This window comes from Pleurodeles waltl, chromosome 6 (assembly GCF_031143425.1).
Source record: "Pleurodeles waltl isolate 20211129_DDA chromosome 6, aPleWal1.hap1.20221129, whole genome shotgun sequence".
NCBI lineage: Eukaryota > Metazoa > Chordata > Amphibia > Caudata > Salamandridae > Pleurodeles > Pleurodeles waltl.
Window position 1 is genome coordinate 1,597,660,821 of NC_090445.1, and position 119,144 is coordinate 1,597,779,964.

General features: G+C 44.4%; 2 protein-coding genes across 3 annotated transcripts; one reads left to right on the top strand and one right to left on the bottom strand.

Annotated features, from left to right (window-relative positions):
* Window positions 1–31,815: 31,815 nt before the first annotated feature.
* EDF1 (endothelial differentiation related factor 1) lies at window positions 31,816–79,798 on the bottom strand. The gene is made up of 5 exons (XM_069241439.1): window positions 79,641–79,798; window positions 66,343–66,394; window positions 38,983–39,143; window positions 38,199–38,292; window positions 31,816–32,367 (listed from the first exon to the last, which is right to left on the bottom strand). The coding sequence occupies exons 1-5, from the start codon at window positions 79,716–79,718 to the stop codon at window positions 32,306–32,308; spliced, it is 447 nt and encodes a 148-aa protein (XP_069097540.1). The 5' UTR covers window positions 79,719–79,798; the 3' UTR covers window positions 31,816–32,305.
* Window positions 79,799–80,119: 321 nt separating this feature from the next.
* Window positions 80,120–117,950, top strand: COQ4 (coenzyme Q4). 2 transcript variants are annotated; one of them, XM_069241437.1, is made up of 7 exons: window positions 80,120–81,497; window positions 92,743–92,928; window positions 93,998–94,094; window positions 94,393–94,495; window positions 95,074–95,203; window positions 102,053–102,146; window positions 116,211–117,950. In XM_069241437.1, the coding sequence occupies exons 1-7, from the start codon at window positions 81,404–81,406 to the stop codon at window positions 116,383–116,385; spliced, it is 879 nt and encodes a 292-aa protein (XP_069097538.1). In that variant the 5' UTR covers window positions 80,120–81,403; the 3' UTR covers window positions 116,386–117,950. The 2 variants fall into 2 exon arrangements, with proteins under 2 accessions (XP_069097538.1, XP_069097539.1); XM_069241438.1 differs by having other exon boundaries at window positions 80,120–80,276.
* Window positions 117,951–119,144: the final 1,194 nt, after the last annotated feature.

Consider the following 119,144-nt stretch of genomic DNA (forward strand, 5'->3'; position numbering starts at 1 on the left):
CCTAGTTCTGTACAGTTGTTGTAAGTCAGGACCAGTTTTTTCCCCCCAAAAGGCTGGGTTCTTTTAGAACAGTGCATTTGGGATCCCGTTTGGACCTAGAGCACCCCCATTCTTACAGTTCTTTATTAAATTTACAACTTCCGATGTTTTAAATGTTAAATTTCCAGATTCCTTTTGGAGATTGGGGGGCTTTAATATAAATCCTTTAGGGATTGACTCATTTACAATATCGTCTAGGTTTTTGATAGTTCCCTTTTTTCTGCCAAAATGGAGAATTAAGTAATCAGACCATACCGATTCTAAAATATTGGAGCTAGACAGGGTCATTGGGGCTTTGTTCAAGTCATTTATCATTTTCCAAAATCCCTATACATTTGACTTTTTGCTTAGAAATAAGGCCATAGCCCAACAAACATGATTTTCCTGTTGTTTATGATCCCATATTTGTTTCCAATAAATATTATTTAAATTATTTGGTCAGCCTTCACACTGAGGTGTGTTGGATTTGCCTTATATAATCTTAGGAGTCTGTTTCGTTGTCTTCTTAATTTAATCATGTGGACTGAAACCTTTATATACTTGGTTGTTTTTGCTTTTGTTTTATTTTGCTAATTATTTTGTGGTCCAGCAGTGAGGAGACTGGTTGCAAATCTATCCAGGATTGTCGATCAGGTTTTGGTTACGTCCCTGGATGTATCATTATGGCAGTGGTCAATTGTCGCTATTGACCATTCTTCAATGGATTCCATTGATTTTTCAGTCCATCAAAGTTTTTTGTTGTTCTTGTGGTAACATCCCTTGGTGCAGTTGGTGCGGAATTAAATATGGGAACGCCACATCCAATCTCCAAGGATTGTTGACCATGGTCACTCTTATCTGATTTTGCGATGTAATACTTAGTAATTATAGTAAGTAGAAATAAGGAGGCCACAGTGTAATCAATTGTTGCTTGAGTCCCGGTGACATAGCAGGTGGTTGCCGGCAGAGTACCTTGTGGAAATCTGCCGTTTAGGAGTCTGAGACCTAGGGCCTCAAGATCTTTTACCAAGGAAAGTGGCGTTGTACTGGGTTTTCCTCGCTCTATTGATCCCATTGACTGCTGGGGTACTGCCCATAGATGATCTTGCATGATAGTTTGGGCATCCCTTTCGAAGGGATTTAGTAATTTCAAGTTAAAATCCCCAGCTATTAGAAGCTCCAGGGATCCCAAATCCTGATGGGCAGTTAATATTGTATCTATCAGTTTGGAGGATATGTGTTTCTTGGATCGTGCATCCGGAAGGATGTATGCATTTATTAGCAAGAGAGGGCTTAAGTGTTCTTTATTCCATCCGTCTAGCTTAACTAGCAGGAAATAGTTGTTTTCCTCGTATAATCGTGAGCATGATATATTTAACCCTACTGAAATCAAAATTGCTAGACCCCCCCTTTTGGATGGCCAAACCTTTTCTCCCTGATTGCTGGGGAGAAAAACCCCATACATCCATCAATTGCGAATGGGTTTGTAGCCCAAGTTTCCTGCAGAAAGATGATATGAAATGTTTTTAATAAGCTGGTCAGATTTTTTTGTTTGATATTTGATCTGACCCCATTTATGTTCCAGAAGCAGACTTGAAGGGGTTTATCAAGAGGGGTTGACTGCCCCATGGGGGCCCGGGTGTTCGGAAGTCACTGGCTGTTCTCTAAATGGATTGCTTCCGACATCCAGCCCAGATCTAGCTGCAACAAGGGATGTGTACTTGATGCTTGGAACCCTGTGGGGTGATCATCATTTTTCCTGCGGGTCTGAGAACTGAAAAGGTTTTTTTAGATCTTTTGAATTTATTAGGTTTGGCATATTGATTTATCCTCTAGAGCACTGATACTCAAAGTACGGCCCGGGGGCCGCATGCGGCCCTCCTGACCTTTACATGCGGCCCCCATGTCTACAGCAGCAAAGTGCTGCTATTTACGCAACTCACCACTAGCATACACAGATGTTACATAAACAGGCAATCATTTATTTAAAGGTTAACGAAGTAAAGGAAAGGAACACCTTCATTTTAAAGACATCTTGCAGCAAAAATCACTTAAAAACTCAAAACGGGTCCTTTTATTTACAAGCAGAACCGTTTTACCTTAGTACATCGAATTATATATGTGCATTCAGAAGTATTTCTTTTTTTAAGTGATAGTTTCAAAAACGGATTTAGGAGCATTCACCCCCACAATGAGACCAGTGAACTAAGACGCAAGCCAGTTGTTACGTGCACTCTTTGGGTGGCCTGGGCTCTTATACATGAACACCATTATAGTTTATTAAATCAAACACAGGACAACGTTTTGTATGGTGCACATCCTGAAGTTGTGTATTTTAAGGCCCTCTTATATGTGAAAATGAAGAAAAAGGAGGGCTATAGAAAGAAAACAATTGACTAGAATCACACAATTTGGTTAAGTGGGGAAGCTGGGATTAATCCTAGGTTTTCTTGTTACACATTGTGCAGTTCCGCCTCTAAATGTTTATGCTTTACTTCCCCTACACCCTCCTTACTGACAACCCCTCTCTTCCTCCCACGCCGCTCCCCCCCCAAGCCCCTCACTGCTGGCGTTAATGCGGCCCTCGCTCACATCGCAGACCAAAGATTTTGGCCCCTTTAAAAATGTTTGTGAGTACCCATGCTCTAGAGGGTCAGGATAGCCCGTTTGTTTGGGTATACTGAATTTAATTCTCCATTTTAAGGAGATTTTTTCTTTGACAACTCTTCCAAGCACTTAGGACGTCTTCCGTGTTACCAGGGTTGATTCATTTCACTCCTTCATTGTTTTTAGCCACCAGTAGAATTCTATTGGGAAAATGTCAGTAGATTTTATATTTTTGAGAACCGAAATAGCTTGTAACAATTTTAATATGTTTCCTCTGTTAAGGATGTCATGTAAGCCCCTAGATTGATAGTGTGGTTCCAATTTTAGTTGTTTGCAGTCTCTAGACAGGACATAATTGGGGCTTCTTATAGAGACCTCCAGTTCTCCCATTTGGATTGTTCTTTTATACTCTGTTATCTCTATCTGTGATGAAGATTCTCTATCTGACCATCCTGAGTTTGCAACAAATTGCCTCACAGCTGATCTGTTTGGGGATTCTTCTCCCAAGAGTGGTTTAAGCATTCTTTCTTTTTTTGGTTGGTACCGAGCCGTTTGTGCTACAGTTTGAGCTCCTTGATGCTCGGCATGTCCTGGGTTGGGAACTGTTATTGTTATGCCCCCCTTCATCAATTGGCATCATGTTAGTTACAGGACTAAGGCTTGATTTCGCTTCCAGCTCCCGTTGTTGTAGGTTGATGTTCGATGAGTCCTGCTTTTTTTAGCCTATAACGTTTAGGATTGGCGTGACTTCTTTATCCTTACATTGAATTAACTGCAAATTTGAGTGTGACTTGCTTGGCCCCTTATAAGTTTTGTGGGGTGGGGCCCCTCGTTTGAGGATTGAATAAAGGGAATAATTTACTAGCTGTTGGGATACATATCTTGCTGTTTATGGGGTCAGAGGGCATTGACGTACAATTTCCTATATCCATATTTAAAGACAGGCTTGACTTAATAGCGGGGGGGCTTAGAGATCCCCACTTTATTTCTTGCTTTAGGCTGCTTTTTCTTTTATCTTTTTGTAGGTGTCCCACAGATTTGAGGGGGGAGGTGTATTTGTTTGAAACTCAGGCTGACTTCTTTCATCGATCTCAGGAGATTATGATGAGCGTGCATTCCCCTTTGCCACTCATTTCTGACCGCATCCTGATTCTTCCAGGGATTCTATTCCCATGTCATTTATTTCCACAGGTTAGCCATGTGCTCCATTGCCCATGTTGCCTTTTTGGATGGCTTCCTCTGTTTGCCTTAGTGACTCTTCGATTGAAATTCCCCCCATTCTTTTCATATTAAGGAGCTTATTAATACTCTGTTTGTACCAAATGTGCATCAAACATTTTGACACACATTCGGCGCAAACCTTGCCCCATATTTAAACTCTGACGCCCGACCCTGTGGACGTCGAAATTCCACCATGTGCATCATTTTTTGGAGGCGGGAAACTGCCTTGCGTTAATGATATGCAAGGTAGGCGGCCCGTACAAAAAATGACTAAGGCCTTTGCACCTTATTTATACCCCAGCGTCATTTTGACACACAGGAGGGGGTGGGCTTTAAAAAATGGCGCACAGCCTGATGTGTGCCGTTTTTTAACGCCTGGGTCAGGGCAGGCGTTAAAGGACCTGTGGGCCCCCAGGGACACTCCCTGCCACCCTCGCCCACCCTTGGAGGACACCCATGGATGGGGGGACCCATCCCAGGTGAGTACAGGTAAGTTGAGGTAAGTATTTTTTTTTTATGTTTAAGGTGGCATATGGGGGCCTAATTTGGGCCCCCCTACATGCCACTGTGCCCAATGACCATGCCCAGGGGACAGAAGTCCCCTGGGCATGACCATTGGGCAAGGGGGCATGATTCATGTCTTTGCCAAGACAGAAGTCATGTCAATGGGGGTTGTGCGTCATAAAATGGCGCAAGTCCGGTTTGAGGCCTGATTTTTGCCTCAGACCTGACTTGCACCATTTTTTGACGCACAACCCCTATTTTCCCCTACACCGGCGCTGCCTAGTGTGCGTAATTGTTTTTACTCAGACCAGTCCGCAGCGCCGGCTAACGTCATTCCTTAAATAAGGCGCCCGCATGGTCCGTAGGAATGGCGTTAGCCGGCAGTAAAAAGTTTGACGCACAACTGCGTTGGCGCAGTTGTGCGTCAAAAAGTATAAATATGGCCCTAATATTTTCATTGAGGTTTATTATCATTCAATTTAGTGCTTCTGGGAGTGAGGCCAGCTTGTTGATTATGGGCTCACAAGTGCAATCAGTTATTGTCATTTCTGCGAGATTCTGAGCTCGCTTTATCAAATTGTTTAAGTTTGCCAGTTTCTGATCGATCCCTGATCCTGATTTAGCCATTACGTTCAATAGGTCTACCTGGACGTCCATTTTAGAGGACTGATAGGACAGGGCATCCAGTGTTAGTTGCGAGGTTTTAAAGAAAATATCCCATCATCATTTTGATTCAGTTGTTTTTGTATGTTTTGTGATGGTGATACAGTCTCATAATATACCTTCTTAGTTCCGGGTTTAATTATTTGTATCTTTGGTGTGGCAGAGGCATTTGGGGAACTGTGTTCAGGGGCAGAAGTATCCAGTAGAGTTCCTAAGATTGCAGCTTGCTCTTTATGTGGATTTTCCCCCATGTCTTGGAGGAATGGCCCGTTAGAGGTGTGTGTGGCGGAACTCAGATCAGTTGAGAAAGATTTAGTACTGATAATAATCGTTTTTTAGGGTCCTCCAAGGTGTAGACAGTTTCTGGAGGGTGGTACCCTTCCCCACTTGACATGCCTCTAGTGGCCTCAGGGCAGATAGGCTTGTTTTAGAGTCATTGGCTCCTTTAATAATTATGTTTACCTCAAGAGGAAGTTGAATACCTGTTTGTGAAAAATCTGTTACATTTTCCGAGGATGGAAAGTTGGGAGTATCGGGGGACGACGAAGATGACCGGAGTGTCAGTAATTCTAGGTCACTGATTGGCCCCCAGACGTTTTCTTTATGATTGTCGTCCATAGATATATTGGTGTTACCAAGGGCAGTTCTTTAAGTCTGCCCCTCCTCCTTGAGCTCACTTTTGTCACCTTGCTCGAATAGCAAGCTGCTTTCACTTTTTATACGGGAAATTGGATGAGGTAGAAGCATGGAGCCATTAGGTAAGGAAAAAATCGCATCCACGGGATCCTTCAGGAAGTCAATCTTGCAGGAATGTTTCCTGATTTTTTAAATCTTTTAAAGAAGGGGGTTATCGGGGAAATCAAGGGTTAATGTTTTGACTTTATATCTGGTTCCCGTTTCGACGTTGAAGGCGGAGAGGAGGGTTTGTTAAGCTTCTTACTTCTTTTTGCTTGCAGCTGAAAGGCCCTTTCTTTTCCTGATCGCATTTTCGCCGTCTGTAAGTTTCCCTTGGGATTTTCTGGTCTACTTTTTCCTTGCCTGATGCGTGCGCCACCACACCTCGGATTGAGGGGCACGAGCACACGTGGTTTCCTCGAATGCTGCCCAATTTGCTGCTAGTTCTTATTGAGGTCACTGAAGGTCAGGGCCTACTGGGGCAAAGTTTCCTCTGGGACTTCCAAAACCCTTTAACTCTGGGTGAACAATTTTGCCACTACAAGCCGCACCCAACCCTGGCTGGGCCGCTTATGTGGTGGTAGGACTCACCCGATCTTTCCTTCACAGCCCTGCCGCATGCGTAGTATGGTGATATAGAAGTTCAGGTAGGCTGTATGGTAGATTGTGAGGCAGTAGGATTGATTTAGAAATCTTTGACAGAGAGCTGGGGGGAGGGGTCATGGCAGCCTCAGTTGCTTTCAGAGGAGGACTACTGTAGTGAGGGTTTAGTACTGGTACTAGTGGTAATTCTTCAACGGCGGCACAGGAGAGTCCTTTGGTGGCAGAGCGTTGTTGCTAATGATAGTGCTCGTACCCAGATTTGCCGTAAGGTACAGGTTGCCGGTGACCGGACAGAAATACAGTAAGGCAGCAACGTAAAGGCAACATCCTTGGTCAGCTTGTATTGAACAGGTAGGTCGCCACTAAAAGGTGTTTATAGTTATTTTATTGCCCTCAATAGCCACTGCACCCGTTTACTAAATTCGTACCTGTTTTCTGACTCCTCGATCCCTGATGACTCTGCTTCCAGTCGCAGTTGAAGCACAGCCCACCTCTTCACGGCGGCACCGCGCGCATTCAGGTGCAGTGCAGGCTTTATTTTCGGGTGCTTTGGGGGATTCAGGGGGTTCTGCTTTGTCTGCCCTTGCCACTGGACAGCCGTACAGCCGGGGTAGCACAAGGACCCGGGAGCGCGAGGCAGCTCTTTCTCTCCTTCTCTCACGGACACGAAAGAACGCTGAAACCAACGCAGCAACACAAAGAAAGGACTCCAGCGGGTAAAAACTAATCCAAATCCTATAATATAGTGCTGAGTAAACATTCTTAACTCTATGTTTTTCAGATGAAGCATCAGCTCCCTGCATAACATCTCCCAAATACCTTGAGAAAGTATTTAAAAAAGGAAGGGAAAGTGTACTTGCCTTGCTGCATGAGGAATCATGTGAGCAGTACCAAACTGCAGGTGTTTAGGATTACCCCCGCATGCAACCTTCCTTCATGTCACTCAACTCTTTGATGTTGTTTCTTGCATCCCTCTGCTGCTCTATTTTTCCCAGTCTGCAAGGCACCTCGCATCGCCATGGCAGAAAAAGTAATCTGAGAGTTTGCACACACAAAGCGATTTGTTGTCCAAGCCAAAGGGATCTGGTTTTATACACACCATATAGAAAAAAAGTTAAAACAGGAAAACAGGTAGCACTTTCGGGCTCCAAACGGCAGAATATGCATAGTGTTAAAATAACACTTTTTTGAACTTTGAAGAGAATGTCATATTTTACATTTCCTTTAAACGAGGTGCTCCTACAGACAAGCTGGGCAAGGCACTGTCTGTGCTTCTTTTTCTTTTTGTTTAAATAAATGCTAGCCCATTGGTTTCTGTTGGGTATTTGTGCTTAGCCAGGTAAACCGCCACCATGAGTCACATGTAAAGATCAGCTAGGCCTACAATGAGTAACCCTCAAATGCAGTGGTGGCTGTTGGAATTTGAAAGTGGCAGGGTGTAAAAGCAATTTAAAAAACTTTGGCAAGCAGATGCTTCCCAGAGATGAAGGGTCAGGGGATGTGTGGTTGGGGGAGGGCCAGGGTCTGTCTGCCCCCACCCCCCCCCCAAACAAGTTTGTAAACATTGGTATAAAGTGGTACATTTTTCAGTACCATTTCTATAATAAATTGTCCCAATGCCGTCATTAACACAAATTCAGCAGCACCTGCACTTTGCTTTGCGTTCAGAGCAGGAACCTGCAAGGAGTGAGGGGGTTTCTTATTTTCACTTCCAGCTGGTGCCAACACAAAATCTTAACTTAAAAGGCCTATCTGGGGCCGTATTATGGAAGTGCCACAGGGGCGCAAAAGGCCCCCGGGGAACTTTGTGTATAAAGTAAGGGGCTGCAGACATTTGTGCAGCCCTTTCTGTAATACAGATAGCACTGGTGCACATATAGCGCAAGCGCTATCACCAGAGGGGAGTGTGGCCCCATGAAAATGAGGGAATCCCTTTGCCTCTGTGCTCGCATCGTATTATAGACACTGTCATAGAGGGTTGTCAGGAAGCACACCCATAGCGCACCACACCTTATGGCAGCCGTCTGGAGGGAGAGAAAGGGGTCCTATTGCCCCCCCCCCCCCCCCCCCACCTCCCCTTGCAGGCAGGTGCAGTCACTCACTGCACCCACCTGCAAGAGGATCTCTAATCCCCCTTAGAAGTGCAGGCATATTGCTGCCTGCACAGTGAAACAACTGAGTGGCTGCTTCAAAGCCGCTCTGTTTTTCACTTGGATGCGCTGCCCCCAGGATAGCACGAGTTAACCGCTTCCCTGGGGGCGGCGCATTCAAACTAATATGACACATTCTCCTTGTTTACGCTGGGCACACCTTTTGAAAACTGTTCTCAGCGCAAACAAGGAGAATGCGCCTCATTGCATAATATAGTCCCTGGAGTGTAACACCTGTGTGGAACTGTCATATGGGGAAAAAAGTTACACAGCTTGTTGTCACTTCACAAGTGTTTAGGAGACACTATGACTTAGTTGCAGCTTTTGACTTTATTCATCCTGAGTATGTAAGTTATGAGTGTACTGCAAAAAATGTCAGACATATCAGTCTGTATGAGTAATTACATTAATCATTTTCACTGCACTTATTTTTTAATATCTTTGTAGTGCTACTTACCCCAATGTAGGTTTCAAAGCACTTCAGCTCACACAGATATTTTCCGACTCATGAGTGTGTAAATAAATATACAGTAAATGTTACATGAAAAATAAGGGTTACAAACTGGCGCCTAGAAGGAAGATGTTGAACTTGAACAGCTTCTTCATTGGGCAGGCTCCAGTCAGGTAGGTGAGGGTGCCAAGAGGGAGTACACCTCACTTGAAAATAATATTTGCAAACACCCTGGGCTGAACAGTGATAACTTGTCTGCAACAAGTGTTTACAGAGCTAGGACCTACGCAGCTATATGATACAATAGAAGGTGGACCCACGTCATGAGATGCAGGGCGATAAACTGAAAAGGATATGGCAGAGTGGCAAAGACCTTTATTTGTATTTTGCATAAAGAAAATGTATGTTACTAATCCACTGGTATCAATCCCAGGCTCTTGCATGAAATGGTCGGCAGCCCAGATTTCTGCTGGAAACATGGATGCAAAAAATGCTCCTTTTCCATATATGGTGGTCATGCAGATTTACTCAAGCATAGTGAAAAGAAATCCTCTCACATATGTGACAGGCAATGGGAGGTATGGTCCACTTACATTCCTTAACTGTATTATTGGACGACTACGCAGTAAACAGTGAATATCCCCTAACCACACCACAGGGTATATTCTCTGCGCATTTTTAGGAGCTGCAGATTTCAAGTAAGCCCCAGCAAGGAAACAGCCTGTCACTCCTCCCATACACATGTGGTGGCAGCGAATATAGTCCACTTATGCACTCCAGAAACTGACGGCTCCACTCACATGACAGAATGGGTACAGTTGAAGCAACCTGGCAGCCTTTTAAAACTTGAAAAGAGGCAGATTAATGGAAGACAATCCCACCCTGGTACCTGAATAGATGCAAAAAGCTAGTCTCATCACCATGCCGTTCACATCTGCTAGGACGTCTAACAAAGACAGCTCTTTAAAGCTTCGGGACATCAAATGGAAAACTCACTTCGTAATCGCATCTCTCCCCTGCGCCCATGGCATGTAATAATATGAACAACAAAGGTAAATATCCTATTTGTAATTACAAGAATACAATGGTAACATTAGAATAGTGGCTTAAAAAAATGCTTGGTCTACAGAAAGACCAAGTCAGGATTTAAAACGCAAGGCAGTGGTTTGGGTAGTCTGTACGACTAAGACTGTCCAAAGGAACCCTTTTTAGCAACTTTAGAATAATGCAAGATTGAAAATAAATAATCTAAACGTCTGCCTTGAAGTTTGCATGTGGATTCATAGCACCTAGATATTTTAAAATGCAGACTGCTAGTGGCAGTTTAAGAAAACAGAAAATCAGAAGAAATGTACTCTCACATTTGTCCCCGTTGCCAATTTCTTTGTGGCACAGTACTTACAAAAATAAATGTATTACATTGACTGTTAAGCTCCACTTTTCATAACTTTCAACCCTTTTGCTGCCACATCTTGTCTCCCAATTTATGGGGAAATTTAAAAATATGACAAGATGCAAAAGTGCATGTTAAAATTATGGCAATTATAAACAGTAAATTGTAAAATTGTTTGTTTCTGAGAAAGACATCAATGAATGAATGAACGAACAAATATGCCATTTATAAAGCACACAAAACTGTCATAAGATGTGCTGGCACATCTAGCAGATTAAGAGGGAGAGTGGCTGTCTAAGAGATTCAGCATGACCAGAATATCCAGGTGTTAAGCCTTTTCTTAAATGAGGGTTCGTTGGGAAAAGGCCTGAATAGATAAAAGAAAAACATTTCAAGTTTTAGGGGCTAAATAAGAAAAGAAGCAGCCCCCCAGATGTGAATGCAACACTGCAGGAACCACAAGCAACAACTGATTGTAGGATCTTAAAAATATGGAAGGAACCTAATGCTGAATTCCGTTCCTGACGTAAAAAGGACCTTTGTGGTGAAAGATGCGAAAAGTATGCAGCACTGTACAGGCAGTTTTCCTCAACCAGTAAGTTACATTTTTTTCTCTAAAAAAATGAATACAATCACATTTTCCATTGCCATAAAGTCGGTTATGACTTCAATAAAAGTTTTTTCTCTTTTTCTCTTTCTCTCTCTCCCCCTGCCCCTTTTTCAAGGGCTGGAACTTTGGACATAAAGGACTAAGGGGCATATTTATACTGTTTGCAATGAATTAAGTTCATTTGTTTTTACTCTAATTCGGTGCAAAACAAACTCCATATTTATACTTTGGTGCTAGACCCGTCTAGTGCCAAATGAACGAGTTACTTACCTTCGGTAACGACTTTTCTGGTGGATACATTAGCTACCTGTGGATTCCTCACCTATTGAATACTCCCATTGCGCCAGCATTCAACGGAAATCTTCTTCCTAGCTTCTGCACGTCGACGTCACAATTGCCCACGCGACGCCGTCTGACGTCATACAGGCAATAAGAGGTCCTCGCCGACGTGCCGACGTCAGTACCAACATTTTTTACGTGCCTGAGACTAATAGACCATTAAGATAAATAATCAAATAACCATATTTAATGACATTCAAGATAAATACATCATTTCAAAAACTCAAGATTTTTTTTTTAAAAATAAATACATAAATATATACAGTATATATACAAGCCCTCAAATACCACGAGGAGCACGCCCAAGAATAACTTGTTTAGAGGAATCCACAGGTAGCTAATGTATCCACCAGAAAAGTCGTTACCGAAGGTAAGTAACTCGTTCTTCTGATGGATACAACTACCTGTGGATTCCTCACCTATTGAATAGAGTCCCAAAGCAGTACCGCACTCGGTGGTGGCTGCCTGAATGGTCAAACCAAGAAATCCTGCAGCACTGACCGTGCAAAGTGGCCATCCCTACTAACCTCAGAGTCCAAGCAGAAAAGTGTGGAGGGATGACCAAGTTGCGGCCTTGCAGATGTCGACCACAGGAACACTCCTAGCCAAGGCCGAAGAGGCCGACTTAGCTCTGGTGGAATGAGCTCTTATACCATCAAGGGGTTCTTTCTTTGCTAAAGAGTAACACATTTTAATGCAAAGAATGACCGACCTGGAGAGTGTTCTCTTGTGGACTGCCTTTCCTCTCCTCTTTCCCACGTACCCAATGAAGAGCTGAACCTCCAGCCTGAAATCCTTCGTTCTGTCCACATAAAAGCTTAGCGCTCTCCTTGGGTCTAAGCAGTGTAGTCTCTCTTCTTCTTTTGATGGATGAGGCGGAGGATAAAACAAGGAAAGAGTAATCGTTTGGGCCATATGAAAGGGTGAAACAACCTCCGGTAGGAAAGCAGCCTTGGTCCTCAACACCACCTTGTCCCCATAAAAAAGATGTATAAGGGGGTTTAACAGATAGAGCCTGCAGCTCACTCACTCTTCTTGCGGAAGTAATTGCAATAAGGAAAACAGTCTTTAGGACCAATAACCTTAAGGGGCAAGAATGTATAGGCTCAAACGGGGAACCCATAAGAAAAGTCCCAGAATTAGATCCCACTGAGGCATAATGAAGGGAGTGGGAGGAAATTTGTTAATAAGAACTTTTTAAAAATCTATAAGGGGATTTGAATAAAGAAGGCTGGTCCGGAAGACATAGTAAGCCCGACAGGGCAGACAAATATCCCTTAACTGTAGCCACTGCACAACCCCTCTGTGCCAGAGACAATGCAAAAGACAAGATATCTGATAAGTGAGCATGTAAGGGATCAATTTGTCTCTCTCCACACCAAATCACAAATTTTGCCCACCTATTAGCGTAGATAGATTTAGTGGAGTGTCGCCTGGCCGATAAAGTAACATCCACTACATCAGGCGGGAGAGAAAAGGAACTCAGGTTCCCTATTCAATCTCCAGGCATGAAGGTGCAGGCTCTGGAGGTGGGGGTGTAAAACCTGCCCCTGCGAGAGGAGGTCTGCCCTGAGAGGAAGACGGAGCGGGGGGCACAGTGAGAGTTGGAGAAGGTCCGTGTACCATACCCCCCTTGGCCAATCCAGAGCTATTAAGATGACTTGGGCCCGGTCTTGGCGTATTTTCCTCAAAACTCGAGGAATCAAGGGTATGGGGGGGAAACACGTAAAGCAACTGGTCGCACCAGGTCATCTGAAACGCGCCCCCCAATGCTCCTTGTCCCGGATACTGGAGGCAGCAGAATAACGGGCAGTGCGAGTTCTCCCGAGTGGCAAACAGATCTATCCAAGGAAACCCCCACATCTGGAAGATTAGACGGACCTGATCCGGATGGAGACGCCACTCGTGATCGGCCGAGAAACGGCGACTGAGACTGTCCGCACGTACGTTCAAGACTCCGGCCAGATGATTTGCTACCAAGCAAATCTGATGGTCCTTTGCCCAGGACCAAAGCCGTAGAGCTTCTCTGCAGAGAAGGTACGACCCTACTCCTCCCTGCTTGTTTATATACCACATCGCTGTAGTATTGTCCGTCAGGACCTGAACTGACTGACCGCGAAGGGATGGGAGGAAGGCCTTGAGAGCCAGACGTACAGCCCGCAACTCCAACAGATTTATATGAAACCTCTGTTCTACTGGAGTCCAAAGACCTTTGATCTCCAGGTCCCCCAGATGAGCTCCCCACCCTAGAGTGGAAGCATCCGTTATTACTGTGGCCACAGGCGGAGCTTGCGAGAACGGTCTTCCTCTGGAAAGATTGCCGTCCGCAATCCACCATTTTAAATCCGTGGCAGCATCTCTGGAGATCTTCACCGAACCCTCGAGATCTCCTTTGTGCTGAGATCACTGCTTTCGGAGGCACCACTGAAGAGCCCTCATGTGCCAGCAAGCGTGAGTGACCAGCAGAATGCAAGAAGTAAACAGACCGAGCAGGCGCAGGACCTTGCGGACTGGAATGACCGCTACACTTCGAAACTTTGGAACCAACGCCTGGATGTCCTGAATACACTGAGGCGGAGGAAAGGCTTGATTCAATGTTGTGTCCAGTACTGCCCCTATGAACAGGAGGCGCTGAGAGGGCTCTAGGTGAGATTTGGGCACATTCACTGAAAAACCCAGGTCGAACAACAACTGAGTAGTCGACTGAAGGTGATGCAACACGAGCTCCGGAGACTTGGCTTTGATCAACCAGTCGTCCAGATAAGGAAATACTGCTATCCCCTTTCTTCTGAGCTCTGCCGCAACCACCGACATCACCTTTGTGAAGACTCGAGGTGCTGAAGAAAGTCCAAATGGGAGGACCGCAAACTGATAGTGCTGCGACCCCACCACAAACCGGAGATACTTCCTGTGCGACTTGAGTATCGGGATATGAAAGTAAGCATCCTGCAAGTCGACAGACACCATCCAATCTCCATTGTTCAGCGCCAAAAGCCCCTGAGCTAGGGTCAGCATCTTGAACTTTTCCTGTTTGAGGAACCAATTCACACCCACAGGTCCAGGATTGGCCTCAACCGACCATCCTTCCTGGGAATCAGGAAGTATATTGAGTAACAACCCTGACCCCTTTCCTGCTCTGGAACCAACTCCACCGCACCTTTTGAAAGGAGGACTTGAACTTCCTGTTCTAGTAACAGGAGATGCTCTTCTGAACAGTAGGATGGGCGGGCGGGATGGGGGGTGGAAACTCCCAAAAGGGAAGGGCATAGCCTTTCCCCACAATGCTGGTGACCCAGGAGTCTGATGTTATGACCTCCCACTTGTGGAGAAAGTTCAGTAACCTCCCCCCTACAGGAGTGGAGTGAGAAGGAATTGGTGGAAGTCTAAGGCTGCTTCCCATGCTGCACCCCTCCAGAGGAAGAGGCAGAGTGCTGCTGGGTGGCTCCTCTGGCCCGGACCCTACCCCTCCCTCTGTAAGATCTATAGGAGAGAGCAGAGGTGGGTTGATGCTGGAATCTCCCTCGAAAGGAGGAGGAGGAACCACGACCAAATCCTCGAAACCTTCTAAGAAATCTGGAAGAAGCAGAAGAAGAGGCTTACAAGCCTAAAGACTTGGCAGTGGCCCTACTCTCCTTGAACCTCTCTAGAGCTGAATCAGCCTTGGAGCCGAAAAGCTTATCGCCATCAAAAGGCAGGTCCAAGAGGGTCGACTGTACATCAGAAGAGAAACCAGAGCTACAAAGCCAGGCTTGCCTCCTTGTAGCCACAGCATTACCCATAGCCCTGGCAACAGAGTCAGTCGTATCTAACCCAGATTGAATAACTTGGGTTGCCGCTGCTTGAGCATCAGAAACCAGGCTCATTAATTCTTGGGGCACCTCAGTATGAGTCGACTTTATCTCGTCCATGAGGGCGTAAATGTATCTCCCTAAAATACAGGTAGCATTGGTGGATTTCAAAGCCATGCTACATGACGAGAAAGCCTTCTTCGACGATATGTCCATTTTCTTAGAGTCTCTATCTGATGGCACAGCTGGAAACGATCCTGGAGCAGACCAGGCTAAGCATGAACCCTGAACCACTAGGCTTTCAGGAGTTGGGTGCCTGGAGAGGAAGCCTGAGTCAGCAGGTGCAACTCGATATCTTCAAGCCACAGATCTATTCACCGCCGAAGATGACACCGGCTTCTTCCAGATTTCCATGATCGGATCCAACAGAGCCTCATTAAAGGGCAGAAGTGGCTCTGCAGTTGTTGAGGCAGGGTGCAATACTTCTGTTAAAATGTTTGGCTTAGGCTCAGACACCGGCAAAGGGAGGTCCAAAAAGTCAGCTGTCTTTCTGATGACCGAATGAAATGTTGCAGCCTTCTCCCTGTACTCCCCAGGTGACGACAAGTCCCATTCTGGAGAGGTGTCCAGACCACTAGCCGTGTCCAAGCCATGGAGATCTTCACGGGAGTCCTCAATCTCCATGATCGGATCCAACAGAGCCTCATTAAAGGGCAGAAGTGGCTCTGCAGTTGTTGAGGCAGGGTGCAATACTTCTGTTAAAATGTTTGGCTTAGGCTCAGACACCGGCAAAGGGAGGTCCAAAAAGTCAGCTGTCTTTCTGATGACCGAATGAAATGTTGCAGCCTTCTCCGTGTACTCCCCAGGTGACGACAAGTCCCATTCTGGAGAGGTGTCCAGACCACTAGCCGTGTCCAAGCCATGGAGATCTTCACGGGAGTCCTCAATCTCCCCTTCCTCCAATGTCTGCCTCCGATATTCTTGTTCTTCAAGGAGGCAAAGAGCAAGCCTCCTCGAATGTAATCTCTCCTCTATCCTCGGTGTCGACATGGCGTCAGCAGATGTCGAATCTTGACGCCGCTCCTCGGATCCATCAGATGCTGGATCTAACGGCGCCATGGATTTCTTCAGCGCCGAACGAGGAGTAGGATGGACAGAAGACTGTTCCGGCGCTGGTGCAGGTCTACTCGGCGTCGCTGGCTGAGACGCCGACGCCATAGGCGCAGACACCGGCGCCGAGCCCACATTTCCCAAGGGAAGAAAGGGCATAAAGGGTGCCGGTCGAGCGGAGCCGGAGCACCCATACTGAAGGCCAAAGGGCCCGAAGGACCAGCCGGACCACCACCTGGAGCCATCTGTTGAAAGATGGAGAACATCGCATTCAAGAATGCGGAACTATCGGCTCCAGGGGCCGGGAAAGCCTGGTACTGAGGTGCCTGGGTTGGAGGCGACATCGATGCCGGTCCCGACGCCTGCAAAGTCGGAGAAAACTCTTGATGCCGTGGAACCTCGAACACCGAAGGAGGATTAACAGGCGACGTCGGCGAAGTCTGAGATGCCAACGGCGTCTGCGGTTGGGGAGAGATGGTGGGACTAACTTCCCAAGTCTTCCGGCGTCAAGTCGAAGGTGACCTCGATCGCGACCTCTCCTTACTCAACCGGCGTTGAGATTCTCGACGACGCCGGGAGTCCCGATGACGCCGATGCGACTTCGGTGAAGACGACTTGCGGTGATGTCTTTTCTCCTTTTTCTTTGACTTCACCAAAAAAAGCTTGGCCTCACGTTCTCTCAAGGCCTTTGGATTCATATGTTGGCAAAGAGTCACACTTGTCAACATCGTGGTCGGAACTAAGACACCACAAACAGTCAGAATGTGGGTCCGTAACTGACATTTTGCCACCGCACTCGTTGCAGGGCTTGAATCCTGACTTTCTTTGCGACATTGTAAACTGTCTCAAAGCAAAAACTGCAAAAATAACTAACTACGTCAAGTAGTAACGGTAGCTCCCTCGAAGAATAACCGTCGTTCAAATGGCACGGAAAAAAGGGAACTGACGTCGGTGAGGACCTCTTATTGCCTGTATGACGTCAGACGGCATCGCGTGGGCAATTGTGACATCCTCGTCGACGTGCAGAAGCTATGAAGAATATTTACGTTTAATGCTGGCGCAATGGGAGTATTCAATAGGTGAGGAATCCACAGGTAGTTGTATCCGTCAGAATCATGGAGTTAGTCATTTTTTGGAAGTGGAGACCTACTTTGCCTTAATGAGATGCAAGGTAGGCTTTCCCGTGCAAGAAAATGACCCTATGGCATTAACGCAATATTTAGGGGCATATTTATACTCTGGGGAATATTTATACTCTGTTTGCAACAAATTAGCGTAATTTTTCTTACTCTAATTCGGTGCAAAACTAACTCCATATTTATACTTTGGTGCTAGACCCACCTAGCACCAAAGCCCCGATATACACTTTTTTTGCGCCCTCATTAACGTCATTTTATGGCGCAAACTTACAAAATATTGGCCCTTGTTTATACTTTTTGCTGCAAAACTGCACTAACTCAGTTTTGCACCAAAAAGTTTAGCACCGGCTTGCACCATTTCTGTGCAACAGCCGGGCACCATATTTATGGAATGGTGCAAGCCGGTGCAAAGGGTAGGCTAGAGTAAAAAAATTCAAATTACTTTAGTCGGGTGGCGCTGGCGGTACAGATGAAAAGGGTTTAGCACAAAAAAAAAAAAAAAAAAAACTTTAGGCAGGTTACAGTAAAAAAAAAAAAAAAATGACTAACCAGATTAGCGTCATTTTATGGTCTAAACCTACCATGCCACATTACTCCTGCCTTAGAAAAGGCAGGAGTCATGCCCACCACCCAATGGCCAGCACAGAGGACAAAGGTCCCCTGGGCAGGGCCACTGTACCCTGTGCCATGTATGGGGGCCCATTTCAGGGCCCCCCTATGGCACTTTCCAAAATAAAATGCAATCTTACCTGTACTTACCTGGGATGGGGTCCCCCATCCTCCGCAGTCCCTCTGGTGTGGGTGGGGGTGCCCCTGGGGCAGGCACCTGTGGGCTTATTCCATGGTGATCCACCTTGGAAATAGGCCCACAGGTGCCCTAACGTCTGCCCTGACCCAGGCTTTAAAAAATGGGGCAAAGCAAGCTTTGCACCATTTTTTGACCCCCTCCTGCCTCCCACCATTTTTGCATGGGAGTATAAATATGGCATTAAGGCCATAGAGTCATTTTTTGCACGGGAACGCCTATATTGTATCTCATTAAGGCAAGGTAAGTTTCCCTTCCAAAAAATGATTTTAACTCCATAGATTTGCCGCTAGATGGGTCTAGCACCAAAGTATAAATATGGAGTAAGTTTTGCACCGAATTAGAGTTTTTAAAAAAAATTGACGCTAATTTAGTGCAAACAGAGTATAAATATGCCCCTGAGCGTAAAAGAATTACACTAATCTGGTTAAAGTAATTTATTTTGACTAACCTGCCTAACGTCATTTTCTTTTACGCTAGCCTACCCTTTGCACAAGCTTGCACCATTCCATAAATATTTTGCCCAGCTGGTGCTAAAAATAAATGGTGCAAGCCGGTGCAAAACTTTGTGGTGCAAAACTGTGTTAGTGCACTTTTGCATCAAAAAGTATAAATAAGGTCCCAAGAGTGTTCTGTGCACAGCTATCTGAAAAGATTCATAAGAATTTCTTGACTCATTTTTGATTATGCTTGGGTAAAAAAATATCAAGGCAATAATGTCTTGTAGATGTGTGAACAGATTTCCAGGTGGCTGCCTTGCAGTGTTCTGCAATCTGAACGTTTCTGAGCCTTGTTGTGGTGACCGTTCTATGTAACACCACTTGCTATTAACTAGGGAACATGGCCCTTCCAGATAAATCATAAGCACAACCCCCTAGAGCGAACGCTCTCAATAGACTATTTTGAAGTTGAAATAACTTGTTTAGTTAACTTGTCATAGTTAATGAACAGTTGGCTAGACTATATCTTTAGTTTTAGGAAGCTAGAACTTCTGCCCCTTTCAACATCTAAAGGATGGAGAGATCACTATTCAGGAGATGAAGAGCTTGAAAAAAATGACGGACTGAATATCGTTCACTCTTCAAGCTGTGGTGACCGCAACTACGAAGGCTGCTTTACGAGAAGAATGCTGCAAAGTAGCCTTATATAAGGGCTCAAAAGGAGGAATCATTAGCTTTGGCAGTGCTAAATTAAATTCCCAAGAAGAAAAATTGTATTTTAAATGGTAGAAATATTTTCCTTAGAACTTCCATAAAGTCTTTCATTACAGGGATCTTAAAGAAGAAAACCATATTAGGCAATCTTCTGTAAATCGCATGTACTTTTATGGAAAGAAAATGCCACTTGTATTACACCAGATGACGCAAGTAAGGCAGTAGAATCTCCTTAGCATGTAATTAGATTGGGTCAGTTCTGACACCATGTGCCAAAACTCTTCCACTTCATGGAATATTAGAGACATTTAGCATCACTTAAAATTTCAACATGCCTGCAAATAATGTTACATGCCTGCACTTTTGACCTCAGGAACCATGCTGCCAAACTCAATGATGTCAAGTTCTGATGATTAACTTGGTCCTAAAGTCTTGGCAATAAATGGGATCCGAGTGGAAATTTATGTGTGGTTTGCAAATGTGAAGAACCTCATACCTCCACTGTCGTGGCTAGTTCGGAGTTACTAGGATCATCTTTCCCAAGATCTCAATTTCTGGATTATCAATAGGATCAGCGGCAGTGGAGAGAAGGCATATTGGAAGCCTTGTGATCACATGATAAACAAGCATTTGCAATGCACTAGGGTCTGTCATTTCTCAGAGTTACAGCTATTAGCAGTTGTAAACTCCCAACCGGATTTTTCTTTCCAAATTGAAAGAAAAAAAAAAAACAGGGCGATCGCGCTGCTACAGTCCACTCGTAATGAAACCTATAGACAAAAGTGAAATAAACTTTAACGGCAATTTTGCCAATAGGTTTAATTACGAGTGAACTGTAACAGGGTCGATGTTATGCAAAGCGCTCTACTTCTGCCAAGCGAGATCGCGCAGCAAACAAAAGATAGAAAGTAGTCCACAAACTTGACAGGAAACAGTGAGCCTCGCATGTTTCCAGTACTTGGTCGCTGCGCTCGAGGAGGGCTAACCACCGGAAAAGGCATGACGTATGCGTGCCTTCCACTAATGAAAGCAAGCAGATGTTTACAGGCAAGCCCACGAACCAATGAAAGACAACTGACGTGACGGCAACAGGGCTCCGAGCCCTTTTCTAATTCCTAAAGCGTTGCGCAAGCGAAACGCATGTGCAAGCACATGCAACGCGGGCTCGACCCTAAAAAGGAGTTGCCTTTCGATTGCTGTTCTGGTCGCCTGGATGCAAAGTTTTAGCATTTGCTATTTTGTGCTATTGAGACTTATAAGCAAATGTTGTAAGGAACTGTCTTTTCATTGGGCTAATTCGGCAATCTGCCTGAGAGTTCACTGTCAGTTGCATGTATATTGCTGTTAATGACAGATGCTGGGCTAGTGCCCAGTGCCAGATAGTCTGCACTCAGGAGTTTCCTTGATATGGTGCCCCCGGCTCGTTGATTTAGAACATATTGGTCATGTTGTCCCTTTGAATTCTGATCATATGGATCAGTAGTGAGGTTTAGGTGGGATGCATTCTCCCTTTCGTCCACTGTGCCTGGATGGAGATATGATCAAGGTGGATACCACATATAGAGAGAGCATCCATCGCAATTGTTTGTTCTTTATTCTCTTGCTGAAAATGAACTCCCCGTAGCAAACTGTTACTGATGCACCACCAATTTAGGGACTTCTGAAAGCGGCAGTTGATCGTTCCATCCGTTTTCGTTCTGACACCATCGACTATCCAAACACTGCTGGAGCGATTTCATCTGTAACCTTGCATTTGATACAATACAGATACAAGGTGCCATAGAATGTATAAGCGATGTAATCCTGAAGGTCCAAGCTGTTCAACAGCCTGTTAGTTCATTTGAGATCTAGTTTCACCTTTTCTGGTTGTTTGTCTTCAGGAGAGATGAAAACAGGCCGACGTCAACGCCCTGTTGAAGAAACCCAAAGCGGACCCAGATGACCCCAAAAACTACCGGCTCATCTCCCTTCTCCCCTTCCCTGCGAAGGTCATTGAAAAAAATCATGAATAGCCAACTATCCCTCTTCCTGGAAGACAACAAAGCGCTCGATACCTCCCAATCTGGATTTCGCAAGAACCACAGCACGGAGACCGTTCTCATTGCTGCCACAGATGACATCAGGACCATGCTCGACGAAGATGAAACTGCAGCGCTCATCCTCCTGGACCTCTCTGCAGCCTTCGGCACCGTTTGTCGCCACACCCTTCGAACACGCCTCCACAATGCTGGGATCCGCAGCAAGGCCCTCGACTGGATCTCTTCTTTCCTCTCCGGCAGAACCCAGAGAGTCCGCCTTCTGCCCTACCTGTCAGAATCCTCCAAAACCATCTGTGGCGTCCCCAGGGATCCTCCCTCAGCCCAACACTTCTCAACGTTTACATGGCTCTTTTCGCCAACATCGCACGATCCCACCACATCAACATAGTATCTTACGCAAACGACACCCAGCTGATCATCTCCCTCACAAAAGAACCAACATGCGCAAGAAACAACCTCCACAATGGACTTCACGCCATTGCCAACTGGATTAAATCAAGCCGCCTCAAGCTAAACACAGACAAAACAGAGATCCTCGGCAGCAACCCCTCCGCCTGGAACGACTCCTGGTGGCCTACCTCCTTTGGAGCTGCAAACACCCCCACCACCCAAGTACGGAACCTGGGAATCATCCTCGACTCGGCATGACTCAGCAGGTCAACGCCTCCTCTTCCTGCTACAACACCCTCTGCATGCTCCGCAAGATCTTTGTAGGAAGTTGGCTCTGTATGTGCTATTTCAAAGTAAGGAATAGCATGCACAGAGTCCAAGGGTTCCCCTTAGAGGTAAAATAGTGGTAAAAAGAGATAATACTAATGCTCTATTTTGTGGTAGTGTGGTCGAGCAGTAGGCTTATCCAAGGAGTAGTGTTAAGCATTTGTTGTACATACACATAGACAATAAATGAGGTACACACACTCAGAGACAAATCCAGCCAATAGGTTTTGTTATAGAAAAATATATTTTCTTAGTTTATTTTAAGAACCACAGGTTCAAATTTAACATGTAATATCTTGTTTGAAAGGTATTGCAGGTAAGTACATTAGGAACTTTGAATCATTTCAATTGCATGTATACTTTTCAAGTTATTCACAAATAGCTATTTTAAAAGTGGACACTTAGTGCAATTTTCACAGTTCCTGGGGGAGGTAAGTTTTTGTTAGTTTTACCAGGTAAGTAAGACACTTACAGGGTTCAGTTCTTGGTCCAAGGTAGCCCACCGTTGGGGGTTCAGAGCAACCCCAAAGTTACCACACCAGCAGCTCAGGGCCGGTCAGGTGCAGAGTTCAAAGTGGTGCCCAAAACGCATAGGCTCCAATGGAGAGAAGGGGGTGCCCCGGTTCCAGTCTGCCAGCAGGTAAGTACCCGCGTCCTCGGGGGGCAGACCAGGGGGGTTTTGTAGGGCACCGGGGGGGGGGGGGGGGGGGGGGGGGGGGGGGGGGGGGGGGAGACACAAGCCCACACAGAAATTTCACCCTCAGCGGCGCGGGGGCGGCCGGGTGCAGTGTTAGAACAAGCGTTGGGTTCGCAATGGAAGTCAATGAGAGCTCAAGGGATCTCTTCAGCGCTGCAGGCAGGCAAGGGGGGGCTTCCTCGGGGAAACCTCCACTTGGGCAAGGGAGAGGGACTCCTGGGGGTCACTTCTGCAGTGAAAGTCCGGTCCTTCAGGTCCTGGGGGCTGCGGGTGCAGGGTCTTTTCCAGGCGTCGGGACTTAGGTTTCAGAGAGTCGCGGTCAGGGGAAGCCTCGGGATTCCCTCTGCAGGCGGCGCTGTGGGGGCTCAGGGGGGACAGGTTTTGGTACTCACAGTCGTAGAGTAGTCCGGGGGTCCTCCCTGAGGTGTTGGTTCTCCACCAGCCGAGTCGGGGTCGCCGGGTGCAGTGTTGCAAGTCTCACGCTTCTTGCGGGGAGATTGCAGGGTTCTTTAAAGCTGCTCCTTTGGATAAAGTTGCAGTCTTTTTGGAGCAGGTCCGCTGTCCTCGGGAGTTTCTTGTCGTCGTCGAAGCAGGGCAGTCCTCAGAGGATGCAGAGGTCGCTGGTCCCTTTGGAAGGCGTCGCTGGAGCAGAGTTCTTTGGAAGGCAGGAGACAGGCCGGTGAGTTTCTGGAGCCAAGGCAGTTGTTGTCTTCTGGTCTTCCTCTGCAGGGGTTTTCAGCTAGGCAGTCCTTGTTGTTGCAGGAATCTAGTTTCTAGGTTCAGGGAGAGCCCTTAAATACTGAATTTAAGGGCGTGTTTTGGTCTGGGGGGTTAGTAGCCAATGGCTACTAGCCCTGAGGGTGAGTACACCCTCTTTGTGCCCCCTCCCAAGGGGAGGGGGTCACATCCCTAATCCTATTGGGGGAATCCTCCATCTGCAAGATGGAGGATTTCTAAAAGTTAGAGTGACCTCAGCTCAGGACACCTTAGGGGCTGTCCTGACTGGCCAGTGACTCCTCCTTGTTATTCTCATTATTTTCTCCGGCCTTGCCGCCAAAAGTGGGGGCCGGAGGGGGCGGGCAACTCCACTAGCTGGAGTGTCCTGCGGTGCTGTGACAAAGGGGTGAGCCTTTGAGGCTCACCGCCAGGTGTTACAGCTCCTGCCTGGGGGAGGTGTTAGCATCTTCACCAAGTGCAGGCTTTGTTACTGGCCTTGGAGTGACAAAGGCACTCTCCCCATGGGGCCAGCAACATGTCTCTAGTGTGGCAGGCTGCTGGAACCAGTCAGCCTACACAGATAGTCGGTTAAGTTTCAGGGGGCACCTCTAAGGTGCCCTCTGTGGTGTATTTTACAATAAAATGTACACTGGCATCAGTGTGCATTTATTGTGCTGAGAAGTTTGATACCAAACTTCCCAGTTTTCAGTGTAGCCATTATGGTGCTGTGGAGTTCGTGTAAAACAGACTCCCAGACCATATACTCTTATGGCTACCCTGCACTTACAATGTCTAAGGTTTTGCTTAGACACTGTAGGGGCACAGTGCTCATGCACTGGTACCCTCACCTATGGTATAGTGCACCCTGCCTTAGGGCTGTAAGGCCTGCTAGAGGGGTGTCTTACCTATACTGCATAGGCAGTGAGAGGCTGGCATGGCACCCTGAGGGGAGTGCCATGTCGACTTACTCATTTTGTTCTCACTAGCACACACAAGCTGGTAAGCAGTGTGTCTGTGCTGAGTGAGGGGTCTCTTAGGGTGGCATAATACATGCTGCAGCCCTTAGAGACCTTCCCTGGCATCAGGGCCCTTGGTACCAGAGGTACCAGTTACAAGGGACTTACCTGGATGCCAGGGTGTGCCAATTGTGGAATCAAAAGTACAGGTTAGGGAAAGAACACTGGTGCTGGGGCCTGGTTAGCAGGCCTCAACACACTGTCAATTCAAAACATAGCATCAGCAAAGGCAAAAAGTCAGGGGGTAACCATGCCAAGGAGGCATTTCCTTACAATCTTCAAGTGGATTCCCGTAGAAACCAGAAAGACAGTCACCCATGCCCTAGTCAGCAGCGGACTGGACTTCGGCAACGCACCCTACGCAGGAACCTCGGCCAAACTACAATCTAAAATGCAACGGATCTAAAACGCCTCCGCCCAGCTCATCCTCGACGTCCCACGCCACAACCACATCTCTGCCCACATCAGAGACCTACACTGGCTACCCCTATCGAAGAGGATTACCTTCAAACTACTGACCCACGCACACAAAGCATTCCACAACAAAGGTCCTGCCTACCTCAACGACAGACTCACCTTCCACACCCCAGTCCGCCAGCCTCGCCCTCGCCTCCCTCGCCCCCCCCACCCATTCACTACACCACCACCGGAGGAAGAGCCTTCTCTCACCTCGCCGCCAAGACCTGGAACTCCCTACTGCTCCACCTACGCCAGACCCAGGACCTCCTGACTTTCAGGAAAAAGCCAAAAATAGTTGATCTGCAATAGAGTCTGGTTTTGGGGAAAAAACTGGGAGGTCTATAGTCTGTTTAAGGTGGTATGGGGAAACTACCTAAGGGAAGAATTTGGGGTTTGTTCTGGGGACTACCCTGTCCTTACGAGTCTGTATGAAGGGCTCCCGGAGTGCAACAGCCAACAACTCACCAATGCATCATAAGGAATCTATTACTACAACGAATGCTACTTTCTAGGAAAGTTATTGAAGCAGACAGGAATATAGTGCCTCAAATGGGGGACCTAGGAGTCAGGTGGGTACATTAAGACTCCATATAGCGAAGCTGGTGATAGTCTTGGAGGGATAAATCTTGAGACTACATGAAAGCTTTAACCACGGAGATATGGAAAAGGGAAGAATAATCCCTGTTCTGCATGTACATAGCTATTGGTGTCTAAATTAAGTATACGCTAAGCCTATCTTTTGTAAACGAAGTAGGTAGTGATGTCTTGAATAGCAGGTGTACAAGGTTCTAGGTTGTTTGTGTTACAGTAATGGACAAACTGTTTCCACTTGTCAGCGTAGCAAGCATGTGTAGTGGCTCTATGAGACTCATGAAGGATGTGCATGCAGTCCAAGGGCAAACCTAAGTAGCCAAATTCTAAGTCCTCAGTGGCCAGATTGCAAGATTTTGCTGTTTGGGATATCGGGGTTAGATCTGGCCTCAGGCTCCGGTGAGGTCAATCCTGTTGGGGGAAGCCTCTTGCGTGGAATGATGGACATTTACAATAAAGCAGAATACCAGGGCTGTCCTACCCAGGAGTGGGTCACTAACATGAGAGTTTGTGACGCTTGCTGCATCTTCTGTATCATTTGTGGAAGGAGCATGAGTGGTGGAAAAGCGTAGGCAAATATCTGACCAACTGATCCATAGCGCATTGCCCCTGGACTGTGGGTACCTACAGGCGAAGTTTAGCCATTTTTCATCCTTTGGGGGGTGGCAAAGAGATCCACGTTGGGAATGTTCCAGCAGTTAAAGTACTGTGGTAGGATCGGAGGGTGGAATTCCCACTTGTGAACTTGATGTGTCCTGCTGAAGAGGTCCGCAAGACTGATGCTCACCCTCTAAGTATTCTGTCAACAGGTGAATATGATGGTGAATGGCCCAATGCCAAATCGAGTGAGCTAGGAGACAGAGCGAGCAAGTGAGTGCCACTCTGCTTCTAGAGGTAGTACCTAGCATTCATGTTGTCAGTCCTTATGAGGACTACTTGCTTGTGAATAAATGGTAGAAAAAAATTGAGAACTAGCTAAGTCACCAGAAGCTCCAAGTAGTTGATGTGGTGCGCTTTTCGAGTTGGAGTCTTAACTTTGTCATGGAAGTGAGCTCCGCATCTGGTAGGGGAGGCTTCTTTGCCAATGGTGATATGATAAATAGGGTCCAGAAAAGGCCTGCCTGCAACAGTTTGTTGCTGTTCCGCCACTGCAGAGAGCAATGGGTGGTGGCTGTTACCACCACTAGATCCTCCATGTGACCCTCTGCTTGAGACCATTGTTCTGATAAGCACTGTTGCAGGAGAAGTTTGTGCAGCCGGGGGGGAGAATAACTGCGATACAAGAAGCCATTTTACCTAGAAGACGCACCATGGATTTAACAGTGAGGTGAGGTTGCAACTGAAAAAGGTGTACAAATTCTAGAAAGGCTGCAACTCTTTGTGGCCTGCAGCAGGCCCTGCTGGCGATTGAGTTTAGAACCACTCAAAGAAAGGGCTGGATCTGAGGTGGTTGTAGGTAGGATTGGACTGCATTTAAGGTAAAGCCCAGATTATGGAGCAGTGAGATGGTCGCCTGAGTATGCTGTAGGCACTGTTGGCAACTTGGGATCTTGACCAGTAAGTCGTCAGAGTAGGGAACACATGAATTTCCCATCTCCTTAGGTGGGTTGAAACCATCGCCAGGCAATTGGTGAAGATCCTTGTGGCAGTGGTGATGCCCAAAGGAGGTACCTTGAACTGGTAATGCCGGCTGGGTAGGATGACCCCCCAGAAGGCATTGGTGGGCTCGATGGATGTGGAAGTAAGCGTTCTTGAGTTTCAACATTGCCATGTAGCCACCTTGCATGAGCAGAGGTATTACATCCTGTAGCATAAGCATGTAAACCTGTTCTGCAGGGATGTATCTGCTGAGTGGTCTCCAGGCTCTGATGGGTCTCAACAGGCTATCCTTTTTTGGTATGAGCAAGTAAACTCCCTTGCCCAGCTGATCGTGAAGTCACTGTACGATAGTGGAGGTTCCTCCTCTAGAGCCTCCTTTGTCTCTGCCCCTGGTTGTTGATGTTTCTATATGCCCCTCTGGAGACTGTTAATGGTAACTCTGTTGCAGTTTCTGGTTTGGGGAGGGTGCTTTACTGCCCACCCTATATTGATGTATACAAAAAAAAAAGTGATGGATGGATTACTTAAATTAATCATTTATTACTTAAATTAATTTCATCCACTGGTAATTACTCCAGCTGCGTCCCAGTCCATAGTAATTTTGCATACCATGCCACCTCAGTTTGGACCCAGTCAATCTTGACCCTGCTCAAACGGGAACCAGCCTAAACTGCTAAACCAGGTACTCCCTGAACTGGAACACAAGCAACCCAGGACCAGTTTTGCCCTAGTTATGGGCTCCTCAGCCGGGTACACCTTGGTTCCAGAGACACAGTGTGCAAAGGAACCAAGTCTGGGCATATTCGTCCCACTCGAGGTGACAAACTGAAGTATACAAAAAAGTGATGAATGAATTATTCTCAGACACTGGTAATTACTCGGGGCTGAATCCCAGTCCATTTTTATTTTGCACTTCATGCTACCTCCGTTTTTTGATGCCCTATATTGATGTCTGAGAAAGAAGTCCTTTGGATATGGCTGTTTGAAGGTCACTTATGGCCTTTGCTGTCCCTGAATCTTCCTTCAACTTCTCCAACATTTGATCAACTTGCAGTCCAAAGAGGTGTTCGCCATTGAACGGCAAGTTGAGTAAATGTTGTTGGGCTTCTTCTGTAAAGACAGACACAAAGTCAGGCGCGTCGTCCAACTAAGCCACTGGCATTAATACTCCCTGCCGTTGGCAGATGTCCAGGGCAGAAAGGACAGTGGTGTTCGAAATTGTCTTCCACAAAGTTCCTCACCCTTTGTATTCGTCTGGGGGACTTGTTTGAGGAGATCTTGTACCTCATCTCAAGGCGCCCTGTCATATCAGGAGAGCAAATCAACAAATTTGGTGATTCCCAAGTTGCTTGTACAGCTACTTTTTTTACTGCCACATCTATCTTTTTATCTTGGGTTGAAGTGATCGTAAAAATACATTTTAAAAAAAGGCCCAAAGAACTGCACTGGCCGTGCTAAACATGAAGCCCCATTGATTCATGTCCAGACTAACAATGGAGTTGATGCCAATGCGGATTGATAATTAAGGACTCAAAAGACTTTTTCGACAAAAAACAAGTTGCAAATGTCGGAGCCCAACACTAGATGGCAAAAGTATGCAGAGCATGTGTATCCACATCAACACGCTATGAACAAAATTTCCTCAGCATTACCACTGCAAGCAGACCAGGATTATCTTCAAACCCAGCACCCCCAAATGCCTTAAAGCTATCCTTCGCACAGCCTGTGCAGAGGAGGTAGCTAGACGCTTACTCAACAGGCCTTGGAACTAGGTTCTTTCCCACCAGATTGTAAATCTCCTACAACCGACCACTCCTCAAAAAGAAAAACCTTGATCTATCCGACCCAGCAAACTACAGACCAATAGTCAATGGCCCAGTTCCTAGGATAAGTATTAAGAACAACTGTCTTTATTCAGTTCAAGTTCACAGTAGAAAATGACTTGTTGTTAGACCAACAATCAAGATTGAGAAGAGAGGGGCACAGAATCAGCTTTCACATTTATTTGGGGTTACCTAAACTCAAAGTGGACAAGGACAGAACGGCCGCCCTATTACTTCTGGACCTACCACAAGCATTTTACACTGTACCCAAACACATGTGACTACAAATGCACAATCATCTCGAAATATGTTACACTGCTCTACTGTGAATTCCCTTTTAACTTAGTGCGGCATACCTACCACCTTTTACTTAAGCTGCTGACACCCTACACCATGGTGTCCCTCAGGGGTCCATCATCCGTTCCCAGCTATTCAACTTCTACCTAACCCACTTACCAGACCTTATTAGATCGTTCTACCTCACCTGTTACAACTATGCAGATGATATGCAAATCATTCTAAAAATGAATGGTCCAGAAGACCTTCAAAGATTAAAGCTAGAATGCCTTTGCGCAAAAAATGCAGGGATGATGAGCAACGACTCAAAGCTCATCGCTGCAAAGAGATCATGAGCTGTGTACAATAGAAAAAATATCAGCTTTATGCAACATAGCCCAAGGAACCTGAGAATCCTAGAATTACATCAGAAGTCAGAAACGTAAGGGTAACTACAGATTCAAAACATTCCATTATATCACATTACAAAAAAAGTCTTAAACAGCACATTCTGTACAATGAAAACACGGCAACTCTTCTTTCCATACATTGGATACAAAAACTACAAGCTATCCATACCCTTGTAATACCCAAGCTTGACTGTGCCAACAGCCTATATACCTTGGTGCCCCCAGTTTCATCATACAGAAAATACAACTAATCCAAAACTGTGCTGCAGATCTACTTCTCCTTCTCCACCCAAGAGAACCCATTACTCCTGTCCTGCAATCACACCATAGGCTACCTTTAGCTAATAGAGAAATGTTCAAGGCACTCTGCTTCATTCACAAAGTCTTCCAAGGAAATTGACAACTATATATACACACAAGTTATATTTAAATAACAAAGTAGGGCACTGCGTTCCAGGCTTGCACCATGGTTTGTCATACCATCTCATTCTAAGAATCTATTTTGGGAGGGGGGGTTGTTAAGGGGGCACTGCTTTCTCAGTGCAAGCCGATAAAACGCTGGAACTCCTTACAAGCCAAGATCTGAAGCATTCAGGAGCATTTACACTTCAGACGAGAGATGAAAATATGGCTACTTTCAAGTTAACTACTTTATCCCAAAACTGTGGATCGAACCCTCCAACCAGCACACAACTTTATAGACCCAGATAAGTTATGAACCACTGACTTATGCTCATCCTGGGTGTTTTATAGATGTCAATGAATATATAACCCTAGTGACCCACACTAATGGCATAATACTTAGCGGTCGCGCTCACGAATGAAATTCAAACACGTCGCATAATTCCCTTACACTGTTTGACCCTCTTACCCTCACACAAGACAGAACCCGTATGGGTCATGTCCATTACCCAGTGCTCTACCAGTCCAAATCAATAAGCAACTCAGCACTGACTGGGCAAGCATAGAAGAACTGAAGAGATCTGCCATATGCCAATGGACAATAGAGGACTACAATGTAATCACTGCAGGTCTCACCTAACTACTTACTATGACCGCTTCTTGACATCTTACCTCATAATGAAATAATATGAATAATTTTAACAAAGTTCATGTCAGCAGGTCTCCCTACCATTTATCTCTATCCAACCTATGCCTGCTCAGGATCATAAACTTTTAATAAAAAAAGTAACAGAATGGGTAACTCAGATCAATAATCAGCTAAGTAGACTAACATCATAAGAAATATCATATAAGACCTGCAATCTGTTCAAAGCACACTTACAAGAACTATGATCCTGCCTCTGGTACTTCATTCGTCACACTGCACCTTGTAACACTATAACCATACCAGTGTGGTCATACACAAAATGGAATCAATTCCCATATAGAATCAAAACAGAGACAACACCGTTCCTACAACACACCATCCACAGTGTAGCATGGTACCCATTTAGGCTTGCACTTCAAAACCTACCATAGGGGTATTAAAACTATATAAATATTACAAAACATTGCAAAGATATCATTCCGCCTCGCAGGAAAAGTTTAAAAAAAAAAAAACAAACAAAAAAAAAAAAAAGCAGATATAAGCTGACCGGCACTGTGACTGACAGTATCAAGGCAATGTCTGAAGGGAGCCGACACTAAAAGGTTAATGGCCTGGCTCAAGGCCTACAACTCTTTGTATACTAGAAACAACTTGCCTTGCAGACTAATACGACTGCCATGGTCTACATTATTTGCTTTTGCCCTTTATATTCTGGCACTGATCTAACAGTGCACTGCTATTAAATATATACAACTTGGACAAGAAAGTACAATGCTTTAAACAAATTTTCAATTGACATTCCTATTACTAGCATAAAGGCAAAGAAAAAAAACGGGAGAGTGGATTGAAACCAATAAACATAGTACTAATGTAAAAACAACTATACAGATGGTTAACACGAACAACTTTGTCCTTTTCAACACCAACAGCCTTACTGATTGCAACTGCAGGATGGGCACAGTACAGGAAATTATATTCTAATATGGAAGCGGACAAATGGTGGGGGTGGGAGTCTGGGTCTTAAATTCAGAGAGATGGTGGGAGAATTGTGATTACGCGATCTCAGATATTTACGTTTCACAAATCCGGAGGTTTAAATGGACAATTAAGGAAACTTTATCTTCAAACACTCCCATCACGTACCCAGCTTACATGAAAACTCTCATAAATAATGAAATAATAACCAGGTCTGAAAGTGAAGATAGACAACTTTATTCTAGAATGAATACATAACAGTGGGAAGCTGTGGCAGTTTAGGCGACCATTAGCAAAAGACAATTCAAGAAACTGAATATGGATCAGTGGCTAAACTTTGATTGTAAACTACATTCTTAGAATAATTAAATTAAAAAGATGCCCACACCCTCAAAACTGCCACGATGTTTGCATGTTAAATCTGCGCAAATTAAACAGCACATTTGTTTTATTTAGCATAGTTTCTCTAAAAAAAAAAAACAAAGAAAGAATGGGAGTAGAACAATTTCTGTACATTTGCTTTCATAATTGTTTTTTTTACAGTAGGTATAAAGACTTGCAGGGATTTTATTACACCACCTTCAACCAAAGCCAGCAATACCTCACATACTCAGCAGGTGGTGTGAAAGGGGAGGAGGGTGAGCCTGGGAGTCTAACAACCAGACTTCGAGATCAGCTGGATTAACTGACTTCGAGGCTTTGTTTTCACTTTTTCGGTGGTATCGGATCGAGGGGTTTTCCAATATCCCTTCCACGAAGTTTAAGGCCTAGAGAAAGGCAGGAAAGTGCAAAAGAAAGTTAATAAAATTCCACACAATTCTGCACACCTGTCGTCATGGAATAAGAACAGAGTAAACTGAACGTTCTAACATCAACACAAACAAAATGAGTAGTAGGGTATTCTTATTCAGTCAGTTTTCACCAACCTGAATATTTATATGCTCTTCCCTGGTATAAGCCTATGAGGCGCTCTATAAACTGCCAGAACAGTTCGATACTACAAATGTAGGGTTTTCTGTCCAGAATCGCTGCTGCTCGTCAATATTGTAATCTGCATACCTAAAGACATTGTAGGAAACTCAGTCCCAATTGTACTTTATAGTAAATTCAGACTGAAATTGTATGACCAGAAAAAAAAGTTTAACATTTCACCATAGCATAGGAACAACAAAAGGCTACATAAAAAGGCTTTTCATTTTGGCACTTTGTGGTGATTAAACCTCATCAAGTATCTTATCCTCCAGCAAGAACTCATGACAGAGGGCAGACTCCACTGTTCAAATTTGAAACTGCCCATCATATCTGCAGCAGCCCACAGACACACAGGATGTCACTAGTGCGACATTCTAGGCGCTATAAAAATAAATTTCTCAGTTTATAAAACAAAAACAAAGCTGGAGCATCCACATGAGTTCTACTGTAGCCTTTACAGAAAGATGCGAAAGTCTCCAGATATAGTTTAAACGTATTGCCTGCACAGTTAAAAGCACGTCTGAAGTGAAATTAAAAGCCTTGGTGTTATGTTATCGAACATACCTTTTATATTGCTGACTGAATAAAGAACTGCCTGCAGCTGAACACAGACAAGATGGAAGTATTGACCTTTTGCAGCAGCAGCAACAACACATGGAACGACTCATGCTAACATCAGACCTAAGACCCGCATCCACCCCATAGGACCATGCCAGGAACCTTGAAATCATCATTGACAACACACTCAACATTAAACCACAGATCAACATAGTCTCCTCCGTCTGCTTCCTCACTTTGCGCAGGCTATGAAAGATCTTCAAGTGGATACCCCTACACACGTGACGCACTGTGACACAAGCCCTCACCATCAGCCGACTGGACTACAGCAATGCCCTCTACGTAGGAATCGCCGCACACCTCTAACAGAGACTTCAGACCATACAGAAAACCGCAGACTCATCCTTGGTCTTCCCCCAACAAACCCATATCATTGTCCACCTCATGCAACTCCGCTGGCTCCTCGTACAGAAGAGATGCCAATTCAAGCTGCTGATCCACGCACTTCAGGCTCTACACAACCAAGGACCCACAAACATTAACCACCGCCTGAACTTTCACCAACCGTCAAGAAGACTACGCTTTGACCTTTTTTCGCTTGCCCATACTCCCAGCATCTACTGATGCAGAAGTGGAGGATGCTCCTTCTCTCACATTGCAGCAAAAACCCGGAACAGCCTCCCCACGCACCTCCAGACCATTACCTCACTTCCGGAATTCGGAATGGCACTCGAGACCTGGCTGGTCTACTAAGCATCTGGGACTTGCAAGCTCCTAGATACGCTATTGGTGATTAGACACATTTTAGAAGTCCTGATGGATTGATATTACATAGGGTTTCTCAGCCATCATGTGGAAAATAGTGATATTCTCTTTGTCATTACAAAAGAGTATGAGGATTGAGTGTTCTTAAGGGGTTTAGAAGGTGCCAAGGGGCTGTGAAAGAGGATAGGATTTCTATTTAAACATTGTTTTTCTTGTAAAAAAAAAAAAAAATAATGCCTAGGGTGGCTAATGTTTAGACTGCTGGGCCTACTTCTATCTTAAGTAAATTTAAAAAAGGCCTTCCTCTCTTCAGCTTATGAACTGCTGAATAAACTACTGGCAAGGACATTAAACATCACTGTTCAGTGACTGACAAAGCAATACAGAGTTGATTTTAAACTGTTTGGTCATCAATACCAATCAAACTTCAGAGTACAATGATCTAAGAAAAAAGCTTTGTTTGACACATAGGGACCACTTTTGAATGGTCTTACTGTCTGGACTAGTCCATTTTAAGATGGATTAACGAAATACAGTCCAATATTCAACTACTCTGAAAATCTCAAGAGCGCATGCTCCCAAGATGCTTCTAGGATTTCCTCTACAGAGTTTGTTTCAAAGACCGACAACATTACGGTGCATGAGCATACACAGCAGACTATCAAGGTGTACTTCTGTTGCAAAAGGAAGGAAAACGGGCTAACTGCATAAGCCTAAAAATCCATTCCGGACATTCAAATCCATATAGCCATAAAATTATTACAAAACTCAATACTTGCAACAAATGTGGAGAGAGTGCTGTTACACTACCAATAAAACCATTTTAGAGAAGTTATTCCCAAAGGGGAAAGCAACACTTATCCTTCAAAGCTCCCTGCCAAACAAGGCATAAGCTACACAGCAAGGAATTACTCATTTGACAGCAGAGGCGGTGTGTAGGAAAGTACCATCTTTCTTGGCATGGTTATCCCTATTTTCTGCCTGTTGCCATTGTGTTGGACTGTGTTCACTGGGATCCTGCTAACCAGGGCCACAGTGATTTGGTAACTGTACCATTTTCACTGTACCATATTTGCATACTGGTGCCCCCATGCAAGTCCCTGATATATGGTACCAAGGGCATTGGGGTACCATGGGATCCCCTTGGGCTGTAGCATGTATTGTGCCATCCATGGGGAGCCCATGAAAGGTGTTCTGCAGGCCTGCCCTTGCAGCCTGCATGAAACGGGAGCATGCACCCTTTTTTACTACAGGTCACTGCACCAGGTCACTGTAAGTCACCCCTATGGCAGGCCCTCCTAGCCGAGAGGGCAGGGTGCAAGTACCTGTGTGTGAGGGCATCCCTGCACTAGCAGAGCTGCCCCCATGAACTCCAGTTCAATTTTTCTGGACTCCGTGAGTGCAAGGACGCCATTTTATGCGTGTACTGGACATGGGTCACTACTTATGCCCAACTACATAACGGTAACTCCAAACCTAGGCATGTTTGGTATCAAACTTGGCAGAATCAGATCCTAATACTCTTGCCAGTATTGGAAGTATGATTCCATGCACTCTAGGTGCTCCTTAGAGGACCCCCAGCATTGCTCCTCCTGCCTTCTGGGGGTTTCCAGGCAGCCCAAGATGCTGCCACCCCTCAGAAGGGTTTCTGCCCTCCTGCTGCTTGAACAGCCAAGCCCAGGAAGGCAGAACAAAGGATTTCCTTTGTGAGGGGGGGGGGGGGGGGGTAACACTCTCTCCCTTTGGAAATAGGTGTTACATGGCTTGGGAGGGGTAGCCTCCCCAAGCCACTGGTATGCTTTGAAGGGCACATTTGGTGACCTCTGTGCCTAAACCAGTCTAGACCGGTTCAGGTTCCTGATCTGGGGCAAAACTGGACAATGGAAAGGGAGTGACCACTCCCCTGTCCATCACCACCCCAGGGGTGGTGCTCAGAGCTCCTCCAAAGGATCCCTGAGTTCTGCCATCTTGAATCCAAGGTTGGCAGGGACCTCTGGGAGCATCTGAGCGGCCAGGTCAGGCAGGTGACAGACATCAGAGCCCCCTCCTGATAAGTGGACACCTGGCTAGGTGACAAATTCCCCTTTCAGGGCTATTTAAGGTCTCCCTCTTGAGAGTGTTCTCAGATCCGGCTTGCAAGATTCCAGCAGGACTCCTCTGCAACCTTACTAAAACTTCTAGCCACTGGAACCGCGACCGGACACTCCAGGAACCGACAATCTGCATCCATGACGAAGACTTTGCTTGCAACTTTGTTGCCACGGCTCCTTCCAGCTTCTGCAACACCCTCGGAGGGCGGCAAGACATCAGTCTGCACGAGAAGGAAGAAGGAATCTCCCTTGGAGTGAATGAGTCACTCCCTTGCATTTGCAGGCACCAACTGCAACGACGACTGGCTGCACGGATCTCAACTCATCCTAAGCTGCGTGGATCCTGCATCACAGTGGTCTGGAGTGGTCCCCTCAGTCCTCTGTAACAGCTGTCTTTGGTGGAGGTAAGCCCTTGCTGCAAGGCTTATTTGCATCTCCTCCAAGGGATCTTCAGGCTTCGTGTAGCCCCAGCACTCCCTTGTGCGACACACAGCCATCTGTGTGCTTCTCCAGCAGTGTGGGACCCTTCTCCAGTTGTGCTGCGTGGACTCCTCTGCAGCTCCTGGTTCCTCTTCCAGTGGGCTTCCTATGGGGTCTGCCTCTTCTTCTGTGGACTCCCTCCTTGCTCAGGGTCCCCCTAGGCCTCCCCCTGTGGGTTGAGTCCTCCTGGACCTTGCTAGTCCCCGGCAGCTCCACTTTGTGCTTCAACGCGACTTCAGCCTTTGCCAAGGCTTGTTGGTGGCTTTTCACACCACTTACAGACTGCAATCATCCATCCGACGTAGGACGTCGACTGCATCCTCCAGGAACTCTTCACCTGCTCCAGGGCTGCATTCCTGACCATCTTCATCCTACCATCGACCAACTTCTGCATCCACAGCTAGGTGGGTAGTAGCTCCTGCTTGACTCTTCTGTGACTTCTGGACCTGGTCCCCTTCTTTCACAGGTCTTCCTCTTCAGGAATTCACTGCTGGTTTCTTGCAGTCTTGTTTGGGTGTTGCATCTACTTCATTTTCTTCCTTTTGGGTGGTTTTGGGGAAAACCAGTAGCTTACTCCGTTCCTCCTGGTCGCTAGGGGGCACTGTGGTACTTAGCTTTGGGGTTTCCTAGTACCCCCAGCTTCCCTCTACACATTCCACTTACCTAGGTGGGTGGCTCTGTGTTCCCATTCCACTTTTTTAGTATATGGTTTGGGCTCCCCTTAGGGTAACTATTGTCTATTTGCATTTGCCATGTTCTCTATCACTTTCTATGCCTATTGCTGATTTCTAGTGTATGAATTTAGTGTTACTTACCTCCTATTGGAGGGTTGTCTCTCTAGTACTTTATGGTGTTGTGTCTGTAAAATAAAGCACCTTTATTTTTTTTTAACACTGAGCGTTTTTATTCATGTGTGTAAGTGTTTTGTGACTACAGTGGTATTGCATGAGCTTTGCATGTCTCCTAGATAAGCCTTGGTTGCTCATCCACAGCTACCTCTAGAAAGCCTGGCTTCTAGACACTGCTTACACTACATTAATAGGGGATACCTAGACCCCAGCATAAGGTGCAAGTAACTTAGGGACCCACCACACACCAAGCCAGCTTCCAACACAGTTGGTATAGATGAGTTCTTTCTTATATGAAACATGACTTGCATTATATGCCTACAACTCTCCAGCAACACTCAACAATAACAACCTCAAAACTATTAGCCACACATTTAAATAGTCTGGATTGGTACCTTTTTTGCCCAAAGAGCAGACAAACACTGCCATCAGAAACAGCCTTTTAAAAGGCCCTACAGACTCAGAGATCCCTATGGAAGATACTAAGGAACCATGCCACAAGAAGCACAACTTACCAACAACTCTCAAATTTGCCATGGTTTCAAAGCAAAAAGATGTGAACATCTAAGTCAGCTATTCCCTACTTTAATTAACAGACAGCTCAAACATAATAAAGGAAAGTTGTTTAACGTGTATTTTCTTCTGTACATAGGTCTGTAAAAGGAAAACTGCATGGGAAAGGTGTAATGTTTAAACCTTTAACTGCAATAATGGCTGTGGATTACTCTGATTGAAGCACTTGGCGAAGCATTACCATAACAACTATATTAAAGAAAAATAAAGTATGGATCATTTATGTAATACAAGGAAATGGAAGGCGTGATCCTGAAAACATAAGCTCAAAAACCCATCCTTCAACCAACATCTCACCCAAGATCTACTCACCAATAGCTCGCTCGATCTTGCCCATCACTTGGTTGCTGGGAATAGCCTTTCCACATTCGTAGTCAGCAATAACTTGTGGCTTCTCGTTTATTCTCTTAAAAATAAAAGAAGTCTTTAAGCACATATTTTCAGCCCCATAAACGCTTACGTCGATAAAATAAAAACCTATGATCAACCACTTCCAAGCCTCCTACTTTAAAACAAACAAGAGGTAGCCCTGTACTCCAGCTCGCAATTTGAAATGGAAGGATGTAACCTTTTAAACATTTTTTTCACAACTTTGCGGTAATGTTTAAATGTAACGGCATTCCTTTGTTGGTGTACTGAATTTTCCAATCCCCATTCCACTCCTACCCATAAAATTCCCCTCCACAACTCAAATGCTCAAGAGTTCTGCTGAGATGTTAAAGACTTATGTCCTGCATTATCTCTTTAATAAGCTTGCTAGTGACAAAAACAGGTCACATGATTTAAACTCTCAGACAACTCTAAGATGGTTCAAGAATATGATGAAAATGTTTCTTACTTCTGGGTGTAATGGACAGTGAATTTTAGATTGTGTGTTCTGAAAAGGGACACATGCTGCAGAGACTACTTTATATGGACAAGTTTCTGTTCTCATTGTTCCTACTGACTTGAAATTGTTCCTTATAAATAAAATGATGCACTTAGTTTTGATGGGAAGTTGCTCTCACTGGACACAAAACTGCAACAATGCCGAAGACGAAGCAAACAATGATTTAATTTGAGCATATAAAATTCCAAAAGCACAGCTTAGACTTACTGTAGCCAAGTCCTTCTGAGTCAATCCTTTGCCCTGTCGCCCTTGTTGGATTACTTTGCCCACCTCCAAAGGGACTCTTTCGTGATGGAGCTCTTCAGTCTCACGGTCAAGCTTAGCTGTGTTCTTGGTGATTGTGTGCTGTTTGTTCTGACCTGCAGACCCTGCAACCCAAATCAAACGAAATAAACCCAATGAAAAGCGATTGAGTCTCTGAAGCCTCAGTGATTATTCAAGAAATACGTGTGAATGGCCTTGTTAATCCATCAACAAATTTCTAAAGAGACAAACACGAATAAAAAATACCTGCATATATTAACATTTTTGAAAACGGTCTAATGATATCTGAAATACGTGTATGATTGTTCTGGACTATGGAAAATATTTTTTCAGACATCTTTACTAAACAAATGCAAGCGGAAACTAACCAAGTGCTTTTCACCTTTACCCAGGGCAGAGGTGTGCTGCAAAACCAGTGCCAAGAAAATTAACTGATCGCAGAGTGGGATGTGTGTTGTTCATAGACTTGCACATGCTTAAATAAGCACATATTAATCACACACTTTATATATTACACATGTATTTTAAGCCAAAAAAATTAAATTCCAAAACCTCAATCTTCGAGATTTTATCTCTCTTTTAAAAGCCCTTTGGCAGTTATTCTCGTCCTGCATGTTTTGGGCTGAACTGTTCCCTGAATCAACATACTGTGGTGACAACGTCACTCCATTTAAAAAGCACATGAATCTACAATACGCTGCAACAAATGACTTACCTGTTACAACTGCATGAATAGTTCATGACTGCTAGTGTATTACAAAGTGTAACGAATGTTAGGCTCTATGTATATTGTTAATTGGATAGCTGGGTGCCGAAGTGCCAAGAGCGCCAATAGTGCACAGAAGCACCACTGAGCCGCGGGGTGTCCTGGTTACTAACTTCTTACCCCACAACTGTGCACCTTAGAGCAAAGGCCCGCAACCGAGGGGCTGGAGTGGAAACCCCGCTGAGGCCCTCGAGTAACAATTCACACCGAAACGAGGCACACAAAGGAGGGGGACCGGAAGTGGTCTTCCCTCATGATGATCCACCCCTCCCCCCTGGGGCGGAAACAGAAGGAAGGGGCAATAAACTTTATGTTGGCCCAACCGGGGGCAAGGTTAGGGGCTTAAAAGAGGTTGCCTGGACCGGAACCCCTCTTCTTCGTCAGGGCGGCCGGGCAGTGACGGAACAAGGACGAGCGTCTGAGGCAGCGTGGAGTGGAGCAGTGGAGCGGCATAGAAGGAGAACTATAGGGACCCACCTGCAGGAGCCATTGAGAGGCGCGGCGGCGTGAGAAGCGATCGAAGGAGGACCCAGCCAGAAGAGAGAGGCCCGTCGTCACGCAGATACCGGGAGCTAGGAGTGCGGTAAGGGGGCTCGAGCGAGCAGCACTCCAACGCAACGAGAACCAATTTCTAAAGCCGCCCCCGTAAGGAGCGTGTGAGATGAGGGGGTGGAGCATCATGGGCATCAGAAGGAAGCTCCGGCGGCGTGGCAGGTTGCTGGGGAAACCCGGGCCAACTGTGTGTGCATCGCGCTGCCCGGTATCCAGCCATATTCAACATCGAACCCAGGCCTCAGGAGAATTGCTGAGCGGGACCCGGGCGTTTAAAGGAGAGGGCGAGCCAGTGCATCAGGAGAACCTAGCAAGTGCCCCACACACCTCCCAGGTACCGTTAATTTAAGAATCAGCAACAGCTTCCGATAAGGAGGATAAGGCCACGTCCCTAAACGGAAGAAAATATATTTTTTAACCCCTCATTTATCACCACGCGCAGAGAAGCTTGCAAGGGTTTCAAAAATAAGGAAGGGTAAAAACGTAATCCTGCAGCCAATAAAAGCAAGCTGGCCTGCAAGAAGCAAACCCCGCAGGAATCTCACAAAGACAGCAAGCTTAGTCCCGTTTATATTTAAAAAAAAAAAAAAAACTGAAACGACGAGGAACAACCAGGGACAGCCTAAAGGGGATTCAACCTGTGTTGATCAAAAAAACAAAACAAATTGAGAGGCAAGGGACAGCCCGCAATGGTGACGCGACCTGGCTGCGGACACAACTGCAAACAAGAATGGACAACGTGCAGGAGCCACAACACAGGGCCAGCGGCCAGCCCATTGGGGCGACGCGACCTGGCCACAACCACAAGACCAAACAAATAAAGCGGGCAGCAAAACAGAGCCGGCAGCAAGTGACAGCCCGCAGGGCCACACAACCTGGCACAAACTCAACCGGGGGCAGGCCAGTGGGCGACGCAACCCACGTAGAGCAACTGGTGCGACTCGACCCGATTACTGGCAATCCACAGGCAGGCAACAATGCAGCTCAACATGGAGAACCATGGTGAAAACCAAGAACTTGACATAGAAGAAATCATTAAGGCAGCAAGAGAAGCGGCAGCCGACACACCACAAATACTAGATCCTGAAGCAGATTAGGGGAGATGGAGCAAGCGAGGTGCCGACACAAGGGGGCACACTGGCAACAGAACAAGCGGTGCAGCCAGGGATGAGGAGGAGCCACAGAGCGAGAAAGAAGCAACAGAGGAGCGCAAGCAGAAGGGCCAAGAAAGGGGCCAAGAAGGAAGCAGGGGCCCCAGGATCAAACAAGCGAGCGAAAGTGAATAATGGTGAGCGCGATTGTACAAGAATGTTTAAAATCAACGGTGCCACTGCTATTTGCAAAGCCAGGGGTGTGCGTGACACAGAAGGGTCGGGGGGAGGGGGCAGAACCCATGGGGGACACGACTCCCAGGGACACTCGAAGAAGGGGGCCCCCAACAGCTAGAACAAATATGCCACGCAACCAATGCCCATCACCTGACCAAGGGAAGGAAGAGGCAACATCCGCAGGTACCAGGGCAGCCCAAACTCAAGCCTGGGGCAGGGACACCGAAGTGGATGAACGTAGGCAGCGCAGCCCATCAGCAGGTGGGCTGGCCCCGGAGGCATACAAAAGGGGGAGCCTAGGGAGACCATACATGGTAGCAAGAGCACCAGGCCTGGCAAGCAGGATTCCGTTGGCTGTAAAATAGTGAATTTGGCGCAGGTAGTTTATCCACATATTCTCACTCCTGGAGATTCAGGTTGAGGGTTCAGACCTGACTATTGTGGACAAGAAGGAAGAAGGGAGAGAAACACAGTAAGGAAAGAGAAGAATTTTGATAACTGTTGAATGCGTTCAGAATCATGGCTTATATCATAGTGGAAAAATCCCCACACCGTGCAAAAGATTTATGGCTCTAGGAGTCAAAAATACACGGGGCACAAAGGCAATTCACGGGGACGCTTGGCTAGATTACGACAAAGGGTTCAGGCTAAAAATGCAAGCTCACCCAGACATGGAATGGGATGAAGAGGATGTAGCAGGCTACATGCACAAAATGATGATAGCAAGGGAGGCCAGGAGCTGGGCAATCGGTATGCTTTAAATATGACAAAGACGAGTGCACATGGGGGGCGGCATGCAAATTCAGACGTGTGCTCCACATGCGGTGGGGGACATACCGCAGCGGAATGTAAAAGAGGGATAGGAAGCAGCCACAAGAGGGAAAAAGAAAAGAAGAAATAGGCAGGGGAGAATGGTAGAGTTGGCTAGATACCCTATGAACAGAGGCACATTGAAGCAGCTAGCCAACAAATAGAACAAAAAAGGACGCGGCCTTAATATGTGAAGGTTTTGAACAAGGTTTTAGAATCCCCTGTAAATGTAGAAGCCACAAAATAGAGCTAAGAAACCTGCGCTCAGCAGGCGAACACCCCTCAATAGTAAAAGAAAATATTAATAAGGAGAAGGAGCTGGGGAGGGTGGAAGGTCCACCACCAGGCCCCCGCCGCCTGGCTTAATCATCTCATCGTTGGGGGTGGTCCCCAAAAAAAGAACAAGGTAAATTTAGGCTTATTCACCACCTGTCCTACCCCGAAGGCAATTCAGTGAGTGATGGCATTGATCCAGGAGACTGTGCGGTGGGGTAAGCATCAGCTGGGGATGCGGTTGACATATTGCACACGAAGGGGCGTGGCGCCTTAAAGGCAAAAGCGGACATAGAGTCAGCTTTCAGGCTACTCCCCTTACACCCGGAGAGTTGCCACCTCCTGTGTTTCAAGTTCGAGGGAAAAACGTAATTCGACAAGGCACTGCCCATGGGGTGCTCCATATCTTGTGCATGCTTCAAAAAATTCAGCACGCTCATTGTATGGGCGCTGCACAAGCAACACCCAAGTGGGGGGAAGTTACACTGCCTCAACGACTTTCTATTTGTGGGGCAGCCTAGAGGACCAGAATGTCAGGACTTACTGGAGGCTTCCCAAAACCTAACAGCTAAGCTAGGGGTTCCGATGGCCAAGGACAAAACCATAGGCCCCACCACCAATTTAGTTTTCCTAGGCATAGAGATGGACTCAGTAGCGGGCACATCCAGCATCCCCCAAGACAAAGTAGAGGACCTGGTAAAGGACATCAAGGGGTTACTGGGCAAACAGAAGGCAACACTAGGTGAGCTACAGGAATTGATTGGAAAACTGAGTTTGCAGCAAGGGTCATCCAAGCAGGAAAGGTTTTTTGCCAGGCAAGTTTCACACTTAACCAGGGGGCAAGAAAAAAAGACAGAACCATGTCAGGTTTAACGGAGGGGTGAAACAGGATCGGTTTACCTGGCTGGAGTTCTTGGTAGATTTCAATGGCACGTTAATATGGAGAGAGGGCTGGGTGTCCACGAAGCAGATGGAGCTATACACCGACGCGGCAGACAGCCTAGGCTTCGGGCCATATTAAAAGACAAATGGTGTGCCAAAAAATGGCCACAGACGTGAGCAGCCTTGGGTCTCACAAGGAACATCACGCTCTTGGAATTATTCCCCATCGTGGTGGCATTAACTATCTGGCAAGAGCAGCTGAAAGACATGAAGCTCACACTGTTGTCAGATAAACAAGCAGTCGTGCACGCGATCAATAAAGGGGCATCACAGTGCACACTAGTCTTAAAATTGAGATACATGGTTAAAATGCAACTGGCTGACAACCTCGATATTTGAGCAAGGCAGGTGCAAGGCACTATTAACAATAAAGCAGATGCACTCTCTTGATTTCAGATGGGGAGATTCAGGAGCCTAGCCCCAGGAGCAGAGCGGGAGATGACACCTTTCCCCCCAGCCTGTGGGGACTGGTAGAGGGGACCTGTCAATATGAGTAGCTCACGCCCTAAAACACCCAAAGACAGCAAGAAAGTATGCAGCACAAGCAACAACAGTACAGGAGGTCACAGGCCTAAGGGATTACGTGTGACACAACGAAGCACAAATAGCAGTGAAAACATTTACACATTGGACATGCTCTCAGGAAAAAAAAAAAAATCAAAGTCATGGGCACAGGCACACATGACCGCAGTGGCACATTTTAGCAAGATAACAGGCAGAGATCCCACCAATTCACACTACATAAGGGCAGCAATGAAGGGGTGGCGCACGCTGGAAGGGCCCCGGGAAGGACTGGCAGCGCCCAAACGATTTCACCAAACTCAAATAGCTTGTGGGGGTGCTTAACCTGTGGCGGAACAGTTTTGAAAGCACCCTCTACAAAACTGCTTTCACGCTGGCATTTTTTGAGGCATTCAGGTTAAATGAGCTAGGCGCCCCCCTCCAAAGCAGGGAACACCAACACATGTATACAAAGACAAGACGTGCAAATTGGCCAAAGGTGCATGCAGATACTACTAAGGAAATCTAAAACTGACCAATTCGGGAAAGGGGCAAATGAGGAACTGAGATGCTTGGAAGACACAAGGTATGCCCAGTGTGCAGTATGCAGAAGTTCTTAGAGCTGAGGCCAGAAGGGCACTCTTTAAACATGAGAATGGATAATGCTTGGTCACATGCCAATTCAAGGCAGTGCTCAACGGGGCGCTGACAAGGGCAAGGCTCTCGGCATGCGATTTTGGCACACACTCATTCCGGATAGGGGCGGCGACATCAGCAGCTCAACACATTATTGATGGACAGGTGACATGCAAATATGATTTTTTTTTTTTTTTTTTTTTTTAAGATGCAAAGTGTGTTATGACAAACCCCAACTATGTAAGCATAAACCCAGGGGCATTCAACCTCATGGACGCGATAAAGGGATTTATGACAACTCATGACCCCATGTGCATGTACATCCGAGATGACGGAATGATTTATAGACCTAAGCAGGGCAAACATGCTGTAAATCAACATTAATAAGCTGCGGCCAACATGTCCCAAACTAGTAAACAGAGTGCTTATATTTTACTGGAATAGCTCTGAGTTGCCAAGTCACTAAACTGCCTGCTCCTAGACCCCCACACTTTAAGGATGGGGTCAGGTCTAACATCCAATTGGAAATTGGGGGGGGTTTAAACCGAAGTGCATTTGAACCTGATTTTACTCAGGCGGCTAACACAATGGCACTCACTTGGGGGCCAAGATGGCTGGTGAGCCCATTGTGAGTTCTATATGTGGATTAAGCCCCGATGCGTGAGTAGTCATGTAGAGGGCAGACCTTCTTTGGATTCCCTTACTGAGTTAGTCCATTCTCTGTATCTGCTGCTGCTGTAGCTGTGTATAAGGCATGTGGAGGGGCAGAGGTGGTGTGAGGGTGAGATGGGGGCGAGTTGGGCCCAACTATCCATCAGCCACTAGCTATCTTCAGCTAAATTGAGAGTCCTGTAGGCTGATGGGCCTCCTGAGGGACGGGCATGCAAGCAGTGTGAGAGGTGGCGCTGCTCGATGTGGGTTGTGGGATACGAGCCACGTGCTGACCGAACCGCTCAGAAGCTACCCCACTATTTTACAATGAGCTGCACCTCACTGGGGATTTAGTTGTTAAAACGGTCACACCTGACTGAGCTGTGGAATGGAGGACCAGATGTTAGTGTGTACTGTCTTGATAACCAGCAACTCGTAGCTGTAAAGTGGAACAACCTAGAGACTGGTGGCCGAACATTAACAATTGTGTATGCGTTATATTCTGTCCTCTATGACCAAACTTTATTGATTAACTGGTGCCTAATTTTACTCTTAACTAGTGGAAAGATTAATGAAAGCAAAAAAAGGTAAGAGCCCTCTGAGTGACAAAGTGATAAAAATAAGGACAGAAAGGGACACCGAAGCATGAGGCAGGTGGTGCCCAGGCGTTCGCCGGAAGTCAACATCTGCCAATTATGACCCACCTAAAGGAAACTGTGGCATCCAAAAGCCCTTAACAACACTAACATTTATGCCACAGCCACAAACTATATGAGCCTGCTACCACAGAAATAGTCTAACTGAGTGACAAAGTTTAATGCCCAGAATAAACACAAACTTTTCCCAGAAAGCTAAGGTGGGCGGGGATTCACCTGTGGAAACTACACACATTGCACAATATGTAGACTCCAAGGCAACTGGAACTAGCAATAAGGCAATCTGTAGCGTATACGATGAAGAGGTCACGAGTCACAGTAAGTCGGGTGTAAATCTCGTACTGGACCCAATCAGAAAAGCAGATAGGGCAGGTCTGCCCAAATAATTTAGCGTAGTCTGGACCAATAAAGGGCCCGATGAAGGATAAAAGTAGAGTAAGGCAAGATGAGCCTAGGAGCAGTAGTACCAGGAAGGGGGGGTTGTATGAATGGTACCCAAATGGCGACCACCGATGGAGTAAAAGCCAGGAGTAACAAAAGAGGAAGAGTACATGCGGAACTCACAATAGGCTATATTCCCACAAGCAAGCTCGCTAAATCAGTTATGATTATACCCTCTTAGATGTAACCATTCTATTAGCTCCGAGAGAGGAGCTAAGAAAGGAGTTCCGAAACAAAGGAGCAGGGTTTAAGGTTAGAGCACAAGGAGCCTGGTGATTTGGTGAAGTGCTCTGTAGTGCACAGTAAATTCAGTAGTGAAGGGCTGCAATCAGAGGATTCTATTTTTCTGAGTATGCCGATTTACAACCAGGAGGCTGCAAACATTCAAATACTTGAAAAACGTCAAGAATGTATTATTTCAGAAGTCTTAAAATACACCCTATAGACTTATGTCTTCAATACTTGCATTACTGGAGAAATGGCTGGAGGGACTGGTAGCAGCTATATTGACCACCATCCTTCAAACCCTCGTCAATCCTAAGCCGCGAAGTGAGGCAGCCACGGAGGTAGAAGGAGCATCCATGGGGTAAGAAGAAGCAAAGCTGGTAAAATGTATACAATTCCAAAGGGGCGAATAACAATAAGGGAAAGGAAGCGATAATGAATGAGACTGCTCAAGTTACCCCACCAAGACAGGAAGGAAAAACTACATTCCATACTTAAAATGCATACAAGCGAGCTTGGAGGTATGGGTACAGAAGAGTTGAGGGAAACTCTCCAATCAATTTAACAAAAGTGGTGCAGTACAGAAAGATGTTGCAAGCAAATGTGTAAAAGCTGTTGTGAATAGGAAGAGAGAAGGAAACACATCCCGCCTCGCCCCAGGTTACAGTACATGAATCAACGCTCCTTACTCTTCTTTATGCAATCCCAGAATTGAGGATAGTAACATCTCAGGATAGAAAGAGAGTTATCTTAATGAGTCAACTAGGAACCTACAATGCCAGGAACTGTCAAACTACTCATGTGGACTTTGTAACATCTAGTGTAAGCAGACTTGTCCTGAATCATCCAGATGACTATCATATCATGGGGATAGATGTTATCCCACTCTTTCAACCAACATTTAATGGAAATAACTTGCAGCCACAAAATCCTCCCTTGAAGGAGGCAGTTAATCTACCCCCACTAAGGGATTACAGCCAACTGAGAAACCCAGGCCCTAATTATCATCAGAGCCGAACCAAAGCCAATTTTCTGATCTCCGAATAACATCAAATGATTAGGCGCAATAAAATTAATGACTACAAGAGTAGTTGTTGACAAGGAAGGAAGCCAGGATTGGTCCAGGATGGCCTCAGCTCTAGCAAGTAAGGGCAGGAATAACACTGATCTGTAGGTAGATTGGTTACATTGATACCAGACACATCCTAAATGTAAAAGGGGTGTTACTCTCAGGAATATGGGAGTAGAACAGCGATGCTCAAGAGATGATTATTTGGACATTTTGTCATGAAACGTAGCAGAGTTGACCAGTACAGTGGAAGAAAGGGACTGGCTAAAATGTCTAAACATTTGTGTAGTATGCTGCTTCCAGGAAACGTGGACTTTGCAGGAAAATGCTGTAAGTGGGTTTGTGTAGTATATGGACACAGCAAAGAGTTAGAGGGCAAAAGTGGCAGGATTGCAACCTGGATATTGACTAAGATAAACTGTGAGGTAAAGCATTTGGGTGGGCATTCCTTTACCACTAATGTACCACATGTAAGGTTAATAGCATCTGCTAAAGAACCTGTTTTGTCAATATTCTAAATGTATACATACCCCCTGGGTAGTCACCTGAAGTTCAGGCGATCTGGAGTCATTTTGTTGAAAGCATACGGAATAGAGAGAGACCCAAGGTGGGTATCCACATGGTGCTGATCGCATTCAGGTGACTGATGAAATTCTTGATGAAGCGGTACTGGCTGAGGATTACTGGTTAGGTGCAGCAAATCCAAATATTCAACTAGGAAAAGTATCCAAGAAAGGGGAGAACTTTTCAAGTTTTCTTACAAAATATCAGTTTTTTTTTTTTTTTTTCCCCAATTGAAGCACCTCCTCTGACAGTCAGGCAATGACCACATAGTAATGGCAAAAGTGCTTCTCTGTCTGATTGTCTTAGTTGATCTAGAATGGTGGGGAAATGTGGTTGATATGACAGTTGTGAAGAGGATGGAGAGCAATCATGATCCCCTTTTAATGAGTGCAAAGATCACTGTAAGCAATGAAACAGAGCAAGAGCATGGATAGGAGTGTGAGCTTGAGAATCCCCCTCATAACAATAGAAAGAGTATAAGATGGAACAGAGGGAACTATCCTAAGGCAATCCCCCTATTCAATGCTATTCTAGCAAAATATGGACCCAGTATCCTTAACACCCCAGGTGATGATAATTTTTATGTAGTGCATACGTACAATTTAATGGTGAACAAACTTAAACTACACTGGTCAAAAGCCAGGATGAACAGCAAAAGGAACCTTGAGTACTAACAACTGTTCTAGCTGGAATGCTATTCAGTCCTATACCATGAAACGTAAAGACCTGCATGCTCTTGTCTTGTGTCATTATGATGAAGCCAGGGAAGGGATTTTTCAAGTCTACTGGAGAGAATATAAACATTTGCTAAGGGTTAAGATGCAAGCAGCGCAGAATCCCCTATGGGCTAAATGGAGGGACGCAGCATATGCAAAGAATACCAAGAGATTTTGGGAGGTTATTACACAGGTAGAGAGAGGAAAGACAAATAAGCTAGAACGCCACACAGGCCCTAACTAACAAGTTACTTCCCTTTGGTAACACATTATCTGGTAGAGACTCTAGATACAGATTCCTAACCTTTGATTTTTCCCTAGGTGTCAGACTGGATCCGGAAACTCTTGCTCAAGCAATACCTGTGCGCGTGCCATCGGGTGGCACCATCCGGCTCTGTGAAGTGTTAATGGCACTGAAAGTGACGTCGCGATCACCTATATAGGTGTCACCAGGTGTGCGGGCGTCACTTACCTTAATCACAACTTTCAACGCCAGGAGTGCAGAGCCATGACAAAAACTGGCGCATGTATGTGTCCAAACTGTGGCCCTGAAAAGGGATCACCCTGACCCTAGCAAATAGGTCAGCAGAGGGGGGAAGGCATAGGTATCTGCAGTTAGGTAACAGTCTGTATCAGATAATGCGTAACAAGTAACTTGTTAATCTGATGAAGATTCCTCATTTTTGAATAGATGCCCAAGCAATACCCTCCTGGAGGTGGGCTCCGGACAAATACTTTCAAAGTAGAAAGTCCTGCAGGACCCGAACGGGTGAAATTCACATCCCTGCAAACCTGACTATCCAAGTAGTAGTGTTTGGCAAACATGTGCAAGGATGCCAGGTTGCTTCCTGACAGATGTCCAGAAAGGGGCTCAATGTGCTAGTGCTGTGGTCGCAGCTTTTCCTCTGGTGGAATGGGCATGTTAGCCCTCAGGAGGCTGCTTTTTAGCCAAAGCACAGCAGATCTTTATACAGAGAACAACCCAGCATGATATGGTTTGTTACTGCCCGATGTCCATGAGACCCCATCAGAGCCAAGGCCGAAGCCGCAAGTGTGGAAGCTGATGTGGCCTCCTCCGTTCACGAGGGGCCAGAAGGCACGCCAGAGGGGTCAGCCCACTCAAATGGCCCCGTGGAAATCCTTAATCTGAGCGGGTATTGATCCGGCTCCCGGAAACAGGGGGGAGGTGCAGAGTAGAACTGGGCAACAGCTTTGCAGAACTGTGCCGGGAACGCTGATGTTTTCAGCTTGTCTCACCAGTCGAGGTGAAGTTCAAGTGCACCTGGACTACTACTACTTTTTGTGCCTCTTCCAGACTGTCCCGAGAACCCTGAATATAACGAGGAGGTTATGGGGCTCCTGGAGCGGTCCCCGCTACCTCCTTCTCCACCTCTGAGTTGCGCGTGCCAGTGCGTCAACTGCCAGGCAGTGAGCAGCTTTAGGGACCGCTCCCTCAAAGCCTTCAGCACCATGGCGCAGCAGACCAAGCACAAATTAGAATTGTAGTTGCGCTTAAGGCACCAGAGGCAAACAAGATGTTGGCCCGTAACCACATGGCACATTGACAGGCGTCACACCTGCCTTCTTAGATGGCATCTGACACAGAAGGGAAAGAAAGAAAGAAAAGTAAAAATCGACAAAATGTCGAAAAAAGGCCTGTCAGAAAGCAACAGAGGGGTGGGTACTTCTCTTCTCTCCGGATCTACGTTAACTGGCGTGGAAAGAACAGAACCGATGCCCTAGTGCCTCTATAGGTGACTGACGCCACTTTTAGCGTCAACCACACAAAGCTGAATCGAGCCACCAGACAGCCATGCATGGGTACTACTCGAGCAAAAGTTTCTGGATCCAGTCTGACTCATGGGGGGGGGGGGGGGGGAAATTGAAGGTAAAGAATCGGAGGCGAAAGAGGAAAGGGCACTGGCTAGCATGAAAAAAATGTAAAGCCCTGAGTCCAGATTGGGTGCCTATAAAACCGCCTTCAAGAAGATCCGCAACTGTAGGCAATGCTACTCACAAAGGTGTTTAATGCCACCACAGCCAATAACAATATCCCCCAACAGTGGTGATTGGCAGTTCTTGTACCTATTTACAAAAAAGGGGATTGTAGCTGCCCTTCTAAATATTGCCCCATTTCCCTCTTAGATGTCCCAGGTAAAATCCTTGGGAAAGTATTAAGCCAACTTCAAGAGTGGGTTGATAAAGAAAACATTGTATCAGAGTTACAGGCTGACTTCAGGTCTAGGGTGGGAACAAATGATCAAATTGTAAAGCTATGCATGTCATAAATACGACGAAATAAAAAAATAAAACAAAAATATGGAAAATGTCAATTACCATGTAGTGCTGCAGATTCACATGCTATGCATTATTCCACCATCTAGTGTTGGGCTTGGAGTGTTTCAAGTTGTTTTTCTTCGAAGAAGTCTTTTCTGAGTCACGGGATCGAATGACTCCTCCTCTCAGTCTAACTGCGCATAGGCATCAAATCCGTTGTTAGATTGTTTTCCCGCAAGAGGATGTAGGAAGGAGTGATAGTGTAGTAATATAAATGTTATATATAAATAGTAAGTAAAAATTGACGTCCATGCAAATGTAAATGTATATACATATGTACAAAAAATATATATAAACTGCAACGACTACAGGCTTCCACGAGGAGGGAGGGTGTATGTGAATCTGCAGCACTACATTCCACAAACAGATGTACACTGGGTAAGTGACATTTTCCGTTCGATGGCATATGTAGCTGCAGATATACATGCTATCCATAGACTACAAAGCAGTTACTCTCTCCAAGAAAAGCGGTGGCTAGCCTATAGGAGTTGGAGTGGTTTCAAATAATGTTTTTAAGATAGCTTGACCAACATTGGCCTGTTGCTTTGAAAATACATCTACACAGTAATGCTTTGTAAATGTATGTGGTGTAGACCATGTGGCAGTTTTACATGTCTGCCATTGGTATGTTTTCTAAGAATGCAATAGAAGCATCTTTTTTCCAAGAACAATGTGCTTTAGGTGTGATTAAAAGTTGTCTTTTTGCCTTGATGTAACATGTTTATATACATCCAACAATCCATCTTGATAATCCTTGTTTAGAGATAGGATTGCCTTTATGTGGTTGTTCAAAAGCAACAAAAAGCTGTTTTGTTTTTCTAAATTATATTGTGCTATCCATATAGTACATAAGAGCTCTTTTAAAGTTCAAAAGTGTGAAGGGCTCTTTCTGCAATTGAATCTGGTTGTGGAAAGAAGACTGGCAATTCCACTGTTGCTGGTCTTACAGTAACTCTTCGTACTGAAGTAATAGCTACTAGGAAAGCAACTTTCCAGGTTAAGAATTGAATCTCACATAAATGCATGGGTTCATACGGTGGGCCCATTAATCTGGTGAGTACAATGTTGAGATTCCAAGCAGGAACAGGTGGTGTTCTGGGTAGAATAAGAACATGTTTTAGTCCTTCCATTAAGGCTTTAATAACTGGGACTCCAAAGAGTGATGTATGTTGTACAGTTTGTAGATATGCGGATATGACAATAAGATGAATTTTAATAGATGAGAAAGCTAAATTTGATTTCTGCAAAGGAAGTAAGTAGCATACAATATCTTGTATTGATGCTGTAAGTGGGTTAATATTTTTAGATTGACAGTAATAAACAAATCTTTTTCATTTGTTGGCATAGCATTGCCTAGTTGAAGGCTTGCATGCTTGTTTGAGAACTTCCATGCACTCTAATGGAAGTTGTAAGTATCCAAATTCTAGGACTTCAGGAGCCAAATCGCTAAATTGAAAGCACTGAGATTTTAATGTCAGATTTGTCCTTTGTTTTGTGTTAACAAATCTGGTCTATTTGGAAGTTTGCAGTGAGGTACTACTGACAGGTCTAGGAGTGTTGTGTACCAATGTTGCCGTGCCCACGTCGGGGCTATGAGTATCATGGTGAGAGAAGTCTGACGCAGTTTGTTGACCAGAAATGGAAGTAGTGGGAGGGGGGGGGGGGAAGCATAAGTAAATATCCCTGACCAGTTGATTCATAGAGAATTGCCCTTGGATAGAGGGTGTAGGTGTCTGGATGCAAAGTTTTAGCATTTTGCGTTTTATTTCTGGTGTCCCTCACTTTTGAAAGTACTGATGAAGTACTTGAGAGTGAATTTCCCATTTGTGTGTCTGTTGGTGTGTTCTGCTTAGGAGATCCGCTAGCTGATTGTGGATTCCTGAGATGTATTCTGCTAGTAGGTAAATGTAAGGAAATGCTTCCTTGGCATGGTTATCCCCTGACTTTTTGCCTTTGCTGATGCTAAGTTATGATTTGAAAGTGTGCTGGGACCCTGCTAACCAGACCCCAGCACCAGTGTTCTTTCCCTAAACTGTACCCTTGTCTCCACAATTGGCACAACCCTGGCACTCAGGTAAGTCCTTTGTAACGGGTACCCCTGGTCCCAAGGGCCCTGATGCCACGGAAGGTCTCTAAGGGCTGCAGCATGTCTTATGCCACCCTAGGGACCCCTCACTCAACACATACACACTGCTTCACAGCTTGTGTGTGCTGGTGGGGAGAAAAATACTAAGTCGACATGGCACTCCCCTCAGAGTGCCATGCCAAACTCACACTGCCTGTGGCATAGGTAAGTCACCCCTCTAGCAGGCCTTACAGCCCTAAGGCAGGGTGGACTATACCACAGGTGAGGGCATAGGTGCATGAGCACTATGCCCCTACAGTGTCTAAGCAAAACCTTAGACATTGTAAGTGCAGGGTAGCCATAAGAGTATATGGTCTGGGAGTCTGTCAAACACGAACTCCACAGCACCATAATTGCTAAACTGGGAAGTTTGGTATCAAACTTTTCAGCACAATAAATGCACACTGATGCTAGTGTGCACTTTACTATAAAATACACCCAGAGGGCATCTTAGAGATGCCCCTTGAAAACATACCCGACTTCCAGTGTGGGCTGACTAGTTTTTGCCAGCCTGCCACACACCAGACATATTGCTGGCCACATGGGGAGAGTGCCTTTGTCACTCTGTGGCTAGGAACAAAGCCTGTACTGGGTGGAGGTGATTCTCACCTCCCCCTGCAGGAACTGTAACACCTGGTGGTGAGCCTCAAAGGCTCACCCCCTTTGTTACAGCACCACAGGGCACCCCAGCTAGTGGAGATGCCCACCCCTCCGGCCACTGCCCCCACTTTTGGCGGCAAGGCTGGAGGAGATAATGAGAAAAACAAGGAGGAGTCATTCCCCAGTCAGGGCAGCCCCTAAGGTGTCCTTAGCTGAGGTGACTCTTACTTTTAGAAATCCTCCATCTTGTAGGAGGATTCCCCCCAATAGGATTTCCCACAGGGAGGAGGGACAAAGAGGGTGTATCCACCCTCATGGACAGTAGCCATAGGCTACTGCCCTCCCAGACCTAAACACACCCCTAAATCCAGTAATTAGGGGCCCCAGAACCGAGGAAGATAGATTCCTACAACCTAAAGAGGAAGAAGGACTGCTGACCTGAAGCCCTGTAGTGAAGACGGAGACGACAACTGATTTGGCCCCAGCCCCACCGGCCTGTCTCCCTACTTTGACATTATTGCCTGTAGGTGTACAACAAATGTTTAACACTACCCTCTGATAAGCATACTGCTCGACCACACTACCACAAAATAGAGCATTGGAATTATCTTTTTGCACATTATTTCTTACTTTGAAATAGTATATACAGAGCCAACTTCCTACAGTAAATTTGATTGTGAATTGCCCGATTCCATATTGTTTGGGCTAGAATGGACAGTTGAGATGAATGTGTCCCGCCCTGTTTCTTTAGGTAATACATGGTCGTCATACTGTCTGTTTTTATCAAGACAGTTTTGTGTTTGAGAAGCGGCTGAAACGCTTTTCAGGCAAGGAACACAGCTAATAATGCTAAATAGTTTATGTGATAATTTAGTTGTTTTGAATCCCATTCCCCTTGAATTGTAAGGTTGTTGGGATGAGCTTCCCAACCGGCCATTGATGCATCTGTTATTGTGGTCTGAGGCACAGGGTCTTGAAATGACCGCTCCTTTATTCAATTACTGAGATTCCACCATTGAAGGGACTTGTACATTTGGGGGTTTAACAACACTAGATCTTGCAACTGACCCTGTGCTTGAGACCATTGCTGTGTGATGCACGGTTGTAGAGTCCTCATGTTTAGTCTTGCATGCGGTAATATTTCTATGCAGGATACCATCATTCCTAATATCTTCATGATAAATCTTACAGTGTATTGTTAATTTGGCTGCATTTGTGCAATGAGATTTTGAAAAGTGTGCATCCTTTGTGTATTTGGGTAGGCAAAGGCTCTTTGCGTGATGAGAATAGCACCTAGGTAAGGCTGAAACTGTGCTGGTTGAAGATGAGATTTTCAGTAGTTGAGAGTAAACCCTAGTGTATGTAGGGTCTCTATTGTGTATGGAGTGTGTTTTTGACATTGTATAAAATTGCTTGATTTTATTAGCCAATTGCCTAGATATGGAAAGGCATATATGTGTTGTCTTCTTAGGTAGGCTGCTACTACAGCTAGACATTTTGTGAATACCCTTGGGGCTGATGTTATGCCGAATGGTAGAACTTTGAATTGATAATGGTTTCCTGCTATCACAAACCTTAGGTATTTTCTGTTAGCTGGATGGATGGGTATATGGAAATACGCATCTTTGAGGTCTAATGCAGTCATGTAAACTTGTTTTTGTGGTAGTGGAATGACGTCCTGCAGAGTTACTATGTGCAAGTGTTCTGACAGGATATATAGATTTAGTGATCTGAGGTCCAGGATGGGCCTGAGAGGGACATCCATTTTGGGGATGAGGAAGTATAGTGAGTATACTCCTGTTCCTTTTTGAGAATGTGGGACCAATTCTATTGCCTGTTTTAGTAGTAGCGATTGTACTTCTAGTTGTAACAGCACATTGTGTTCTGGGGCCAGTTTGTAATAACGTGTAGGAATGTTGGGGGGGGGGGGGGGGGGGGTAGAAATCAATTCTAGGCAATAGCCATTGCGGATAATTGACAATACCCATTGATCTGTGGTGATATTTTGCCATTGGGAGTGGAATTGCTGCAGTCTGCCCCCCACAGGAGATGTGGGGGATGGTAAATAAGTCACTGTTTAGATGGGGTAGTGGCTTGTTTTGTGGTCTGGAACTTGCCTCTAGTCCTAAAGTATTGGCCTCTATAAGACCCTCTAAATCCCCCTCTCTGGTACTGCTGTTGCCCTTGTTTTTCCTGGGAGGTAGAAGCCTCTGTGGATTGTGGCTTGAACCCTTCTCTAAATTGTTGTCTGTGAAATGAGCCTCTATATGGTGTTGTGTATAAGGCTCCCATTGCTTTAGCAGTGTTTGAGTTTTTCTTCATTTTTTCCTGTGTCCTTATCGACTTCAGGGCCAAACAGGTGCTTTTTATTAAAAGGCATATTCACCACTGCCTGCTGTATTTCTGGTTTGAAATCAGAGGAACAGAGCCATGCATGTCTACGTATAGTGATGACCGCATGGACACTTCTAGCTGCTGTATCTGCAGCATCAAGGGAAGACCGTATCGGATTATTGCTTATCGCCTGACCCTCTTCAACAATCAGTTGTGACCTTTGCTGGTGTTTCTTTGGGATGTGTTGTACGAGTTCCTGCATCTCATCCCAGTGGGCTCCATCGTGCCTTGCTAGCAAGGCTTGAGAGTTTGCAATTTGCCAATGATTGGCAGCCTGTGTGGCTACCCTCTTGCCAGCATCGAATTCTTGACTCCCCTTGTCAGAGGGAGGAGCATGCCATGATGACTGGCTATTAGCCCTCTTTCTAGCCGCACTTACTACCACTGAGTCTGGAGAAACGTGTTGGGTAATATAAACCGGGTCTGTAGGGGCTGGTTTGTATTTTTTATCAATTTGTGGCATTATCACCCTAGCTTTGACTGGCTCACTAAATATTTGTTCTGCATGTTTCATCATGCCAGGCAGCATTGATATTTTGAGTGCGTGGAGGATAGTGTGTTAAAGAGAAAAATCCTCTTCTAGGGGTTCAGTGTACATAAGCACCCCGTGGTACGCTGCTGACCTGGAAATAACCTGTGTGCATGCAGTAGTGTCCTCTGGGGAGAAAGCTTAGGGGTCATTGTTAGAAATAGGATCTGGATCATATAGATCCCAAGGATCAACCGTATCACCATGTGAATATTGGGAACAAGTTGGTGAAGGTGGTGGGCTAGTAGGTGGAGGGGGGAAAAAGTGAGTTGTGGTGATGAGGGAGAGAAGTATGGATAGGTAATGGCTTCTCCTTTTGTTTATACATTTTGGCTGGTGGTGGAGCAGTGTCTAAATGTTCTTGAAAAGCCAATTTCCTCTGTCTGTAAAGGAGGTGCAGTAGTTATTCTGCCAGTCTCTTTATGGATGTGAATCCTTGATTGTCTCTCATCCTTAACCTCAAGGATAGGTTGGATCTCAGGGTCCCCAGAAGGTTTATAAGACTGTTCTTTTAGTGATTTGGAGCTCTGTGTAAGATGGCTCAAAAGTCCTTGTTCTTCTGTATAAGAAGACTTTTTCGGCTTCGAAGATGGTTGTTTTTTGGGCCTGAAAATACAGCCGGTTGTTTCGGCTCCGAAGCAGGGCGTCAAGGCTTCGACTCCGAGTAGTGAGGACGCTTGCTCGAGATGGAAGCAGAAGTCTTGATGGACTTACTCGACTGACACCAACAGATGAGTGGCCTTTTTCGACACTGAACCCAAAGGTCTGTCGACAAGTCTTTTTTTCAGGTTGAACCATGGCTCTCTGGCAGTGGTGTACCCAAGGCCTTTGAGGACATCTTGTAAGTGGGTGTAGGGGCAGATGTACTCATGTGCTGAGCAGCAGTGATAAGCATATCTTCTTCCGAGTCTTGTTCGGAGTCTCTGACGGAGACCGCTGTCTGCACCTGTTCTTCCTACATGGTGTCAAGATGTTCCGTACTCTTCAATGCCATTTCCAATCTTCTGGCTCTCCAATCACATAGGGTCAATCAATCAATAATTTGTAGAGCGCGCTAGCTACCTACCCGCAAGGGTCTCAAGGCGCTGAGAGAGGAGGGGGGGGGGGGGTCATTGCTACTGCTCGAACAGCCAGGTCTTGAGGTGTCTCCTGAAGGTCAGCAGGTCCTGGGTCTGCCGTAGGTGGATGGGGAGGGTGTTCCAGGTCTTGGCAGCGAGGTGGGAGAATGATCTGTCGCCGTCTGTAGTCCTGTGGATGCGTGGAACGGTGGCGAGGGCGTGGTTGGTGGAGCAGAGGTGTCAGTTGGGGGTGTAGAAGGTGAGTTGTTTGTTGAGGTAGGCTGGACCGGCGTTGTGGAGTGCTTTGTGGGTGAGGTGCTTAAAGGTGATCCTCTTGTTGACAGGGAGCCAGTGTAGGTCTCTCAGGTGGGCTGAGATGTGGCTGCAGCGTGGGATGTCGAGGATGAGGCATGCGGAGGCGTTCTGTATACGTTGCAGTCTTTTCTGGAGTTTGGCCATGGTTCCTGTGTAGAGCGCGTTGCTGTAGTTCAGTCTGCTGCTGACGAGGGCCTGGGTGACCGTACTTCTGGTCTCGGCGGAGCATGCAGAGGGTATTGAAGCAGGATGATGAGACGGCATTGATGGTCTTCTTGGATCGAAATGATCAGACATCTTTGTGAGCGGGAGAAAGACACAGATTACATACGAGGTGTTGGTCTGTGTAAGGAAATTTTGCGTGGCATCGAGGACAAAATAGAAATGGAGTCCAATCCACCAGGCTTCGGCGTGGTAGGCCCGAATCGGGCACACGCGCCCAGAAGGGCAAAATTTAGTTTCCGACTGTACTATCGGTTCGAGGCTAGGTGGAAACGCAATCGAAACAATACAGACGATTAAGGGAGTTTTCTAAACTTTTCTGATTCAAAATCTCAGAGTGAGAGGAAACATGTCCGAACCAGGCAGTGGAAAGAAAACAATCTAACAACGGAGTCGATGCCCACGCGCAGTATGACTGAGAGGAGTCGTCATTCGATGCTGTGACTCCGAAAAAGACTTCTTCGAAGAAAAACTACTTGTAACACTCCGAGCCCAACACTAGATAGCGGAATAATGCATAGCATGTGTATCTGCAGCTACACATGCCAAACATACATACATACATACATACATACATATATATATATATATATATATATATATTCGATCTTGTTGATCGGTGAAGACTATGGGAAATGTTGCTTTTGCAGGGAGTAGAGGGTTCTATATTACGCACAATAGTGGCCCTGCATACAGACAACACAGCGAAGGTTAGGTATGGACCAGTTGGTGAACGCTTAGAAAGATTTCTAGTAGTAAAAGGCGTTAAACAGGGATGTGTGCTAGAACCTCTACTTTTTAGGTCTTTTTCTAAACAACACAGTTGACCACCTATTAGAGAACCCCATTGATATCCTTTTGATACCGAACCAGAAAGTTCAGACGTTCCTTTTTTTTATTTTATTTTTTTTAAATGTATTTATTTTTTCTACAGATAATGCATTCCTATTGGCCCAAAAGGAAAATTCATTGCATAGGTTGGTAAAAGGTTTTTCTGATTACTGCATAAAGAAGACTTTTATAAATTATGAAGTACACTGTTCCTATAGAGACAAACCTACCTAGAGGACAAAAGGGGACATGCTATCAGGAGCAGGGAAGCCCTCACACATCCATTCGGATGTAAAGCATCATCATTGGGCAAGCGCCTTGTCAGACCAAAGGTTTGGTCACTTACGTCCTTGTCCACTGTGCGTCTGGTCAGTTTATAGGAAAAAGTCACCCATCCCAATTAGAGATAATGGGGCCCAGGGGTACACGGGTCTATCACCTAGAGTGCAAAATTTTGGTACCCCCGGTGCACGCTGAGAACCTCCCCGACACCGTGTTCCTGCAGAGGACTTTTACCATCAACTGCTGCAAGGTTACTGTCATGGCATTAGGATCATCTCTGGGACTAAAGAGGGAGCTAATTAAAAACGACAAGGTTATTGATAGTGTAAGGTTCTATGATTATCTTGGGACACAGTTTACAGAGACCTGTAGCAAGAAGGGTCAAATATTGAAGGCCAGAACAACCTTATTACAGTCTTCTGGGGCGGTACTAAAATTTAGGCAAAAAGCAGGAGCACGTAGTATTAGTACCATACGCCAAATATATCAAAACAGTAGCAGCTACAATCTATGGGGTTGAGCTCTTGGATTATGGTAATCTTGATTTGTTGCAAGTGATAGACAGGAAAATATTACTTACCTAGTAAGCATCTATTCATGACATGCAGTGCTGTACATTCACATGCTCTGCATACTCCTGCCATCTAGTGTTGGGTCCTCATTGCTGCAAGTTGTTTTTCTTCGAAGAATAATTGAGTCACGGGATCGAGTGATTCCTCCTTCACGGTGATACTGTGCAAAGACTTCTTTGTTAGACTGTTTTCCCACATGAGGGTGAGAAAGGAATGTAGAGAAAGATGTCCATGTAAATGTAACTAGGGCACATGTGAATCTACAGCACTACATGCCACAAACAAATGCTTACTAGGTAAGTAACATTTTCCATTTGATGGCAAGCATGGCTGTAGATATGCATGCTCTGCATAGACTGTAAAGCAGGCCCTTCCATAAAGCGGTGACCAGCCTGTGGGAGTTGCAGTTGACTGGAAAAGTGTACGTAGCACAGCTTGACTTACACTGGCTTGTTGAGCTAGTACATCCACACAGTAATGCTTTGTAAATTTATGTGGTGTAAACAATGTAGCTGCCTTACAAATATCTGGTCCCCAGGAAAGCCCTTTGAGCTCTAGGTGTAAAAAGTAGCTGTCTCTTTGCTTTAGCATAAGAAGTTAGTATACATTTTTACTATCCATCTAGCAATGCTGTTTTTGGATACTGGATTGCCTATGTGAGGTATTGAAAAGCTACATAGCTGTTTAGTTTTCCTAAAGTCTTTGGTTCAGTCAATGTAAAACGTAAGTGCACGCTTAACATTTAGAGCGTGGAGAGCTCTTCAACTGAGTCAGGCTGTGGAGAAGACCGGTAGCTCAATTGATTGCTTGATATGGAAATGGGAAATCACTTTAGGAAGAAACTCCGGGTTTGTGTGAAAGATCACCATGTCTCTATGAATCTGGAAGAAAGGTACTCCAGGGTAAGGGCCTGGAGCTCACTAACACGTCTGAGTGATGTGATACCAACTAAAAAACACCACTTTCCAAGAAAGGTACTGAAAGGAACATGAATGAAGAGGCTCAAAAGGATGGCCCAGGAGCCTGGTAAGCACAATATGGTGCAGGAGGCACTCAGAGGAATAACCCTTTTAAGGCCTTCCATGAAAGCTTGGATTACTGGAATTCTGAACAAGGATGAAGGTCTAGTTATCAGAAATGCAGCTACAGCTGTGAGATGTAAGCGAATGAAGTGCAAGCACGATTCACTTTCTGGTAATGGAGCAAATAAACAATGTGTTGGACAGTAGCTTTAATTGGATTAATACATTTGCTTTGGCAGTAGCATACAAAATGTACCAAAAAGGTCTGAGGCATTTCCCACTTTAGGAAGTATTTTTGAAGGACTTACGGGTTGAGTTCCCATTCGTGGACTTGTTGCTGCATCCAAGTCGTTTTCCGCCCCTGGAAGAAACTCTGCCACTAGGTGAATGTTGTGGTGGAGAGCCTACTTCCACACTGTAAGAGTTGTGACAATTGGGATGACTGTCTCTTCATTTGAGGGCCGAAAAGATGCTCCTTGTTAAAGGACATATTAAGCACCACTTCCCAAACCCCTGGTTTAAACACAGAATCAAAGCCACATCTGCCTCCTTATCAAGACACTGGTATTATTACCACAGGCAGTTGTGTCTGCGGCATCTAGGACACAGGGGGTGGAATTGTCAGTGATTGTCTGCCTCTCAGCAACAATTTGCTGACCTCTTTTGCAGTGCTTGCATGGGAGAGATTGGAGGAGCTCCTCCATTTCATCCCAGTGAGCCCAGTTGTATCTGGCTAACAAGTCCTGTGAGTTGAGGGTATGCCAATGATTACTTGCCTGTGCAGCTACCCTTTTTCTGGCAGCATCCAGCCTTTTACTCTCTTTGTCAAGGGGAGAAGAGTCCCCTGTAGCCTGACTGTTGGCATGTTTGCATGCAGTGGTGGCTACTATAGAGTCAGGAGGGACCTGGGACCTAATGTATGCCAGGTCAGGGGCTTATATTTCTTGTCTACTATAGGGGTGATAACCCTGGAGTCGACGGATTCTTTAACAATTTTGTCAGCGTGACAAAGCATGCCAGGGAGCATGGGAATAAATTGATATCCTTACATCCACACATAGGGATATCCAAACAGTAAGTCCTGCTTGATGGGGTCGATTTGCAGCTCAACATTATAGAAGGCGGCTGCCTATGCCACTACCTGCTGGTAGGATGAACTATCTTCTGGTGTGAGGCGTGCGGGGTACAAATCTGGGTCTGTACTCCGCATGGATTCAGGGTCATTTGTGTCCCATTGATCTGGCTCCTGCGGTGCCCTACCAAAATCTTATGCAATGTATACAAGGAAACCTTGAGGTGTAAACTCTCCTGCAGTAAGTGGGGCAGGGGACAGGGAAGGGAGAAGTGGAGGAAGCAATGGGTGCAGGAGGAAGAGAAAGTGGATCAAGACGAGGTGGCGGCGAAGGCTTGTGAGAAATAGTGGTAGCCTTGTCCCTGGTGACCTCCTTTGGAGGTGAAGAAGTGTCCAAAGCCTCTTGGAAAGGATGGTTTCCTCTTCAGCATAATGTGGGGGTTAGGGGAAGCAACAATGCACCCTGTACCCTCCTGGATATGAGGTGGCATTGTCGAGCATCCATCTTTCCTAAAATGGGTTCTTTAGGCGATGGCGTGGTTGGAGTCTCTGTTCTGAAGATCTTGGCTCTCTTGTTTTCAACACTATAGTTTTTGGTCGGTGTCCTTTCGTCGGCACTGAAGCAGAGGTGGAAGCTGGTAGGCTCGACGAAAAACAAATTGAAATGGCAACTATGTCTCAGACCGAAGAACCGGAGGTCGATGCCGAAGACATTGGTTTGGTCTTTGGTATTTTCAGAGTTGAGCTGAAGGGCTGGGCAGCCAAAACAGTTGTTTTTTTTTATCTGACCATGGCCTGGTGGCCGTGGCGGTCTAGCAACCTCTGTAAGGGGCTTTTTTAGAGTCTTAGGGCGGGCAGGAGGGGTCACTGTACTCACTGTTTGCCCTGCTGTCACCTCGCAGCTTTCAAAATCCGAATGGACGTTGGAGGCCTGCATCGAAAAAGGCCGCCTCTAGTTCCAGCACCTCCTGGGCATGCTCCTCCACAAAGATATCCAGGGTATCACCTGGAGTTTTTTGTGCCACTTTCAGTCGATGAGCTCTTTGGTCCTAAAAGGTTTTCTTCGACCAGAAAGATTTGCAGCCATAGCAAGCAACTTCTTGGTGATCGGGGGAGAGGCACAAGTTACACACCAGATGTTTGTTGTGTGGGGAAATTTTGTGTGGCGCTGAGGGCAGAAACGAAATGGTGTTTGTTCCATTTAGCACCACATAATGGTTGGTTCTGCGTGGTGAGGTAGGCCCGACCACAGCAAAGACACCCCAGAGGACACACGGTTGGTGTCCAGACCGAAAAGGTGAGACAAATGTAAAGATGGAAACACACGATCAGGAAAGTATACCCTCGATAATGAAAGAGGAAAGAAAGGTTTAGAACCAGAGCGATTCGAAAGAGAGTGATGATTCACGCGTCTGAACCCAAAGGAGGAGGGTAAGCTATCTAACAAGGGAGTCTATGTCCATGCGTAGTATCTCCGTGAAGTAGGAGTCACTCGATCTGAGACTCGAAAATGCTTCTTCAAAATAATACAACTTGCAACACTCCAGACCCAACACTAGATAGCAGGATTATGTAGAGCTGTTCATCTACAGCCACACATGCTATCATTCAGAACTTTTTGAGGGATCTGTTAAACTTGGAAACAGGTATCCCTTTGCCAGCACTCTATATGGAACTTGGGTAATTCCCATCTCACATCTGGTAGCAATAAAGCCAGTACTGTATAGGACAGGCTAGTAATGAATCAAAAGGTAGCTATGTTAAAACCATGCAGTATATACTGAGTGATTACTTTGGGAGCTGAGAGGGGCCTGGTTAGAAGCCCTGTTTGGACCAAACCTCCCCAGAATGAAACATACAATGGATATTAAATTCAGATTGGGCATTTTTACTACTAGGGATTACCTTATAGATATGCCAGACTTCAAAGAGGACGTGAATTCTGGGACTGTATGCATGGGAAGAGAGATAACGTTTCACACTTTTCCGCAAAATGTATTAGAAGAAAGTCACTGCCCCTGTTTAGGGATTATGGTGTTGGCTCTGCTAACGCTGCCCTAGCTTTCTGTCTTAAGACATATGAAATTATTTTTAACACTGTAGCTTCATATCTCTTGGCAGTTTAGCCGCATGTCAGAGAGGATTTTAAATAGCCAGCCAGTAATGTATAGTCACTCTGGTCCATAAGATGAATTAAGAGGCATGTGACTTATAGAATTTATATTTTATGTGTAGTGTTTTATATATTGTACTTGTGTCTGCACTTCAATACCCCAGCGTACGTAGGATTTGACTATTGCAACTAATTATTGCAAGGCTGCAAATATTTTAAGCTATTGTCACTGTCACTATGATCCGACCTGCACTTTCACATATGCATTTTAGGGTATCAGTACTTGTATTCTGATGTTTTGCAGTACAAAGGACTTGTGTACTGAAGTCAAAGACTGCATTAACAATAAAAATGATATATTATTAATACCAGTACAGGGATCAGATCTGCACCAGATTCGGCATATGCACTTCATGGAAATTTATTTTTTAGTGATAATGTGTATATACTGTAACCAGGGTAAAAGGGTATATGATTCTAGAGGGAGCGTGCAATATTAATTTGGTCGAGGAAAGTTGAGTGGTAGAGTGTGATAATACAAATCATGTATAGATATGTAGGTTGCTATCACTTTTAAATGTTTTTAGTTTAAAACGTCAGATTTAATCAGAGCTTAGAATTTAACCGCAATTTGCATAAAGCTATTATTGATGTACCCAATCTTAATGTGTAAGGTTGTATGTGTGTTATTGTATTGCTTAATGCTGAAACAAATGATTAATTAATTGACAGCTAGGTGGTCAAAACCCAGACGTAATTAAAAGCGATGTTCCCTAAAATATTGAAACATTGTGGCAGACTGTGAAATAGTTGATAAGTACATAGATTACAAGGAAAAAATATTCTTTGTGTGCCAACCTCCACACATAATCTTGCTCTGTAAGTATGGCTGGATCAAAACAACAACAGAGTAGGAGACAGCAGGGAGGAGCCTAAGAAGAATCATGTTTTTTCAGATCTTCAAATCACACTAATGTTTCTGTCCCACAACAAAGTTCATTAGAACAGAGGAGAATGGGACGAAACCCCAATAGTAATTTCTGCTATGTCAACAAGGATAGTAAAGGTGTGCCTCAGGCATCGTACACTGACAGATATAAATAGATTAACAATTCAAAATATGCTGAATGCGAAAGACGCATACTTTTGCCTGTTATTGTATCTGAACCTTGGTACTGGGTAGGGCAATAGCAGGTTAACATTATATCTGCTGATGATATGAATTGCGCTATCATCTGTACATACCAGTCTTAATTGGATGGCACAAGCCGACAATGCAGACCAACTGTTGTGGCAAGGGTTGTCTTGCCAGATATGGAGGGGCCATCTAGATAAGGCTATTTTTAGACACCTGGCAGTGAGAATGGGATTAATTTCAGCTGAACCACCAGCTCAAGCAGGAGCGCACACAGACCCACAAAAACTTGAAACAGACATGCATTGCATTTTGGATCGAGACAAAGTATAATAAAAAAAAAACACCACACATAATGAACAGCACTCCTCTCAAAAAAGAAATCTAATTGAAGGAACTGTTTTTCACAATAAAGTTACAGAATATTTAGTACCAATGTTGGGTGACTCAAATGGCACAATTCGATGATCTTTATTTACAGCAGAAGGTAAAATAACTATTCTGTCAATGCTGATACAAAATGGATGAGCCCAACACCCAATCTACATAAGATCCCTGCTACTCACATTTTTTGGATGTTTCTACCTCCTCTCCTCTTCTTTGCGCTGACGCAATCGCCTAAATGGCAATAAAAAAAGAAAAAAAAAAAAAAAAAAAAAAAGACTCAGGCAAGATTTTTGCATCAAACATATGTGTCAATCCTTTTACATGCTACATACTCATCATTAAACCATATAATTAATACAATATGTATTTCTACATTTGTTAATTTGCTTGAGTTCCAAAGCCTTCTAATAAAGGGTGTTAGTGATATCCTGCTTTATCGAATACATGTTAGTTGGTATAGTTACATATGATGGAGCAGTGATTAACAGCTTAAAGTTTCCACGCGATAATAAACCAGAATTTGCTTGGGCAATACCAATGGATCAAATTTCTATACAAGGCCATGCTTCCAAGCTCAGAAGAGTAATGGTAGCTACCTCCCAATTTACGTTGATCATTTTCATTAACATACAATGGGTAATGTACTTAATACAGACGCCCTTGTATGGCAATCTTTTTTTAAGACTATTTATGAATTATAGAACAACACATAAAACTGCACTGTTCATAGGATACATCGACGTTGTATGGCAATACTTTGTTACAGTGACTGATTAAGTATGTAAAACAAAAAGTAGAACAGAACAAAAATTAATGGGTCAAATGTGTTTGAGAGAAGACTTGGAGGTAGAAGTGCAGCACAGAGGTATCTTGCAAAAATTTACCTCATAACGGATACTTTACACATTTCGGGAAAAGAAATGGTTAATGTAATCGGCTGCGGCAGTTTATCTTCATACATGATCAGTAATACAAAATAAATTAAAAAAACCTGTGACCCTTTATATATCAATTCCAAAGAATTTTGTATTTAATCTAGTGCCCGACAGCTCAATCTTCAAATAAACCTTTGAGGATAAATGTGCTTTTCAGGGTAATTTTTGCCTCACCGTGAGGAACAGTTGAAGCAATCCCTTGAACGATGCATTGTTTCAAATAAGCACAAAGATCTTCAGTATTTCCTTAGAGATAAAATGTGCCTCATTATTTATAACAACTGAGCTCAAAGACTCTGGATTTTGGGCCCCCTTGTTAGGATATTTCTTGTGTACATCAATTGTCACCTGTTGATCCTCAAGATGGGAATAATTTTGCCCCCGTTTAATACTGGTGCACCTTCCACGTTTTGGACGCCTACGTAAAGGAGCGCTCTATTCAGGCGATGCCGTGCTCGAAATTATCGGCCATGACGCACTTGCACCCGTGCAAGAACCCGTAAAGTGAAAAAGGGAGGAAGAATAAACTAACAACAAACAGAAGGCAAGGGAGAAAAGATAAAGACATTAAAATATTAATTGAGAGGAAAATGAGATATTATCTAGTACTGCCAATAAGCTAATTTTAATTGTTTAACTCTGCTTCACCATACCTTATATTTATTTATTTTTAAAGGCAGGTTAACTATTTGTCCTTCGGCAAAAATTCAGTATACGCTTCTACTCTCACGATTTCGGTAATAGGATTTTACTTTGGCCTATGTGACTTTGAATTACAGATTATCTACTAAAATAAAAGACACTGTAAATTGCTGTATTACTACTTGGAGCTAGGCCTGCTCAATAGGAAATACCATAAGTGAAGATGTCGGAGAACGATGACCTAAACAGGGGGGAAAAAAGCACACAAACATCAGAAAAGTTAGCGATGAAAGTCAACATGCAGAACAAAGGAACAGAGCAAGGAATGAAAAAAAATAAAAAACCGAAAGGGAAGAGAATAAAGGAAACAAACAATGTGAATCAAATTGGTTCAGAGCTCAAAGAGTTCAAGGAGAAAGAATAAAAACCAAAGACAAAGGAACAAGCGCTGGCAAAGCCAAAAGTGCTCACCTTTATGAGGTGAGCGCTAAGCTATTAGCTTTACCGACCCTTGATGGCAAAGCTATATCAAGAAAAAAGGGGGAAATCTTTAGACTGGAGGAAAATCAAACATGTACGTAAAGGTGTCCTGAAACTGAACACTGAATTCAATAATATTTTTTTTTTTTACTGAATTGTTCCATTTCATGCAGGAACCTGAACAGAATGTAATTAGTCAATTGCATGACAGCTCATGTACATAATACAGAGAGCTAGTTACATGTAGTTAAGAAATATAACAGCTGTTTGAGGAAGCATTAGAATTTAAAAGGAAAGAGTTGCCACCTGTTTTGCACACGACTGTGCACTGAAACAAATGCTCCAGTTATTTTGTGCCTGCATCAGTTCAAATAGCTGATTTATGGGCCTTTGGAAGTGGAGACGCACTCCAGTCACTGTTACCCCTCCTACCTTATTATTACCCGCCCATCCTCAACCCAGGCCATTAATGCTGCCTTTGTGCGCCAAGGCCTCCTGTTTTATCCAACATGAGCAGAGCAGGAGATAACAGAAAAAACAACATTATGCAGTCTGCTTTTCAAGTCCAATATGCCAAAAATACACCTGCTGCAGTGCATTTACAAACTAGTTGGGAGGGATGGGGAGAAACATGGAGAAAGCAGTGGAGCAGGGAGGCAAGAGAGACGAACCACATGGGAAAGAAAAAGAACATGTGCTTCCATGCAGTGCTGAAACAAAGAAAAAAGTAGTTCCCTGATATGAGCCATAAAAGGATGCAAGTCAAAAATCAACCAAAAGGCTGGTAAGAACACATGCTCTAGGGGTAGATTAAACAAGATGAGGAAGGAAAGCCACTAAGCAATCAAATGAGTGACAAAAAATGTAATCAATTGTAAGTAATGGGTCAGCCCAAAGTACACTACGTTTTGGTATGGTACACAAGAGATCTTTAGACAATGGATAGCTAAATGCGGTCTGTAGACCGGATTAGAATAAGTGGCAAAAACCAAATACACCACCACAGTTAAAGGAAGCCTGGCAGAAAAAATGCAAGGCTGGATTTGTGGAGGTGCAGGCAGGGCACAGGAAATCCTCCAAAAATGTCACACTTCTGAATGATATAGAGTGTAAAAATGGACCAGGACACAACTGAATTAGTACCTGGTTGACACAGGATCATAACTAAATGATAATGTTGACCAGTAGTAGCAAATTAGCAGGCATCACTGTCACCAAATGTTGCAAGACGGAGGTCTAAAGACCTGGATTGCTCCCCCATCCAGATAAACGTGCAGTACGCACTTCACGTTTCCACAGCCAAGGAGGCATTGGAATGAACAACAAATGTCAGATGGATCATTTGTTTGTTCCACTGAAACCCGGAAAGAAGTTTCGGAATTAAAGAGCAGCGAGTCCAGAGACCCACTTCGTTCCCTGTAAAATGTTATGATCAGATGTGAGGAGCAAAAAGGAAAGTTTGCTTATACGCCTGGCCAGTACAACGCTGGTTTCCATGAAAGAACCCTTACTTTGCAAGACCCCAATGGCGAGAAAGGTTTGAGCATTACCCGGGAAAGTACTAAATTAAAGTTGCAGGAGGTGGCACGACGACGTACCATAGGCATGAAGTACAACAAGTCCATCAGATATCAGAGGCTGCAAGGAGACATCGCCTAGCTGCTATAGTGGACTTCAATAACTGCAAAACAGGTAATGTGGATGTGTGACCTTCGTTCATCCTTGAAGCTGATGGATATTTCGCCACATATGCTGCATCGCATAATTAAGCAACACAGCAGATGCAGGTGGTGAAATGCCACGGCAGGGGGCAAGGGGAAGTGGTGGTATGGGAAAACCCCATATAAAGAACAACCACTGGCAAAGCCAAGAGGTCTCGCCTATACAAGAGATAATTATTTTGCCAATACGTTTTGGCCAGGTTGTACGCCACCCTGCAGCTGCTCAGCATGGCTAAAAGTTAGTGGCATAAAGGAGAGTGTAGTGTCAAAGTAGAGTGGAGGTTTCCAAACTTTTGACTCTTGAGGACCCCCACTGAATCACTAATGAAAGCCGAGGACCCCCAAGAAATTTGTACAATTTAAATTTCAAACATTAAAACAGTAATTTACAAAAAAAACACAAACACACCAAACAAATACTCAAATTGCTAGAGATATAATTATTTTATATTGGAAACATATGTAAAAAAAAAAAAAAAAAATTAAAAATCATGTAATGGGAAGGTTGGCGCTGCATCTCAGCGACTAACTTTTCAATGTTTGTTTTATTTAGGAAAGCTGATTCCTCATGTCAGATTATACAATTCCCAAGCAATTTCTGTTTTTATTTTGTCGGTACATAGATCTGAGAAAGCTTTTTCACATAAATATGCAGTGGGGAAAGGAAGTAAAACCATAAGAGCCTCTAATTTCTCCACAGCCTCTCTCTCATTTGTAATTAATATGTTTATCAGCACCTTTCATACCAGTGAAGGGTGTCGGTCCACTTTACAGGGGACTACAAGGTGGAGGATTCACATGTCATCCACAGTGGTAGGCATTTTCTAAGAGTGCTTGGTCTGGTGAAGCACAATCTCAGGATTCCGACCATAACACAGTGGTTAGCGTTGACTTTAATAATAAGAAAGTATTTCTAGGCAAGCAAAAAATTTTTTAGCAGCAGAAGGAAAATGAAAGACTGGAAAAAACAGTAACTTTCTAATTTGTGCCACGCAGTCTTCATGTAGCTCTTTGATGGCAGTTCATAGCTCACGGTGCTAGATTATGATAGAAATCTGAACCGCACAGTAATAAAAAAATCTCCGTGACAAAAGCAGTAAGCCACTGTGCTATGCACATAAAATACTGTTCTCTGCATGATACACGTAATTTGCAGCAGGCATATTAACCATCTGCACTCCCTTGGATGAGTCAAAACTGCCTCTAGACAAAACTCCCATCTCTATCAGGTATATTAATCAACAGATTTATCTTGACGCTTATATTTTTTTTTTGTAGAGTGGAGTGGCAGAGAGTGGATTAGTGTAATAGAGTAGAATGGCATACAGCAGAGTGTTGTGGAGTGGCATAAAGTGGTGTAGAGGGAAGTGGCATAGAATGGTGTAGTGTGTCAAAATACGGTGGAGTAAAATGGCATGGAGTGGCACAGAGAGAGTTGTACACAGCATCAAAGGGTAGAGTGGCATGGAGTAGAGCAGAATGGCGTGGAGGGTCACAGTGGGGTTTAACAGAGTAGAGCATCAGAATGAGTGTTGTAGAGTGGCCTAAAGTAAACAAGCGTGAAGCACAGTGGTGCAGAGTAGATTGGTTGAGAGGGCAGTGGTTTTGAGTAAAATTGGGAACAGTGTATTGGTATAGAGTGCAGTGGCTTAGAGTAGAGAACAGTGGAGCAGCATAGAGTGCAGTGGTGTAGAGTGCAACACTGTGGAGTGGCACAGGGTGGAGAAGAGTGGCATAGAGTAGATTATTTCCGAGTAGAGTGAAATAGTGCAGGGTAAAGTGGAGTGTAAAGGAGTAGAGCGGTGTGGAGTGCATTGGCATAGAGATGAGTGGTGCAGAGTAGCATATAGTTAAGTGACGTATGGTGCAGCCTTGCATAGTAGAAAGTCTTAAAAGTGCAGTGGCGTGGAGTGGCGAGGAGTGCAGTGGAACAGAGTAGATAGTAACGGAGCAGGGTAAAGTGCAATGTAGAATAGGTGGCTTAAAGTGCAGTGGTGCAGAGCGCAATGGTGTAGAGTTCAGTGGCAGAGACTGCAGTTATGCAGACTAGAGTGAATTTGCATAGAGTGCTGCAAAGAGCAGTGGCATGCAGTACAGTGGTGCAGAGCAGAAAAGTGTGGCTTAGAGTGCTGCACAGAGCGCAATGTTGTACAGTGGCGTAGCATGCAGTGTCAGAGTGCAGTGGCGCAAAGTGTTGCACAGTAGATTATAGTGGCGTAGACTGCAGTTGTGCAGAGTAGTTGGCGTAGAGTACACTGGTCTTAAGTAAAGTGATGTAGAGTACATTAGGAACAGTGCAGTAGTTTAGAGTGGTGTAGAGTGACGTGGTGTGGTGCAGGGTAGACGGAGTGGCAGAGTAGTGGCATTGAGTGCAGTGGTATAGAGTGCAATGGTATGGAATGCAATGGTGCATAGTTATGTAGAGTGCAGTGGTGCACAGTATATTAGAGTGGCGTAGACTGCAGTGGCAGAGTGGCATAGAGCGGTGCAGTAGCATACAGTGCAGTGGCGCAAGACAGAGTGGCTTAGAGTGCATTAGTATACAGTGCTGTAATATAGAGCAGAGTGGCACAGTGTTGCAGGGTAGCGTATGGTGGCAAACAGTGCAGTGGTGTAGAGTACTGGTTGTGAGTGAAGTGGTGTAGATTGCATTGCCGTAGAGTGCAGTGTTTTAGAATGTACTGGAGTAGAGTGTAATAATGCAGAGTGGAATACAGTGGCGTAGAGTGCAGTGGCATGGAGCAGATTGTTTCAGAGTCCAGTGAAGTGTCATAGTAGTGCCGTAGAGTGCAGAATCAAAGTCCAGTGGTGCAGAGCACATTAGAGTGCAATGGCGTGGAGTGGTGCAGGGTAGAACGCTGTGGCATAGAGTAGAGTTCAGTGGCTGAGGGCAGTAATGTATAATAGAGTGGGGTAGAGTGCAGTGGTGTAGCGTGGCGTAGAGAGCAGTGGCATGGACTAGAGTAGAACAGAGTAGCCTAGAGTGCAATGGTTTAGAGTTCAGTGGCATAGAATGCAGTGGCGTAGAAAGCATTGTTTTTTTAATACAGTGGTCTAGAGTGTATTGCATGGAGTGCAGTGGTTAGAATAGAGTTCAGTAGAGTGCACAGAGTAGCGCAGGGTTGAGTGGTGCAGCGCAGATTGCAGTGATGTGGAGTGGTACAGAGTACATTTTTCAGAAAAGTTAAGTGGCGTAGGATGGTAGAGTGGAGTGGTGCGGGGTAGAGTGCAGTGGCATGGAGTGAGTGGGGTAGAGTGCAGCTGTGCAGGGTAGATTAGAGTGGATGGCACAGAGTGCATAGGTGTAGAGTGTTACAGAGTACAGTATATTGGTGCAAAGTGCAGTGGCAGAGTGGAGACTTATAGAGTGGCAGATTAAAGTGGCGTATAGCAGAGTGGTGCATAGTAGAAGAGTGGGGTGGAATGCATTGGCGTAGAGTGATGCAAATTAGGGAGGCGTAGTCTGAAGTGGTGAGAGTGGAATAGGGCAGGGTAGAGTGCAGTGATGCAGTGTGGGTTGGTGTAGTGCACAGCGGAGTGATGTGGTGCAGAGTTCAGTCGAGTGTGCATGGTGTGGTAGGGCACAGCCATTACAAACATCTTCAGTTGAAATGACCATTACATTTGCAGAGACATAGTTTTTTCTGATAAAAGTATACAGCGCACAAACAATAAATGTGTGGAAATGTCACCTACTGTATTGATTTTTTTTTTTAATGATATTAAAATATTTGTTTTGACCACACTTCAGAATTACCCCTAGTAGCGAGCATGATTGTGACAGAAATCATCTCCCTTTGAAGTCGGAGAAAGAAAAGTAAGCACCATGCTCCCTCAGCAGACAACTTCTTTAATCTAACCCCCGTCACTGAATGCACAGCAAATGTGACAAGATAACAACATTCAAGGCACATTTACAAAAAGGGAGCACTCAGAAGGATACTGTAGATAAGGTTTGGGGAAGAAATGGGATGAACGCAAGCTGGGCAACTTAAAACAAATAGAAAGCGGAAAGTTACAAACCAAAAAGTCAATGGTAAGCAACAAGTGGAATGCATTCCCAGGGAAGCTTTCTGAATGTCCCCAAGATGTCTTTAGCAAACCAAACAGCAGCACTGTCTGTTAGGCTTTGACCTAAAAATGGCAATCAATTAACCCTCTGCCAACAGTGCTATAGTAACAAAGATATCCGACAGCCCTGAGGGTGTTAGTGGAATAATTATCTTTTTGAGAAAAAGGATGATTCCTTTAATGGTATTGGGTTTCTTTTGTTTTGAATCTGTACATTCACCAGTATCTAAATCTCTCAGCACAGACCAATTTATGTTTTATAAAGTGGAATGATCTAAGCTTTGGGACTTAAACCCCAGTAAGTGATAGTCTGATTAAATGAAAACAATACCTCTAGAAATCAAATGTGTTTAAAGAGACACTGTGACCACAGCTGCATGCACACTGCCGGCTCTTTTAGACTAGCAACAGCATTCACACATGCATAGGGAGTGAGAGAAGCACGTGATATTACAGGTCGTAATGTTTATTTACTGATAATAAGGTAGAACATAATGGAAGCAACTGGGTTGAGGCAGCAGGGTAACGCAGCAGAGAGAGAGCAGGTAAACATGGATTGCTTCCATGTTTGTCCAAGTACTTGACTGTACACTAGCTGTTTCTGCGTCGTTCTGTCATGAACTGCTCCAGTGCTTCCAACTCTCTCCTTGTTAATTTCAGTCTCATGTTGTCAAACAGCACACGCCTTGCTCAGTATACGTTATTGCTACTTTCTGCAGAGTACTTTGTCACCCCTCTTCAAAGAGAAGGCATCTCCACTACCTTGCTAAGGGTGGGTGATATCTCAGAGCAAGACAGATGGGATAAAATACACCTAAACTATATTGAAAGTCACAGAGGTCCGTGACCATAAAGAGGCATGAGGCCAAACACTGAGTGCCTTCAAGAGGTCATTGAATTCCTCTGCATTTAGTAATATCCTTCCTGTGTGCAGTTAGTAGTACTTTATTCCTTATAGTACATGATGCCTCAAATCCTGGAACTGCTATTCAAAAACTGAAACCTGTACACCCTGTATGTGTATGCAGGAAAATCTGCGCACACCATGAAGCATAAGCTCACATTAAAGATAATACAATTATATAACAAGCATTTTCAATGCAATGGGTCTCGCATTTGTTCGAGTTAGAGCTATTAGCATTGTAAAGCAAAAAAAAAAAACGCAGCACGATCGCGCTGTGTAAAATGCGGCGTGATCGCGCTGCGTGGAAAATAAAGTAGTCCGGACTCCAGGCTGAAAACATTGAGCCTAGTATATTTTTGGTACTTTACCGGTGCTGTGTAGGTGGGCAAAACACCGGAAAAGGCATGATGTATGCATTCCTTTCACAAACGAAAGCAAGCGGATTTTAAAAGGCAAGCCCACGAACCAATGTAAGTGACTGACGTGGCATGGGCGTGGTTTGAAGCCCAAAGAGAGATTACAGAATGGACGGAGCACTTTGTGCTCACCCATAAAAAGGATACAATAAAAAGGAATAAATATTTTTAGCTCAATGTGTTTAAAACTTTGTTTAGCTAAATGTGCTTATAACTTTAATTCGTGGAGTAATAATAAATTACACTCAAATTTCGAAATAGAAAAGCTGAAATTTCTTTACCCATAGGCACAAGGAGATTTAAAAGTATAGTTTGCTGTTTGGCAGAACAATTTTGACACACTGGCATGGGTGTTATTTAATCGATGGACAACTGGGGTTTGGACTCAATAAGTGTCAAAAGCAAGTGTGATTTTAGGTCAAAGCCTATCAGACAGAGCAGCTGTGTGGTTTGCTAAAGACTTCTTGGAGACATTCTGACAGCTTCCCTAGGAATGCATTCCACCCATTGGCTTTTTGTTTTGTAACTCACAGCTGTTTTCTTTCTATTGTCAGGCTTTATTTGTTTTAGGCTGCCCAGCATGTCTGTGTCCCTCCCGTGGAGAATAGCCTGTTTTTCACCCCTCCATCTGGCTCCTTGTATTCTTCCACAAATGTTGTCTTTCTGTAGTCAGGCCTTTAAATGATGTCCTTATGTTGACATCTGCTCTGCATTTAAAGTCAAAGGTCAAATGCCAGGCTCTGTCTTCTGAGGAAGCTTGATGTTACTTTTCTTTCTCTGACTTAAAAGTGAGAACATTTCAGAATTAGGATGGCACAAAGGAAGCACTTGTTTTTAATTCTGAACTGTGATGAAACAAACATTTTAATATGATCAAAACAAAGTAATGCACCATTTGATGCCATTTTCACACATTATCATTTGTGCGCTGCATAATTTTATCAGTAAAACTTGTCTGGGCAAATGTAATGGTCATTTCTACTAAAAATGCATCTTATGTAATGGCAGTGTGCTACCACATTATGCATACTCCACATTACACCAGTCCACAACACATCATGACAATCTACTTCATGACACTACTCCACAACAATCTACCCAACTCTTGCCTACGACACCATGACACTCCACTCTACGTCCTCCACGACACTACACCACTCAACAATACTCCACTAACTTTTAGCCATGTTGAAGAGCAGCCATGCCGGTGTACAATATGGTTAAAACACATTGGCAAAGCACATATTTTCCTGCAAAGGCTAAACCTATTGGCTTTGTCAATGCTTATTCTGAAGAAGAGGCTGTCCAGGAAACACTTTGCTTTTTTCATGATTTCTCCTTCACACGATGCAGCACAGTTTCAAAGAGGGATCTTAATGTTATCACCTTCGTATTTAAGCGAAAGGAAGGTAAACATTGCAGTAAGCAAGCTTCAGCTAGCTTGTCAACTCACTTTCAGTTAGTAAGAAACAAAAGGTTTGAACACAGTCTTGTGCTGCTGTTGCTTGCATTCACTCACAATAAGAAAATAAGGGAATAATACAGGCTTTTGAGGCTCAGTGCAGGTGTCAATATATTATAGACTAGTATTGAAGGTTTGCACCGATATGTCCCCACTCTTGAATGAGCATAGTTCAGGAGGTGTGCCATGGAACTACCTTTCCTCATGGAAACCAGGCTAAACTACACATTGGCATGTGACATCATACAAACACGCCCTCTTGCAACAAGACTGCCAAACAAGACAGACTTCGTGAGCCTGGAGGAGGAATTCCCCTCATCCACAAGAACGCCCTGAGCTGCATCACCTCCTTGAATATTTCATCCTCCAACACAAACCAACTGTCTTCCAAGCTCCACAGCCAACATCACCTAAAGTAGCGCTTATCTAAAGGCCACATGGACCACGCACCAACTTTATTGGCACCATCACAGACTTCGTTGCACCACTTGCCCGCGACGCTAGCAATTACATTATATTCGGAAACCTTAATTTCCAACTGGAAGACACCACAACCCCAACTCAAAAGCACTCACTAAAAACCTCGAAAGCGTGGATCTCGCTCAACGAGCAAAAGGGACCTACCAATGTCAGAAGCACCTCCTGGATCCTGTTTTCACCAAATCTGACAACATTTGAATTTACAAGCCCACACTAATCTTCTAGAAAGACGATGCCCTTGTCAAGTTCAGCTTCCCCGCCCCGTTCCAATGCACAAGCACCACCCCCGGACCAGCCCGTCGGAAAAGCATCACCGACTTACACACGGCTTTAAAAGCTTTCTGCACAGCAAACAAAGTTGGGCAAGAACAACATACAGGAATCATGGATTCGATTGATAACCACATTCACATGTCCAATCATTTTGAGTTTTCCAACCAGATCTGGTATTTCTGCTGAATTCTAGGAGCTATTCTATTAAAGGATATTTGCACAGCGCATGGCTACCAATCAGGGACTCTCCGTGCCAATATAACCTAAAGGTAACATTTCAGTCTGACCACTTTATTTGAATTGGGCAGTTTTCTAAATTTTAGTTCGGACTCTGTTTTCCTTATTTGCCGAGGGAGGGAATTCCAGAGCTTTGTGGACAGAAACATAAAAGGGCATCCTCCACTCCTGGATCTCTTTATGTTTGGTATAGCAAACAGCTGCTGAACGGTAGAGTTCAGCGTTCTTGCTGGATCATAAAGCTGAAAACTTAATTTCAGATTTGTATTTGACAGTCGAAAATTAATCTTCAGGGGTTGTTAGATAAGTAAATGAGGATAATAAAACTTTCCCCCCTTTTCAGATTTGGTAGGGTCTTTATGTTGTAGTCAGAGGAGGAAGCTATTATCTTTTCTTAGCCTTTATTTTCAAAATACATGGAAAGTATTTAGGAGGCAACAGCTATATCTAATTACAGTAGAGTAAGTATTTGTTCCAGCTCTTTGTGTAATTTGGCACATTATGTTTGTGATCTATATGTAAGGGAGGACGGAATTATGTTTGAAAAACTTCCAAAATACAAGTTCCGGCTGGACTCCATAATTTACTATAAAAGATCTGAAGTCGATATTGCGGATAACAAGTCCTGTATCTCAAGACCTCAAGTTGACAACTTTGTCATATACTATTGATCTGACAGACACCCAGATATTGGTAGGGCTTTGTTTGACTGATAATTCCCCCTTCGGTCTTTCAGGTGTTACTAGGTTTGTTTTTTCAAAATAACAATATCTTGTTTTTTAACATTTAGTTTCAGGTCGTTATTGAAGTAACATTTATACGGAGCGGCAAATGAGTGTTGTAGAACAATAGGGGCTGGAGGAATTAGCATATTGTAATGACAGTATATGTAGTTCACTGAATTTCGGAGGAAATGACCTGTCCAGAGTAATAGTTGGTATCAAATCAGCTGTGTACAGATTAAATAGACGGAGAAGGGGCAGTATGCGTCCACGTTTTATGCTGGTCATGACCATCTTCTCAAATCCAACATGGCAGTGCAGAAACACAAATGCAGACGATATAAAAACACACTGAAGCACCTACTCAAAACCCAAGCTCCTTAGAACAAAACGAACTTGCACCAGTAGTCCATAAGATCTAGACAGACACAAGAATGCTGCATATGCCATACAAATACAACCAAAGGGCTTCCATATGAGTCTACGAATACATTTTTTGTCCTGAACTGTCATTTGATAAAATGTATTTCTGATCAGTAAAACCAATTAAGCTAACATTACAGCTGGGTGGAAACAGGAAAAGCAATGACTAGTTTAAACGTGACACCAGGGCGAGGTGTAAGGTGGTAGACACCGATTTTGAAATTCAAGATTAATTTAGGTTTATCAGAAAATAGTACCATGGAACATAAACACAGGTCACTGCAGCTTTTAAAAAATATGGTGTTAGCCTAAATATAACTTTTAAATTTTGATGATCACCCCACTGGTTTTTTTTTTTACCAGTAAAGGGAACGGCGGTTGGGGGGGGTGTGGGGGAGTAATAACCTGCAAGAGCCTTGGGACAGTGTAATCAATTCGTATACCCAAATCCGACAAAGAAGCGTTTTTAAAGAAGGGAAACTGAGCGCATCTAGCCAGACTTGGAACGCTTTACTGTTCCGGGACTTAAATAGGAAAGAACACCTTCTTACTGGCCACTTCGTACCTTTAGGAGGGACCATTGAGGCTAGCCGCCTCGTGACCACACACTTCTCCCTCCATGCCGTCATAGTGCTGAGCGCCCTCCCGTGGAAACCGAGTACGCCTCGGTCTCCCCTCCATTGAAATCCCCTCCCTCTCGCCCACCCTTACATGCTTAGATTTGGATTGCGCGGCGGTCGGGCCCTTCTTCCGAAGAACGGTTACAGTATCCCAGTCGCTCTCAGCCATTGTTACTGTTAGAGGTACGCTGCGTACGAAATCAACTGCGGAATGGTTGATCCTCTCACTGCGTCTGCGCCTCAGGTTCTACCGGAAATCCCGTCTCCAACACGTGATAAGCTCCAAAATCTGCCTGTCAGGCCATTGCCACTCTTCATTGGTCAAACATACCAAACCAACAGGCCAAGGACGCTGCTCGTGGTTGGTTATACGACACAAACAGAATTAGTTGAGGTTTTCGACGTATGATTGGCTAATACAATAACTCAGCTGTTGTATCCCAGTACCTCATTACGTGATCAGGGAAACCAATAAGATTTTCGACCCCTCCTTTTTTTTTTGCTCAAATATGATTGGCTAAGACGAGGAGCATTCTAGCAAACAAAATTAGGTTAAAACATCTAGTCCACAAGTAAAGCAAGAGAGTGGTTTACTCAGACTTGACTATGATGACATTGTGAGGCGTTACATGGCTGCTCTGTTTAATAAGAATTAAACGCCATAAAAGGAATGTCTGCTTCGAAGGCAGACGAGAGAAATTCCTTCTGCAGATGATCAAACCAGCAGGTGACGTCCACGAGCTACTTATTACGCGTTCGGGTTCTGAGCCTTCTGCCTTGCCGTAGTCGAGCATTCAAGAACAAGGAAGCCATGTGTGAAAGTGACCGACTGTTATAGATATCGCTGGATGAGTGCGGTAGTGGTTAGTAGTCACGGAGACGGGACCTGGCCTCAGAGAAACGACCGAGTGCACAGCCTGTAGATGCGGTCAGACGACGGTGTCTTTAGAACTCATAGCAAAATATGAGCCGTTTGGGAGACGGCCCCTGATCTTGAGTCTGTAGATTCAGGCAGTCTGGATTCCAGTTTCTAAGATTACAAACACAGGCGAAAGGCTGTAGATTAAATCAGCTCCCCGGCTCGAAGGTCGCACTCGCGAGACTAGCATCAAAGGTTCCAGCGGATTTACTTCTAGAAAACCTATAGACCTGGGAACCTGCCTGTAGAAACCAAGTACTTGCTTGCCTAAACAGTAGGTTTGTGTGCGAGCGCCCAGCTGTCCATCCTGCAAGCAGGGAGTAGAGACCCTTAGCCTGCGGAAATAGGTAGGAGTTCCAGCTTCTTGGATTTCTTCCGAAAGGGCCGGCACGCTAGCTTGCAAACGCAGGCAAAAGTCCAGTTCCCAAGCTGATGGACGTATGGGCGGGGTTCACTTAATAAAACACGCGCAGACAGTCTAGCTCCACAGCCTGCAGAGAAAGTCCATCTAACGAGCCAGCCCAATAAACACAATAAGTAATTCTGATCTTGCAGAAAACTCGGACTGTTTGGCTCCCGAGCCATCAAACCTGACCTGTAGACGGCGGATTCAGCTTCTGAGACTTGAGGCATCATATCTTAGTTTTGTGTTGGAACGTCCTCTTCCTTAACCCTAAATAAAATAATAATTCAAAGGACAGTGTTTTTAGGCCTACCACACAAAAACAAGACCACTTTAGGTCAGGCTGGTTCTGTGTCTTAGCTTGTGCGATCTCTGCTTTAGTGGTAAGATCCCAGGAACTGCTTTTTGGAACTCAAAAGGATCATCCTTCTGGCATTGTAATTAGTAATCTCTAGTAAAAGCACAAGTAACTGCTTCTCCGGTAAAGCCTGACACATTTCGCAGTGGCGGTAGCACGTCAGTGAGAGAAGCCATGTGTTCCATTTTCCGAGGCACTTTCTGCTCTTTCACCGGACTGGGAAGACTACGGAATCTCCAAAGGAGTACCGGCATTTCTGCATTCGTAGGCGAGTCTCCATGAATGTTGTACTTCATTTATTGTTCAACTCCACTCCACAACATCACCACACCTCCTTGCCTAAGATAGACACTGATCCACATATCCTTATGCATGCAACTTGTACTGTGCGCCCTAGGGCATGCTGGCATTCTCACATTTTGTGCTACTAAAAAAATCAAAATGTCCTATTCCATACCATTGACAGCGTGTTTAGATTAGTTTAACAACAAATTACATTGCAGCAATCAAAATGCGTTTTCTTGGTGGCAGAATTTGGGTGTAATTAGAGAAAGGCTCCCATTACTTATAAGATTAGTATAATATTTACATTCTACAACGAACAATCAGTGTGTTTTATTGTACGGAGAATAAGTGTGCTTATTAGACTTCAATCTTTAGGGTTTCTGCTGAGTAGTTAGAAAGACAACTGCCCGCATTTATGCTATCTTGGGTTTTAACACTAGGAATGTTTGCCTTTTATGTAGTTAGGATGCTGACTTTTTTTCGAAACGTTTTTGTTAGTAATAACAGCAGATTTTCTGCACTGTCAACGAAGGTCTGAAATATGGGTCATAAGTTGATTATCAAAAGGAAAAGTAGATTTCTTGAGATTGAGCAATTATAACCTTTGCAATATTGTTTATAAAGAGACAAGACAAAAGCCAAACCGCTGGAATAGAGGTATAAAACTGCAACTTCACAGTGTATAGGCCATGACACGTTCTATTATTTTTAGTGAGTGAAAGGGTCAACAAAGTCCTCAGTATCTCTTACATGTACCGAAAATCTTTTAATATTTCTTTGGATATCTACCTTCATAAATATATTTTTCCAGAGTCGTACACCAATCCATATCAGATTTCCATTCATCCATGGTTGGAAAATCACCAGCAGACTAATGATGGACAATATCATGTCGCCAACCATCAGACCTAATCGCAGTAGTTTTGTAGCAGTAGCGCCCTTCTAAATACTAAGTAAAGTGAGTTTCGCTTCATACGCATGGGGATTTATGTCACCTGAGATACCCATCTTTAAGAACCTTTCTTGAAGGTTCCCAGTCATGAATACAGCCATAATATATGGCAAAAGGGTCCCACCTCTCTATCTCCTCTGATCAATGCACAGCCTTTACTTTTAGGTAGAGTGCCCTAAAGAAATGCAACGCACAGCTTGCATTACAGTGTGAATCCAGTGTAAAAAAAAAAGCATATAAAAGCCTTAAAGCAAGATTGGTCATTGTTTGCTTCCGAAATAAAATGTGCAAAACATATTTGGTAAACTATTGTGTAACTTTAGATGCCACTCGTGTCTGTAGAATAATCAATTGATATTCTGTATATATGATAATTCACTTTTATGTTCAGTGCTTTTATCAAGATCATGTTTTCCGGCAGGCAGCAGTCTGCACGTTGCAAGTGATCCATGCAGCCAAAGTACCTTTTAAGTGTAGCTAACTAAACTCTGTGTTTGACAAACCATATTCACTGTTTAACTGTTCATTGTACCATCCGTGCTTGTCCATCCTATATCGCTTAGGAATATGCATTAACCTGATCCCTCTATCCCAGGAGGGCTCAGTACCTGCATTGAAATGGAGTACTAAATCAATGTAGTCTTATAAGAAAACTGCTTTATGTCAAAATGTATAAACCCATTTGTGTTAGAAGTGACCTGTGAAAGAACAGTTAGACAGCTGGAGCTGGTGGGTCAGTTGGGGGGGAAAAAATATAGAAAATATGCGTGAGCTACAGATTTGACAGAGCGTCGTATACCTTTTCCATTTCTGCTCATATTTTGTTGTAAAATCCTGCAGCGGTTTCATAAGGGTGCCATGATGCAAACTCGATGCGCTCTAGCCTTTTGGCTCTATTAGGAGTTACAGATCTTGCTGTGTGGTATTTTAAATTAATATCAGAACATGGAGATTCTTTTTCTGATCTGTTCTTTCTATATAGTACCTGCTGCATCTTGCCAACAATGTTTATCTCCTTTTATCTAAAGGTCTGCCCGTTAACTAAGAACAGTCTACAATACCTTGATTGTCTCATCTTTTTCTATTTTTATACATCTGTTATTTCCAGTCCCTTGTAGTCCTTGCACGTCGATATGTAATGAACTGCATTTTCTTCCAAATCATAGTGCAAGATTCTGCAGACTGTGGAATGGCTGTCTATCGTAGAAAGTTTCAAAATCCTCTGTGACAGGGCCTTTTTCCATTCGCTTGTGTTTGCCATTACATTGCTTCCATTTTCAAATCCTAACGTGGTCACTGGTGGTTCATAATTGCCAGGTTTCTGCATTGTCGCTGCAGATTGATTCCCACGTTTTGCTTGGTAAAGTCTTATCCTCAGTTTACACAAGCCTGTTTGACTGAATGCATGTCAACAATCTATCTTGTATAGATCAGTTTTTATTATTTTTAGATTGCCAGAATGTTGAAGGCTTGAAATGACACTATGGGGTTCCCTTTAAGGCCCATTTTTAGGTCGAGCACACAAGCACTTCGACCTGTTATAAGTACTGTGGGCTTTACACCACGCCCATCACTGTCACTCGTTCCTGGGTTTGCCTTTCAAAAGCCTTTTATCATTGGTAAATGCTTTCCGTTTGTCCCTCCTTGGTGCGATTTTGTTACCGCCTTGCAGACTGTCCCTGTTACATGGATAATTACACGATTGCTGATACGTTTGATTGCAAGCAAACTTCTTTTTCCTTTTGTGCGTCTCCTTCGCGCTCATGGTGGCCATGGAGCTTTGAATCGGCTTGCTTATGTCAACTGTTTTACTTTTCATTAACAATTTAGGTAGCAAGAAAAGTCCAGTTAGGAATTTACAATGCTAATAGCTCTAACTCGAGCAAACGCAAGACCTATTGCATTGCAAATTATTGTTCATTTTTAGTTGTGGAGGTGGTGGGAACTCATTATTGAATTGCTGTCCCCCATCCTGCACTGCTTGTGAATAATGATTTTATTCTTTTAAGCTAATGTAGCATTTGCTTATATTAGGAGGCTCCACATTTTCACATGTAATTTACTATTTTCTTTTTGTATTTCATTACTTGTTTTCTTAGTTTACATGTGTAAGTTATCTTGAGTAGGTATACAGTGCCTCATCCGGATTGTATCCCTTCAGAACTAAGGTGCTTATTGCCACAATGTAACTAGATGCACAGTTGCACATCTACTTAAAGCTTCACTGCTTGGTAGTACCTGTATTCTTACCATTGCATATAAATTAAAATTCTGCAATTTGCTATCATTATGCCCGACTCTAATTTTTAGTAGCTCACCTTTGTTCTAAAATGCATATCTGAAGTATTTTTATGGCTCTCCCCTCACATTTTAATCTTGGTGTACTTTTATCACATAATCAGACCCATTTTACACTTGTGCTGAGTTCTTTCAGTGTTTGCCATACAATAAACACTAATAACATTTGAACAGAGTATGGACAACAATTGAATTGCTACTCTTCTCATTGATGCAATTGCTGCTTGTTAAAATGTTGTCTAATGATTTTGCTTCGGCAGAATGCTGCCTGTGTGCTTCATCCCATTTTTCTCTATATCTTTGTCCAAAGTCGCTGCTCGGCAATACATTTGTATTAATTTCCTGACTTCATTTTCTTTCTGCTGCATGCCATTATACATCTGATCAGTTCCGCTCCCTTGATGCCTACCTAACTTGTCATTTTGTTTCCATCTAACCGTAAGTACTTAGTGTGGGTGTAAACAGTAATTTCTCTTGGTCAGACTGGTCATTATGAATATATGCATCGGTGATGATTGGCTCCTGATATCCTGTCTCTGAGAATTCTTTCTGCCTTTTCCTTGTAAGCTTAACCACTGAAGCTGTTCAATTTAATCTGCAGTATTTTCTGTTAGGGAATGTTTCATTTCAACTTTCCCGCATGCCCACTACTCATGTAGAGAATGTTATTTTTCGCAGTTGATTTGCTAGAAAGTTTGTTTTTGATCCAGTAATCTTAAAATAGGTAAACAAAACCTTCTTCAATGTGACTTATACCATCAGACGTTGAGCATTCTGATTCCATTTATCTATAACTTGATGATCCTTCTTCCCTTCCATTCTAGAGCTGGAACAGGTCATCAATGTAAGCGCACAATATCTCTGTTTCCAGACAGTCATTTGCTTCTACCGTCCTCTGAACTGAACTGTTTTTTCATATATGGGAGGAAAGGATGTGTTCACAGCTGCTCCTCCAGTCTGACCATATTTTTTTGTCAGATGTGAAATGCTGTGGTGTAAGCAGCAATGCACGTGTGTTTGCAACATTCCAATACTCTGTTGCAAGCGGGTGGAGTGGTCTTGCTCAAGAGAACACGAGCTAAGCACAGGCTTCTCTGCTGTGATGTTTCATACAGTTGACTAGGGGCAGACTCCCTGTCCACTGTTGAGAATTTATAGTTCTTTCCCATTTTCCTGAATCGTATTTAGGAAGTCATTCATATTTCTGAGGTGGGAAGAAAGGGCTTTCATCAGTGCAAATAGAAAGATGTCTACACATCTCAATGTGTTCTAGAACTATCCCACTCAAAAGACACTGTTGTTCGAATCAGAGGGTTCTTGGTTTCCCTGTGGATCATAGGAGTGAGATATAAAGCTAGTATTAAAGGATCGTCTACCATTAGATTGTGTTCTGCTTTATCAATAGCTTAGTCACTACCCATTTATCTAATGTTGTCATATTCCTTTATAAAACAAAACTGTGTTCTATTCTGTTCCAAGGCGCTTGTAAGACTATGGGCTTGATTAAGACCTTGGCGGATATCCCGTCTGCTGTATTACAAGTTCCATTATAATCTATGGAACTTGTAAAACAGCGGGCAGGATATCTGTCACATTTGTGACTGAGTATCCCATCCGCCAAAGTCGTAATCAGGCCCTCTGTGTCTGATAACGTTTTCTGAGTCCTTCACATACAACAATGCATCCCTTCGTATGATGCCTTTCTCCCTTCAATCCCTTTGGTGCTGAGGCTTTTACCTCCTCCAATGCTGATCCTCTTCTTCTTTTTTTTTTTTTTTTTTTTTTTTTTTAATAAACATTTGGAGCACTGAAGCCTTCCAGACTTTTGTTGTGCTAAAGGCTTCAAGACCAAATTTGTGTCCTTTTCCTGTGTGTGTTTTTTTTTTTTATTTTTTTTATTGAAAAGGTACCCAGTGTTTGAGGATTGGTCTTGGGGGGGACAGAGAAAATGCCCAAAATATAGCAAATAACTTGTTTTTTTTTAGAAAAAATGGGAAAATGCTGTGGAAGAAAGTGTATGTTTTTGTATTCTAAAAATAGCATCAACAAAAGGTTTCATCTTCCCAACTTTCAGGAACTAGCAGATGTGTTTATTTTTACTTTTTGTGTTACTTAGTTGCAGTTTATGGCAGAAAAAGGTGTGAAACTCATAGGTGAACCTAGAAAGCTAAACATTTCAGAAAAGTAGAGAACATTCCAAATCAAGCCATGGGACGATCCCTTGTGGTTTTCCTTAAAAAACCTAATGTTTGGAAAAAATAAAAATAAAAAAAACACTGAAAATAAGTTGAAAAATATAGCCACAAGAGACAATATTTTAATTTGTCATTTTTTGTGCTGTTCGCCAAATCAAAAAAATAATTTACTGTTGCATCCGTCAGACCCTTTTGGTTGTAGGGATATATAGTGTTTGTTGGCTGTCTAAAAACAGGCGATACCCAGAGCCAACTGAGTTGCAGATTATATTGGTGTTTCATTGTATGCCAGCCATTCTTCAACTCATAAGGTAAAACTTAATGAATGAAAAATGGGTATGATGAAAACCTGGGCATTTTTTAAATGGACCCTAGATACTGAGTTTAGAAATAGCAGTTATTTGCATAACTCTGAATTTGGGAGTAAGCATACTACCATGGAATTCCGGGGACATTTTCTTAAATGTGTGTTTTTTTTTTTTTTTTTTTTTTTTTTCTTCTTCTTGCATATTGGATTATATTCTGGAGCCATTTGAGAGAAATTCATTTGATCATAACACATGCTCCATTCTTCTGTTACCATGTTTATCCTGGTAAAACCTGTAATGTAGCCCATGACACAATAGGCCTCAAAAAGCATATTGGAGACATTAGGTTTCCACCATGAAACTTGACCTACTTTGGCCATAGTGAGTAGCTATGATATTTGGGCCCAGATATAGCTTCTACCCAGGAAAACCTTCCAATTCCTGAAAATTGGACTCCCATGCTATTTAAAAGTGGTGTTAATTCCATGGACCCTCCGCTCCTGCCCCCCCCCCCCATTTTCTTACCTACAATGCCCTGCAAACCCCAAACTCTGACTAAACTTGTGCATTTACCTCACATCTGTGAGAAAGTTCTGGAATCTACAAAATTCCTACCACTCAGCATTCCCACCCTTGTCTAGATTTAAAAACTGTACAAAGTTGATGTCTGCAGAGCATTCTAGGTAAGAAAACTCGTTGAGATCCACGCAAACCACAACATCCTGGATTCACCTGTGTCTCTAGATTCAGAAATCACTAGGGTTTGAAGGGTTCCCTGGTTGTTTACTGGCCCAGATCCTTAATAGTACGTCTATTCATGGCAAGTAGGAGGAAACTAGGATTTAAGCCCTCAATCACCAACTCTGCCAGCCCACATGTCAAATTCAGAGCCACAATAATCCTAATTTCCTCATGCTTGCTTTAGTGATAGGGGGATGCTGTAGGTCAGTGATACTCAAAGTATGGCCCAGGGGCAGTATGTGGCGTTGACCTTTACATGCAGCCACCTGCACAGGGCTGCTGTTTATTCAACTTGGCGTTACGCGAAAAATATATTAAATAAAGTAGCAAGTATGTAGTTGAAGGTTAATTGATGTTAAACAAAAGGAAGTAAATGGGGTGTCCTGCATGGAACACCCTAATTTTTAAAGAGATCTTCCAGCAAACGTGCAAAAATATGATAAACGTCTCTAAATAATTCAAAAACGCAGAACCGTTTCAACGTAATACATCAGATTATATAGGTGGGTTGCCCTGAGAAGTTTTTTTTTTTTTTATGTGATACTTTTCAAAGATGAATTTAGAATCATTAATGCTCCCCACACCCCAACCCTGACAATGCCAAAAGTGAAGTGAGAGGCAAGTCACTTGTTATGTGCACTTTTCGGGTGGCCTGGGATGCTATTGTACATTAACAACATTATAGTTTATTAATCAAACATGGCAGAAGGTTTAAAACAGCGTACATCCTGAAGTCCTGTATTTCGAGGTCCTCCTATACGTGATAATGAAGAAAATGGAAGAAAGTGAAATAAGGCAATTGCCTTGGCTCACACAATTTGGTCAAGTGGAAAAGCCAGGATTGAGCCCAGGTTTTCTGGTTTTACATTGTGCAGTTCAGATTCTAGATGTGCATGTTCCCTTCTCCTTCAATCAAACCAACCCCTCGCCCCCAGCCCCTCACCAAACCATCACCCTGCTGCCATCAGTGTGGCCCTCGGTCACACCACAGACCAAACTTTGTGGCCCCTCGGAAAATGTTTGCAAGTACACATGCTCAAGGTCCTGGGGAAGATTGGGGGTGGGATTGAGAGATTGGACTGTAGGGTCTTTAGGGTTGGGGTGCAGCCTGTCAGCACCATTACCTTTTTAAAGATATGCCTGGCATCCAGTGGGCTTTCTTCCCACTTGGGATCCAGAAAGTCTGTTAGGGCTGTTTTGGGTTGTGGCAAGTCCTGATGCCTGAATGGCCAGTCTACCACTTGAGGGAGTGGGGTGGCAGAGAGACTGTCATGCCCTTTGGGAAGGTAGGGATACAGCATGGTTCCATGGTGGTTTGCCCTCCCCCTATTGTTTAAAAAAAAAAATCCTTGTGGGCTTTCTGTTCCCTTTGGGGGGGGGGGGGATTTGCAACATACTTTTTTTTTTTTGCAACACCCCCCCCCCCCCTTTAGGATTGGGGAGCACTAACCCATAGCCTGGGTGCTGCCCAGGTTGAACTGTGCTTGAGGATTGGCCTCCAGGGGTGTCCCCAAAACAGGGATCTACTAATGTACCTGTTGTACTTTGATTGTTTCTTGTAGTGCTCGATAATGCCCCCAGGCACTGATCAAATTAGATGCAGTCTGTGCCTAACAGCGCCGACTGCTTTCAGTTTTAGTTGTGACATCAGTGCACTGTGCCAGTTGACCTTAATAAGCGCCACCAAACTACATCTCTGGTCTAAGAGAAACTCTTCCCCCCTGCGTCCTGACTTTTAATGTTTTCCTTTTTAAAAAGAAAATCCTTTTTGTGCGTTCCTCAGAAAGACAAACTGTTCATGGCAACTGGACTACAGAGAAATTACAGTGGATGTGAATGGTTCGTGCACCGCAGAAAAAGAGGTTAATTGAGAGTTCGATGTTTATCCTTTTGCTAATTTGCAGTTGTTGAATTGTTGCCTCTTTTTATGTCCAAATTCGTCCTCCATTTCCAGGACTCTTATCAATTATGAGGTCATGAAGTCTGTCATGGGTGTTCCCAGGCCGTATCGTCAGAAAAAAATATTGAATTATTTTTAGGAACACACTCTTGTGTGTAATGCGTTTCCACTCCTAGGTTTATCATGTTATCTGTCTCTCCTGATGTGACAGTGCTATTTGATTCCATTCGCAATTTTCTCTCTGCTTGTATACCATTTATATCATTGATTTAAAGGCACCATTTATTACCTTGGGATTTCATGTGCATAAGAGTGTTTGCGTTTTGCAAAAGCAAAAAGTACTGAAAAGAATTGCATTAAACCTGCGCTGGCACTAAAACTTTAAGCAGAGCAGTGCCTCTTCTTTGTTTGGAATAAGTACGCTTAGTAGTTTTTGAGACAATTGCATATCAAAAAGTGTTGGTTAGACTTCAATTGATTAGCTATAGAAATAGTTGGACTTTTAATAAGGATCCAAATTATTTAAAAAAAAACATAAACCCTCTTGGGAAAGGGAGCAATTGTTCAATATGGTATCCTTGGCTTTTTGAAGGATTTGACGATCTGATTTGCTGGCAGCAACTCAAAATGTTAGTTGTAACAGTCATTACAGGATGTTGGACACTGAAACTTGCACTCAGAAAAAAGGGAAAGAGCGGTTATAAGAGGATTAGGAGATAATGTCATTAATGAATGGAGGGCGCCCGGGAATCCAAGATAGGCAAATATTGCCCCTAAAGGTTTTTAAAAAGCAATTTTTGGGCACAGTGGATCTAAATGTGGGATTGCAAATTCACTGGCAGACACACATAACAAAAAAAATGTCTTTCTTGGCAAATTCTGAAGGAAAGTGAATAGATGACAAACATCCCAAATGCATCTGTGAATGGCAAGGATCGTGAACGTTGAGCACTTTGGACCGATGGCAGGCTCAGGCAAGAGGCCAGGTCTTCTGCTTAGAGCCCGATCGCGCACAACCAAAGACTGTGCAGCTAGTTTGGCAGTACATAGGCTGGGTGAAGGCTCTGGCCAAAAGGCTAGTCCTGAGTCTAGAGAGTGCTGCATACTGCTGAAGGCTGTAGACAGCTGGTTCAGTGGGACAGGAGATGGCACAGAGCTTTAAACCAGAGCCACTTTTTTAATGACTGCACGCGTGGAAATCTTTTGTAGCACAGCGAGGATTGAGTGTGGAAGAGACTGAATGTGCAAGCCTGTGGCCAACCCACGCTGCACATAACTGAAGAATTGGGGCACAGAGGGGTTTGTGCACAAGGCCTGGCTGAGTAATGAGTAGCAAGATATTTCACTCACCTTAGGCTCTACTTTGGCCATTTTCAGGAAAAGCCTGAGGGTGGCAACACTTAACTCTGCAAGTTATGAGTGCTCAGGAGCTACCTGTACGAAGGCATTGTCAGAGTTATCTGTAAAAATAAATAGTTCATGGCCTCAATTCCTTCTCTGTTCAGCTCCTAGTTACTCTCTGCCTCCCACCCCTAAGTAAAGTTCTTCATCCGAGCACCAGTTCCAACAGTCCAGAGACATCACACCTTCCTTCACCTTTACATTACACTGGAACATTATGCACAAAGGCACACTTGATGAGATGTAATGAAGATAAAAACAATGAAAACTCCTATGTGATCAACAAGAGCCAACTTGTTGTGGAACCTGTTTAGACCATATGACAAAACAGTGAAGTGCACCCACTTTTCCTCTTTTTTTTCTTCTTTGACACACCCCCTAATCAGTCATCCGAAATGCTCTCAGTATAGATTGTACATACATAGAAAAACAAAAAGCATTAGCTAAAACAGCCCCTGGGAAAGCCAGTATATCTCGGCTTTTAAAGACTGAGTTAGTGTTTTAGATAATGCTTGTTAATTAAAGAACTTCTGTTCTTTCCAGCGATGGTAGCAGGATGACTTTACCCTGACCTCCCCTCAAACTTCCTGAGCTTAGGAATGATTCTCACTAATATGCAGTCACCATGGTGGGATGAGATCAAAAAGGAGAAGAAAGTGGAGATATTAAGCAACCTATGGTTCTCAGGCCCCGATAAAATTTCCATAATCTTACAGCACTAAAACATGTTGGCCAGTCATTACAATTGGATCTAAACATGATGTTGTGGTCTTAGCTGTATGCTAGATGACTCGCTGAATAAATTAATTGGAGGCCCCCTGAAACACATTAATTCCTTTATACAACCTGATCCTTGTGCTATATAACAGAGGACCACCCTACTGACTGGAGACATTAGTCCACACAAAGCAATACAGACTGAGTGCAGTTACCGCATTATAGACATTATACTCAGTCTCCTCCAAAAGAATGCCAACTCTTGGACAGTAAGGAGTTCAGCAGGTACCCTTCTAACTTCACTCACAGGAGCACTCCTCTGATGGCCACTGAATGTACTGATCAGTGCTACCTGGTGTTACTGGGAGGTTTCTCCTGTAGTCAAATGATGGTGATCTTTTCATCCTTATCAAGCACATACGCACTGTTGGTTGGGTTCTCCTACACCGAGAAAAATATATTTAAAAAAGGATAATCATTATACAGTTAGTACTAGTTAAAATTGGGCTGTTTATGAATAACAGGAGTCTTTCAGAGCCTGCTGTCTATGGCAAGTTTCTTACCCTTTCATGGCATGTTTGTTTGGAAATACATGGGAAGCACATGTAAACCTACTGTTGCTTCCTTGTCGTTTTTTCTGCCCTTAAATTAGATTGATCTGACTGTAGTGGAGTTGTCGAACTAACTTAGCACTGTCTTGATAACTTCCTTTTCAGGTCGGCAGTACCAAACCATCCCGGTGGCAGCTGAAGAGCAACATGACGCGGGTGAACACACACAAGCCAAGCAGGATTTCCAATACGACCGGCTGTACCAAGGCCACATCCCCACCAACCTCTTCCAGAAAGCACTGCTGGCAGCTGGCTCCTCAGTCATGTCACTGTATGACCCTTACCGGCATGGTGAGGTTCATGGCTGAGGCCAAGGGGGTGCAGGGAGCATGCTTTTGTCTTAGAACATTTGAAGGCATCATAGTTGCAGATATTTTTTGTGATTTTTTTTTTTTCCCCTTCGGTGAAATGGATAACCCCTACTTGGTGTTCAAGTTGGGAACAAAAACGTAAACAATTAAACTGCAACTTTACTTTCCGATTTTTGTCTTCATATGCATCCAACAATCCAGGCTATGCTCTGTATAGACCATGTCGCGGAAGCGGCCTCATAGTAGCCTGTAGGCAATATAATTATTAAAGCACAAAGCGGAGAAATAAATGCATGCTTCATGGATATTAGTGCACAATTTAGAGGCATGGGCTGTTTCACAATCAGTCAAACAGCTGTGAAGTGCAGGTGTCCATGTCAAATGCACACACAAGCAGTCACATTCACACTGTCTAAATCTTTTGCGACTACTCCTTTTTTGTTCTGTATCCTTGAAAGTAGGTACATGTGAAGATATGTGCAAAAAGGAGTAAAACCATAACTTAAAATAGCTTTGTGACATGGTAGGTTTAATCACATTTGTTGTTGCTTCATATACAAAACACAAACACTCCACACCAAAAACATTCAAAACACCATTTTGCAATACCTGTGGTACTACAAAGTCTGTTTCCTATTTAGTGATCCACCTTACGCCTCTGCTTCTTCTAGCATGGTTTTAATGCATGTCAGTAGTTTCCTGATGGGATCTTCTCTACAATTCTGTAACTAGCCTGGCCAGATAAGACTCGAGCATTCGCTCTGGTACATGGAATTTGTCTGTAGTACTGTGGCACCCCCAGCAGCTTCAACGGTTTGCCCATGTGTGAGAGTTAGGCATTGGCGTCCTTATGTTCTAACCCCGAACTGGTCAGTAAAGGCGCCGATAATGGGAGTGGCAATTATTAGCGTAGCATGTTTTTCAATACTTGCAATACATATTCTATAGTTGCTCTGTTAATGTAAGAATTGCCCATCATACTCTTATCATATATGCTTATGCTGGGCTCCGTTGTGTGACCCTTTTCACCCTCTTCCTTAACATTTCAGATATGATAGCAGTTCTGGGCGAGACCACAGGATATTTGGCTTTGCAAATGCTCCGGGACAGAATGAAGCGTCACCCTGAAGGCTGTCAGATCCTGCAGTGCGTAATCTTTCTTTCCAAGCTGGACATAGCATCTCAAATCAATTCAAATTGGCCTCTAGAACAACCATGCGATGAAACTTCCTTTTCCTGGTCTCACTCGTCAGTGGCAATTCTTATTCTCTTGAGGGACTTCGTCTAGTTCTACTCTAATTTGACAGCACAAGTTTATCTAGGACTGAGTCCCTGATAAAAGAGGCTTTGAAGAGCCACGGAAACAGGCACATCTTATTTATGATTTTGCAAAGGTAAGGCATGGGTTACACACTTATTAAGTGTACATCTTTTGTATTTGCAGAGAGAGGCCTCGTATCCGTATGTCCACCCTAGATATGCAGTGGCTCAGAGAACTGCCAGATGGGACATTTGGCCGAGAATATGCCCGGTTTCTGGATGTCAATGTAAGTGATGTTTTCTTGTTACACAAGTATTTTTTTCAAGTGCTGCTTGACGAATGGACAGAGGTGGATGTTTTACACAGTAATAGTCTAAAGTACATCTCCTAAAAACATTTTATGTTTACTCTTTGGGGTATCATGCTTCATCATACCTGGAGTCAGAGCTGGAGAGGATGGGCAATGTTTGGTTTCTCCACGAATGGCTTTTTTAACAACTCAAGAATAAGATTCAAAGGGATGAGGAAGATGTGTGTTCGGGCTTTGTGAGATTGACGCTTGTCTGTCCACAATGTCTCGAAGAACAAGACTTTCGTATGAGATGTTTTGTGCTTTTCATGTAAATTAATCGTTATAGAAACATTGGTGTATGATAGAAACAGCAGCCCACCAGATGTGTTGGCTAAACCTATATTAAAATATTAAGGTAGCATGGGACTGGCACAGGTGAGCAGATGAATAAAATAAATCTGCAGCTGTTGGAGTTTCTTCTATTGCACCGGTTAGGAGAATGGGCAGTAAGCACAGACTGGTGGTCATCATTTAGTTTACTCTGCATTGTGATCTCCTCTGTCTGCTTTCAGATGGTCTCTCCTGACACCCGCATGCCAGTAAAGTTTGTGGACGACGAAGAGCTGGCCTATGTTATCCAGCGATATCGAGAGGTACACGATCTCATGCACACCCTGCTCGGCATGCCAACCAACATGTTAGGTGAGTTATGAGCACAAGAAATTGAGTTGAGGGTGGGCGTGTGTGCATTTTGTTTTGTACAACAACAAATAAGTTGCCTCACTGACACCTACATAGACTGAAGATTGTCAGTCATAGTGGTTAGTGTCGAAGCGCCCAGGGATTTGAAAGTAAAACGTGCTAGAATCCTTAAGGGCTTGTTCTGGTACCCTCACAGGGCAGTTGGTTGATTGGTAGATAAAAACTTAACATCAAGTTCTATTTAAACCACGGTGGCACTGCGAGAACCCTCTGATTGTGAGCTATGCCTAAACCTGGAGGTAGGGAGAGCATAGCATTCCTGCTTTTTATGTTCAGCGATAAATCAAAAACAGGGGTGGGAATTCAATAAAATATCTACTTATCCAAGTGGCAGGATGATTCAGAAATCTAATTGTCCAGTTAAAAAAAAATATCCACGTGTCTCTTCTGGTGTCGTTTAGAGAGATGACAACTTATGGCATTGTGCTCCTAATATCACAGCTCTGACGAAAGCCTATTTGACAGTGCTAGAGATCATATTGCATCTCAGCCTGGATTCTAGCAATGATTAGATTTTGACACTTCCCACAAATCTACATTCAGGGGCTGTACTTGAAGGCAAACCTCCTAATTGTTAATTCTTCATCCGAACTCCATCAGGCATTTGTGTGGGTGCTGCACCACTAGTCCTTTCGAGAATGAAATTTTGGTCAGCGTGGCAGCTGATTGCGTGTTGTACACACATTGGAAATGCTAGGCTTTGCTCTGCCTAGAGCCAGTGAAGTGATATCAAGGTGGTTGTTAGGTGCTGTTGACTTTTGTATCAAATAGAGTTTATTTATTGTTTAATGGGCGGTTTGGTGTAAAACTGAATAGTTAAGCATGATATGACCGTGGATGTAATGAGTCACGTGCTCCACATGGAGGTTTGTGTCCTTAGCTACAGCCAGTACTTTTGAGAGGGGGGGGAGGATGGTCTGGGTTTGAAGGGGACTCTTTGGCTTGTCTGAATCCACTTTACTGTTGGTGCAGATCTGTGAAACAAGGCTCCTACTAGACACTGTTGTAAATGTCAGTGTTATGACACTGAGAGAGCTGATCACCTGCAGCGAAGATTTTTAAGGTCCATATTCATTACACACGGGGAGCTTTTCTTTTTACTCTGCAGCCAGACCTGCACTTGTGTTGTACATTTTTTGGGTTCATTGTATCTAATTTGTTTAACATGGTAATGGCAGCAGTAAAAAATTGAGAATGTGTTGTACTTAGTACTCGCGAGCAGACTTCCGTGGTTGCTAGGTGGCAGACTGGTGCGCATTGGAAGGACACTTCGACAGTTGCGGGTCGTGCAGCCGTGCCCGGTCGTGTTTGGAGACCGTGGCTTTATTCCTACATAAAATAAATAAATGTGATCTTACCACGCTCTCCTCGCCTACTTCATTTGGCGACGAGGATCATGGTCTCCAAGCGCAGCGGGCCCACGCAGCTGTACAGGAGCAGCTGCAGACGACACCCCCTGCAGCGTCCTCTTCGTTGGAAGCAGGATCAACGTTTACCTCATCCTGCTCAAGCCACCACCGATGTTTCCAGGCACATTGGGAAAAGCCTATCACAGCACCTCGGGGGAGTGGTTTTGATCTCGGTGTTACTCCCACCGGATGTAAACATCACCTCAACGCAAGCTAAGGAGATCGATAAGCTACACAAAAACCGAGGTATGGATCTGCTCTGCAGGTGTTAAATTCTCTAGTGTTTCAGCCACTTTACGGACAATACTCTAAATGTCACAGTGTATGCGGACAGACAACGAGGAACAGATTTAAGACGCTATTTATATAACAGTGCAACCTGTTGGGAAGCATTTAAGACTCATTGGTCTACAGATAGTTTTGGAGAACAAACAAAAAGTTATAGAGACCAAGAACGCTACCTTTTTTTTTTTCTACTTTAGAGATGTTTTTTTAGATTTTTTTTTTATCCTAACTACGTTTGTGTGTCATTTAAAAAAAAAAAAAGTGTTTGTTTTTTCGTGAGGTTGCATCATGCAATCGGTTCTGCCCCCACCGCCATTTCTAGAGAGCCCTGGCGAACCATCTATAAGTTGGAAGCAATGGTATGATGCCTTTGAAACGTATTTAGGGGCGATTGGCGCATCACGGTACAGGCCAGAACGGAAAAAATGTCTTCTCCATTCCATTGGCTTCGAAGGGAGAGCTATTTTCAAGCACCTACCAGACTTCCAATTGGATGATGGTGATATGGATGAGTATGAGATTGCGGTGAAGAAAATGAGCAACAGGTTTTTGATGCACCTCCCAGCTTGGTGGTGGCTAGGCACAAGTTTTTTAAAAGAGAACAACGCTTCAGTGAAGATGTAGACTTATATTTCGACGTTGCGCCTTCTGGCTGTGGAATGTCAGTTTGGAGCGCTGGGTGATCAACTCATCAGAGACCAATTTATTTGTCAAGGGACAGATAAATCTATCAGACAGAAGTTATCGCTGGACAATCCAACGTTAGTGGAGACAATAAGAATTGCAAAGAGCATCGAATCTTCTGTCAAGTCCTATGAGGAAATAGAATTGGCGACGACTAGCAGAGCTAACGCTGTCATCAACAAAGATGGCAAAAGGAGTGTGGTCAAATCAAGTGGACAGAAAAACAATAAGCTTGCCAATTCCAATGTTTTCTTTCAGATAAAGAAATGTTTGTTTTAGATGTGGTAATATGATGCATCAAAAAGGATTTAGGAGTTGCCCAGCTTTTAATGTCCAATGTAGGAGCTGTGGCAGGGTGGGGCATTTTGCCAAAGTCTGTCAAGGTGGAAATCAAGAGTCTGTCATGTCGGTGATGGAAGAGAGTGAAGAAGCGGTGGAGCACCTCATGGGAGAGGTTCAGGACATGGTTTTAGTTGTTGATGAGGGAGCGGGATCCGGATAATTGTGTGGATCCCTATGTATGCATAAGAGTAGGAGGCAAGTCATTGCGTTTGCTCGTCGACTCAGGGGCTAGAATTACCATGATTACCTTAGACTTGCTCAAGCAGAATTGGGGAGAACGTGCCCTTGAGCCCCCAGACAGGGCTCCAGTGTCCTATGAAGGGAGGAAGATTGAACTTCGAGGTTTTTTTGAGGACATTCTTGAGTTTAGGGGGGAGATGCATGCATGGGAAGATCTATGTAGCGGCAAGAGGGTTGAACATTTTAGGCTAGTTCCATCAGGGCCTGTTTGGAATGGTGTTGCAGCCAGGTACGTCTGAACAGGTTGCAGTGCTTAAAGAAACAGAGGGAATTGAAGGCCTTCTCAATGAATTCCCTAATGTTTTTTTTCAGGTGAATTGTGGAAGTTGAAAGGTTTTAAACATAAAATAAAATTGAAAGTGAATGCCGCTCCAGTCAAACATAAAATTAGGGTTGTGCCCTTGAGCGTGAGAGAAAATGTAGAAAAGGAACTGGAAAGTTTACAGAACAAAGGGATTATAGAAACAATTGAATCCTCTTTGTGGCTTTCTCCGTTAGTAGTAGCTAAGAAAAAGAATGGGGAATTGAGAATTTGCGTGGACTTGAGAGCACTCAACAGAGAAATATGGGTGGATTCACATCCCCTACCTAATATCAATGAAATGTTGTCCACCAATAAAGGTGCAAAGGTCTTTACGAAGTTAGATTTGGCTAGTGCATATCATCAGGTGGAACTTGATCTGGAGTCCAGGTACTTAACAGCCTTTGTGTCGCCCTTTTGTGTTTTCCAATTCTGCTGTATGCCGTTTGGGCTAGCATCTGCAGCCTCGGTGTTTCAAAGAATCATGTGTACACTGTTAAAGGGGATTTCCAACGTGGTGGTTTTTCAGGATGACGTACTAATTCACGCACCTGATCAGCAGGTGCGTAACAAGATTCTAAGAAAAGTGTTGCAGAAATTCATGGCTCATGGCATTGTTCTTAGGAGAGAAGTGCCACTTCATGAAGTAGTCAGTTGAGTATTTGGGTCATGTGATAAGTCAGGAGGGTGTTAGCCCAAAACCCAGTTTGATTGATGCTATCACAGCAGCTCCTCCGCCCACAGACAAGGCTGGTGTTAAAGCGTTTTTAGGTATATGTGAGTTTTACTCTTGGTTTATACCGGAGTATGCTAGTCGGGTGAGAGTCTTGTCCAATTTATTGAAAGATAAGACCAGTTTTGAGTGGGGTTCAGAATGTGAAAAAGCGTTTGAGGATATTAAAATCCAATTGACGCAAGCCAAAATGCTGAAACTGTATGATCGATTCCAATGCTGTCTAACGGTTGATGCTAGCAACATTGGACTGGGGGCGGTGTTGACTCAAATGATCGATAGTGTTGAAAACACCATTGGTTTTGCGTCTAGAGTATTAAGAACACCAGAAGTGTATTATTCTGTCATCGAAAAAGATCTGCTGGCCTGTGTTTGGGCCATTGAAAAATTCAGGAGTTACGTGTGGGGGAGGCATTTTATATTGAAAACAGATCATAAGCCCCTAGTTTCAATCTTGAAGGGGACCAACGACAAAACAGGTACACCCAGGACTGCTAGATTAGTAGCGAGGTTGATGCAGTATGATTTCGAATTCATGCATATACCCGGGGGAAGGAATGTAAGAGCTGATTATCTGTCGAGATTTCCCAGTCAGATTAGCCCGACGTCCGATGAAATTGTGGACGATGAATGTTGTATGACTGCAGCTGTTGAGGTTGATCAGGTGTGCGTGTGCATGTGTGTGTTCTGAATCAGAGTGGAAGGAGAAGTTGGCCGAGGACAATGACCTGTGCGCAGTGATGAGCTTTATAGTTGAGGGCTGGCCTTATGAGAGGGACTTGACCATGGCGGTTCAGCCATTTTGGAAAGTTTCTGATGAGTTAACAATTGAGGAGGACATTCTCTTGAGTAATGACAAACTCATCCCTCCGGAGGGGTTGAGGAGTTCATTCCTGAAAGAAGGTGCATGAAGGTCATTTGGGGGCCTCTTTGACCAAAAGACGAGTAAGAGACCGCTTTTGGTGGCCTCGCATGGACAGTGAAATCGAACAATTAGTAACGAATTGTGCTGTGTGTTCCAACTCCGACAAGAGTTTGAAACCTGTGATACCACCCCTTATGCCTATTTGTTGTCCTGGAGGTCCCTGGTGCAAATTGGGTGTTGATATGGTGGGACCTTTTCGCTCGCTCAATTGCAAGCTACGGTATGTGTACGTAGTGGTTGACTATTTCTCGAAATGGCCTTATGTCAAATTTGTACAGGAGCCAAATGCCAAGGCTCTTGTGACTTTCTTAAGGGAAGTGTTTATGAAGGAGGGGTTTCCGGAGGAAGTCATTTCGGATAATGGTGTTCAATTTGTGTTTCTCATACTTATTCTAAGCATATAGGTTGTAAAGATGGTGTTTTCCGGTGTGACGTTTCTTAAGGAAATCGGGTAGGGGGCTTGAGATTTATTTTAATGTAAGGGGGTGGGAGTCTTATTATGATGCACTTTGTGGGCGGATGGGTAAGGTAGTTGATTGTTTCTGTATATATTTAATTTTTATGTCCTTTTTATGTAGACCTCGTTTTGAGTTCCTAATCATAAATGAAATAAACTTGGAATCAATATTGGCTAGAGACGGGAAACCAGGCTAGTCAGTGAGGTTGCAACACGCTCAGATAACTTGCAAGCATGAAGAAAGACTTGTTGGTAGAAGGTATCTGGAACAAGGTCAGTGGTTTCCAGAGTAGGCAGTGGAAAGAGAAATCGAAATCGGCAGGCTGCAGAGGTACAAGACCATCTGGAAACTAGGAGGAGAAAGGCCTTGAAATCAAGTATAGCCGCAGGTCCAGGAATAACTGTGAAGGACCATAATAAAACCAAATTCAGTTGACAGGAATTCAACTATGAAATCTAATAGGAACCCTTAAGAAAAGCAGTTGTAACAGTAGAAGTCATGTAATGTGATTAGGGACAGCTTCGAAGACCACTGGGGAGTGTTATTTGCGTTAGACTACAGTGACTCGCATTAGTACTCCGCTTGCCAGTTTGTTCAGAAAGCCTGCAAACGATGTATGAGCTCACAACTACTGTATACATTTGTTCTACAAGACTCCTCCAGCATGGTTGTTTGGTGGCAAGACGGGCAGTCTTGGTTGTTGTAAATACACCACATCCTGCTTGCCGTACAAAGAAGCTATCCGTGCTGATTTGGACCCTGATGAGTGCCTCATTAATTGCAAGACCTTAAGAACTTCCAAGTCTGGAGTGAAATTCCTTGCCAGTCACCCAAAACGAGCTCCATCACTGATTGTAAAGTATTAAAGTACCCCACTAACTGTAGGAATGGTGCTAGTAATAGTCACAGAAAACGGCTGCCAGGAGAGCATCAACACTTGTGGTTAGGATGACATGCAGATGATTCAAAGGAAAACACTTCTTGAGACTGGGTACCGCGGCAGGGGTGTAGGGTGACAGATTGGGCACCCTTTCATGAAGCACAGGGCGGCACCCTGAAATAGTTAGAAAGGGCTTTTCCCCCTAAGTGGAGATATTTGCCCATGATAGGCGGGTATGCACAATGTGTCATAAATGTACTTCAGTCACAATTTTAGCTCGTCACACTTGCAGTATAAAGGGACGCTACGCAGTGTCATCGTTGGGTTTTGCCTACACTATTTGACATGTGTTCTCGAGACTGAAACCAGCTGAGGGAGATGGCCACTGTAGTAGCAGCCGCTCTGAATCTCCAGCCTGCCAAAACAACTTCACCAAGCAGGTTGGTAAAGTTGATTTAGTTTTGTGTTGACAATGTAAAGGAAATATCTCTGCATGAGTCCCACACGAACAGACTCTACTTTCTCTCTTCAGGTGAGGTCGTTGTGAAGTGGTTTGAAGCTGTCCAGACTGGCCTGCCCATGTGCATTCTGGGAGCAGCTTTTGGTCCTCTTAGGCTCAAATCTAGGTACGTTTCTACTTTGGCTAAAACTATTAAAGTGTTCTTGTGGCAAGAATCTGGTACTATTCATTGCACCTTGAAATGGAACAAGTGTACGTAACAACTGCGCTCTTTAAGTGGATATGGTTTGCTGGTATGTAAATTTAAAAAAAAAAAATCCTGACAGAGCCTCGTAGTTGGTGCCATAGACCATCCTGATACAATATTATCTACTGCTTTTGCTCCGAATAAACAAAACCGCACCTCTGCATCTTCCAGACTTTTTCTTTCCTATCAATCAATTTGTCGTTGGCAAATTCCTTACAGCATAAAATATACTTAGAAATCAAATCAGGCTAAGTCACATACATAGTAATTAATAAAAGTACAGTCATTTTTACCCCTTCGCCATGTACATCACTATTTACAGTGTTCAAGCGCCTGCATGCCATAAAGGCCTAGATCCGCTTCTGAATACAAGGTTCTAGCTAGGTCACTTACCCAGTGTACATCTGTTCGTGGCATGAGACGCTGCAGATTCACATGCTGTGCATTATCCTGCCATCTAGTTTTGGGCTCGGAGTGTTACAAGTTGTTTTTCTTTGAAGACCGAGTGACTCCTCCCTTTCGGCACCTTTGCGCATGGGCGTCGACTCCATCTTAAATTGTTTTCCCCGCAGAGGGTGAGGTAGAAGTTGTGAGTATACTAGAGGTGCCCATGCAATGGAGTAGTTATGTATGTACTTAATGTGTATCAAGAGAATATTTATTTACATATTTACAATTTTCATTGAACTAAGAACGGCTACAGGCTACCAGGGAGGTGGGAGGGCACATGTGAATCTGCAGCGTCTCATGCCACGAACAGATGTACACTGGGTAAGTGACATTTTCCGTTCGGTGGCATGTGTAGCTGCAGATACACATGCTGTGCATAGACTAACAAGCAGTAATCTCCCCAAAAAGCGGTGGTTTAGCCTGTAGGAGTTGAAGTTGTCTGAAATAATGTTCTTAATACAGCCTGTCCTACTGTGGCTTGTTGTGTTGCTAACACATCTACACAGTAATGCTTAGTAAATGTATGAGGCGTAGACCAGGTGGCTGCCTTACAAATTTCTGTCATAGGTATATTCCCAAGAAAAGCTATTGTGGCGCCTTTTTTCTAGTGGAATGTGCTCTTGGTGTAAAAGGTAATTCTCTTTTTGCTTTAATACAGCAAGTTTGAATACATTTAACTAGCCTTGTTTGGATATAGGATTACCTGCATGAGGTTTTTAGAAGGCTACAAACAATTGTTTTGTTCTGTCAATGTAATACATTAGCTCTTTTTATGTCTAATGTATGTAAGGCTCTTTCGGCTACGGAGTCTGGTTGCGGAAAGCAGACTGGGAGTTCCACAGTTTGGTTTAGGTGGAATGGTGATATCACCTTTGGTAAGAATTTTGGATTTGTACGGAGAACCACTTTATGTATTTGTATAAAGGGTTCTTGAATAGTAAATGCTTGTATCTCACTTACTCTTCTAAGTGATGTGATCGCTATTAGAAAGGCTACTTTCCAAGTCAGATATTGCATTTCACAAGAATGCATGGGTTTGAATGGTGGGCCCATGAGTCGTGTTAATACAATATTAAGGTTCCACAAAGGTACTGGTGGTGTCCTTGGGGGGGTATGATTCTTTTTAGTCCCTCCATAAATGTTTTAATGACTGGGATTCTAAAAAGTGATGTATGTGTAATCTGCAGATAGGTAGATATTGCAGTGAGATGGATTTTAATGGAAGAGAATGCTAGATTAGACTTCTGTAAGTGTAATAAGTAACTTACAATGTCCCTTGTGGAGGCATGTAGTGGTTGGATCTGATTATTGTGGCAGTAGCAAACAAATCTTTTCCATTTGTTTGCGTAACAATGTCTTGTTGTAGGTTTTCTTGCTTGTTTAATGACCTCCATAAACTCTTGTGTAAGATTTAAATGTCCGAATTCTAAGACTTCAGGAGCCAGATTACTAGATTGAGTGATGCTGGATTCGGGTGTCTGATCTGTTGTTTGTGTTGTGTTAACAGATCTGGAATGTTTGGTAATTTGATGTGGGGTACTACTGATAAGTCCAACAGTGTTGTGTACCACGGTTGGCGAGCCCAGGTTGGTGCTATGAGTATTAGATGAGTTTGTTTTGACTTAGTTTGTTGACCAGATAAGGAATGAGTGGGAGAGGGGGAAAAGCGTAAGCAAATATCCCTGACCAACTGATCCATAGTGCATTGCCCTTGGATTGAGGGTGTGGGTACCTGGACGCGAAGTTTTGGCATTTTGCGTTTTCTTTTGTTGTGAATAGGTCTATGGTCGGTGTTCCCCAGCGGAGAAAGTGATCCTGTAGGATCTAGGGATGCATTTCCCATTTGTGAGTTCATTGGTGATCTCGACTGATATTGTTGGCTAACTGATTCTGAATGCCTGGTATGTATTGTGCTATCAGGCGAATGTGATTGTGAATTGCCCAATGCCAAATCTTTTGTGCTAAGATACACAGTTGTGACAAGTGTGTGTCCCCTTGTTTGTTGTAATAATACATTGTTGTCATGTTGTCGGTTTTGACAAGGATGTGCTTGTTGGCTACCAGTGGTTGAAATGCTTTTAATGCTAGAAACACTGCTAGCAGTTCCAAATGATTTATGTGAAGTTGTTTTTGCTGATTGTCCCATTGACCCTGTATGCTGTGCTTGTTGAGGTGTGCTCCCCACCCCATCATGGAAGCATCTGTTGTGATAACAGCTTGAGGCACTGGGTCTTGGAATGGCCGCCCTTTGTTTAAATTTATAGGGTTCCACCATTGTAGCGAGAAGTGTGTTTGGCGGTCTATCAACACTAGATCTTGAAGTTGACACTGTGCTTGTGTCCATTGTTTTGCTAGGCACTTTTGTAAGGGCCTCATGTAATCTTGCATTTGGGACAATGGCTATGCATGAAGACATCATGCTTAGAAGTTTCATTACAAACCTTACGTTTTGGAACGCTTGGACTGTTTGTGGACTTGGAGTGGCAATTGCTCTTTGTGTGTTGAGTGTTGCTCCCAAGTACTGTTGTATTTGGGATAGTTGCAGATTTGATTTCTGGTAATTTATAGAGAACCCTAGTTTGTGTAGAGTTTCTATGACGTATTGCATGTGAAGAAGACACTGTTGTTGAGTGTTGGTTTTTATTAGCCAGTCGTCTAAATATGGGAATATGTGCATGTGCTGTCTCCTTATGTGAGCGGCTACTACTGCTAGGCATTTGTTGAATACTCTTGGGGCCGTTGTTATCCCGAACGGTAGCACTTTGAATTGATAGTGTAAGCCTTTTATTACAAACCTTAAGTATTTTCTGTGAGAAGGATGGATGGGTATGTGGAAATACGCATCCTTGAGATCTAATGTTGACATGTAGCCCCCTTTTTAAGTAAGGGAACCACGTCTTGAAGTGTTACCATGTGGAAGTGGTCTGATTTGATGAAGAGATTCAGTGTTCTGAGATCTAAGATAGGTCTTAATGTTTTGTACTTTTTTGGAATTAGGAAATATAATGAGTAGATGCCTGTTCCTTTCTGATGGTTGGGTACTAGCCGTATTGCTTGTTTTTGTAATAGTGCTTGCACTTCTATTTGTAATAGGTCTAAGTGTTGTTTGGACATATTGTGTGCTCTTGGTGGCACATCTGGCGAGAAATTTGTGAATTCTATGCAATAACCATGTTGGATAATTGATAGGACCCATGCGTCTGTGGTAATGTGTCCAGTTTTGATAATATGCGGTTAGCCTCCCCCACTGGTGAAAAGTGTTGGTTTTGTGACATTGAAGTCACTGTTTGGTCTGGCTTGTTTTGGTTGCCTGGAACTTTCCCCTTCCTCTTGGGAATTGTCCTGTATAGGAACCACGAAACCCTCCCCTTTGATATTGTGCCTGATAGGTGGGTCTGGTTTGAGAGGTGGAAGGCTCTGGTGTTTAACTGTCAAACCTCCTCTGAATTGTAGTTTCCTAAAGGTGCCTCTGACTTGTGGGGAGTAGAGCGCGCCCATGGCTTTGGCCGTGTCCGTGTCTTTTTTTTTTTTTTGAACTTTTCAATTGCTGTGTCCACTTCCGGCCCAAACAATTCTTGGTTAAATGGCATGTTCAACACCGCTTGTTGGATCTCTGGCTTGAATCCAGAGCTTCTTAACCATGCATGCCTGCAAATCGTTACCACTGTGTTGACCGTTCGTGCTGCCGTGTCTGCCGAGTCTAGTGCGGACCTTATCTGGTTGTTGGATATGGCCTGTCCTTCTTCCACAACCTGCTGGGCACGTTTCTGGTGTTCTTTGGGCAAGTGCTGTATGATGTGTTGCATCTCGTCCCAGTGTGCCCTGTCGTAGTGAGCAAGTAGGGCTTGCGAATTAGCAATCCGCCATTGATTGGCTGCTTGTGCTGCCACTCGTTTGCCCGCTGCGTCAAACTTTCTGCTCTCTTTCGCAGGCGGTGGAACGTCTCCTGACGATTGAGAGTTTGCTCTCTTTCTTGCTACTCCTACAACCACTGAGTCTGGTGTAAGTTGTTGTGTTATAAACACAGGATCCGTTGGGGGAGGCTTGTACTTCTTCTCAACTCTAGGCGTGATAGCCCTTCCTTTAACTGGCTCCTGGAATACTTGTTTTGCGTGTTTGAGCATACCCGGGAGCATTGGCAGACTCTGATAGGAAGCGTGGGTGGATGCTAAGGTGTTAAATAGGAAATCATCCTCTATTGGCTCTGAGTGCATTGCTACGTTTTGGAGCATAGCTGCCCTGGATAGTACCTCCGTATATGCAGTACTGTCCTCTGGAGGGGACAGCTTTGTTGGATAACAATCCGGACTGTTATCCGATACTGGTGCATCATATGAGTCCCATGCATCAGCATCATTCTATGCCATCCCTGTATGTGTGGGGGACTGCATTGGAGGTGTTCCCACTGGAGACAGTTGTGGTGAGTGCAGTGGGGACGGTTGTGGTGAAAACCTTGGTGGTGGGGATTTGTCTCGAACCATCTTCGCCTTAGGCTGCATTTCTCCTGAAATGCCAGTTTCCTTTTACACTTGATTGGAGGTAGAGTTTGTATTTTTCCAGTCTCTTTCTGGATATGCAACCTCCTTTGTGTATGGTCTGGTTCATCCATACTTAATTCCTGCTCAAATCTATGTCTTTCCTTCATTTGGCTGGAAAGTCCTTGCTCTTCTGTGTAAGTGCTTCTGTTCGGCACAGAGGTTTCAGATGTAGTCTTTTTTTGGTTCCGATTATATTTGTCTCACCTTGGGTGAGTCGAACTCTCGGTGTCGAGAGCTTTCGGTGCCGGAATCTCGACCGGAGTCGGAAGTCTTCGGCAAATCCCTGGCCTTTTTCGGTGCCAATGTTTGGTCACCTTCTTTTCGATGGGTTAAGTCATGGCCTGTTGGCAGTGGCATCCCCTTGGCCGTAAAGATCTTTGTGTGAGTTTTGGACGGGGCAGGTTTGCTCAATATTCGCTGCACTGTCGAGGTTCGGCCACTTTCGGATTCGTCAGAGTCCGATCCCTGGATGGAAATGCTTTCCTCCTCTCCGACGTCGAGTTGCTCTCTCGGTGTCGACGCCATTTGCAGTCTTCTTGCTCGTCTATCTCGTAGGGTCTTTTTTGATCGAAACGCTCGAAGCCTCGCAAGTATCCTCCCTGTGTTCTGGTGATAAAAACAGATTACAGTCTGTATAGGGATACTTCGAATGACACTTCGGACAGAAGCGGAAGGGGGTCCGGTCCATTAGTCTTCAACGATGGGTGTAGTCGGGCCGACCAGGCCCCGCTGAAAAACGGAAGCCCCGAAGGGCCGCCGGAGTGCTCTTGCTGTTGGTGCCGATACACTAACCCGGTACCGAACTAGAACAATACCGTCGAATTTTCGATAATTTAGCTAACTTTCCCGATTCTAAATACGGAGCGAATAGGAACACGTCCGAACCCGATGGCAATGGAGCCGAAAGGGAGGAGTTATTCTGTCTCGTAACTCAAAAAGACTTCTTCGAAGAAAAACATCTTGTAACACTCTGAGCCCAACACTAGATGGCAGGATAATGCGCACACACCCCCCCCCCCCCCCCCCCAAATAAGCATGACAGGATGAACTCTTTTAAAAAACAAGACGTAAAGGTGCTTCTATGAGTGGTTAAGACAACACAAAATAACTTGCACAGATGTGGCTACCAATCTTTAGTTTGTAATTACAGCAACAAAATAAACCCCAACATAAAATGCTAAACTAGACTTGTGCAGGATTCACAAATAAAAATATGAACGCACAACGCTAAAACAATACACCATAACAAAAAATTAATTTCTGCACTTAGAGGCAAGAGAGTGTGCACATATTTTAGAGCTTGTTTTGTAAACCCAATTTGCCATAACCTGGTGCTGCACGCTTCATACACTCTGCTCTACAAACTCTGGGATTTTGTTGCCTTGCATCACTTTGAAGATCTGTTTGATTCTCTTAGATCAGGAGTTTGCATGGGCATATACAGTCTTGAACAAAGAAACCCAAGGGCCTTGGGCTCTAAGAACATTGTTTTCTCTTACATTCCCAATAACCTGCGAGTCCTTGTTGAAATCTCAAAACGATCTGAGGTCATAAGTTTTGCAAAAGTCTAATGGGCATGTCCTGCCTACAGATGTATAGAAGCTGACCAACACTATTCCAATAGGTAGGGAATGATGCAAAAAAAAAAAAAGGATGTTTTTAGATAGGCTTACAATTATGGAGCTTCATATAACCTGGCTGTTGACCGTCCAGGAGTGACATTGAGCTGCCTCGTCCTCGGCTTGGTTAAAGCAGCATGCAGGGCCCAACTTTAACAGCATTAAGAAGGGTAAGGTGTGTCTACCTCTCAACTGTCTCCACCCCAGCTTGCGTACTCCTGGGCAAGTTGGTTTGGCCGATATTGAAGGGGAGTAGTAGAACGAATTGGCTTTCTACAGAGACATGCTCAATGTTGTAGTCCTAAAAGTCGTGGTCTTTTTAACGTACTTTTTTATTCTTTTTCTTTTATAACCACTTTTTTTTTATTTCGTTTAGAAAATAGTGTATACGCATCATGTTGCAACGTTGGCAACATTCAGTCTACATATCGAATCTCACATTACATTACATTATAGGTCCACTTGCATTGACAGTAGCATTTCAATAATATGCCATGATAGTTCCACCATTTACCCCATATTTTATCATGTTTTAGCGGGCACCCTCTGACAGCATAAATTGGCTTTTCTTGGTGCACGCACAAGTCCACCCCGCCATCAATTGACTTTTGGGTTGCATCCACATACGGGCTATATCCCTTTTAGCTAAGAGGCATGCCACCCCTATAAATGTCCTCTCTGCTCGAGGCCCCCTCCCCCCCCCAGTTCTTCCAGCAGTCCCAACACTGCTGTCTTAGGACTTAAGTCTACAGGGTGCCCCAGTACCTCTGATCATTCTTTACCCCCCCCCCCCCCCCAACCCCAACCCCCAGAAGGGCCTTAGCTGGGGACGGTTCCAGATCATATGGAAGAAGTCTCCCCTGGGAAGGTTGCACCTGGCACAGGGTGAAAGCGTCTTAGGGGGATATTCTCAGTAGTCTTGCTGGGGTTATGTAAGTTGCATTGAAGCCATTAAATTGTATCATACGCAGGCTTGCTGAGATGGTTAGCTCCCTGGGAGCCAGGGATACCTCTTGCCAGTTGTCAACTAGTTCCCCAACCCACTGTCATTTTCTGTCTCAGGTGGTCGAAGCCATCAGGGGCATTCGTGAGTAGTTACCTGTAAGTGTGGGATACCACTTTCTTCCCCAGTTTACCGTTTAGTAGTTTGGATTCTAGTGGGCTATATCCAGGGTGGTGAGTTTCTGAGGGAATGTGGTCCCCCAGGGCATGTCTCATTTGCAGATATCGGAAAAATGTTCTTATTCAGTCCATATTGTTCTTTTAGATCTTGAAACAACATAAGGCTACTCCCTTTGTAAACATCCCCAAAGTAGGTGATCCCTATCAAGTCCCAGCAGTGAAACCCTTTAAGTGCTGTAAGTTGGTGCAGCCATTCCCCGCACCACAGGGAAGTCATTTGAGTAAAGCGCAGGTCCCATTTTGTTAAGTGCATGGCCGCCCTCCAGCAACCCGAGTGCATGAAGCTATCTATTTGGAGATTTTACCCCCATAGAGCATTCCCAGAAGACCACCAAAATCCACTGAATGGATTTCAAGCCGGTAAGCGGGGATATCCCCCCCCCCACAAACAAGTCATTTACAGGCACCAGCTGTGCGGCTAAGTAATAAATATATGTCTGGGATCCCCAGTCCTCACTCATAGGGAGACTTCCGTGCAGTATCGAAGGCTACTTTAATGCCACCCTCTGTTCCATATAAAATTTGTAAGTTTAGAAGCAAGTGCTCAGAACCAGTCCTGTGATATCTGATAGGGATAATTTGTCAAGGCATAGAGGTAGTGGGGGAGCCACATCATTTTAAGGAAGGCAGTATGCCCCACTGGGTTTAAGGGTGAACCATTCCAGCATTGTAAGTCCCAATCCACGTTTGAGGCCAAGCCCTCAAAATTTAGTACCCAAGCCAACTCGGGTAGAAGGGAGTTGTGGACCCCCCAGATATTTAAGAACATTCCTCCACATCGGGAATTTGGGGCACCACAGTTGTCCCTCCGCTTCGCCCCTCACCTCCAATAGTGTTGAGTTACTAGTATTAACCAGAAGCCTGGACAGCTCTAACCATTCCAAGCACCTGGGGCCTGACGCAGGCAGGTCACCCAGAAACACCAGGACATCATCCTTGGCGTGTAGCACCACCCTGTCTTCTATTCCATTCCCCTATCTCTAGCCCCAAATTAGAGGGTCGCTATGCATTAAGCATGCCAGGAGCTTAATAGCTAGAGCGAAGAGCATCAGGGATAAAGGACATCCCTGGAACGTTTCCTGCTGAATGGGCGATTGGGAGGAGAGCACTCCATTCACCCGGTCCTGGGCTGTAGATTGTTGATAGAGGATGGAATCTTTTTCAGCCCTATACCCAACAGGACTACCTCTATATATTCCCATGAGATCTCGTCAAATGCTTTACAAAAATCAGTGAGGATCAGGGATGGTTTACCACTTGGTTGAGGGCCTCCTGAACTTGATGGATGCAGTGCCTCGTGCTTCTACCTGGCATGAAGCCACATTGATCTGGGTGAATGAGGTGGGACAATTTGCAGGGAAGACGTTTTGCCGGTATTTTGGCATATATCTTTACATTAGCATTAATAAGCGAGATTGGCCAATACAATGCACATTGGTCATGGGGCAGTCCCTCCTTCTGCAGAGCCACAATTGTGGCACAGCCTAGTTCAGGAGGAAATTCTGCCTTCGACAGCATCTCTTTATAGAGGTTTAGAAGATGAGGCACCAACAATGAGCAGAAGCTTTTGTAGTACTCTATTGGTTACCCATCTGGTCCCTCAGTCCCCTGTTTTTCTAATTGTTAGGCCTGTCTCTCTAACTCTAGTATCCTGTTTTCGAGGTATATGCATTTCTCCCTCTGTCGCTGCTCCCGTCTACGATGTAGCTTTTGAGTATTCCCTGCATTGTAGGTTTGCATGCCGCCCAAAGCGTCACCCTTGAGTTTACTGAGCCCTCGTTACAGTGGAAGAAAGCCTCTACAAACTGGCACATTCAGGGGACTTCAAGTACCATGCATTAGTCTCCAAGTTGGCCGCTGTGCCTGGTGCACCACACCCCAGTCTGCTAAAATTGGTGTGTGGTCCAATATGCCCTAGGAAGGATCCAAACCGAGCTGATTCATCACGTCCCTTGTTGGTGCCCATATGAGGTCTATTAGGGCTTCAGTATGATGAGCAGCAGATAGGTGGGTGTAGGCACGTTCCTCTGGGTGCCAGATCCGCCATGCACTGCTGAGACCCATGAGTCAGCCCAAGTTTTTATGTGTGCAGACCGGATGTGTCGGCTGGGAGTGGGTCCCACCAAGTCATCACAGATTGGGTCCGGAACCATGTTGAAGTCTTCCCCCCCCACCAGAGTGAATCCGGCAGTGAGCGACACAAAGAGAGATCCAAGTGTCTCACATGTGTGCTGCAAAAGTCGTGGAGGAGTATAGCAGAACACCAGATTGTATTGCTTGGCCTCTATCTGACCCTCTACACCAATATACCTACTCGTGAACCTTTGTCACTGTCAGCAAAAGCGATTTGTGCAGTAGTAGGGCTACTCCACTGGAACCCCGCGCAAAGCCTGAATGGTAAACTGTTGTATCCAAAGCTCCATAGGAAGGAGCACTGGGTGCCCATTAGATGAATCTCCTGCAATAGAACCACCCCTGGGGAGTGCCTCTTTATGTACCGGGGACTACAGTCTGTTTAATGAGGTCCAACAGCCCATTAACGTTCCACGAGATTACAGAAATCATTGTAAGTACAGGGATTGACGTGTGCAGCCCGTGAGCCTTCCCAGAGGGCAACCCAGGGGGGCATCGGACCATGAGGGCAAGGCCCTTTGGAACAGTACAGTGTCTGCTTCAGTGCACCTGAACATGTGTGTAGTGACCATCAGTGGTACATGTATTCATCTTGTGAACTTAAAGAGAACAATCTGTAGAAATAACCTTAATTAAAACAAACAATACCCCTCCTCCTCACCTCCACTCCTCCCCATGCTTCCTCCTTAGAAGCATCTGTTGCCCTTATAATAATGGGTGGCGGTCACGCATCCTCAGTTGTGGATATTCTAGTCTCAGTCACCCTATCCGCCACTCGCCTAAGGTCCTGATGAACCAGGGTGAGGTCTACGCAGACACCGTCAAACTTGGACTCTACCACCTCCCTTGAGTTCTGGATTGCCTTCAGAAGCATCGCCATATCCAGTGGTGGGGATGACCCCTGTTGCCTCTTGTGCCAGTCCGGCCACCGCGCCTGTGCCATTCACCCTGGGTGCGGTGTACTGGTCCATTTTTGTCTGTGTGGCCTTACTATGAGGGGGGCCTGTCGTGCCCCATATTCCCCTGGGGAGTTCAGCCAGGTGGATGCACCCCGGAGGGAGAGCGCCTCGGTCCCACTGCACCACCAAGTTGTACAGGCAGGCACACCAAGGGCTCGACGTCCCTGGGTCTGTTGCCGTTCAGCCCACCGGTCACCACTCACCAGGGCAGAAGCTTGACGTCCTGGACTGGGGAGCCCCACAGCACCACCCCTCCTTCATGGCACCTCACAGGTCGCACCGTCCTCCACCCGCTTGACTTTAGTGGAATAAATTCCTGGGGAAGTTTATGTAGGGCACCAAATTTCTTGGTACTAATTACTATCCCGCATTCTATCGGACCTTCAAATTAGCAGGGTTATTCCCCATCCATGATATATCTGGGAGATCCACGAATTCTCCCTCTGAACCAAGGTGCAGTTTATTAGGAAATCTCATTAGCAGGACTCCAAGAGAGCAAGCTGCATCACATTGGACCTAGGGTCTATTTCTGGGCCGAATTTAACTTTAGAGAGGCAGGGTTGGAGGATCAGGGAGGCCCCCGGAGCCCTGATTATGACGTCCCCCGACATCTTGAACATGTCAGCACCGATCTGCTCCCTGCAGGCCAGCACCAAGCAGTTCAGGGCCGGGAGCCTCACCCCACCGTGGTCCTCAGGCCTGGATTCACCAGTGCGGCCACTTGGCTTTTCCACCACAGCCGTAGGCCACTCACATCTGCAGGCTGGGCCCCACTACCGCCTCAGTCTTCACCAGCAAGGTGGGCCGGGTCTCAGCTGCTCTTGTTCCAGCAGGCTGGCGCGTCTCTTCCACAGCTCCCTTGCGGTCGACCCTCTTCTTTCTGGCGGTTGTGGGAGATTATCCCCCCCCCCCACCCCCCCCCCCCCCCCTGCTCAGGGTGCCTTTCCTGTCATTTTCACCCGGTGGGGACGTTCTGCTGTCAGGCACGATCACTTGCCGGATCGGAGGAGCAGGAGCTCCTTTAAATTACGGCCGCCATGATTGCTCACTTGGCCATGTCCCGCTTAACGTTTCTTTTTAAAGAATGCTGAGCCCAGTTACCAATGCCACAGAAAAACAAAACATGCTGTTGCAATGGAAAGATCGAGCCTCCTTTTTAAGAAAGTTGTTTTTATAATGTTCTAATCCATTTGGTACAGTAAGAACTAAGGCGGAATGAATTGATTGCTAAACAGGAGGGTACCCCTTCTGCCCCGTGGCCATTGCTCCTAGAACACACGGGCAGGGGGAGCAGCTGCTCGGGTGATGCACCAGCGCTGGAGGAGTGATGACTTTGCTGATGTATCAAGCAGCTGATTAGGAAGACCAACTGCTTTGCTGATGCACTAGATCAGGAGGAGCAGATTAGGACCCCGACAGGCTTCGTTGATGCACCAGAGTGAGAAGCGACAACTCTGCTGGTCTATCTGAGCAAGAGGAGTGGTATCTGAGTGCAGGAGGATCAGCTTCTCTGCATATACAAGTGCAGTAGGAAAACTGCTGTGCTGACGCTGCAGGGCAGGAAAAGTGTTTCTTCGTCTTATGTACAGGGCATAAGGTGTAACGCCTCTGCACCAGGGTAGGGTGAGTGAATGTCCTGCTGATAACACGGTGGAAGTGGGGAAAACCACAGTTCTGTTACTTCCATTAGTGAAACTGAATACAGCACATTAAGACAGGAGAAGCAAGTCTGTCTGATGTCCAAAAATGTTTTATGTATTGCATTTATACTCTTTGGGAACCTTGAAAACACAGATAGCCACCTACACAGTGGAAATAAAAGATTGGTGTAGTTTGCGTGCGGCACATGGTGATAAAGTGTGCAGTGCAGCCCATCTGTGATGAGGAGTAATCGTGTTATACTCAGTGATGGAGTGTGGTGCACAGTCCAGAAATAAGAGTGGAGAAGGTGGACCAGTAGAGTAATGGAGGTGCATGCCAGAGTCCAGTAAAATGAGTCTAGGACAGTGGGGATTGTGAGTCAGTCCAGATGTAATAAGGCAGGGAGGGAGTGTCATAGATGCCTGTGACATTAGTGTAGGACACCATAAGACTCGGTGTAGCGGTGAGTCAGTCCAGCTGTATCCTATGGGCCAGTGAAGGCGTGCGTGTCAGAAACCTGTGATATTTCTGTAGGACAGCTTGAGACTCGGCCCAGAAGTGAGTCAGTCCAGCTGAAAAGGTGTAGTGTTGTGTGGGGTCCAAGCAGGGAGTGTGTGAGAGAAATGCCAGTGACCTTAGAGTAGGACAACATAAGGCCCAGTGTGACGTGTCAGTTTAGCAGTCATAAGGCATTGTGTGGGGTTCGAGTGTTTTGTGTCATATAATCCAGTGACATTATGCAGGACAGCATGAGGCTCCGTGTCGCAGCCCTCCAGTAACGTGTTATCATGTGGGGTCCAAGGAAGTGCCTGTCCGAATCCAGACGGCACGAGGCTCTGCGTGCATCACTGCCCAGCAGTAATATTGTAGTACTGGGTGGGATCCAAGGAGGAAATGTCAGAAATGCCAGTGACGTTAGTGTAGGACACCATAACACTCGGTGACGTGTTAGCCATTCCAGCAGTAATAATGTATTGTGTGGGGTCAAGTGTGTCAGAGAATCCACTGACAATATGCAGAGCAGCCTGAAATTCAGATTGGGGTGTACGTCACAGCCTAGCGGTAATAATGAGGTACTGTGCGGGGTGCAGTGGGGAAGCCCATGTCAGAATCTGGTAACACTACTGTAGGACAGCATGAGGCTCAGTGCAACACAACTCAGCGCAGGAGTGCGAGTCGGTGGGGCCGGTGAAGGGAGGGGACGACTTCACTGAGGAAGTGAAATAATGGAATACCCCACACTGCTTGTACCGTGATTTTTGGGTAGCACGCTAAGAGTTAATTTCACTATTGAAGCAGCACTGTTGTCATAGTGGGTTTATAGAGCACCAGCTTGATGCCCGCGTATTAGGAGTACCCACCCCTCTCAAGTCTTGCACGTGGAGGGGCCTACATGACTGATTCTGTGATACCAATGCATAGATATGAGTGAAATCTAAAACATTCTCCCCCTCTCTGCAGGAAGCTGGAAGTCCTAATAAAGGAGCTCTTGCCATGGGCAGTAAAGAGCGGACAGAACGCACACTGCATCCTAAATTTCTACTACGAGAAACGATGGGAGCAAACCGTAGAGTCTCTACGAGAAGAGATCGGAATCTACCCCCCTCCGGCATTGAACGCTGGACCACAGCTCTGATACCTCGAAGGGGAGCGGAACCCCAGCACTGCAACTGGCCGTTCTTTTGTAATCCCCCTCCCTGAGCAGAATTCCTCTGCATGTACGCTGTAGGCCTTTTCCAGAAAGCGGACCAGGTGGTGATATTGCAGATGAGAGTGGTACAGGATGCTTAAGAATTGTCCTAACCGTGAACATGTCACTGTCTGGGATAGTTAGCACGCAGGGAAAATGCTTCTAAGAATCATCATGTCAACTACGTTGAAAAACAAAGCAGTGACTTGCACTGTCATTAATCAAAGAAAAAGGTAGCTCTACTTCACTCAAATGTTATTGACACTACATTATACTCTCTATTTTGGAATCCAATATAGCTACATGAGGAGAAATGGGAATTTTTATTCCACTGTAAGTACCATTTGTACACAAATTTCTTCACTGAACTTTTGTTCACCTGCTTTATCGTTTATTTCACCTCTTTTCTAATTAGTCCCTAAAGTTTCACTCCAAATGTAAAGAGGCGTGGACATTTTTTGTTGTTTATTTAAAGGAATATAAAGTTCCTGTCATTTGAAGGACACTGCTATCCAAACCACTTTGAGCTGAGGATGGAGAAGCGGTTAGTTTGGGAGAGTGTCTACTGTTAAACGTTATTTATCAGGTCCTGTTGCTATTTCACTATTCCAAAATTAATTTCAAGCTATGTGAAGCAGTGTGTTTGCAAGTGAGGCTAGAGCACCGGGCACACCACAGGTCACTGAGGCGATGGGGACACCTTTTAGTCCTAGACTTGTGAATATCTATGAACTATAGGAGTCTCAGGACCGCTCAAAACGTAACGGCATTACTGCCGGTGGGCGGCTTTCAGTTTTTTGTTTTACTATGCCACCGTATCAAAAGTAATATAGATGAATGTACGCTCTTATCTACTGAATGGCTTTGCCACAAGTGATATTAACTGAGTTGTTTTTAAAGAACACAACAAAGGGAAGTAGGATGAAGTGCCTTCATTGGACCTGTTAACATGGCTGCCCCTTAGGAGGACCCAATGTTTACACTTACTGTTCACCGTGACGGTTCATAAACAATCGACAACACTAGTGGTGTCGAGCACTTGAGAATTTCGATAACGCCCTTATTTGCAGAAAGTACATATTGGTCACAGCAGACATGGTGAAGCTCTAACAGATAGACTCTTGTGGACAACTGGAATGTAACTTGGGTTTAACTGTAATCTAGAACATGGTCCTTAACCTGTGGTTCAGGGTTCCATGCAGACCTGCGAAACCTACTATGGGAGTCCATGACTGCTTAGAAAATAAAATATTAGCATATTAAGAAAATCTATATAAAGAAGCAAATGTAAAACTGAAAATGTTTATGCATTCTTTAAATGTGAAGGAATTTGAAACTGGATGCCTAAACTTCGGTTGGTATCCTCAGACTGAGTCCTTGAACAGTGGAAGTGCATCAGCCATAATATAGTATGATGGTTTGCCTTAACTGAATTTAGAAAAGCTCCAATCTGCCTGTTAAATTTAAAATGTGATTTTATATGTGTGAATTAAATAAAATATTTCATCATTTGTGTATTGTTTTGTGGTTCAAATCAAAATTGCTTAGGCTGGAGTCCCCGGCTTCCAGTAATGGCTCACTGTGGGCCCCTGTATTCCAATGTTTATTCAGTGGGTGTCCCCATATTCCAGTAATGATTAAACTGAGGTCCACAGAAGTTAAAAGGGTAAGATCGAGTGAGCTACAATACAAAACTAACGCAGCAAGTGCAGACTTTGGGATCATGGTTATGAAATACACATCTTGCTTGGGAGACATTACTCCAGAAGGACGCTAGATTTGGAACCGTCCACATGATCCTTCTCCAGTGGAAGATTTAGAATAATGCCCACCATCCTGGTTCTTCATCCCTGCTTTCCCTTTCTGTTCTTAGTTTACCTTCGTGTTTCTAAAGGAGCAAATTATGATTGCAGATTAGACCGAGGTACATAACTTGCAGATCACAGCTACCATGTGAAAATCACTTAAGGCTGCGATGCAGTGCTCTGTTTTTTTTTTTTTTTTTTATGTAAACCTAGCAGGAAATTTCACTCGAGCATTTAAAAAAAAAAAACAGTATACATTCTGTTACCCTTGTAGCGATGATCACAGTGAGACACAAGACAGTAAAAAGGTAGAAGACTGTTTGTGTCTTTTATTTCTCAGAGTAGATGAACCCACGACATGAAGCACCAGCTGACAGTAACTCTCCCATCCCTTCCAGCACTTGACAACCAACTGCCTGTCATAAGATTCCATGGAATCTTATGACACATTTGGAACATGGTGACAACAAACTATTTAAAGGCACAGCATAAAGAAACACATACTACATAACCTTCCCCCTTTAAAAGCTAACCATAAAATGATAAAATACAAAATAAAACACAATTCAAATCTTAAAACATAGTAATACAAAAACTTTAGAATTCGCGAATACAATTCAAAGTCTTTAAATTTGCTTGGCACCTTTACTTGACTGACACCCACGGATCTTGTACTTGAACACAGAGTGTCGTGTAACTTCCCTGCCATTTGATTACATGCAGTACCTCTACTGGCAAGATGCTGATTATTTTGTTGTGAGAGAACAGAATTATCATCAACACATTTAAAATCCTGACAAACATCAGTGGAAAGCATAGAATCTTCTGGATGTTTTGCTTTACAAACATTTTGATAAATGTGAGCCTGCATATCAGAAATAGGAACCACACTATCTCTGT

Bases quoted from the DNA above. Each gene is read 5' to 3' on its own strand.
- EDF1 (XM_069241439.1), bottom strand. From the start codon at position 79,718: ATGGCTGAGAGCGACTGGGATACTGTAACCGTTCTTCGGAAGAAGGGC. The intron at 66,395-79,640 runs GTAAGGGTGGGC...ATTGCCATTTAG, and splicing joins CGCAATCCAAATCTAAGCAT to GCGATTGCGTCAGCGCAAAG. The intron at 39,144-66,342 runs GTGAGTAGCAGG...TTTGGGTTGCAG, and splicing joins GGTAGAAACATCCAAAAAAT to GGTCTGCAGGTCAGAACAAA.
- COQ4 (XM_069241437.1), top strand. From the start codon at position 81,404: ATGTGTTCCATTTTCCGAGGCACTTTCTGCTCTTTCACCGGACTGGGA. The intron at 94,095-94,392 runs GTGCGTAATCTT...TTGTATTTGCAG, and splicing joins GAAGGCTGTCAGATCCTGCA to AGAGAGGCCTCGTATCCGTA. The intron at 94,496-95,073 runs GTAAGTGATGTT...GTCTGCTTTCAG, and splicing joins CCCGGTTTCTGGATGTCAAT to ATGGTCTCTCCTGACACCCG.